The 104,272-nt window shown below is 50.7% G+C and overlaps 1 protein-coding gene across 3 annotated transcripts; it reads left to right on the top strand.

Moving 5' to 3' along the window:
* Window positions 1-17,340: 17,340 nt before the first annotated feature.
* On the top strand, window positions 17,341-101,530 carry SLC9A1 (solute carrier family 9 member A1). 3 transcript variants are annotated; one of them, XM_058444009.1, is made up of 15 exons: window positions 17,341-18,529; window positions 61,028-61,488; window positions 65,527-65,777; window positions 67,450-67,667; window positions 69,487-69,689; window positions 72,261-72,350; window positions 72,830-72,900; window positions 73,015-73,188; window positions 73,442-73,556; window positions 73,746-73,847; window positions 74,302-74,374; window positions 74,954-76,779; window positions 79,682-79,738; window positions 83,210-83,427; window positions 100,698-101,530. In XM_058444009.1, exons 1-12 carry the CDS (start codon window positions 18,178-18,180, stop codon window positions 75,289-75,291), a joined length of 2,448 nt encoding a protein of 815 aa, XP_058299992.1. In that variant the 5' UTR covers window positions 17,341-18,177; the 3' UTR covers window positions 75,292-76,779; window positions 79,682-79,738; window positions 83,210-83,427; window positions 100,698-101,530. The 3 variants fall into 3 exon arrangements, with proteins under 3 accessions (XP_058299992.1, XP_058299991.1, XP_032615341.1); XM_058444008.1 differs by lacking the exon at window positions 100,698-101,530 and having other exon boundaries at window positions 83,210-83,904; XM_032759450.2 differs by lacking the exons at window positions 79,682-79,738; window positions 83,210-83,427; window positions 100,698-101,530 and adding an exon at window positions 77,469-77,491.
* The last annotated feature ends 2,742 nt before the right edge of the window (window positions 101,531-104,272 follow it).

The following is a 104,272-nucleotide window of genomic DNA, read 5'->3' as shown; positions in this document are numbered from 1 at the left end:
CTCATGCCTGTAATCCCAGCACTTTGCAGAAAAAGCCTAAAGAAGAAACAAAGTCGGCATTATTTTACCATCTAGGGGAAAACTTCCTATCAGAGTGGTCTGAGGATGGAATAGGATCCCTTTAAGTCTGTGCTTCATTCACCAGCCCAGTGTGGCTAATGAGCGCATGAAAGGGTCTACATGGAGATGATTTTTAAAATTTATTATTTATTATGATGATGACTATTTTTGAGACAGGTTCTTGCTCTGTCACCCAGGCTGGAGTGCAGTGGCTCGATCATGGCTCACTGCAGCCTTGACCTCCTGGGCTCAAGCAGTCCTCCCACCTCAGCCTCCTTAGTAGCTGGGATTATAGGCATGTGCCACCATGCCCAACTAATTTTTGTATTTTTTGTAGAGACAGAGTCTTGCCATCTTGCCCAGGCTGGTCTCGAACTCCCAGACTCATACAGTTGTCCCACTTTGGCCTCCCAAAGTACTAGGATTACAGGCGTGAGCCACTGCACCCGGCAAGACAGTTTAATACAAAAAAATCTCCATAACAATTTTTTATAATCATATCATGTTGAAAGATAATATTTCAGATTTGCTGAGTTACATAAAATATATTATTAAAATTAATTTCACCTCTTTCTTTTTACTTTTTTGGTAGTTACCAGAATGTGTTCAATTATATACATGGCTTGTGTTAGATATATTTGAGCACTGAGTAGATTTGGGTGTAGGGTGGCAGGTGGTGGTAGCGGAGTTTGGATTAGGTGATTTTCTTTTAATTACTAAAAAGTATATTTTATTGGCCGGGCGCAGTGGCTCACGCCTCTAATCCCAGCACTTTGGGAGGCTGACATGGGCAGATCACGAGGTCAGGAGCTCAAGACCATCCTGGCTAACACGGTGAAACCCCATCTCTACGAAAATACAAAAAAAATTAGCCAGGCGTGGCGGCGAGCGCCTGTAGTCCCAGCTACTTGGGAGGCTGAGGCAGGAGAATGCCGTGAATCCGGGATGCAGAGCTTGCAGTGAGCCGAGATTGCACCACTGCACTCCAGCCTGGGCGACAGAGCGAGACTCCATCTCAAAAAAAAAAAAAAGTATGTTGTTGTTGTTGTTGTTGTTTTTGAGACGGAGTCTCGCTCTGTCGCCCAGGCTGGAGTGCAGTGGCGCAATCTCGGCTCACTGCAAGCTCCGCCTCCCGGGTTCACGCCATTCTCCTGCCTCAGCCTCTCCGAGTAGCTGGGACTACAGGCGCCCGCCACCACGCCCGGCTAATTTTTTTGTATTTTTAGTAGAGACGGGGTTTCACCGTGGTCTCGATCTCCTGACCTCGTGATCCGCCCGCCTCGGCCTCCCAAAGTGCTGGGATTACAAGCGTGGGCCACCGCGCCCGGCCAAATTAGTCGTTTTGTGTATATAACCTCCTTGAATTGTCTTGAGTGTAACATTTGTTTCCTGTTAGAATCCTCACAAAAAGGGGGTGCAAAGTTTTAAAAAATTATTTTAAGCCAGGCGTAGTGGCTCACGCCTGTAATCCCAGCACTTTGGGAGGCCGAGTGGGTGGATCACTTGAGCTCGGGAGTTTCAAACCAGCCTGGGCAACATGGTGAAACCTTGTCTCTGCAAAAAATGCAAAAATTAGCCAGGTGTAGTAGCATGCACCTATAGTCTCAGCTGCTTAGGAGACTGAGATGGAAGGATCACTTGAGCCTGGGAAGTCGAGACTATAGGAGCTGAGATTGCACCACTGCACTTCAGTCTGGGTGACAGAGCGAGACCGTCTCAAAAAATAAATGAAATAATAAAATAAATATAAAATAATAATTTTAGGGGGCACAAGAGAAAAACGTCCAAGGACCACCGATCCAGATGGTAGCCTCATTCATTCGTTCCCTCATTCATTTGTTCAGTAAATACTGACTGCATCAAGCTCAGTGCTTGGTTAAAGACAAACTGAATAAGGCCCCTCTTCTCAAGTAGTAACAAAGTAGTGGGAGCAACGGGCACACAATTAAACAAACGACAATTAATAGAGTGCAATATGTGCTTTAATAAAGATTTGGGGCCAGGTGCGGTGGCTCATGCCTGCAATCTCAGCACTTTGAGAGGCTGAGGTGGGTGAATCAACCGAAGTCAGGAGCTCAAGGCCAGCCTGGCCAACGTGGTAAAACCCCATCTCTACTAAAAATACAAAAATTGGCTGAGCTTGGTGGTGAGTGCCTGTAATCCCAGCTACTCGGGAGGCTGAGGCAGGAGAATCGCTTGAACCCGCGAGGCGGAGGTGCAGTGAGCCGAGATCCCGCCATTGCACTCCAGTATGGGCGACAGAGCGAGACTCCATCTCAAAAAAAAAAAAAAAAAAAAAGAGAGAGAGATATTTACAAGGATGTTTGATACAACATTGTTCATAATAACATAAAATTGGAACAACCTGAATGGCTATTAACAGGGGAACAGAGGCTGGGCTTAGTGGTTCACACCTGTAATTCCAGTACTTTGAGAGGCCGAGGTGGGTGGATCACCTGAGGTCAGGAGTTCGAGACCAGCCTGGCCAACAAGGCAAAACCCCATCTCTACTAAAAATACAAAAATTAGCCGGATGTGGTGGCACACGCCTGCAATCCCAGCTACTCAGGAGGCTGAGACACGAGAATTGCTTGAACCTGGGAGGCAGAGGTTGCACTGAGCCGAGATTGTGCCACTGCACTCAAGCCTGGGTGCCAGAGGGAGACCCTATCTCAAAAAAAAAAAAAAAAAGAACAGATATAAAAATTGAGGTATATTAATATACGGAATATTTAAAACAGTTAAAAGGACACGATGAGATTTATATGTATCAGCATGGCTTGATGTTATAAATATAACGTGTGAAAAAGTAAAGATGAAGAATGTGTATGATATAATGCTATTGATATACATTTTAAGGGCACACAAAAATGCCATTGTTTATGTGTGCATGTCTTAATTAATTCATCTCACAAATTTTTTCCTGAATGTCTTATTATGTTCTAAGTGCTATTCTCAGGTCTGGGGATACAGCAGTGAACAACTATAGCTAACAATTATTTAATTATTTAGGACTTACCAGGAGCCAGCCAATCATTCTTTTTTTTTTTTAAGACACAGTCTCATTCTGTTGCCTAGGCTGGAGTGCAGTAGCACGATCTTGACTCACTGCAAACTCTACCTTCCAGGCTCAAGCAAACCTTCCGCCCCAGCCTCCCAAGTAGCTGGGACCACAGGCATGCGCCACCACACTTGGCTAATTTTTTCTGTTTTTAGTAGAGATGGAGTTTCACCATGTTGCCCACGCTGGTCCTGAACTCCTGAGTCCAAGCGATCTGGCTGCTTTGGCCTCCCAAAATGCTGGGATTACAGACATGAGCCACTGTGCCCAGCCATTCATAAATAATAATTGCAGCAAACACTTATGTAGGTACAATTCCAAACAGTTTACATTCATTAACTCATTTAATCCTTACAATATCCTTACAACATAAGTTCTACTATTCTCCTCCTTTTTTTTTTTTTTTTTTTTAGAGACAGAGTCTTGCTCTGTCGCCCAGGCTGGAGTGCAGTGGCACGATCTTGGCTGACTGCAACCTCTGCCTCCCAGGTTCAAGCAATTCTCCTGCCTCAGCCTCCCGAGTAGCTGGGACTACAGGTGCACCACCACGCCCGGCTAATTTTTTTTTTTTTTTTTTTTTGTATTTTGGTAGATATGGGGTTTCACCATGTTGCCCAGGCTGGTCTCGAACTTCTGAGCTCAAGCAATCCTCCCGCTTCAGCCTCCCAAAGTGCTAGGATTACAGACATGAGCTACCGCGCCCAACCCTCCTACCCCATCTTTTCGATTAAGACACTGAGGTGCAGTGAAGTTAAATAACTTGCCAAAGGTCACGTGACTAGACAGTGGTAGAGGCTGGGGACAATGGCTCACGCCTGTAATCTCAGCACTTTGGGAGGTCGAGGAAGGAAGATTGCTTGAGCTCAGGAGTTTTAGGCCAGCCTGGGCAACATAACAAGATCTCATCTCTACAAAAAATAAAACATTAAGGCTGGGTGCAGTGGCTCACGCCTGTAATCCCAGCAGTTTGGAAGGCCGAGGCAGGTGGATCACCTGAGGTCAGGAGTTCGAGACCAGCCTGGCCAACATGGTGAAACCCCGTTTACACTAAAAATACAAAATTATCCAGGCCTGTGGTACCAGCAACTCGGGTGGCTGAGGCAGGAGGATTGCTTGAACCCAGGAGGTCAAGGCTGCACTGAGCCGTGATTGTGCCACTGCCCAGCCTGGGCAATAGAGTGAGACCCTATCTCAAAAAAAAAAAAAAGAAAGAAAGAAAAGAAAAGAAATGATAGTGGTAGAGACAGCATTCGAATCTAAACAGTTTGGATCCAAGTTAGCCCTATTAATCATTATGCTCTACTGCCTCAAATTTCTGCCATTGAGGAGCTTACAGTCTAGTGGGTCAGCATAGGCAATAGAAATATATAGTACAGCCGGGCACGGTGGCTCATGCTGATAATCCCACAACTTTGGGAGGCCGAGGCGGGTGGATCACCTGAGGTCGGGAGTTCGAGACCAGCCTGGCCAACATGGTGAAACCCCTGTCTCTACTAAAAATACAAAAATTAGCCAGGCATGGTGGCGCACGCCTATAATCCTAGCTACTTGGGAGGCTGAGGCAGGAGAATCGCTCAAACACGGGAGGTGGAGGTTGCAGTGAGCCAAGATCAAGCCACTGCACTCCAACCTAGGCGACAGAGCGAGACTCCGTCTCAAAAAAAAAAAAAAAAAACAGACTGGTTGGGGAATGCCTCACTGAGAGACATTTGTGCAAAGATAGCAAGGAAGTGAAGGAGGAAACCATGCAGCTATCTGGGGGAAGCAGTAAGCTCAAAGGCTCTGATAGGGGTAAACCTGGAGTATTTAAGGAATAAATAGCAAGGAAGCCAGGGTGGCTAACGCGGAGAGAAAAGGGAAGAGGAAGGAATAAAGGAGAGGAGGCCAGAGAGAGAGGTGGGAGTAGACTGGGTGGGGCTTTGTAGGTCATAATAAGGACCCCGAGGCGGGGGTCTGGCAGGGGATGACACCATCTGACTTAGGCTTTTAGAGGGATCCTTCTGGCTGCTTTGTTGAAACAATAATCTGGGCGGGGAAAATGGCACTGCTTGGACCAGAGTGGGCAATGGAGGTGGCCAGAAATGGATGGATTCTGGATATATTTTGGAGATTGAATTGACACTATTTGTGGAGGATTGATATGACAGAAAGGAGCCAAGGATGACTCAAGTTTTTGGCCAGAGTAAGTGGGAAGATGGAGAGGCTATCTCTTGGATGGGGAAGACAGTGGGAGAAGCAGGTTTGCGGAGAGGGTGGAAAGGTCTGGAGTTCAGTTTTGGACGTGCTGATTTTGAGATGCCTGTTGCATGACCAGGTAAAAATGTTGAATGTTCAGTTGGATGCGGGAGTCTGGAGTTTACAGTAGGGAACTGGGCTAGAGATAGAAATCTATGAGTTGTCCTCATATAGATGGGGCTTGAAATCATGAGAATAGATGAGGTCATCAGAGAAAAGAATGTAGATAGAGCAGTGAAAAGGCAAGAACCAAGCCCTGGGGCCCTCAGTATGTAGAGGTTACGGCAGAGGGGGAAAAAGGAGAGAAGGAGGAGGAGTCAACAAGGGGAAATTGAGAAGGAACAGCCAATGAAGTGGGAGGAAAGCCAGAAGGTTGCAGGGTCTCATAAGCTATTTGAAGAAAGTGTTTTCAGAAGGAGCAAGTGATTATATATGTTGAAGTCTGCTGATGGGGAAAGAAAGATGAGGATCGAGAAGTGACCATGTGATTGAACAACATGGAGGGTCACTGGCAACATTGACAAGGGCAGCTATTTATTTATGTATTTATTTATGTATTGAGACAGAGTCTCACTCTGTCACCCAGGCTGGAGTGCAGTGGCACGATCTTGGTTCACTGCAACCTCCCCCTCCCGGGTTCAAGTGATTCTCCTGCCTCAGCCTCCAGAGTAGCTGGGATTACAGGTGCCTGCCACCACGTCCAGCTAATTTTTGTATTTTTAGTAGAGACAGGATTTCACCATGTTGGCCAGGCTGGTCTTGAACTCCTGACTTCAGGTGATCCACCCATCTTGGCCTTCCAAAGTGCTGGGATTACAGGCATGAGCCACTGCACCTGGCCTATTTTATTTATTTTTATTTATACATATATATATATATATATATATTTTTTTTTTTTTTAGAGATAGGAGTCTCCCTATTTGCCTAGGCTGGTCTCAAACTCCTGGGCTCAAGTGATCCTCCCACCTCAGTGTCCCAAAGTGCTGGGATTACCGTCATGAGCCACTGCACCTGGCCAAGAGCAGATTAGGGACAGCATATGAGACGGCAAGCCCACGGATCAGTTGGAGACAATGGGAGAGAAAAACAATGCAGGCAGTGTAGACAACTCTCTTAAGCATTTGGCAGTGCCAGGAGTGGGTGTGGGATGAAGAGACGTGTGTTAAAGTGTTAAAATAACACATTGTACTTATGATAGACGTTGCCTGGGGCAGCAGGAAGGGAGAAAAGGGTCACTGATAGTTTAAAAGACTTTAAAATTTGATAAAATTTTACAGATATCCGTAAAACACATCAAAAGCGTACACACACACACACACACACACACACACACGCACACACACACAGGGGAGTTTTTTGTTTGTTTTTCGTTTTGTTTTGTTTTTTTGAGATGGAGTCTCACTCTGACACCCAAGCTGGAGTGCAGTGGTACGATCTCAGCTCACTGCAAACTCCATCTCTCAGGTTCAAGCAATTCTCATGTCTCAGCCTCCCGAGTAGCTGGGACTACAGGCAAGCACCACCACGCCCGGCTAACTTTTGTATTTTTAGTAGAGACGGCGTTTCAGCATGTTGGCCAGGCTGGTCTTGAACTCCTGACCTCAGGTGATCTGTCTGCCTCGGCCTCCCAAAGTGTTGGGATTACAGGCGTTAGCCATAGCACCTGGCCAGTTTTTTAGGAGACAGAGTCCTGCTATGTTGCCCAAGCTGGAGTGCAGTGATGATCATAGCTCACTGTAACCTTGAACTTCTGGGCTCTAAGTGACCCTCCCACCTCAGCTTCCCAAGTAGTAGAGACTACAGGTGTATACTGCCATGCCTGGCTAATTTTGAAATTATTTTGCCAGGCACAGTGGCTCATGCCTATAATCTCAGCACTTTGGGAGGCTGAGGCAGGAGGATTGCTTGAGTGCAGGAGCTTAAGATCAGCCTGGGCAACATAGCAAGACCTCATCTCTACTAAAAATAAAAATAAGAAAATTAGCTGGGCATGGTGGCATGCACCTATAGTCTTAGTTCCTCAGGAAGCTGAGGTGGGAGGATGGCTGGAGTCCAGGAGTTTGAGGCTACAGTGAGCTATAATCACACCACTACACTCTAGCCTGGGCGACAGAGTGAGACCTTCTCAAAACACCACCACCAACGACAACAACAACAAATAAATAAATACATAAATTATTTTGTAGACACAGATTCTCCCTATGTTGCCTAGGCTGGTCTTGAACTCCTGGCCTCAAGTGATCCTCCCACCTCAGCCTTCTAAGGTGCTGGGATTACTGGAGTGAGCTACTGTGTCTGGCCAAAATATACATATATTATTGAAAGTAAATATAACAAACTGTTACAGCTGATAATTCTAAATTTGGATGTTTGCTATATTACCTTTATACTTTTAAATGTTCTTATAAATAATTAGGGGAAAAAAAGGTTTGTGGGCCAAATGTGTGCAGGACTTTGAGTGCCATGCTGGGATGGGGTATGTGCCTGTCTAAACAGGGGATGACCATGGCTCAGACAGCTCTTCCTGAAAGCTATGTAGGCTGAGGGTGGTGGCTCACGCCTGTAATCCCAGCACTTTGGGAGGCCGAGGCGGGCGGATCACGAGGTCGGGAGATCGCGACCATCCTGGCTAACATGGTGAAACCCCGTCTCTATTAAAAAATACAAAAAATTAGCCAGGCGTAGTGGCGGGCGCCTGTAGTCCCAGCTACTCGGGAGGCTGAGGCAGGAGAATGGCATGAACCCGGGAGGCGGAGCTTGCAGTGAGCCGAGATTGCACCACTGCACTCCAGCCTGGGCTAAAGAGCCAGACTCTGTCTCAAAAAAAAAAAAAAAAAAAAAAGTCAATCCTGGACCCGTTCCCTCAGATCTGCTAAAATCCTAACTTTTCCAGCACAGACACACAGACACAAACACACACACACACACACACACACACACACAGGATTCTGACAGTGTAGAATGGGGGCAAGTTTAGTGGAAGATGGTGGGTGAAGTTGATGGAGGTGCCTGTGGGATATCCAGTCAGTGAACATTAGGGTGTCAAGGTTGTCGATGGGTGTTTATCAAATCCATTATTGATTTTACTCCAGCAGAAAACACAGGGAATTGCACATAGTAGGAACTCACTAAGTGTTTATTGTAAAGTTATGAACTTAGCTTAAAGGCAATTCGCTGGATCCTCCTTACCAACCTCCGAACTCTCTTCTAGTTACCCAGCGTGTACATGCTTTTTCATGGTAGCTATCAGCATGGGGAACTGGGAAAAGCCTGGACTTCAGAGTTGGGCAGAACTGCATCCAAACCTGGCTCCTCTTCTTCCCAGCTGTGTGGCCTCAGACAAGCAATTCTCCTCTGGGAGTCTTGGCTTTCTCATGTGCAAATAATGCATTCTGTGATTCATTCACTCAGCAAATATTTATTGAGTACCAATATGCACTGGGCATTGTTCTACTACATGGTGGAGAAACAGTGATGGATGAGATAGACATGGTCCCTGCCCTAGCTGAGCTCACATCCTGAAGGGAGAAAAATGCAGTAAAAAAATAAAGGTAACAGGCCGGGCGCGGTGGCTCACACCTGTAATCCTGGCACTTTGGGAGGCAGAGGCAGGTGGATCACGAGGTCAGGAGTTCGAGACCAGCCTGACCAACATGGTGAAACCCCATCTCTACTAAAAATACAAAAATTAGGCCGGGTGCAGTGGCTCATGCCTGTAATCCCAGCACCTTGGGAGGCCGAGGCAGGTGGATTGCCTGAGGTCAGGAGTTCAAGACCAGCCTGGCCATGGTGAAACCCCGTCTCTACTAAAAATAAAAAGAAATCAGCTGGGCGTGGTGGTGGGTGCCTATAATCCCAGCTACTAGGGAGGCTGAGGTGGGAGAATCACTTGAACCCAGGAGGCGGAGGTTGCAATGAGCCAAGATTGCGCCATTGCACTCCAGCCTGGGCAACAAGAGCAAAACTCCGTCTCAAAAAATAAATAAATAAATTAGCTAGGCATGGTGGCACGTGCCTGTAATCCCAGCTACTCAGGAGGCTGAAGCAGGAGAACTGCTTGAACCCAACAGGCGGAGGTTGCAGTGAGCCGAGATCATGCCATTGCACTCCAGCCTGGGTGACAGAGCAAGACTCTGTCTCAAAAAAAAAAAAAAAAAGAATAAAAGTAACAAATAGGAGAATTATACTGTATGTGAGAAGGTGAAACGTGCTGTACAAAAAAGAAAAAAGGAGCAGGGGAAGGGACTGGGTGGTAGTGGTGGTGGCCAGGCAGGGGAAGTGTCACTATTACATAGGATTATAATGTAGTAGGCCGTGTCAGGAAGCGAGATTCACAGAAAGGCTTGAAGGAGGTCAGGTAACCAGCCATGTGGATATCTGGGGAAGAGTGTTCCAGGCAGAAGGAATAGCGAGTGCAAAGACCCTGATGCAGAAGTGTGTCTGCCAGTGTTTGAGAAATAGGAGGCAGTGGTGAAGTGAGTGCCAAGGAGACCGGAAGAAGGCTTTGCTGGGCTGTGACATTATGATGAAAGAAGGAGCGGCTGAGTACAATGGCTTACCCCTGTAATCCCAAAACTTTGGGAGGCCGAGGCAAGAGAATCAATCAAGACCAGGGGTTTGAGACCAGCCTGGGCAATATGGCAAGACCCTATCCCTACCAAAAATATTTTTAAAAATTAGTCAGGTGTGGTGGCGTGTGCCTGTAGCCCAACTCGGGAGGGTGAGGCTGGAGGATCGGCTCAGCCCAGGAGTTTGAGGTTGCAGTGAGCTATGATTGCACCATTGCACTCTAGCCTAGGTGACAGCAAGACTCTGTCTCAAAAAAAAAAAAGAAGGAAATGAACCCAGTCACTGAGTGCTGACTGTGTACCAGGAACTATGCTTGACATACATTGGCCTTTTCATCCTTACAATAAACCTTACAAAGCAAGTAATGTGACTCCACCCACCTTTCATATACATGAACACACCGAGAGACAGAAACAAGGTGTGACTTGCTCATAATGTGCAGCTACTAGGGGCTGAGCAGATTCTTTCCTAGCACCATGCATTATGTGCCATAAAACTCCAAGCACTTTTAGTGAAAGGATTCAAGGAGGGGACTGGGGAGCAGACATGGCTTAAGCAGGGGGAGGTGCCACCCAGGGCCCAGGCTTCCTGAGGCTGTCCTGGATCTTCAGGGGAAGGGTCTGCAGAGACCTGGCCTCTCTGAGTCAGAAGCAGTGTGGGCCTGGAATGGTTAAAAAATGAGGACTTGGCTGGGTATGGTGGCTCACGCCTGTAATCCCAGCACTTTTGGAGGCCGAGGCAGGTGGATCACTTGAGGTCAAGAGTTCGAGATCAGCCTGGCCAACACGGTGAAACCCTGTCTCTACAAAAAATACAAAAAATTAGCCGGGCATGGTGGCACGCGCCTGTAATCCCTGCTACTCGGGAGGCTGAGGCAGCAGAATCGCTTGAACCCAGGAGGCAGAGGTTGTAGTGAGCTGAGATCACGCCATTGCACTGCAGCCTGGGCAACAAGAGTGAAACTCCATCTTAAAAAAACCAAAAAAACAAAAAACAAAAAATGACTTGCTCAAACATGGTTACAAATATTGCTATGTATTTTAACTGATTTTTTTTTTCTTTTTTGAGACGGAGTCTTGCTCTGTCGCCCAGGCTGGAGTGCAGTGGGGCGATCTCCGCTCACTGCAAGCTCCACCTCCCGGGTTCACGCCATTCTCCTGCCTCAGCCTCCCGAGTAGCTGGGACTACAAGCTCCCACCACCACGCCCGGCTAATTTTTTGTATTTTTAGTAGAGATGGGGTTTCACCGTGTTAGCCAGGATAGTCTTGATCTCCTGACCTCGTGATCCGCCCACCTCGGCCTCCCAAAGATGCTGGGATTACAGGCGTGAGCCACCGCGCCCGGCCTTAACTGATTATTTTTAAGAAGACAAGGCTTTTAAGGCCGAGGCGGGTGGATCACGAGGTCAGGAGATTGAGACCATTCTGGCTAACGTGGTGAAACCCCATCTCTACTAAAAATACAAAAAATTAGCGGGCGTGGTGGTGGGCGCCTGTAGTCCCAGCTACTCGGGAGGCTGAGGCAGGAGAATGGCGTGAACCCGGGAGGCGGAGCTTGCAGTGAGCCGAGATCCTGCCACTGCACTCCAGCCTGGGTGACAGAGCAAGACTCCATCTCAAAAAAAAAAAAAAAAAAAAAAAAAAAGAAGAGGAAGAAGAAGATAAGGCTTTTAACATACAATACACATCAGTGTGATTCATTTACAAAAATATTAAATTCATAGCATGCTGAAGGTGGTGGTCTGACGGTGGGACCCATCTCACGGATGTGAGGGTCTGTTTTCCAGCCTGTTAATTTTCTCTGTGACTGAAGGCATAACTTCATGTGGTTCCCAACATCAAAAGTCTACTCTCGAGGTCCTCGGTGCATGTAAATAAATAGAATGATGGTAAATATATGTGGTACTTGCTGGGGGCAGTGGTAAATGCTTCGCATACATTGGCTAATATCTTCATGAGAGCCCCATGAGGTTGACACTATTGTCCCCCCTTATGGAGCTGCAGAACAGGCACTGATTTGCCCAGGGTCTCATGACTAGTGGGCGGTGGTGCCAGAGCACTGAAAGGAGACAAGGTGGCTACCCATGTTCGGCAGTCCCAGCATTTAACTATTCATTATTCTACACTGCCTGCGCAGGCTGGGCCTTGGCCATCGGCTGTCCCATGTGGTTTCTCCCGAGGCCTGTTTCCTGATATTGTCCTGTTGTTATAACCTTCTCCAAGCCATGGAAGATCTCAGGGCTGGCATTTCCTGGTTGTACTGGGATCTACCACGTCCCAGACTGGCACCCAAAGACTCACTGAGGCCTGAGTGAGGGAGAGTTAGAGAGTGGGGAGCACACCAGTGAATGCTGCCTTCAAGACTGGAAAGAACAGTAGGTCTTCGGCTTCTGGCCCCAGGGCACCTGTGGAAAGTCACTCCACCAGCCCCATCCTTTCCCTCTTTTCTTCTTTTTACACTGAACCTGTGATGTTTTAAAAGGGTGCTGGACTTCGGTGTTAGAAACCTGACTTAAGTCCTGGATCTGCTTCTTTTTTTTTAATTTTAATTTAATTTTATTGGCTCACTGCAACCTCTGCCTCCCAGGTTCAAGTGATTCTCCTGCCTCAACCTTCTGAGTAGCTGAGATTACAGGTGCCCGCCACCACGCCCAGCTAATTTTTGTATTTTCAGTAGAGATGGGGTTTCACCATGTTGCCCAGGCTGGTCTTGAACTTCTGATTTCAAGTGATCTGCCTGGCTTGGCCTCCCAAAGTGTTGGGATTACAGGTGTAAGCCACTGTGCCAGGCATGGATCTGCATCTTAATAGATGTGTGACCTTGGGCAAATAGCTTTATGTCTCTGGGCCTTTGTCTTTTCACCTGTAAAATGGGAATGAGAATAAAAGCTACTCTTTGGCCAGGTGCGGTGACTCACGCCTGTAATCCTAGCACTTTGGGAGGCCAAGGCAGGTGGATCACCTGAAGTCAGGAGTTCCTGACCAGCCTGGTCAACATAGTGAAACCCCGTCTCTACTAAAAATACAACAATTAGCTGGGTGTGGTGGCAGGTGCTTGTAATCCCAGGTACTCGGGAGGCTGAGGCAGGAGAATCACTTGAACCTGGGAGGTGGAGATTGCAAGTGAGCCAAGATTGCCACTGCACTCCAGCCTGGGCAACAAGAGTGAAACTCTGTCTCAAAAAAAAAAAAAAAAAAAGAATAATAGGTACTGTTTTTTCTGAGACAGGGTCTCACTCTTGTCACCCAAGCTGGAGTGCAGTGGTGTGATCTCGGCTCACTGCAACCTCTGCCTCCCAGGTTCAAGTGATTCTCGTGCCTCAGCCTCCCAAGTAGCTGGGACTACAGGCACGTGCCACTCCACCCAGCTAATTTTTGCATTTTTAGTGGAGACAGGATTTCACTGTGTTGGCCAGGCTCGTCACGAATTCCTGACCTCAGGTGATCCACCTGCCTTGGCCTCCCAAAGTGCTGGGATTACAGGCATGAGCCACCGCGCCCAGCCTAGCATTTGGATCATTGATAAACCTGGGGCATTTGGTTGTGAACTCTAAAGGGCTGAACAATTGTGAGGCATTATTGTTATTATTCTGATCCTTGCCCTAAATGCTCTTTGGTTACTTTTATTATAGCTGATGTTCTCCTTTCATCTGCTCCCAGATGACACAAGTCCCCTGCCCTTCTCTGAAGTCTCTTTTGTCATTTCCCAGGTGGCTGGAATTTGTGCCTGGAGAATGTGAGGTACGGAGAACTCAGTTTAGGCATGGGAATATAAAAAAAGAGAGAGAGAGAACTCAGTTTAATGTTGTCACCTTCAGTTACTATCGTATCACTCTATTAATTATTTTTATATTTATTTATTTATTTTGAGACAGAGTCTCCCTCTGTCACCCAGGGTGGAATGCAGTGGCACAATCTCAGCTCACTGCAACCTCCATCTCCTGGGTTCAGGGGATTCTCCCACCTCAGCCTCCCAAGTAGCTGGGACTATAGGCATGTGCCACCACGCCCAGCCAATTTTTGTATTTTTTGGTAGAGACAGGGTTTTGCCATGTTAGCCAGGCTGGTCTTGAACTCCTGACCTCAAGTGATCTGCTTGCCTCAGCCTCCCACATGCTGGAATTACAGGCTTGAACCACTGTGCCTGGCCTAATAAATTTTTAGAGATGGGTCTCACTATGTTTCCCAGGCTGGAGTGCAGTGGCTATTTCACAAGCACAATCATAGTGCATTACAGCCTCAAATTCCTGGGTTCAAGTGATTCTTCTGCCTCAGCTTCCCAAGTAGCTGGTACTACAGGTGCATGCCACTGCACCTGGATATTATTATTTTATTTTACTTATTTTTTTAGAGACAGGGTCTCCCTATGTTGCCTAGGTTGGTCTTAAACTCCTGGCCTCAACTGATACTCCCATCTCAGGCTCCTGAGTTGTGGGGATTACAGGCATGAGCCACTGCTGCTAGCTTATTATTATTATTATTATTATTTTTTTTTTTTTTTTTTTTTTTTTTGAGACGGAGTCTCGCTCTGTCGCCCAGGCTGGAGTGCAGTGGCGCGCTCTCGGCTCACTGCAAGCTCCGCCTCCCGGGTTCACGCCATTCTCCTGTCTCAGCCTCTCCGAGTAGCTGGGACTACAGGCGCCCGCCACTACGCCCGGCTAATTTTTTTTGTATTTTTAGTAGAGACGGGGTTTCACCGTGGTCTCGATTCCTGACCTCGTGATCCGCCCGCCTCGGCCTCCCAAAGTGCTGGGATTACAAGCGTGAGCCACCGCGCCTGGCCGCTTATTATTATTTTAATATATTTTTCCATGGAAGGATAGCATACCTAGAACAAAGTGCACACATCTTGAGTCTTCAATGAGTTATCACGGAACAACTACATCGCTGTAACCTTTGTAGCTATCGCCCAGTAAAGAAATAGAACATTACCAGCATTCTAAAAGCCCTCATTATGTCCACTTTATGCCCCCTCCCAATTCCTACCACCTCCTTCCTCCCTCTGGCTTATCTCTGTGTTGCCAGAGCCCAGCACAAAGCCCTATCGAGAGGCCCAGTAAACATTTGTTAAACTAAATTGAACCTCAAGTACTTGTGATGTGACCTTGAATTAGACACTTTGACTGTTTTGGCCTTAATGTACTCTTCTGCAAAACAGGGACAGCATTTCAGTGATTTCTATATCTCCCAACCCTAGTTGTATATCAGAGCCTTTGAAAAAAATACTTGGGCACTACCCTGAAGTAATTGAATCTAAATCTCCAACGGTGGGTCCCCAGAAATGGTATTTTACAAAAGATGCTGATGACTATTATTACTATTATTGACAGGGTCTCTCTTTGTTGCCCAGGCTAGAGTGCTGTGGTGTGATCATAGTTCACTGTAGTCTCAAACTCCTAGGTTCAAATGATACTCCTGCCTCAGCCTCCCAAGCGGCTAGGACTACCAAGCCCAGCTCCTTTTATCAGACAATGATATTTATTTTTATTTTTATTTTTTTGAGACAGAGTCTCGCTCTCTCGCCCAGGCTGGAGTATAGTGGTGCAATCTTGACTCACTGCAACCTCCGCCTCCTGGGTTCAAGCGATTCTCCTGCCTCAGCCTCCTGAGCAGCTGGGATTACAGGCACGTGCCACCACACCCAGCTAATTTTTGTATTTTTAGTAGAGACAGGGTTTCGCCATGTTGGTCAGGCCGGTCTCGAACTCCTGACCTCGTGATCCACCTGCCTCGGCCTCCCAAAGTGCTGGGATTACAGGCATGAGCCACCACGAGCCTAGACAATGGTGTGTTAAAGAAGCTTTCCAGTGATTCCATCGTACAGCCATGATCCCTTGAACCTCACCAATTTCAACCAAACCATAGGTTCAAATTTAAGTTCCACTACTTAAAGCATGCCACTGTTGCGGGTCAAATTGTGTCCCCGCAAAAGAAGTTGAAGTCCTAATGCCCAGTGCCTGTGAAGATGGACTAATTAGGATGGAGTCTTTGAAGATGATCAGGTTAAGATGAGGTAATTAGGTTGGATTTCTAATCCAATGACTGGTGTCCTTATAAAAAGGGGAAATTTGGCTGGGGGTTGTGGCTCACCCCTGTAATCCCAGCACTTTGGGAGGCCGAGGCGGGTGGATCACCTGAGGTCAGGAGTTCGAGATCAGCCTGACCAAAATGGTGAAACCCCATCTCTACTGAAAATACAAAAATTAGCTGGACGTGGTGGTGGGTGCCAGTAATCCCAGCTACTGTGGAGGCTGAGGCAGGAGAATCCCTTGAATCCAGGAGGCAGAGGTTGCAGTGAGCCGAGATGGCGCCACCGCACTCCAGCCTGGGCAACAAGAGCCAGACTCTATCTTAAAAAAAAAAAAAAAAAAAAAAAAAAGTGTGGGCGGGGAATCTGGACGCAGAGACAGAGACACCAGGAGAACTCCATGGAATACCAGGTAGTCCCAACAAACCAGTGGAAGGTAGGAGAAAGGCATGGGACAGATTCTCCCTCATAGCTCTCAGCTGAAACCAACCCTGCCAACACCTAGATCCGACCTCCAGCCTCCAGAACTGTGAGACAATCAATTTCTGTTGTTGCAGCCACTCAGTTTGTGATACTTTGTTTGTTTGTTTGTTTTTTGAGACGGAGTCTCGCTCTGTCGCCCAGGCTGGAGTGCAGTGGCGCAATCTCGGCTCACTGCAAGCTCTGCCTCCCGGGTTCACGCCATTCTCCTGCCTCAGCCTCCCGAGTAGCTGGGACTACAGGTGCCCACCACCACGCCCGGCTAATTTTTTGTGTTTTTAGTAGAGACAGGGTTTCACCTGGTCTCAATCTCCTGACCTCGTGATCCACCCGCCTCGGCCTCCCAAAGTGCTGGGATTACAAGCGTGAGCCACCGCGCCTGGCCAGTTTGGGATACTTTGTTACGGCAGCCCTAGTAAGCAATACAACTACTTACGTAGTAGCCAGGGGACTCCCTTCACCTGTTTCCTCATCTCTAAAAGTGGAATTGTAATAATGTGCCAGGGTGCATTCCAAATAGTTTACACGGATTGTCTCAGTCATTACATCATCCCTCTGACATAGTCACTATTACTGTCTCTACTTAACGGATGAGAAAGTTGTGAAAAAGAAAGGTTAAGTAACTTGCTCAAGGTCACACGGTAACTAAATACATAAACTAATAATACATTCTTCACAGGATTGTTGGAAAGCGCTTATGAGACTGCAGATGTGGACGTGAAATCGCTTTGTAAGTGGTCGGCATTTTACTCGCGTTAGTGAGGTTCCCTGTATGTTCAGGACTTTTTTTTTTTGTCATCTCTGACTCTCCTTCCTCTTCCTACGCGATACTTCCTTCCCTCAGCGACAGGGGCCGCTGCGCTGGGCGGGTGCCGACGGTCTCTCTAGCCCGCCGCACCGGCTGCTCGCTGGTGCCTATAAGTGACAGCGCCGGGCTCAGCTAGGCTTCAGTCCGCTGCCGCCGGGGCCGGGGCTAGGGTTAGTTCTGGAGCTGGACCAGGAGGAGCTGCAGCTGGGCCGGGGCGGAGCGCCGCGCCGCGCCGGGGCCGCGAGGAGGGGCGTGTTGCTGCTGGCCCACCGCGAGCCGCCCCCAGCCCGCGCCGAGGCGCCTTCCCGCCAGGCCGCCTGCCTTCCGCCTCTTTCCATTTCCCCGGAATCTCAGCCCGGCGCGCCTGGACCCCAGCCCCTCTCTGGGTGGACAAGCTCCCGGCCGCTTCCCGGTTTCATTTCTTCTCAGCCTGGGCTCCCAGCCCCCTCTCTCCTTTTCCTGGACTGGGTCTCACCCTCTTCGGTCCCCTTCCTTTAGCTCAGGCTCCCTACCGCTTCCTTTAGCCCACAGCCCAGAGTCCCAGCTCCTCAGTCACTTTCCTCAGCCAAAGGGCTCAGCCTTCCCTCTTCCTTTCCCTTGCACGGGTCCAGCTTATCCTGCCCCTTCCTCTATCCCTAGGGCTCAGTTTCCCACATCCCTCCTCCCCCTTCCCAGGCCCGGAGTTCCAGACCTTTTGGTCTCCTTCCGTGGTCCTTCCTGGGTCCTTGCCCCCTTTCCCCACTTTGGAGTTCCAGATTGCAAACCCAGCCTCCCTCCATCCCCAGAAAATTGCTTCCATGGAAATGCCTCTCTAAAACATGAACTTTTCCTAGAGACCACGCCGGTCTCTCTTCCCGCTTGCTGACCCCTTGCTACCTATGTGCCCGGTTTTACTCTCACTTGGGTAAGGTCGAGGCCGGCTCTGGGAGCAGCACCATGGTTCTGCGGTCTGGCATCCGTGGCCTCTCTCCACCTCGGATCTTCCCTTCCTTGCTCGTGGTGGTCGCTTTGGTGGGGCTGCTGCCTGTTCTCAGGAGCCATGGCCTCCAGCTCAGCCCAACTGCCAGCACCATTCGAAGCTCAGAGCCACCACGAGAACGCTCGATTGGGGATGTCACCACCGCTCCACCGGAGGTCACCCCAGAGAGCCGCCCTGTTAATCATTCCGTCACTGATCATGGCATGAAGCCGCGCAAGGCCTTTCCAGTCCTGGGCATCGACTACACACACGTACGCACCCCCTTCGAGATCTCCCTCTGGATCCTTCTGGCCTGCCTCATGAAGATAGGTAAGTCCCATTTGCTCCGATGCGGCGGCCGCCACCAGACTGGTGAGCTTCTTGCCTCATCTCGCACCGTTTGAGGCTGTCCAGGAGTAAGGATCTGAACTACCCCCGTAAGGTAGGCAGTCTCCATCCTGCCACCTTGGTCCTTCTCGGGTTCCAGTTCTGTGGCTTCTGATCTGTGATCTGAGGCTTCCCAAGATTGGAGCCAGCACGGTGCACAGAAGAGAGCAGGATTCGAGAATGGGATGCTTCTGATCCTAGGTCCCTTCAGTAAGGCTTCCACAACTGGCAAGTCTCCTCTGACTGGGCCAGACCCCCAGGGGAGCCAGGCACCCCGCTGTGTGTGAGACAGAAAGGAGTGTCTTCTGGCGGGTGGCACATTCTGCTCTGTCAACAGCAACCAGTGCAATTTATGACAGGCTTCACTGGAGCGTGTTGCAGGATGGAGTATATTTCTACTTGGCCTGCTTGAGGAGTTTAAGCATAGTGACCTGGGCACAGGAAACTTACAAGTGTGGTGGAACACAGGGGATCCCCATATTCCCACCTTTCCTTCATCTCCGGAATGTTATCTGTCAGCTTTGCTTGTCCAGGCTAGTTAGGAGCCCCTGAGTCAATTTCTAGCCCAGGAATGCCATACTTTATAGAATCTGTGGGACAAGGGGCCCTGGCAATTTCTGAAGTCTGTTTTGGAAGTGGAGGGAGAGTAGAGGAGGTTGAGGCTTGGTCTGACCCCAGCTCACCCCCAGGTCGCTGCCTGGCTGTGTCTCAGGGTGCTGTCTGGCCTGCTGCTCAATCCAGTAGGTGAGGTACATGGGGGTGCCTAGGGATGTTCAGGCCTGATGGGGGGAGCCTAGGGATGTTCAGGCCTGAAGAGACTTTGAAACCTTCTTTTGGGGAGAAGGAAACAGACAAGTTATTTGCTCTCAGAGTATTGGTCTCCCTGCTAGGCCTGAGCACTCTGTTCTGCTGAGTGATTGGGGGAGCTTGCTGGAGCCTACATTGCCCAGAAGTCCCTGGAAGTGGTGTTCAGGGGGGCTTTGACAGCTGACTTTGCATTTTTAACTTGCCCCCAGCCGGCTGTGGAAGGCATGAGGTCCTGGGACTCTGCTGTCCCCTCTGCCTGAGATTTGGGTTTGAGGATTTGGCAGGAAACCTTCCAGCTCTCCCAAGGACATGCAGGAGCTGAGCGGTGCTGCCGGGCTGGTGTGAGGCAGGCTCTGGGACATGATGCGGGAGGGAAGTGGTGCCTCTAATTTGATAGATCCAGGAGCTGGGTTCCTGGTGCAGGGCTCTTGTGCCAAGCTGGTCACAGCAGCAGAGCCTTACATGGAACTAAGCCATCAGCACCTATACCCTGATGGCAGTTAGCTTCCTGGAGAGAAATCAAGGACTGGACAAGGGGAACCATGTGTACTGATTCCGACATAAATGCATGACCTTGAATAGCTGAGGCCTTTTTCTGCAGGTCTCCCTCACCTGTGAAATAGGTAAGACTCTCAAATTTGACCATACCAATTGAGTCATGAAATGTTGTCTGATTTGCTGTAAGAAGCTGAAGTGACAGTGATGTCATTTGACTGTGTGAGACCAGGAGGAGACCTCACAAGTGCAGTCTATAAATTGCCTCCTGTCCCCGATCCCCTCACCTGCCCACCACACCTGGCATTATATTAGGGCATTCAGGGCTGGCAGACACACTTTGAGTCTCAGTGGCTGCTGGTGGGACAACAGCATGACTGCAGAGACCCCACTCTAGGCAGTCAGAAGTTTGTCCCTGCAGGCCTGGTATCTCTAGTGCTAATGAGGTCAGCTTGGCCTGGCCTGCTTTGTCACCACCCAAGTGCTGTGCCCAGGACCCTGGGCAGCTGGAGAGCAGAGATGGTGCCATGGCAACAATATCAGTCTAGAAGTCAGGAAAACCTGGCTTCTCTTCCCACCTCCCTCTGTCCTTGGACCAATCACGCCTCCCTACCCATCAGCTGATCTTCGTGGTCCCTTCCAGGTGTGATATTTCTGTCATTCTACTGACTCTGGAAACTCTGGCAAGTCACTCAGCCTTGGACTTCACATTTCCCATTGTAAAGTGATGAGGCTGGACGTGGTCTCCTTTCCAGAAGTCTGTTTCTGCCTTGGAAAGGCATTTTTCTGCCTCTGAAAACAGGAGCTCTAGCGTCTGGCCATGAGTGGAGAGAAAGGTGGTCTAAAGATCTGAAGAGTCCCTGTTCAGGCCTCAAAAATGAAAGCCCATTTTTCCCAGCTTCACCTTTGCAGTGTGGAATTCAGCTACCACTCTGCCACTTAGCAGCATCTCTGAGCCTCAGTTTCCTCATGTATAAAAGGGGAACTAAGCTGGGCGCAGTAGCTCATGCCTGTAATCCCAGCACTTTGGGAGGCTGAGGCAGGGTGGATCGCCTGAAGTCAGGAGTTTTGAGACCAGCCTGGCCAACATGGTGAAACCCCATCTCTACTAAAAATACAAAAAATTAGCTGGGCATGGTGGCGGCTGCCTGTAATCCCAGCTACTCCAGAGGCTAAGGCAGGAGGATCGCTTGAACCCAGGAGGCGCAGGTTGCAGTGAGCCAAGATTGCGCCATTGCACTCCAGCCTGGGCAACAAGAGGGAAATTCCGTCTCAAAATAAATAAATAAATAAATAAAAATAAAATGAGAACTAATAGTATCCAGTTATAGTGCTATTAATGTGATTATTACATAAATGAATGCACATAAAACTGAGTTTGTATGTACAGGAAGTGTTCAATGAGTGACAGCTGCCCCTGTTAATATTTTAACCACCTACAGCAAATGCATCCCTACCTCAGCCTCCTACAACCTTCCTCTGAGCTGAAGGATTACAAATCTCTCAAACCTAGGCTGCCACCGATGTCCTTCCTTAAGGTATCAGGGTTTCCATGTGTCCTGTACTGTTCACTTGAGCTGGTCGTGGCGGGAGGGAAGATGGCACCAGCTGCCTTGTGGGGATAAGGGTGGGGGGCTGAGGCCATGCTCCCTCTGCACTCTCAGATACCCAAGAGCCTGGGAGCTGATTTTTGGGGTCTTGCCTATTCTCTCAACACCCCAGCGTGGGTAGGAGTTCCGTTGAGCCCTCATTCTGTCATCTATGGCAGCTGCTTCCCTTGCAGGTTACCCCTCCTATAAGAATAGAAAGTGCTTTGCAGTTCTCCTTCCTACCCTAACCATGGAGCAGAGCCTCAGGTAGACTCTTGCAGAGACTGGGGTGGGAGGAGCAGGGTGGGAGCTGAAGTTCTAGAATAGTTGCTTCTGGGTTCTAGTCTGCCTCTGACTCAGGAGGTGACATTAGGTAAGTCACCTTCCCTCTCTGGACCTTTTTTCTCTCCCCAGCAGTCAGGAATTCTTGCTTGTCCTTGGTGGGGAGGGGCCGGTGGTGTGAAGAGGATTTAGGCTATTGGGAAAACTGGGAATGACTCCAAGCCTTAGGAGTTAGGTGCATTCCCCACCCCACATTGTGCTGTGGACCCTGCGTGAACTCTGCTTTGTTCCGAGTTCACCTGACTCCCAGGCTAGTACTTGTTCCAGAGGAGAGCTTCACTGTAACTCAGCTCACCACTGGCATCTCCTGCAATTGTTTACCCATGTTCCTGACCCAGAATGCCTGGCAGAGGCCCAGGCGCCCATAAAGCAGGTATTCATCTTGTCTCCTGACCAGGGACACAAAAGGTTTCTTTTGTCCCTTTACATCTTATAGCCTTTTTTGGTTTTGGTCTTTGCAAGGCGAATCCTGCCATCTCCTCTGTAGATTAAGTTTGTGAATAGGGGAGATGGGGTCACTGCCCATTTCACCTGCGTGGATATCAGACCCAGCAACTGGTTTCCTGTAAAAATGACACTAGAAGGTGCCTCTCTCACTTCTCAAAAGAAGAGAAGAACAAATAGCTTAAAGGTCACCTTGAAACTGTCTCAAAAAGCCCACATAGGACTCTGTAAAAAGGAAGCGATGACCTTTTTCTCTGGGAAAATAGCAGATTGACCGCAGAACAGTGGGAGGGAGGTCAGCTGGGGACTGGGAGGAAGGCTTCAGGTAGGACATGTGTCTCTAGGAGTGCTAAGGCACTTAGAGGGCTTAGTTGGTCAGATTGCCCAGACTTCATTCAGCTGAGCACCCACGAAGTTTGCCTTTCCCCTCCTTCCAAGCCAGCCCCATGGCGTCCAGCCCTGGTATAAAGGAAAGACATAGTCAGAAGCCCTGGGTTCTCCTCCTGACGCTGCCTCTCGGTACCTGTGTGACCATGAACCTTGAGGTTCATGCACCTCATTCTCTGAATCTGACTTGCCTCATCCTTAAGACCAACGTAGAGGCTGAACGTGGGAATGCCTGGTAGAGTGCCCAGCTCACTGTAGTAACTTTCAGGGCCGTGCAGATTCTTCCCCTTTTGGGAGGTCTTCCCAGCCCACAGCAGTCACTTTCTCTTTCTCTCCCAAACCCTTTTCCCTTATTGTTTATCCATAACATTGGCATTAGGCCTTGCCTGCCCTGTGACAGCTCCTGTGTTGAACGGGTGTGTGTGTTTTCATAATAGTTGCCACTTGGTATCTACAGAGTAGCGTCAGGCACTTTATAAAAGCAACCTTATTTAATCCCTACTCAAATCACATGAGATAAAAGGTGTCTCTGTTTTGCAGATGAGGAAATGGCTCAGAGAGGTTATCTTCAGTGATGTCGAATTGCTATTTATTGTCTGTTCGAGTCTTGGCATAGCCTCCTAGAGGGGTGCAGCTGCATCTCCTGCCTCTGGCATTCCCGCAGCAGATGCACACAGCCCTGCGCTGAGAAGCGCCCAGCTCACTGCACCTGCACTCAGGAATTGTAGGACTCCCTCTAGGAGCTGGGTACCTGTCATTGGTGGGAGCCTTGTCCCTGCCTTGAGAAAGCTGTAGGTGTTCTGTGTCCAGCTGTGCGCCTGTCCTTCGTTTCTGTGAGTCTTCTTGGATGCACCTATATCCTGCATTCAGGTAGGGCCTATCCCTTGTTCTCTGCTAGCGACCCTGCCTGCTATCTCTCTGCCGGTGCCCTCTCAGCCATCAGACCAGAGCTTGCTTCTTCCCTGCTTGGGCAGGGAAGTGCCAGGCAAAGGGTGGTCTCCTTTAGCCACAAGGGGTGGCTGACCTTATGACCTCCTGCCTCTGAGCAGAAAGGTGACAGGCTGCTTTTGGTTACCCTCAGGGCCCAGCAGAGTCCCCTGAGAGGCAGCCTCTGTTGGGAGCAGGTGGCACAACTTTGTTTAGCTCTACAAGGCAGGAGGAGTTTAATAGTACTTCTCATTAGCAATGAAATTTGTTTCCAAAGCACTTGCGTGTACAATATTTAATTTAGATCTTCTCAGTGGTCCTGTGGGTTAGAATAGCATGTGGTATTGATGTGTTCATTTTACATCTAAAGAAATTGAGCCTTCGGTTGTGACCTGCCTGAGGTCACTTAGCAAGCCTGGGACTAATCGCTCAAGGCCAAACTCTCTCCTGCCAAGCCAACACGCTGGGTTCTTGGTGGATCAAGGGGGATGAGAGATTTAAAGGGGCTTTGAGGAGAGTCAATGACCAGACACATCCACATTGGTAACCTGGATTGTTGTCAGGAGGGACACCTGTTCCTCCTATAGGAAGGAAGGGCTAAAGGGTCTGGGTGGTCTGGAGCCTTGACAGCTTTGGCTCAGCTCCAAGTTCTTCTCTACAACTTGAACATACCTGTATTTGCATGAAGGAGGATGAGGGCCAGAGTCGTACTGGGGACTGTCATTCTCATAGCCCTTATCTGTGGAGCAGCAAATCTTTGAAATGGAGGACTTGTCCTTTCCCCCAAAATGTTGTATGCCCTCTGGGAGAGAAAAGGAGAGGCAGAGAAATGATTACAATGGAAAACATGCAGGATGGGGTGAAAGGTCAAGATACCTGAGATCTAGTCTCAGCTCTCTGTTGCCCAGCTGTGTGACTTTAGGCAAGGCATAACCTCTCTGAGCCCCTGTTTTCTTTTTTCTTTTTTTTTTTTTGATACAAGAGTTTCGCTCTTGTTGCCCAGGCTGGAGTGCAATAGTGCAATCCCAGCTCGCTGCAACCTCTGCCTCTCGGGTTCAAGCAATTCTCCTGCCTCAGCCTCCTGAGTAGTGGGGATTACAGGCATGTGCCACCACACCTGGCTAATTTTGTATTTTTAGTAGGGATGGGGTTTTGCTGTGTTGGTCAGGCTGGTCTTGAACTCCTTACCTTAGCTGATCCGCCCACCTTGGCCTCCCAAAGTGCTGGGATTACAGGCGTGAGCCACCGTTCCCGGCCTGAACCCGTTTTCTAATTGATAATATAGATACTTAATTTTTCATTTTGTTTTGTTTTGTTTTTTTAGAGATGGGGGATGGGGGGTCTTCCATTGTTGTTGTCCAGGCTGGTTTTGAATCCCTGGCCTCAAATGACCCTCCCGCCTCAGTCTCCTGAGTAGCTGGGATTACAGGCATGAGCCATCACACCTGACTCCCTATTATTTTATTTTTATTAATTTTTTTTTATTTTTATTTTTTTTATTTATTTTTTTTTTTTTGAGACGGAGTTTTGCTCTGTCTCCCAGGCTGGAGTGCAGTGGCGCGATCTCGGCTCACTGCAAGCTCCGCCTCCCGGGTTCACGCCATTCTCCTGCCTCAGCCTCCCGAGTAGCTGGGATTACAGGCGCCCGCCACTGCGCCCGGCTAATTTTTTGTATTTTTAGTAGAGACGGGGTTTCACCGTGTTAGCCAGGATGATCTCGATCTCCTGACCTCGTGATCCACCCGCCTCGGCCTCCCAAAGTGCTGGGATTACAGGCGTGAGCCACCGCGCCCGGCCTTTATTAATTTTTTTGAGATGGAGTCTCACTCTGTCACCCAGGCTGGAATGCAATGAGGCGATCTCGGCTCACAGCAACCTCCGCCTCCGGGTTCAAGTGATTCTCCTACCTTAGCCTCCCAAGTAGCTGGGACTACAGGCATGTGCCACCACCCCCAGCTAATTTTTGTGTTTTTTTTTCTTTTCTTTTTCCTTTTTTTTTTTTTTTTTTTTTTTTTGAGACGGAGTCTCGCTCTGTTGCACAGGCTGGAGTGCAGAGGCACGATCTCGGCTCACTGCAACCTCTGCCTCCCAGGTGCAAGTGATTCTCCTGCCTCAGCCTCCCGAGTAGCTGGGATTACAGGCACCAACCATCGTGCCTGGCTAATTTTTTGTATATATATTTTTATTAATAGAGACAGGGTTTCACCATGTTGGCCAGGCTGGTCTCGAACTCCTGACCTCAGGTGATCTGCCCGCCTCAGCCTCCCAAAGTCCTGATATTACAGGCATGAGCCACCACGCCTGGCCTAATTTTTGTATTTTTAGTAGAGATGGTTTTTCGCCATGTTGGCCAGGCTGGTCTTGAACTCCTGACCTCAGGCTATCTGCCCGTCCTGGCCTCCCAAAGTGCTGGGATTACAGGCATGAGCCACTGCACCCAGCCGGTAATTGGTGATACATTTGTTAAATACTTGTTAATTATATTAGCTGCCACTTATTAATTTTTTATTTTGTTTATTTTTGAGACAGGATTTCGCTCTGTCTCTCAGGCTGGAGTGCAATGGCGCAAAGACGGCTCACTGCAGCTTCAACCTCCCGGGCTCAGGCAATCCCCCCACCTCAGCCTCCTGAGTATCTGGGACCACAGGCACAGGCTACCACATACGGCTAAGCTGCCACTTATTCATATCTAGTTTAGAGGTTGTGAAAGGTACTTGCACAGCTAGAAAACATTGGGGTTTAAGCCCAGATTGTCTGACTTCAGAGCCTGTGTTCTTTTCATCCTCATGCCCTGATTCCAAGGGCCTTTTCAGTTTAGAAATGTAATTTTTCCCATAATCATTTTGAATTGGGGGCGATTTAAAGACTTTAGTATTTTGAGCCTTGGCTGCTTTCTGTGGATCACTTCTTCGGTTTGGGGAAAAAGCTGACCCACTCCAAGTCCCACTGTGAAGCAAATAACCTTTCTCGGAAGTGGCAGCATGCAGAAAAATACGGGAGTGACGGGGAACTGGAGCTGGGGGCCTGAGGCTGTCTCTGGGAATGCCGGCCCATACACAGCCTCCTTTCCTCCTCACCGCCTCTCCCACCTGCCCCCTTTCCTCCTGAGGCAGGGAGAGAAGGCTCGCTCAGCACACCCAGGACCTGGGTTATTCCTGAGTCATCCATTGCCTGTGTGGGCCTCATTTTGCAGCACTCGCTCCCCCTGCAAATGTCTGAGTCAGACATGTCTCCCCAAGGTTGTCTGCACACACTGCACTGGACCAAACTGTCTCTTTAGATGCCGATAAACATCAACTGATATTTTAAAGCAGCTCGTGATTATATGTTGGTATTTTAATCTTATGGGCTAATCTAATTTTAACTGAACTAAGTTTTGGGTTGGGCCTGGATCGGTGGGCTGCCCGCCTTCCCTGGGATCATGCTGACTTTATTTTCTTCCCCCTAAAGCTCATCTAATATACAGGGCCGGTTTTGGGCTCTATTGGGCCAGACCTGAGCCCTGAGTTTTTATACTACTTGCCAAGAATCCAGAGTTCCCCCAAATTACCCCAGCAAGTTCTTTCCTGAAAAGATATGTCCTTAAGCAGTTCTAACTGAGATTCAGGATGAGAAGCTCTGTTCCTTCTCAGGCCCCCTTCCCTATCCCTTGGGAAGCACTTACCCCTAAGCCCAGACTGGCCTTTCCACAATGCTGAGCCTGTTTGAGACCAGGCCACAGAAGGCAGAGGAGTGATATCCCAGCTGTGTGTTAGAGCCCACAAGTTCACTAAACCAGTAAATAGCTAACACTTGCATAGCATTTGCCGTATGCCAAGTGAAGCTGGAAGAGGCTATGTCTTTGCATCAGCCAGCCAGGACCAAGAGCAGCTCGCTAAGATCCTGGGTGGAAGAGGCAGGTCAGCTGAAATCAGCCAGCAGGCATTTAGCATATGGCCATCAAGGAACAAAAGCCCAGGCCCTGCTCTTTAGGAGCTTCCAGCCTGCCAGGGCTGGGTGGACTCCTGGCAGAGGCAAAGTGCAGAGGGAGCAAGCAGTCCCTGAGGACTGGGGTGTTTAGAGAAGGCCTCTCAAAGGAGGTGGAACATGAGTCTGAGTCTTGAAGGATAGAAAGGAATTAGATAAGCAGGCTATACTTAGTACCAATTTCCATACGAATGTAAGCCTCTTGAGGACAGGGCCTTTGTTCACTTTCTTTCTTTTTTTTTTTTTTCCTTTTTCTTTTGAGATGGAGGCTTGCTCTTCACCAGGGTTGGAGTGCCCGAGTGCAGTGGTGCGATCTCAGCTCACTGCAACTTCTGCCTCCCAGGTTCAAGCAATTCTCCTGCCTCAGCCTCCAGAGTAGCTGGGATTACAGGCTCACATCACCACGCCCAGCTAATTTTTTGTGTTTTTAGTAGAGACAGGGTTTTGCTATGTTGGCCAGTCTGGTCTAGAACTCCTGACCTCAGGTGATTCACCCACTTTGGCCTCCCAAAGTGCTGAGATTACAGGCGTGAGCCACCGCGCCCGGCCTGTTCACTTTCTTATCTGTGCCTGGCACGGAGTAAGGGCTCCATAAATATTTGGGGAAGGAACACATGAATGAATATGTGATTGACTTCAGTGTAAAGACTGGATCCCTGCAAAGCCCTGCGGCAGACAAGAAACCAGTTTGACTGCTCAGAGAGGAGGGAGAGCAAAGGTTGCAGAGGCTCCTTGGCACCAGACTGCCAAGCCAGGGAGTTTAACTGAGCTGGCTGGGAGCGATACTCACAGAATGATGCCTTAGGCGCCAGCCAGTATTTAAGGGGTGCTGCCGTGGCCACCTCCATCGGCTTGGCTCTAATGGAGGGTCTGCAAGGGCATCCTCTCTGGGCCGGGTGGGGTCTCTCTGGGAAGATCTGGATCTGTTTGGTCTGCCCTCAATTTCTGTAAGTAAAAGTAAGATACCAGAGCTTCCTTGGGGAGCTGCCGAGAGCCCTAATTGAATTAAGCCTTTCCTGGGAAGATTCCTCAAGCCATAAACTGCACTGTGACTGTGAATTAATGAGACCAGTGGCTGGAAACCATACAAGAAGGCAATCTTGTTAATTTGTAGTTGTACCTGGACAGGTTTACTTATGGCTTCTCTTTGCTTTTATGTGTGTTGGGAATGGGTGGGCTGGGCCAGAATCTCTTTTCTATAGCAGATTTATTTTTATAATATGAATAAATGAAACATGTCAATGGTAAAAACAAAACAACAAAAATAAAACTCAACAGTACAGAGGGTATTGAGGTGAAAAGGAAAAGTCCCCCTCATTACTTCTCTGACCACCCCCACTGTCATACATTCCAGAGGTTACCACTGTTAACTGTCTTGTCCATCTTTTTTAGAAATTCTCCATGCATATATTGAGTATGTGAGTGTGCATGCATGCAAGGCAAATTTAGCTTTCATAAAGCCATTGCATAAAGGAAAAGAGTTCTAGGCTGGTAACTGGGGACCTGGGTCCTAGTCCTAGCTTGCCTCTTTCCTGCATATTGACCTTTGCTAAGCTATGTTTGCCTTCCTGGGCCTTAGTTTCCCTATCTGTCAATTTCATCTTGAAGGGCTGTCTGGGGCTGTCCTGTGGGAAAGGCGGTCATTCCAGGGAAGCCTCTGTTCTGTTGAGGCCTAAGCAGACTGTGAGGCCCTCAGATGGGGAATTCCACAGCTCTATGCTTTGGGAGTGGGCCAATGCTGTCATTGAGCCCTGGCTTCAAAGCACAGAATTCAGTACAAGCACAGATCACGGTCATCTCTAAGTCCAGCTGAGGGTTACAAGATTGAAGAAATGAGCCCACAGGGAGTCAGCTTTCTTGCTGGGGAAGTGAGACAACATAGAAGGGAGAAAGGACAGGTGGGAAATTGTGTGGTTCAGGCTGGATGCTTGGGGGAATCAGAGGAGAGGAGAGGAGGAGAGATGAGGGAAGCTTCTTGAAGGAGGCGGCCTTGAGAGGTGGGCCAGGGGTAGAAGAGGAACATCATTCAGGAGGGGTTGCTAAGGGATTCTGGTTTAGGTGAGAGAATGGACTGGATGATCTGTCATTCTAGGATCTAGGTTTCTAAGATTGTTTCTGAGTCCATGATAAAGTTTGTGGAGCTCCCAAAATAGTCTGCAGACAGTTGTATATATGTGATTTTATCAAGCGAGAAGGCCCATAATAGACTCAGATTTTTTTTTTTTTTTTTTTTTTTTTTTTTACACAGTTGATTGTCAGTGTGTAAGCCACAGATTCTGAAGGTTAAGAGCTTCTGCCTTTTGTGTGGTGGGAACTTGAAGAAGGGTAAAGGACTAACTGGTCTGGGATGAATCCTTGGAGGAGGTGGTACTTAATTCTGGGATGAGTGGGGTTTGCCTGGGGGGACTGCAGAATACCTTCCAGGCAAGGAGAAGGACCCCAGGGTGAGTAAGCTGTGTCCTGAGAGAAGGGAAGGGGAAATGAGTGCTTAAAGTAGAGAAAAACTTTTCAGGTTGGAAATCAAAGCAGATGCAACATGCTCCGCCTACACTGTGCAGCAGGGAAGGTACTGGCTTCTTTATGCCCTCTGGGTTGCCTGGGTTGCCATGGTGAGCCCAGCTCACACCCAGTAGGTGACTCAGGCCACCTGCCCATTTCCCTAAAGCGGCTAGGGCCCAGGCACACCTCTGAGGCTCTGCTAGTGGGGAAGCAGCCACCTTTGAGGCAGCAAACGCAAGAGAAAGCCTCTGAAGGTGGACAGGCTTTGAGGATGCAGCTAGGAAGCCCTGACTGGCCTCTGCTGTTTCCTGGACTGAAGGTCCCTCTTCTCTGTTCTCACTCTGCTTCTGGGAGTGAAAGTATAGGATATTCTAATTCTAGAATGTTAGAGATGGAAAAATCCTTATCATAGCTTGTAACCCCCAGGCCCAAAGGGAAATGGAGATGTTTTGATCGAGTTCTCTGTTTTTCCAGTTGAGGCCCAGAGAGGATTGGCCCCAGACCACACATGAATTAATGGCAGAGGCAGTCTTCTTCCCTGCTCTGTTCACTAACTCAGGAGTCCCTAGGCGGTAAGACCTGGACAGTGGACCAAGAGGAGAGGCTGTGGTTTTTGGCTTGGATATTGGTAGCATTGGCAAATCTCAGTTCTTCCAGTGGGCCCTTTAAGCCTAAAGAAGGGCAGCGTCCTCCTGGGGTATCTATTAGGGAGCTGTCCTTGGCAGAGAAACCATTGGTCCTTACACTGGTCCTCACAGGGGAGCCAAGTACAGGTCTTGGGACCTCTGAGACAGCCCAGAGGCTTCTGCCTTCACCCATTGAATCCCTCAGGTTGGGTAGTCCATCACAAGCCAATGTTGAGCTTGGGTGCTGTGCTTTTTATAGCATCTTTGCCATCAAGCCAGGGAATAAGATCTTATCTCCCCGGTGGCCAGGACCCACAGGAATCTGGATGCTGTACCAGGTAGGCGTTATGCCAGCATGAGGCGGAGCCAACTCACCTAACTGGGCAAAGCCTAAGACTCAGGTTACAGCAAGATAGGGGAGGGGGAGCGGGCACCCTACCCCACCCGCATCCCTGACTGAGCCCCGCCTGCCTGGCTGGTGGAAGGTGCAGAGATGCGTGAGAACTGCTTCTTTTACCAAGCTCAACGACTTGTTTGAGAAATGCGGTACAGATGCAGAACAGTCAGACAGTAGAAAGGGGGTGTGATTTGAAGTGCAGATGGAATTCTATGGAAGTTGAGAGGTGGGAGAGAGAACTTCGTACCTGGGAAGATCCTGGTAGGCTGTGCAAGTGATCACTGAGCTAGGCCTTGAAGTATATGCAGGGTTTAGATGAGATACTTGAATGAAATCTCACTGGGCACAGCCAGAAGCTTCAACTTGGGGCAGAACCTCTGGATTGCAGGAGAGTGTCCTAGAGCAGTTCCCTTTGGAGACATGCCCACAGGCATGGTGGTTAGAAAAACAAGCTTTGCAGCTTGACAGACCTGGGTTCAAATCTCAGCTCTACTACTTTGTAGCACTGTGACCTTATCCTGTTTTAACAATTTTTTTTAATTTTTTATTTTGAGATGGAGATTCTCTCTGTCACCCAGACTGGAGTACAGTGGCACAATCTTGGCTCATTGCAACCTCCGCCTCCCTGCTTCAAGGGATTCTCCTGCCTCCCGAGTAGCTGGAGGCTTGTGCCACCACGCCTGGCTAATTTTTGTATTTTTAGTAGAGATGGGGTTTCGTCATGTTGGCCAGGCTGGTTTTGAACTCCTGACCTCAAGTGATCTCCCCACCTTGTCCTCCCAAAGTGCTGGGATTACAGGCTTGAGCTGCCGCGCCTGGCCTGTGGAGGTGACCCGCCTGGTGTCATATAGCCTGACTGTGGCACAGCTGAAGCCGGACTCCAGGACTTCCCCTTCCAAGTCCTGTGCCATTTCTCCTACATAACATTTATGTTATGTTACCCCACCTAGCTAGAGTAGCAAGACTGATTGCCTGAAACATTTAATGAGCAAAGCGTGATTTTGTATGACAACTTGATGTGTAGCTATAAAAGCACTCAATTTTGCAGAACAGATGATGATTTTAAAAATAGTCCCAGCTATGATAAGTGCTAGGTGAGTGATGCCAGTATTAAGGGGAGAAGGTGTGCCCTTTTTAAGCTACATCACCCTGTCTGAGCCTCGGTTTCCCCAGTCTAAAGGGGGTGAAGTCTGTAAAGCCCTGAGCACATTGTAAGTGCTCAGTAATGGGAATTGCTACTATTCCTGGAGCCTTAAAGGAAGAGGTGAGGGTGGGGTCAAGCACTGGAGGATGGTTTCAGGTATATGGACTGGAGGGCATTGGGGTGAGCTGAGTACTGAGGTTAGGGGTGCAAATGAGACCATGAGCTGAATTGTCTGAGCTTGTTCTTTAGTTGGGAGGTGGAGAGACACATGTTCAGCAAACGGATTCGAGCTGATAAATACTGTACTGAAGATGGAAAGATAGATAAATATAATCCCAGCCTCAAGGGAGAGGCTGGCATGTAAACAGGCGCTTGTGATGTGCTGTGAAGTGCTGCAGCAGGAGCCTGCAGAGCTGTGGGTGCGCAGGAGGGAGGAGCGGAGGTGGGTGGGTCAGGAAAGGCTTCCCAGAGCTTTGAGCTGGGTCCTGAAGGTTAAGAATGAGTGTTTTGGCCAGGTGCTGTGGCTCACACCTGTAATCCCAGCACTTTGGGAGGCTGAGATGGGTGGATCACTTGAGGTCAGGAGTTCCAGACCAGCCTGGACAACATGGTGAAAGCTTATCTCTACTAAAAATACAAAAATTAGCCAGGTGTGATGGCGCAAGTCTCTAATCCCAGCTACTTCGGAGGTTGAGACAGGAGAATGGCTTGAACCCAGGAGGTGGAGGTTGCTGTGAGCCGAGATCGCATCACTGCACTCTAGCCTGGGCGACAGCGAAACTCTGTTTCAAAAAAAAAAAAGAATGAGTGTGCTTAGCTCACATAGAGGGGAGAACTAGAGAAGGGCACAGAGATGTGAATGATACAGAGCCACAGATCATGCAGAACCATTGACCTTTGCTTCTGAAACTCATTGGGATGTTTCCAACCCTTCTACCTCACCCCCAAACACGCCTCACTCACCTGCTTGGCTGGGCAGAGAAGCTAACTGCACCTGTGGGGCACTGAGCACCTGTGATGGCTGTCGCCCTGGTATAGGCAATGAGGACAGAGCTACCTACTACTTACTGAGACCCTGCCAGTGCCTAGCTTTGTGCTCAGGGCTTCGCATAGTGCATCGTTGCCTTCTGCACTATGTGACGGCCCCGAAGGGTGCGAGTCATGGTATCTAGCTTTATTTAGCTTACAGCTACTTTAGGAAAGTGAAACAGGGAATAATTAAGTGCTCGAGGATTGCTGTGCTGTTGCCTCAAACAACAGGAGACCTTTACGAAGGGGAGAAATGTGGCTGGAATGAGCATGGAGCAGAGATCTTTGTGCAGACACCTTCACCAGACCCTTCTAAGAGGGAGGGAAGGTGACCAATCAGGCAAGGGCTGTGACGTCGGTCAAGGCTCTTTGCAGGCTCTGAGTACGGGGTATGGGCAGGCACCTGTTGGGGAGCCCAGCCAGCTGCAGGAAAAGTCTGGGTGAGGAGTCAGTGAGAAATAAGACAGTAGGTGGGCGGGGCTGGATGAAGCATCTGGAACTCCAGAGGGGTGTAGACTTGGCCAGGGCTCCTCAGACTGGTGGCAAACACAACCACACCTGTCAGAGGCTTGCCTCTTCACTCCATCTTCACCACAAGCATCTCCAACCCGGGTGATTCCCAGGCCTCCTGAATGGTCTTGTGGCTCCACTGCTGTCTGCCTGCAGTCAGCTCTCCACAGAGCAGCCACAGGGAGCTTTGAGACCTGTAAACCAGAGAGCATGGTGTTCCCCCTGCTGAAAACCCTTCAAATGCTTCCTGATGAACTTGGGAGAAAATTCAAGGAAAGTGTGGCCCACCCCTGTCTCCACTTCATGCCCCGCTACCCTTTCCCCTGTTCCAGTCGCACCGGCCTTCCTGTGTCCTTAACGCACATCTGCCTTGCCAGGCCTGTTCCTCCATAAAGCTGTGGCATTTGCTCGATCCCCAGCCTGGAGCACTGCCCATAGACTGCCGCACGCCGGCGCTCTCCTTCAGGCCCTAGATCAAACGTCATCTCTTCAGAGAGGCCTCCCTGACTGTCCAGTCTAACGGGCAGCACACGCCCCACCAGCTGCCTCTGCCCCCATGTCAGACACTATTCTGGATCTGAGGACACAGCCAGGGACAAGACAGAAGAGGCTCCTGATGTCAGGGGGCTCCCATGCCAGCATGGAGCACTGGATGTGGACAAAGCAGTGTTAGGTAGTGTAAGTGTCCTGAAGAAGGCAGACATGAGGGAGAGGTGGGGCTGCTGGATGGCCAGCAAGGGTTCTCTAAGGAGCTGGTGTCTGAGCTGAGACCCAAAGGACAAGAAGAGCTCATCTTCCAAAGACCAGGGCCCCTGAGGGGGGTGTGTTTGAGGAACCTGAAGTGCGGGGGAAGAGGGGAAGCATGGTGTGAGAATGGAGAAGAGGGCAGGGGCCAGATCATGCCGGGCCCGTGGGCCTGGGGCTAGGATTCATGGTACTGTGTGGCACTGTCAAAGGCTCTTGAGTAGCATGACATGGTCTGACCTGGGGAGGGATGTGCGGACAGCCTGGGAGTGCAATAGAGTCAGCTCAGGCCCTGGGCTGGCCCTACTCAGTGCCCTGCCTACCAGCAGCTCAGGCTGGGTCTATGAGGGCAACAGAGTAAAGCTTCCCGACAGGCACCACTGGCCAAGCCAGCAGTGGGGTGGAAACTCCAGCCTAGGAGAGCTGCTAGCAGGGAGGGGCGAGCAGGATGCTGGAGCAGAGTGGGCGTGGAGTCAGGGGCACGTTGGGGAGGGAGGGGCTGAGTGGGCACCAGGCTCTGCTGGACTCCTGCTGGCCACCCCCCCCTTGCTGGGCCTCAGCGTCTGCAGGCAGACAGTCACCAGACCTGTCATGTGGGAGGCGTGGCATTGCTGAACACCAGGGTTGGACATGCCTGTTCCCTGCTGAACCCTATGGTCATGGCCTGGGGAGTTGTCAGGTCAGGAAAGGGCAGACCTAGAATCAGAATCAGACTTTAGCGCTGGGAGGGATCCTAGAGACTGCAGAAGTCCAGGAGGAAAAGATAAGGGGTTAGGGAATCAAAAGACCAGGACTGAAACCCCCCTCTCCCACTTGCAGCTGTGTGGTCCCCATGTGCAAAGGTGTGGAGGTTAAATGAGAATGCTGAGGCGAGCACCTAGCAGTAAGGGCTTCTAAATGTCTGACATGATGACAGAGCCCGGCCCATCCCCCTCAGCTCACAGAGGAAGCAGAGGCCAGGGCGGAAGTGACTTGCTTAAGGGCCACAGAGCTGCATTGAGCTCAGCTCCCCAACCTCTAGTCCAGGCTCTCCTGTGATGCTATAAGTGGTCCTTCTTCCCACATCGTTCCCTCCGCAGAGGTGAGGTGGCCTCCTGCCTGTCCCACTTTCTTTTCAGCCTGCCTCTGAGCACCTACCATGCAGCAGACACAGCTGCGTGGTTGGTGGTTCCCACCCTGGAAGCGCTGGCGCTGACATTTGTGTGTGGGAGACAGACACATAAACAGCTAAAACACAAGGCAGGCTGAAGTGCCGCAGGGACACAGCACGTTGCAGGTGGGCCCTGGGGGCAGATGGGGCTCCATCTGGCACTACCACTTACAGTGGAATGGCAATGAGGCCCAAACCTAAGTTAGAACAGATCAAGAGGGCCTTGGATTCAATGCAGAGGAGTGTGGGCTCTTTCCTGAAGATGGGGGAACTGCAGAGGTTCTGGTGGAGCCATGACCATGACTGGCCTGTGTTTAGAATGAGGGCTCTCCTGGCTGATGGAGAAGGGACTAGATGAAGCTTTTTCCCCAGTGTTCTTGGCTCTGGGAATTTTCCGCCTCCTCCTTCCATGGGTAATTATCCTTCCTAAGAAACTGATCAGATGGGAAACTGCAGGAAATTGTTTGGGACAGGGATTGTGTAGGAGTTGAGGGGAGGGTGGAGAGGATGTAGCCGGAGAGGGGGATCCGTGCCAAGCAGCAGGTGGTGGCTCCCTTCAGAGGGGAGGGAGGGAAGTCTGGGCAGGGCTGGGAATTTAGAGCAGGAGCATGCAGGTGCTTCTGGGGGAGCCGAGTCCCTCAAAACTCCTGGTCTTACCCTCGGTTGAGGAGAGGGGTTAGGGTGACTGGCAGAGTCTGACTTTTCCAGGTCAACAAGAGCTGGGGAAAGTGTGAGGCAGTGTGGCCCAGTGGGCAGGGCCAAGCCCAGGCCCAGCTCTGCTTGGAAATTCCCTTATTGTGGGCCAGGGCTAGTTAGGAGTGGTGCGTGTGCACTGGGCATCCTCCCTTGGCACAGAGCAGTCCTCCTGCCCCCTGCTCCCAGCAGACCCAGAGCTTGAGTCGTGGACCTGGCTGCTAGTTAAGCAGCAGCTCTCCATGTGCTGAGGCTTCTGGAGAGCCAGGCTTCCCCTAGTGACTGAACCACAGGGACGGGTGCTTAGCGCTGAGGACAAGGGGCTTCCCACATCTGAAGCCAGGTGCGAGACTGCCTCTAGAGGGGCCCAGAAGGCTCTGCAGGTGGAGATTCAAGGCATCCTTCTGGGCAGTCAGGGGCCAATAGAGATTGCAGAGTCCAACAGATCTGTCTGAATCCCAGCTCTACTACCTGCCTGCTATATGCCTGCAGATAATTCTGGGGTAACCACAATTCTGACTTGGATCATCATCAGTTGGTCTTACCTGTTCTTGAACTTCATCTGAATGGAATCATAGGTACTCTTATGGGTCTGGCTGCTTTTGCTCAGCCTATCTGTGAGATTCCTCTTCACTGTCACATGTACCAGAGGTTTGTTCATTTTATTGCTGTTCGGTGTTGCCTTGTATGAATACACCACAGTTGGCTCACTCTCCTGTTGATGGGCTTTTGGATTGGTTCCCTTTTTTTGACAATTGTGAATAAAGCTGCTCTGAGCATTCTTGTACTCCATAGGGTTTTGTGAGAATTAAATGAAATAATCTGTGACAGTAAAGTGTTTAATACTGAATTTTGACTCAGAGCAGGTGCTCAGAACATTTTCCCTCCAGATTTTTTTTTTTTTTTTTTTTTCAGAAAAAAGGAAGAAATAAAAAAAAAAATTCAAACACTGCTTAAGTATATAAAGAAGAAAAATGCAAGTCATACCCCTTTTACTCCCTTGCTTCTCAGGCCGAGCACTCTGAATAGTTCATCCTGGGCTTTTCTCTACAGTGGTGTGAACTGCTTTTTCATAAAAAATGTTAAGCCGGGCACAGTGGCTCACCCCTGTAATCCCAGCACTTTGGGAGACCAAGGTGGGAGCATCATTTGAACCTGGGAGTTTCAGACCAGCCTGGGCAACCTAGGGAGACCCTGTCTCTACAAAAATAAAAAATTAGCAGGGCATGGTGGCACAGGCCTGTGGTCCCAGCTACTTGGGAGGCTGAAGTGGGAGGATTGCTTGAGCTCAAGAGGTCGAAGCTGCAGTGAGCCATGATTGTGCCACTGCACTCCAGCCTGACAGAGCAAGACTCTGCCTTAAAAAACAAAACAAAACAAAAAAATTTGGCATAAAAACAACCATGCTGGTCTAGCATGGTGGCTCACGCCTGTAGTCCCAGCACTTTGGGAGCCCGAGGCAGGCAGATCACCTGAAGTCAGGAGTTGGAGACCAGCCTGGCCAACATGGTGAAACCCCATCTCAACTAAAAATACAAAAATTAACTGGGTATGGTGGCACGTACCTGAAGTCCCAGCTTCTCGGGAGGTTAAGGTGGGAGAATCATTTGAACCCGGGAGGCAGAGGTTGCAGTGAGCCAAGATTGCACCACTGCACTCCAGCCTGGGTGACAGAGCAATTTGCTCTCGAAACAAACAAAATCATGCTGTCTGTACTCTTTTGCAGCTTAACTTTTTAAATTAAATCGGATCTTTTGAAAGAGTTTCCTTATCTGCATCAAGAGAATAGCTTCAAGAGGGGAGAGTCTGGGATGGACCCTGAAACCAGTCACTTGCTGTTCCTGGCCGGGCAGATTTCCTTCTAGGTGGAACCCAGGATCTGGTTTCTGGAACCCAGGGTGTAAATCTTGGCTCTGTTGCTCCCTGTCTGGGTGTGTTCTCAGGCTTAAATGCCCTGAGCTTTGGTTTTCTCATCTTTAACGTAGGAGGACCCTCGGAGAGATACCATGAGGTTTAAATGAAATAATGTACATGAAAGAACAAAGCAAAATGAAAAGTGATGTGTGCTGGTTATTATGTAAAATTGTGGGCTGTCAGAGCTAGAGGAAATCTTTGAGAAGTTAACCCAGCCCCATCATCTTATCTGTGAGGAAACTGTAGCCCAGGGAAGGTCATAGAGCCAGCAAATAATAGAGCCGAAACTGAACCAAGGGTTTCTGAACCCCAGGAGTCTGTACTGTTCCTCTTCCTGGGCAGCAGGAACTCCCCTGGAAGGTTCTCACTCTCTCTGGGCCAGAGCTCAGCTCTGACCGACTCACTTCTTAACTGTAGGGCTTCCTGCTACAGTGGAAAGGCACTTTAGAAAATGTCCAGGGCTCAGGCTGGGTGCAGTAGCTCATGCCTGTAATCCCAGCACTTTGGGAGGCTGAGATGGGTAGGTCACGAGGTCAGGGGTGCAGTAGCTCATGCGTGTAATCCCAGCACTTTGGGAGGCTGAGATGGGTAGGTCACGAGGTCAGGAGTTCAAGACCAGCCTGGCCAAGATGGTGAAACCCCATCTCTGCTAAAAATACAAAAATTAGCAGGGTGTGGTGGCAGGCACCTGTAATTCCAGCTACTCGGGAGCCTGCGGCAGGAGAATTGCTTGAACCGGGGCAGCAGAGGTTGCAGTGAGCCAAGATCGCGCCACTGCACTCCAGCCTAGGCAGCAGACTGAGACTCCGTCTCCAAAAAAAAAGTCCAGGGCTCCAGTTCTCTCCCTGTCCCTAGCTGAGGGACTTCCAGGCAGTGAAGTGTGCCCAACATCTTCTGGTCTAAGAAGGCAGTAGAGTGGGTGTTTGGATGGGGCGGGAGATGCTGACCCAGTAGGGCGCACAGCACCCTTCCCGTCCTAACTACCTCTAAACCTGGGCCTCAGTTCCCTGCTCCCACCAGGCTCACTCCCATCCCCAAGAAGTCAAGCCAGGACCCCGCTCCCTCACCTCTTAGTCAGATGAAGTCCTGGCTTTGAGTAGTCTCTTACACTTCTTCTAGCTCAGTGTTTGGGTCCCCTCAGCTTCAGGAAGATAAAGAGGGGGCCCCCATACTTACGAGATTATAACCTAGGTTGATGTCAAGAACCAGGAAATGGGCCAGGTGTGATGGCTTATGCCTGTAATCACAGCACTTTGGGAGGCCAAGCACGAGTGGGTCACTTGAGGCGAGGAGTTTGAGACCAGCCTGGCCAACATGACGAAACCACATCTCTACTAAAAAATACAAAAATTAGCCAGGCGTGGTAGTGCATGACTGTAATACCAGCTGCTGGGGAGGCTGGGGCACGAGAATCGCTTGAACCCGGGAGACGGAGGTTGCAGTGAGCTGAGATCGCACCACTGCACTCCAGCCTGGGCAACAGAGTGAGACTCCATCTCAAAAAAAAAAAAAAAAAAAAAGAATCAGGAAACGAAACCCTGACAGGCTTGGGCTTAGGCCCTTGCCTCACCCACCCCGCTCCCTCCCAGGAAGCACTTGGCATGATAAGATTTCCATGGTACTGGGCCAGGTGGGCCCCACTCTCCCGGGTGTTTAGCTATCACGTCACAGTGCAGTACCAGGTACCAGGCAGTGGAAATGGCTCCTGGTGCTCCAGCATCCGCCCTTCCCTGGAGCCACAGCTCATTAAGCAAGCACTGTGGCAATGATAATCAGGGAGCTAGGCGGGGCTGTCCGGAAGTGCCCTGTTGGCCCATGGTGGGAGTTGGGGAGGGACTGCTAGCCCTGGTATCTGCTTTCAGGGTGAGGTCATGGAGTGACACTCATTCCAGTGGCAGTGAACAGTGATGAGAAAAAGTCCTGCTCTAATAGTAGCAGGCACCCCCACCTCATGTTTCAGTACTTGCTTTGTCTGGTCCTATGCTAGGCTCTCTGCCTTCATCATTTTGAGTGGTCCTCACCTGACCCTGTGAGGAGGGGGGAGGCATCTTCATTTTAAAAATAAAGACCCTGAGGTCCAGAGAGAGTAACTAACTTACCCGGGACCACACACACAAGAAAGTAGTGGAACTGGGTGACCTTGAATCCTAGGGAGTCAGGGCAAAAGAGCCATTTGAGGTCACATAGTCCATTCCCCTCATTATATGGCTGAGCAAACCTGAGACCCAGAGAGTCACTTCCTGAAAGAGGGTAGTATGGGGACTGGCGATCAGGGACAGTGTTCTTTCCTCTCCATTGATGACAACAGTCACCATTACCATACTGAGGCCCCCAGCCTGCTCCTTTGAACATTCTGGGAGAAATGTGGTTGTGTCCTACTTTTGGAGAATTGAGAAAATACTCATCCAGATCATTTTCTCTGTGGCTCGTATGAGGAAGTAGTTGAGCATTAGCACCCGTCTGCTGTAGAGTCAGTTTCTGGGCTTGAGTCCTGCTTGGCCCTGTAACGTAGCCTCTCTGAGCCTCAGTTTCCTCATCTGTGATATGGGTGTGATAGCGCCTACCTCTTTGAATAGTTGTGAGGATTAAGAAGCTTTCAATAAGTGTAGCCATAATTTTATATATATATATATATATGTATGTATTTTTTTCTTCTTCTTCTTGTTTTTGAGACGGAGTCTCCCTCTATTGCCCAGGCTAGAATGCAGTGGTGCCATCTCTGCTCACTGCAACCTCCGCCTCCTGGGTTCAGGCAATTCTCCTGCCTCAGCGTCCCATGTAGCTGAGATTATGGTATTATAGGGGTGTGCCACCAGGCCTGGATAATTTTTTTTTTTTTTTTTTTTTTGAGACAGAGTCTCATTCTGTCGCCAGGCTGGAGTGCGGTGGTGCGATCTCAGATCACTGCAACCCCACCTCCTGGGTTCAAGCAGTTCTCCTGCCCCAGCTTTCTGAGTAGCTGGGACTACAGGCGTGCGCCACCACGCCCAGCTAATTTTTGTATTTTGAGTAGAGACGGGGTTTCACCATGTTGGCCAGGATGGTCTTGATTTCTTGACCTTGTGATCCACCCACCTTGGCCTCCCAAAGTACTGGGATTACAGGCATCAGCCACCATGCCTGGCCGTTTTTTTTTTTTTTTTGTATTTTTAGTAGAGACGGGGTTTCACCATGTTGGCCAGGCTGGTCTTGAACTCTTGACCTCAAGTGATCCACTCCCCTCAAGCCTCCCAAAGTGCTGAGAGTACAGGCATGAGCCACCACACCCAGCCACTATTATTATTATTAACATCCCCATTTCAACTGGAAGCTGCATGACAGGGCTGATTAGAACCGTGGTCTGGGGGTGGGGTGGCAAAAAAGAAAAAAGAACCGTGGCTCTAGCCTGAATTCTTGACCCTCCTTGTCCTGCCCAGTGGTGGCTGCTTCCCCAGTTCTGGCTGCCCCAGGCATCTTCCCTGCCCTGCTGGAGGGAGGCAGGTGCACCTCGTGCCAGTGCCATGTGCGGGATCATACGATGGGCCCTGCCCAGTCTCAGCAGCCAGCACAGGCCAGGCGGAAGTGGGCACTGACAAAGCCTTCCTTATCTCCTTCCTGGGCATGGGCACTTACTTCTATGGGGTGGACTCGTTGGCAGACAAGTAGGCAGGCAGGCAACCTCTCAGCCTGCCGGAGCCCTTGGCCCTTTGTGCTCAGCTTATCACCAGTGGGCTCTAGAACCTGTGCCCTGAGGACCAGAGTGCCAGCAGGAAGCAGTTAACCAGGCCCGGCTTGAGGGCAGAGCTTGGCTTCTAGGATCAAATACCAATTTGGTTGTTTCCTGGCTCTGTGTCATTTGAGCTACTTCATTAAGCTCTGAGCCTCAATTTCTCTACTGGAAAATGGAAACAGTAGTGTCTACCTCATGGCATTGCTGAGGCTAAATGAGAAGGCACAGGGCTTGGTAGTAATTCTCCCTTCCCACAGTGGCATGTGCTGGAGGGCTACACTGTGTCTCCTGAGGCATTGCACATGGGTTTTGAGCAGAGGCCTGCAGGCTAGACCCAGTCTGGGGAGCTGCTGCCAGTGGAGCTCCATTCCCCATTACTAGGGTGCCAGATAGCTCCTGCTTCTCTCCTTGCAAGGCACACACAGAACCAAGGCACACTGATACTGCTAGGGGTCTTAGAAGGACCAGCAGTTTAGGCCGGGTGCGGTGGCTCACGCCTATAATCCCAGCACTTTGGGGGGCTGAGGTGGGCGGATCACGAGGTCAGGCATTCGAGACCAGTCTGGCCAACATAGTGAAACCCTGTCTCTACTAAAAATACACAAAAAATTAGCCGGGTGTGGTGGTGTGCGCCTGTAATCCCAGCTACTCAGGAGGCTGAGGCAGAAGAATCGCGTGAACCCGGGAGGCGGAGGTTGCAGTGAGCCAAGATCGTGCCACTGCACTCCAGCCTGGGTGACAGAATGAGACTCTTGTCTCAAACAAACAAACAAAACGAAAGACTAGCAGTTTAGAATGGGTGAGTGAGCTGCCCAAGGTCACACAGCAAAGGAGTGACAGACCTGGCAATAAATCAGGGCTCCTGCTCCCCACATCCACCATTTGGTCCAGAAAACTGGGGCTCAGAGCTGCAGGCAGCATGGTTGGGGCCATGGCTCTGGAGTCAGACCATTTCTCTCTCCCCCGGTTTACTCAGCTGTAGAATGAGGAGAGTGAGCCCTGTGTCACAGGGCTGCTGGGAGAATCATGTGGTTGAAGTATACAGAGCATCAAAGCGAGGCACTCAATAGAAGGTAATTTAAAAAAAAAAAAGTGGGAGTGAAATGGGGCATTGGCACCATGTTCCAAGCAAGGACCAGTTTTGGAGTGGACCATCCTGGGTGTGTGTCCCAGCTCTGCTACCACTTTGCCGTGTAACCTCAGCCAAGTTCCATCCCCTCTCTGGACTTCATCCTTTGCATCTGTGAAACAGAGGGGTTGCACTGGATGGTCTCAGAGGGCCCTCGCTCTTCTAATCTCTGACTTCTTGTTGCCCCTTTTCTCCCACAGGAGAGACCTGACCTCCCATTGCTGTTCCTAGAGCGCTGGGCCCTCCTGGCACCAGGACCAAGCCCTGCAGCTGGCTGTGTCCTCATCTTTTCTCTGCAGTGTCCTCTAAAGGGCAGCCTCCTCTGAGCATGCTCAGTTCTCCTATCCACTCTACATCTCGTGGCTCCTAGAGGCCTGAAGTGACAAACTAACCCCAGTGTGGTGGGAGAGGAGGCAGAGAGAGGCCCTCCAAGCATGCCCTGTCTCTCCCACCACACACACAGCCCAGCCAGCTGGATTGTTATCAGAAGTGTATGGGAGACCCTTAAGGGATCCCCTTGAGATAGAGGATCCGGTATCAGGAGGGCTCACCCATCTTGCTGGTATTGTGCAGGAGGCAGTGCCTGCTGCCCATGGAGCCTTAATGCTGTGCAGTTGGACAGCTTCCCCCTCAGGCGCCTGTTTAGGAGAAGCTCTTGCCTCCTTCGTGCTGCCAGCTTGCCTCTGGGACCCTGCTGCTGCCGGTTTCTGGGAACCTAGATCCGCATGGGAGTGTCTGGCATGCGTGTGTGCGTGCATTTATTTATTTGTTTGTTTGTTTATTTACTTATTTATTTATGGAGTTTCCCTCTTTTTGCCCAGGCTGGAGTGCAATGGCGTGAGGATCTCGGCTCACTGCAACCTCCACCTCCTGGGTTCAAGTGATTCTCCTGCCTCAGCCTCCCAAGTAGCTAGGATTACAGGCATGCAGCACCACGCCCAGCTAATTTTGTATTTTTATTTTTATTTATTTATTTATTTTTGAGACGGAGTCTTGCTCTGTCACCCAGGCTGGAGTGCAGTGGCGCAATCTCGGCTCACTGCAAGCTCCGCCTCCCGGGTTCACGCCATTCTCCTGCCTCAGCCTCTCCGAGTAGCTGGGACTACAGGCGCCCGCCACCACGCCCGGCTAATTTTTTGTATTTTTAGTAGAGACGGGGTTTCACTGTGGTCTCGATACCCTGACCTCGTGATCCGCCCGCCTCGGCCTCCCAAAGTGCTGGGATTACAAGCGTGAGCCACCGCGCCCGGCCTAATTTTGTATTTTTAGTAGAGATGGGGTTTCACCATGTTGGCCAGGCTGGTCTCAAACTCCTGACCTCAGGTGATCCGCCCGCCTTGGTGTCTCAAAAGTGCTGGGATTATAGGCACGAGCCACTACGCCTGGCCTTTTTTTTTTTTTTTTTTTTTTTTTTTTTAGACAGGGTCTCACCCTGTTGCCCAGGCTAGAGTGCAATTGGCATGATCTTGGCTCACTGAAACCTCAACCTCCTGGGCTCAGGTGATTCTCCCACCTCAGCCTCCCTAGTAGCTGGGACTACAGGTATGCACCAACCATGCCCAGCTAATTTTTAAATTTTTTGTAGAGATGGGTTTTGCCACGTTACCCAGGCTGGTCTCAAACTCCTGGGCTCAAGTTATCCTCTCCCCTCAGCCTCCCCAGCTGCTGGGATTACAGTTGTGAGCCACCTCACCTGGCCTGGGCATATATTTTTGTTTTTGCTTTTTTCTGAGTGTTTTTGTCTCTGTTCTCTCCTCTTACAGCAACCCTGTGCCATAGACATTCTTTATCCCAGTGTTAGAAAGGAAGAAACTGAGGTTCAGGGCAGTACTGTGATTTGCCTTACTAGGTCACAGAGAAAGATTTAGAATTGGGACAGAAACTACCTCCCTCATTGATGGACCAGAGCTCTTTACGCTGCCCGCTGCTGCCCCGTGCAAGCTTGCTATGGCACGAATGCTATTCTGTACCCAGATGCCACAGTTGCTGGCATGGACAGAGATGGTGAGTATCACAGATCCCAACTTTGTCCAGCTGCAGAGTTCATCAGTCAGATGTCAGAGGTAGAGAGGCTCTCAACAAGCCCCCAAGGATGGAAAAACTGAGACCAAAGAAAAGCAAGGGCTTGTTCGAAGCCCACAGAATGTTAGTGGGTGAGTCTAGACTGAAGCCCAGTTCCCCTGATCCCCAGCCTGGGCTTGACTCAGGCCTTTCTTTTCTCAGAATTGTAGTTTTCTGGTCTTTTGAGGCATTTGGAGGTAGGATGGGCGGCGGGGGGGAGCTCACCCATCCTGCTGGTATTGTGCAGGAGGCAGCGCCAGCTGTCCCTGGAGCTGAGACTAAATGGCTATGCAGTTGGACAGCTTTGCCCCACGCCAGATGCTGAGCCTGGGTGGCCAGCGCTGTCTCCCTTGACCACCTCCCTGAGGTGGCAGAATTTCATGTTGTTCCCCAGGCCAGAGCCCTCCAGTGGCTCTGCCTGGCTCAGCAGGGTGATTGGGAATTCTCTTCCCGCAGGGTATTTGTGGCCTTTCATAACTGGCTTGGCTGAGTGCTGGATTGGGAGTCAGTAGTTCTGGGTTTGGGACCCGTCTCCATTGCCACCCGTGTGATCTTGGGCCTGTGTCTGGACCTCTCTCAATGTCTGTTCTCTCATCTGTTGCCCACTGCCAGGGCTTGTTGTGAGGGCGAGAGAAAAGGCTGCTTTATAGCATCTAAGTAATGATTTCCACTCCAGTCCACTGCCATTTGCTGTAACAGAAATCCTCTACCTGGGCTGGGCTCGGTGGCTCACGCCTGTAATCTCAGCACTTTGGGAGGCCAAGGCAGGCAGATCTCTTGAGCTCAGGAGTTTGAGACCAGCCTGGGCAACATGGCAAAACCCCCATCTCTACAAAAAATACAAAAACTACCCAGACGTGCCGGCTAGTCCCAGTTACGTGGGGGGCTGAGGCGAGAGGATCACTTGAGCCCAGGAAGTCAAGGCTGCAGTGAGCCGTGTTTGCACCACTGCACTCCAGCCTGGGCAACACAGCCAGACTCTGTTTTCCTTGCCCCCTCCCCACCAAAAAAAAAAATCTTCTACCTGCCCCACTCTCGTTTCCCTGTCCTGCCTCTCCAGATGCTGCTGATTTGCCTGCCAGGCCTTCTTGGTGCCTAACTCTCACCCTTCCTTCAACGAAAAGGCCAGTTCAGCTGGGGTTTAGTGTCCATGTGCTTAGTGCCGAACACTGGAGTTTAAGTTAAACCGAAAGATATATACACAAAAGGGAAGGAAAAAAAGTTAAACCAGACATGACTTTTGCCCTCAAACAGTTCTGCTGGCTCAACAAGTCTCTATCGTTCCCATGTGTCAGGCTGCGTGCTGAGGCCTAGCGAGTGAAAGACGAATAGGACCGGGTCCCTACCCTTGCTTGCAGGTGGAAACTTGCTTGTGGTCTGGAGGGGGAGACAGACCAACCAGCTGTGCCGTGTCATCAGACGCTTAATAGAGGGCTGTGTGGTCCCAGGCTCTGCAGGCCACAGAACTGAGCGTGACTGGGTTCTTCTCCCTGGGGTATTTAGGAAAAGCTGCTCAGCGGCACCTTGGAGGAGGAGTGGCTCTCCAAGGGACAAGCTGATGGTGACCCACCCTGACAACATCTTGTGGTTTGCCCAGTGCTTTTGTGTTTGTGGTCTCATGTAATCCTCACAACAACCTCGTGAGGTCACTGAGGTAAGAGAAAGTCATCCATCCAGCAAACATTGATTGCGAGCCTCCCGTGTGCCAGGTACAGCCTAAGGTGCCAGGGATACAACAGTGATTGGGACAGAGGCTGCCCTCACGAGGCTTATGTTCTGGGTGGGGAATGGTCAGAAAGCACATCTAGACATCAGGAAGTGGCAAGAGTAAGCGGATAGAGAGGGTTGGGAGGACCTCTCTGGGGAGGTGGCATCTGAGCAGGGACCTGAAAGAAGGGAGGGAATCTGTTGTTCACCTACATGGGGAAGAGTGTCTCAGGCACAGGGAACAGCAAATGCAAAGGCCCTGAGGTGGAAGCATGTTTGTGCTCAAGGAAAAGCAAGGAGGCTGGTGGAGCTAGGGGAGAGTGAGTGGAGATTCAGGTGTGGTGGAGAGACGCGGAGGGGGGTGTAGTCCCTACCTTTCAGTAGTATGTCTTACCTCTTATAAAGCTTCACTCTTGGCCAGGCACAGTGGCTCACGACTGTAATCCCAGCACTTTGGGAGACCACGGTGGGCAGATCACTTGAGGCCAGTAGTTCGAGACCAGCCTGACCAACATGGTGAAACCCTGTCTCTACTGAAAATATAAAAATTGGCCAAGTGTGGTAGCATGTGCCCGTAATCCCAGCTACTCAGGTGGCTGAGGCACAAGAATCACTTGAACCCGGGAGGCGGAGGTTGAAGTGAGCCAAGATTGCGCTATTGCACTCCAACCTAGACAACAGAGCGGGACTCTTTCTCAAAAAAAAAAAAAAAAAAAAAAAAAGAAAAAGAAAGAAGGAAGGAAAGAAAGAGAGAAAGAAAAGTGGATGCAGGAGACTGATTGGATGCTGCTGCAGTGGTCCAGGCGAGTGATCATGCTGGCTTGGATGGGTGTTAGCAATGGAGGTGGTGAGAAGTGTCAGGGTCTGTTCACATCTAGAAGGCAGAACCGGCAGGGTTTGGTGATGGATTGGATGTCAGGAGTGAGAGGAAGAAAGGAGTCGGGAGAACTCCAAAGTTTAGGGCCTGAGGAGCAGGTTTGGGGACGAGAAAATAAGAATTTCCTGTCAGGAGCACCCAGCTCCTGTGCATTTACCGTTCTGCAGTCCACCCCACACACACGGTAACACACCAGCCTAAGGATGCTCATGCCTCACCCCTCTGGGAAGGCCCCCCATCTTTTCTGCCCCACTCCAGGCTCTGTCCCCTGAGAGTCATTTTCTCTCACTGATCATTTTCTGGCCCTTCTGAGAGGTCAGTAAAATGCCCAAGTGGAGGATGGCTAACACCCCTTCTTCGTGACTGCCCTCAGATGCTGTGAAGCACACAGTAGACCCCATAAAGCTCATTAAGCTACAAGGGATAGAAGGGGCCCCAGTTGCCTCCCAGAGGCTGCTGGTCTCTCTTCCCCACCCAGCCAGTGCCACCTGTGTTTTGTTCTTCCTTTGCAGTCCCCCGCATTCCTTGTAGTGCTGAAAATAGGACACTGTGACTTGCTTTCTGCAGGGCAATTGTCCTGGAAATTGTAGAATTTCTTTTCGTGTTGCTTTCCTACTGCTATCTCTCTATATTCCACCTCTCTGTAGCCAAGTAGGATGAGATTTCAAGCAAGTTGAAGTTACATATAATGAACTTAACACATTGGTAAGCTTCTAAGCTAACTGACTTTCAACTGGAAGCAATACTAAGAACAACAGATATTTGGTATACTCAATTTTTTTTCTCTCAGATTTGCATTTTGCAAGCTCTACTGTACCTCCAGCAAAGAGGAAAGAACAATCTAGCTTTCCCATGGCTCTAAAGTTTCTAGAAATGGAAGCTCTCTTACTGAGCCTCTGCTTCTTTTTTTTTTTTTTTTTTTTTGAGACGGAGTCTCGCTCTGTCACCTAGGCTGGAGTGCAGTGGCGCAATCTCGGCTCACTGCAAGCTCCGCCTCCCGGATTCACACCATTCTCCTGCCTCAGCCTCTCCGAGTAGCTGGGACTACAGGCGCCCGCCACCACGCCCGGCTAATTTTTGTATTTTTGGTAGAGTTGGGGTTTCACCGTGGTCTCGATCTCTTGACCTCGTGATCCGCCTGCCTCGGCCTCCCAAAGTGCTGGGATTACAAGCGTGAGCCACCGCGCCTGGCCGAGCCTCTGCTTCTTCCCCCATCTCTGCCCCACCCCAGGTGTGGGGCAAACTGGTGCCTGGAGCACCTGATACCGTCTGTAAGTCCTGACAGCAGTCTGGCAAGAGGCAAGGACAGGCCAGGGATAGAGATGGAGTGGGGAAGGGAGCACCTGAGCTGGGGAGCCACACACCCGGGACACTGGGAGAGGAAAGGAGGGAGATGGTGGCTTGAAATACAAAATTAGCTGGGCGTGGCATGCACCTGTAATCCCAGCTACTCAGGAGGCTGAGGCAGGAGAATCACTTGAACCCGGGAGGCGGAGGTTGCAGTGAGCCAAGATCATGCCACTGCACTCCAGCCTGGGTGACTGTGCGGGACTCTGTCTCAAAAAAAAAAAAAAAAAAGTTTTTTTTAAGCTCAATAAAAGGGCTGGGCGCGATGGCTCACGCCTGTAATCCCAGCACTTTGGGACGCCAAGGCAGGTGGATCAGCTGAGGTCAGGAGTCCAAGACCAGCCTGGCCAACATAGTGAAACCCCATCTCTACTAAAAACACAAAAATTAGCCAAGCCTGGTGGTGGGCACCTGTAATCCCAGCTACTCGGGAGGGTGAGGCAGGAGGATCACTTGAACCCAGGAGGTGGAGGTTGCAGTGAGCCAAGATCGTGCCATTGCACTCCAACACTCCAGCCTGGGTGACAGAGCGAGACTCCGTCTAAAAAAAAAAAAAGCCCAATAAAAATAAAAAGCAGATAATAATTATACCCACTGCATTAGGGTTGTTGAGAGAATTAAATGAGATGCCTCAGTACTTAGTGCAGTCTCTGCCCCATAGAAGCAGTTGAAGCACAGCATGTGTGATTTACCATTCACACGTAATTTTAAATAACCTATAGATACAGAAAAGTCTTCAGGAATATATACCAAACTTAACGGAAATTCGGTTGTGGGGGAGACTGGTATAGTTGGTAAAGGGGAAGGGGGAGAATCACTGTGAGATGATTGTCCTTATACTTAAACACTTATATGACTGTTAGAAAAAAATTTTAATGGCCATAAGTTTTATTTAAAATCACCAAAGCAATATAATGTATTTCCATTTTGAGAAAATCAAAAGAAACCAGTGTGTAGCATATGGTCACCTATCAGACACCCAGTCCAGCCATGACAGTCTTTGGAGCTTGAGGTCCTACCCCTGCCCCAAGTAAAGCCCACCCCCCGAGCTGCCCCCCACCGCTTCCCCAGGTAACCCCCTCCCCAGGTAAGCACCCCACTGCCTGGCACCTCTCCCTTGCCAGGCACTGTTGGGCCTGTTGGAGCTCTGCCTCTTGTCAACACACACAGGCTGTTTACTGCCAGTCCCAGTCCCTGTCCCCTCCCTCCCCTGTGAGTCATCCTCTGCTTCACTGCATGGGGACTCTTGATCCAGCACCTTTCCTGCAGGGGGAGGGGCAATCTGCTGGAGTGAAATTTATTCAACAAATGTTTATGCAGAGCTTGGATGATTGGGAAGGTCGGGCTGGATACCAAGAGGTGCTGCCCCATCTTGGGGTGGTATAGGGGTTACGGAAATGGGTCCTTGAGACCCAGGGAGAAGGCTGGTGGCGGTAGAACCAGGCTGCAGGCTAAGATGGGGCATTCAGGGCCAGGCTGAAGGTCAGGGGACCCTCTGAGGCCTGCTGTGTCAGCTCAGGCTCCTTGACTCAGTTCCTTCCTTGGTCTGCCCGGGTCAGGCCTGTGTGCCAGCATCTCCTGCACTGTTCACTCTCATTTCCAGGCTGGCTGCAGGCTTCAGGATCCTCAGAAGGCTTTTGAGGTTCCCTCTCCTTTCATTTGTTCACACTCTTCCCCCTTTAGTCACCCACCTTTGAGACCAAACATTCGTCCTACATCCTTCAGGAAGTGTTCATCATTCCCTTAACCCGCTTTTTCTGAGCATCACTTTTTGGGGGCCCAGAGCTGTGTGCTGGGATGCCAGGCTGGCTGAGGCACCGAACGCAGAGCTCCTCAGTTTGGAGGAGCACCTGACTCAGCCTGGGGAGGGCGGGGGTGTGGCTTCAGGAAGGTTTCCCAGAGGAGGTGACATCTGCACTGGGGTTTTCTGTTGTTGTTTGTTTGTTTTTGTTTTTTTGAGATGGAGTCTCACTCTGTCGCCCAGGCTGGGGTGCCCTGGTGCGATCTTTGCTCACTGGAGTGCCGTGGCACGATCTTGGCTCACTGGAGTGCCCTGGCGCGATCTTGGCTCACTGGAGTGCCGTGGCGCGATCTTGGCTCACTGCAACCTGCGCCTGCAGGTTCAAGCAATTCTTATGCCTCACCCTCCTGAGTAGCTGGGACTACAGGCGCACACTCAGCTAATTTTTTGTGTTTTTAGTAGAGAAGGATTTTCACCATGTTGGCCAGGCTAATCTCGAACTCCTGACCTCAGGTGATCCACCCACCTCGGCCTCCCAAAGTGCTGGGATTACAGGTGTGAGCCACTGCGCCTGGCCCTCCACTGAGTTTTTTTTGTTTTGTTTTGTTTTTTTTGAGACGGAGTCTCGCTCTGTCGCCCAGGCTGGAGCACAGTGGCGCAATCTTGGCTCACTGCAAGCTCCGCCTCCCTGGTTCACGCCATTCTCCTGCCTCAGCCTCCCAAGTAGCTGGGACTACAGGCGCCCGCCACCACGCCCGGCTTATTTTTTGTATTTTTAGTAGAGACGGGGTTTCACCATGGTCTCGATCTCCTGACCTCGTGATCCGCCCGCCTCGGCCTCCCAAAGTGCTGGGATTACAGGTGTGAGCCACTGCGCCCGGCCCTCCACTGAGTTTTGAAAGATGGATAGAAGTTCCAGGTGAGGAAGAGTTTCCTGCTGTTTGCTTAGAGGTGGGATTTGGGGATTTCTGGCTACTGGAGTCAAGGAGTTGATGTAGATGGGACAGGTGACAGGAGAAAGGAAGGAGAGAGAGAGGCTATGCGTTGTGAGGGATTTGTAACCCAGTGCCAGGGTTGCTGAGGCTGTAATCCTCTATCACAACATGCCCGCCTCTGGGAACAGCCTCTCTTGCCAGGTCTCTAAGGCAGTTGCTGCTGGCTAAATCACTGCTTATTACTCCAGGGGCCGCCCAGGCCCCCCAGCCTGCCTGACCTCTGTTTTCTCAGTCGTTTCAGTGCACAAGGTGCTCCTGTGTCTAGTCCCTGTTCTCACTTGTTTACAGACAAGAAAATGGAGGTTATTCCGTGGTATAGTGATTTACACAAAGCTCACGGTTACTAAAGGGCAGAGCGGGGTCTGGACCTGGGGTTTTGGCCTCCTTGCACGGTCTTCTCTTTTCCATGACTCAGGTAGTCCAGTGTATGCTGCTTGTGTTTTCTGACAGCTTTTTACCTGCTTTCCCATCCAGACCTGATGTTCCCAGAGGGTGAGACCCTGTCTCTCCAACATAGTAGGACCCCCTGAAATGTGGATTGAAACAAGCAAGAAATAGAAGTGCTGTTTGGAAGAGTGATGGGGAAAGACACAGAGAGAGACTGATTGCCCTGGGTATGGGGAAGGATGCTTGCCCAGGTACTTGGAACAGATTTATTTATGGCTGTTTTTGTGGAGGAGGCATATTTATTGCAGACTTGAATTCTCTTCCTGGTGATCCTGACAAGCTGTTTTCTTTGAAGCAGCATGGCCCAAAGAACTAGCAGTTCAGGGAACTGGGTTCTAATGATGACCCTGCCACTTCCCAGCTAGGTAGCCTTTGACAAGTTACCTCTCTGAACCTGGATTTCTTTATCTGTCAAATTGGGGGTCAGGATGTGAGATGAAATGAGAGGGGGTGTGTATAAGCTCCCTGCACAGAGCCTTGCATCAGATTCTCCAAGTGTCCAGTGTTTGTCTCCTGGGTGCTGGAGAGTTTATCTTTTTTTTTTTTTTTTTGAAATGGAATTTTGCTCTGTTGCCCAGGCTGGAGTGCAGTGGTGTGATCTCGGCTCACTGCAACCTCCGCCTAACAGGTTCAAGTGATTCTCCTGCCTCAGCCTCCTGAGTAGCTGTGATTAGAGGTGCCTGCCACCACACCTGGCTAATTTTTGTATTTTTCATACAGGCGAGATTTCGCCATGTTGGTCACTGTGGTCTAGAACTCCTGACCTCAGGTGATGCACCCGCCTCAGCCTGCCAAAGTACTGGGATTACAGACGTGAGCTGCCACACCCAGCCGGCTGCTACATTTTTTAAAAAGTATTATTTGGTCAGGCACGGTGGCTCACATCTGTAATCCCAGCACTTTGGGAGGCCAAGGTGGGCGAATCACGAGGTCAAGAGATCTAGATCGTCCTGGCCAACGTGGTGAAACCCCATCTCTACTAAAAATACAAAAATTAGCTGGGCATGGTGGTGCACGCCTGTAGTTTAGCTACTCAGGAGGCTGAGGCAGGAGAATTGCTGGAACCCAGGAGGTGGAGGTTGCAGTGAGCCGAGATTGCACCACTGCACTCCAGCCTGGTGACAGAGCGAGACTCCACCTCAAAAAAAAAAAAAGTATTATTCATTGAGTTTCTGCTGTGGGATGGGAGGTTTTTTTTTTTTTTTTGAGATGGAGTCTCACTCTTATTGCCTAGGCTGGTGTACAGTGGCACGATTTTGGCTCACTACAGCGTCCGCCTCTCGAGTTCAAGTGATTCTCCTGCCGTAGCCTGTCCAGGGGCTGGGATTACAGGCACCCACCACCACGCCTGGCTAATTTTTGTATTTTTAATAGAGGAGGGGTTTCGCCATGTTGGCCAGGCTGGTCTCAAACTCCTGACCTCAGGTGATCCACCCACCTCGGCCTCCCAAAGTGCTGAGATTACAGGCGTGAGCCACCGTACCTGGCCGGGAGTTCTAATTAAATTATCTCAAAGTTGCTTTTAATCATCATCATCCCAGTTACAGAGACAAAATGAGACTAAAAGACACATGTACCAGGTATTGTGCTAAGTCTTTTATGTATGCCATATCTTTAATCATATTTAATCTTCACAAGAGCCCTCTTGTTTGGATATTGACAAAAGCTTGGTGAAGTCAGCCTGCCTTCCTATTTATTGTCTTTACTTGTTTTTCTTTCATTCATTACCCACATATCCATCTACTATGTGCAAGGTACTATACTAGACTTTTTAAAGGATACAAACCCTTCTCTTCTGGCAAACTTCTATTGATCCTTCAAAGCCCAATTCAAATGGTCCCTGCTCTGGGAACACCACTTAGTCTTGAAAGTCCAGACCCATCCCCACCTCCTTCTTTCCCATACTTCCCATCTAACAAGTGAAGTTTACTTCATTTTTCTTTCCTTTTTAAATTAGAGATAAGGTCTCACTTTGTCTCCCAGGCTGGAGAGTAGTGGCACCATCATAACTCCCTGCAGTCCCAAACTCCTGGACATAAGCAATCCTCCTGCCTCGTACACCCCCACATCCAGCTAATTATTTTTGTTTTTATTTTTGTAGAGATGGGGTCTCGCTATATTGCCCAGACTGGTCTAAATTCCTAGTCTTAAGTAGTCTTCTCTCTTCAGCCTCCCAAACTGCTGGGGTCAGTTTGCTTCAGTTCACAAATATTTGATGCCTACTCTGTGCTAGAAGCTGGAGACCCACATGAATCTAGACAGTTCCTACCCTCAGGGAGCTTATAGCCCAGTGATGAACACATGCACACCAACAGGTCACAATGATGCAGAGTGAATTGTATTATACTTGGGTTTTAAAGAAAATTATAATAGTAATAGTAGTCACCACCTTTGGCTAACATTGAGTACCATTATTGCTTGGTGCTCTTTATCCTTATCTCCTCTTATACTCCAGAAACCCTCTGAAATAGGCTTTTACATACACAGATGGAGAAACTTTGAGGGGAGGGATGTAAAATAACTTGTCTAAAGCCGCCCAGCAAGTTGTGGCTGGGCTCTGATTAGAACTCAGTTTTCTGACAGTGGGAACATAGGGTGGGGTGGTCAGTGCCACATGTCTTTGTCTCCTCTGCAGTCCTGGCTGTGAACCTGCTGAGGCAGTGGCTGAGTCTGTCATAATGTGACTTTTCTTTCTCCCTGGTCCTCATAGCTGACATTGATGGTAGGAAGAATCAGCCTTGAGGAGAATCAGACGCAAAAGGAGTCAGAGCCCTCCCGGACCCATGGGTCCTCCAGCCCGGTGGACACCAGGGCTGAGTGCAGATCAGCCAGGCAGGGGCTGAACAGTCTGAATAATTATCACTTCTTGCCCTGCAAGTTTGGTAGAAATGATTGACCCCTCCTGGCTGAGTTAACTCAGGAGGGCTTCCTGGAGAGGGCAGCCTTAGAAGATAGGAAGGATTTCATGAAGTCTTTACTAGGCCACTAGAGTAGAAGGGGAGCAGGGGGAGACTTCCTGGAGGAGAGCTCATGGAAAGAAAAACCTACCTTGGGCCTCTTTAGTCCTAGGCTCACACACCCCTTAGAAACAAAGTAAGAATAAAGCCAGGGATAATACAGTGAGTGGCCAAGAACACAGACTCTGGAGCCAGACTACCTGGGTTTGAATCCCAGTTACCAGCTATGTGACTTTGATCAAGTTGCTTAACCATTGTGTGCTTCAGTTTCCTCATCTGTAAAATAAGGGGATGGTAATTGTGACTTCCCAGAACTGTGGTGAAGAGCAAACGGGTTAAGAGTGTGCTGCTGTAAACTGTAGAGTGCTGGGCTTTCATTGGGAAGTATTACCTTTCATTGCTGCAGTTGAGACTGGTTGCTGGGGCAGTTGAAGAGGGAGTTAAAGAAATGGAATCGTTGTGCAACTAGGAATCCCTTGGGACCTGGCCGAGTTGCAGCCCCAGAGCAGTCCTCAGGCCTGGAAGTAGGGCGACAGAGCCCTCAGTGTGCCCCTGGGTCCCTGGTGACCTGGCACTATGGGCCAAAGAGACCCCTCTTCCCAGCACTCCCCTCTGACTTCCCAGGCCAGAGGAGGGTTGCGGGAAGGGGGATCAGGCATGCCTGGTCACCCTGGCAACCCAGGGTGATGTGGGACAGCCTTGCCTGCTCCACTGAGCCAGTCTCAGCAGATGGGGACCATCCGAGGAGATATAAATAAAACATTCTTGTGGTGCAGAGCAGCTGCAGGGGGCTGGGAGCTTCCATCAATTGGAAGTTTGGTGAGGTATCTGCTCAGCAAGAGTGTGTGTGTGTGTGTGTGTGTGTGTGTGTGTGTGTGTGTGTGTGTGTGTTCGTTCCAGCTACCACCTACACTAGATAGGTTGAAAAACACTTCTCCCATCCCCCAGCCTCTTCTAAAAGGAGAGCCAACTCTGAACTGTGTCAGAAGGTTTGGCCTGTGGCTGTGCTTGGAGATGCCGAATTCCACACTTCCATGCCTCCTTGTTCTGGGAGGACTGGACGTCCTCGAAGGAGGCTGTGTGGCTTGTGCAGACCACGGGGCTTGGAGTGTCACAGATTGCTGGGGTAGAACTGGACATGTGATCATTGACGGGTCGCTGGCTGTCTGTCTCCGTTTCCCTGACTGTATAATGGAGAATTTAGATGCTCTCCAAGATCCATTCCAGCTCTCACGTCTCTGGTTCTTACTCTAACTGCCTCTTCCCACCCCTGATTTCACCCTGGTGACATCACTGCTGCTGCATGTTTGGGCCCTGAAAGTTTTGCCTCATCTCTTGGCATCCTGGGATCTTGCCTCCATGCAGGGCTTTTGTCAGGGTACCAGGGGCCCCAGCCATCCTTCTGTGCCCCTTTCACCACACTGGGTGTCAGCAAGCGTCCTACACTTTGTGGGGACTCTGTAGGGATGCAGAGTGAGCGCGGTTGGTGGAGTCAGGGCATTAGGAGAGGGACAGGCCAGCGCAGGTCCGGGGGTTGCTTCCCACTTCCCTGAGCCGTTGCTCCTGAAGGAGCCTCCTCTTGATGACAGAATCCCTTCCTCCCCCAGCCCTAGAAGCACTTTCCAGTAATGTGCCACCTACCCACGGGCAGGGAGCCAAGAGTGGATCTCAGACCTTTCTCCTCAGCCTGGCCCGGCCCAGCCCTCCCCTCGGGCCCAGAGAGCCCATCAGGGCCTAGAGCTCCTTCAGCTCACTGAGCGCCAGAGACAAAACAGGAAAGCCGGGGAAACCAGTTCCAGGAACGTGGCTGCAGCCCCAGGTACCCTGGAGCTGGCTGAAGGAGAAGGAGGTCGCTGCGCTGTAGTCAGGAGGCCCGGGACCCGGTCCTGGTTGGCCTGGCTGAGTGCATGCAGCCTCCTCTCAGAGCTAGTTTTTCTTGTGTTCAGTAGGAATGCCAGCTCTCCTTTCACCTGGTCATAGAGGCTCCAAGGACTGGAATAGCATGGCCTTCCCCATCAGCTGCTCCCGGAGCTTCAGAGTCTGAGTCACCTCAATGTCCCCCGTGTCCAATATGGCCCGGCTCGGAGAAAAAACCGAGCTTTGAGTAAAGAATTAATCAGCGCTCTCTGCTGCGGGTTTGAGACAGCTAAGCTGGAATAGAGGTCCTCCCTTAGACACTAGGGAAGCGGCATAACCTTGCTGAGCCTCAGCTTTGTCTTCTGCAAAATGGAGGCAATACCTATCCCAAGGGCTGTGGTGGGGACTGAATGAGATGGTGCGTGCCAGGCTCCCAGCATGGTTCTGGCTCATGGGATGCCCTCAGACCTGAGGAGCCATCTTCATGTTGCTGCTCTTGGCTTGTTTCACATGCCTGCCCCCTCCCCAGGCAGGAGCTGTGGCCAACTCTTCTCTGGGTCTCCCAGGCACTGTCTGGCGATTTATGGGGCCAGGAAAGCTCTGTGGATTGGGCTGATGGCACAGAGTGAGGGTAGGAGGCATTTTTAGAGCCTGACCCCTTAGGTGGAGGTGGAAGCCATCATCTGCCTACCCTGAACTATCTCTTTAGACTCTGCCTTCTCTTAAGGCAGCTCTTGGTGCTAACGCCAGGACAGGGGCAGGGAGGCTGTGGAGGGGGGCTCAGCATGCAGCTGGCTGGAGCTGGACTTCTGGCCTTGGGAAGGTGCTTTCTGGCCCCTGCCTGTAGGAGCTCTGCTCCCCTAAATCTTCATCCTGCTTATCTCCCCTTCGCTGTGCCTGTCTCCCCTCCAGCACACTGCAGGTCTTTGGGGTGTGGTGCCATTGTCTTGTCTCAGCTGCTTCTGCCTGGGTTGTCTGACTGATCTCATTGGATGCCAGGAAGAGAGAGAGGAACCTGGGAGATGACTGTGGATTGAAGGTTATGAGAGAGGGAGGCACCAGAATATTCCTGCCCTAACCTGGGCAGACAGGTGGTGGTCAGGGAATGCTTCCTGGAGGAGGAGGCAGGCAGAGGATATGGTGTCAGCCACATACGGTGGGGGTAGAAGTAGAAGAATGATTTCTAGAGAGAGGAACTAGACTAGGTGAAGGTTGGCAGGCAAAAGAGGATGTGGCTCATATGGGGCAATTGCAAGGAATTTGGCAAGGCTGAAACCTAAGAGTTGACAGTGGGGAGAATGGGACATGAGGCAAGACCAGATGACAGAGGCAGTGCTGAAAATGTGGGCTTTATCCTCTGCAGCAGGAGAGGCTTGGGTCCAACATGACTAGCCCTTCCCAGTGGACCAGGCAGCTACACACTGGATGTTGACTGGTGGACAGTACAAAGACTGGGGGACTTTTCAGCAAAAGGGGTGATTTTGGAATTATTTTCCCTTTTATTGATGTGGGAAGTAGATGAACAAAAAGCGACTTTTGGTCGTATCTATTTTGAAGTCAGGAGAATGCACACGGTGCCTTCGAGGTCTTCTTGGCCTAGGATGGAGACGTCTTTTTTTCCCAATGTGTTTTGGGTGTCTTCAGGGTGCTTGGCACTGTGCCAGGATTCTGGGCCTGGATAGTGTTCAGTGTGTGAACTTTTTTTTTTCCTTTTTTTTTTTTTGAGATGGAGTCTTGCTCTGTTGCCCAGGCTGGAGTGCAGTGGCGTGATCTCGGCTGGAGTTCAGTGGTGTGATCTCGGCTCACTGCAACTTCCACCTCTCATGTTCAAGCAATTCTCCTGTCTCAGCCTCCCAAGTAGCTGGGACTACAGGCGCCCGCCACCACGCCTGGCCAATTTTTATATTTTTAGTAGAGACAGGGTTTCACCATATTGGTCAGGCTGGTCTTGAATTCCTGACTTCAGGTGATCCACCCACCTTGGCCTCCCAAAGTGCTGGGATTACAGGCGTCCGCCACCACGCCCGGCTAATTTTTTGTATTTTTAGTAGAGACAGGGTTTCACCGTGGTCTCGATCTCCTGACCTCGTGATCCGCCCGCCTCGGCCTCCCAAAGTGCTGGGATTACAGGCGTGAGCCACCGTGCCCAGCCAGCAGTGTGAACTTTGACTTGTTACTGTACTAGCACTGCCCAGATTCCTACCTGAGAGTAGGAAGGGCTTTGGGCATGGAGAGGGAAGTTCCTCCTCTGTCCCAAGGATCTCGAGAGTAAGTAATGAGAGCAGAGGCCTGGCCAGGCATGCAGGTTATCGGAAATCTTGAGTGATGTCCCAGCCCTGTGTATTTTCAAGTCAGCCGATATTTGTTGAGCTCCTCTTGTGTCCTAGCCCTGGGTGTATAATGATGAGCAGTTATGGGATCTGCCTGCACAGAGCTTGCAAGATAGGGAAGGGCAGGAGAGAGAGCTTTGCTTTCTTTTTTTTTTTTTTTTTTTTTTTTTTTGGAGGCTGGGCTCAAGTGATCTTCCTGCCTCAGCCCTCCTGACTAGCTGAGACTACAGGCACATGCCATGCCCAGCTATTTTTTTTTAAGTGGAAATGAGGTCTCCTACGTTGTACAAGCTGGTGTCAAATTATTGGCCTCAAGTGATCCTCCCACCTCAGCCTCCTAAAGTGCTGGAATACAGGCATGAGTCACCATGCCAGGCCAGAGAGAGCTTTCCTCTTGAGCAAAGGGTCATACCCTCTTGGCTATGCCAACCCTGGGAGCATAGTACCCAACATACAACTAGATGCTCAGATTTTTTCCACCTACTTTCCTACCCCAAAACAAAACAAACAAGTAAACCACTCACAGGAGCTCAGGGTTCTCTGGCCATACCTGGTATTGAGGGAGGCCCTCTCATGGGGATTTTTGCTACTTCTCAGCTCTGGGTTTGGAGCCTCAAGGAGGACTACAGTAGAGTGGCCTGCTGCTGGCCAGTACACGGCCTGGGGGGATGACTGGCGGGTCCCAGGCAGAGGGGTGTGTGAGGAGGCCTTGATGGGAGGGAAGGATAGGAGAGCTTGAATTACAGAACTGTGCAGTTTGATGGGAACTGGGGCATCAGACCTGTGTTCTATTCTGGTTCTGCTCCCCATTTGCTGTGTGACTTTGGGCAAGTCCCTTCCCTTTTCTGAGCCTTAGTTGCTCCATCTTTAAAGTGGGTAGCATTGAGCTAGAAGCGGCATAGCAAATAGATTTTATCTCACCTGCCAAAGCTGGTTGCCATTGACACCCTTGAGCTGTGTCTCGAGCAGCTGCCTGGACTCAGTTGGAAAGCCCGCTGTTTTGCAGGTTTGCAGACCCCAGGCCTTATTATCCCCAAGTTCCTTCCCACGCTGGTATTCTTAGATTCTTCTGTGCTTTCTTCTGTCTCCTATGCCACTCCCCACCAGCTGGTTGTCTGCCTTCTGCTTAAACAGCTCCGTGATGGGGAACTACCATCTTCCCTCAGACAGAATTGTTAGATTGTTATTCCTCAGGTTGAGCTCAGATCTGCCTCCCTGAACTTGTGCCTGGAATAATGCCTTGGGTTCAGGCGTAGGTGATGCCCGTAGGTACTTGGCACGTCAGTAATCAATTTATAATTTCTGCCTTCTGGAGGCATATAGAACTGCTGCTTTCTAACACTTTATGACAGCGACAGAGATAGCATGTATATATCCTTTGAAAAAAGTGCTTTAAAAACACTGTCACTTGGTTTATGATGGCAAACCTGTGAAGCTAGCATTGTCCCTTCCACTTTACAGGCGAGGAAGTGGAGGCTCAGAGAGTTAACAGAGCAGCCCTCTGAGACCCAGCCTGTGCACCTCTCGCCAGCTGCGCTCCTCATCCCCGGCCCGTCCCCAACCTTCTATTCTCCTGGCTCCTCCGAAAGCCCACGGCCTCCCGTTCTCTCACCCTCCGCAGGTTTCCACGTGATCCCCACTATCTCAAGCATCGTCCCGGAGAGCTGCCTGCTGATCGTGGTGGGGCTGCTGGTGGGGGGCCTGATCAAGGGTGTAGGCGAGACACCCCCCTTCCTGCAGTCCGACGTCTTCTTCCTCTTCCTGCTGCCGCCCATCATCCTGGACGCGGGCTACTTCCTGCCACTGCGGCAGTTCACGGAAAACCTGGGCACCATCCTGATCTTTGCCGTGGTGGGCACGCTGTGGAACGCCTTCTTCCTGGGCGGCCTCATGTACGCCGTGTGCCTGGTGGGCGGTGAACAGATCAACAACATCGGCCTCCTGGACAACCTGCTCTTCGGCAGCATCATCTCGGCCGTGGACCCCGTGGCGGTTCTGGCTGTCTTTGAGGAAATTCACATCAATGAGCTGCTGCACATCCTTGTTTTTGGGGAGTCCTTGCTCAATGACGCCGTCACTGTGGTGAGGAGGCCAGGGGCCATGCCCATGTCCAAACGGTACAAACCCGAATCCAGGCCCACCAGTGAATCCCTCATCCGCCCGCTAATAACAGTAATAAAAACAGCTGAGGCCCATTCCCGCCCCCTGTGTGCCAGGCACCGTGCTGAGCCCTTCGGCATGGATTAGCTCATTTAAGTCCTCACGGCTGCCTTAGGAGGTGCTTATTATTCTCATTTTCCAGGGGAGACACAGGCCCAAAGAAGTTAAATAACCTGTTGGAGTATGAACCAGTTTGTGATTGAACCAGGTCTGTCTGACTCCAGGGCCTAAGCTCTTGGATTTGCTAGGTTATATGCTCCCTCCTTGACTTGCTTTTTGTTTTTTTAGAGACAGGGTCTTGCCCTGTCTTCTAGGCTGGTGAAATGGTACAGTCATAACTCACTGCAGCCTCAAATACCTGGGACTGAGATCCTCTTGCCTCAGCCTTCCAAGTGGCTAGGACTACAGGCATGCACCACCACACCTGGCTAATTTTTTAAATTTTTTGTGGACATGGGGTTTGACCATGTTGCCCAGGCTGGTCTCGAACTCTTGGCCTCAAACGATCCTCCTGCCTCGGCCTCCCAAAGTGCTGAGATTACAGACCTGAGCCAACAAGCCTGGCCCTTCACTTGCATTTTGATGTGATCTTGGGCAAATTACTTATACTCTCTGTGCCTCAGTTCGCTCTTCACAGACCATATCATCTGTGAGGGGCCTTTCGGCTCTCGTGTTGGCTATATCTTAAGTTAGAATTCGGTTTGTGCACAGTTTTTGGGCAGAGATTATGGAAAGGGGCCTTGTCTCCAAAACATCTAGAAGGTGATAAGTAAAATAAGTTGGCCACTTGCTTGCTGTGTGACCTTAAGCAAATGCTATACCTCTGTGGCCCTCACCTTTTTTTTTTTTTTTTTTGAGACGGAGTCTTGCTGTGTCTCCCAGACAGGAGTGCAGTGATGCAATCTCAGCTCACTGCAACCTCCGCCTCCCAGGTTCAAGCAATTCTCCTGCCTCAGCCTCCCAAGTAGCTGGGATTACAGATGTGTGTCACCATGCCCAGCTAATTTTTGTGTTTTTAGTAGAGACTGGGTTTCGCCATGTTGGCCAGGCTAATCTCGAACTCCTGACCTCAGGTGATCCGCCCACCTCAGCCTCCAAAAGTGCTGGGATTACAGGCGTGAGCCGCCGCGCCCAGCCGGTTTCACCTTTGATAGCTGCAAAGTGGCAGAGGATTAGTGCTTTCCTCCAGGGTCTGCACTTGGTGGCACCATATACACCTGCACATGCCCTTGCTCCCAGCTGGTTTCCTTGGGAAACAGATGTGTGTGTGTGCATACTCACGTTGTGTTGTGAGAACACTCCCACCCCCTCCTGAGCTGTCCCCCTCAGAGCAGCTGCACACACACGAAAGCTCAAGGGCACGTGTGCATGCCCAGGCCATGACTCCCTCCTCTGCAGCCCCAGCCTTCAGGAAGCAGCACCTCAGAAGTAGAGACAGACTGTGGTGTTCAGCTGCTGGCAGCCTCGGCTTCCTGTTCCTCCCCCGCCTCCTCATGGGGCTGGGTAGAATAGCAGCCTGACCTGAGCAGGCAGCCCTCCGTCCTGGCCTCCTCTAGCACTAGCTCTTGCCCAGGGTTACCACATGAGCCTCAGTTTCCCCATCTGTGACACACGGATTGCAGTACTCAGCCTGTCATCCTCCCAGGCTTCTTACAGGGTTACTTACATTAGTGAGTCACACTAATGTCTGTGAAGCCAGTGGGTGCCAAAGATAAAGCCCTCTCCAGTGGGATCTGGGTGTTGGGGTTCAGGTGAGCACTGCTGTGGAGCTTGAGGCATGGTTGCATCAAGCCGGTAACAGACCCAGCCATTTGTGGACCCACAGTCGTGTCTCCCAAAGGCAGTGGCAGCGGTGGTAGTGATTGCTGGTGTTCGCTGGGTGCTTCCTGTCTGAATGTGTATTGCCTCATTTTTATTTATTTATTTAGAGACAGAGTCTCCTGTCACACAGACAGTGTCGCCCAGGAGTGCAGTGGCACAATCATAGCTCATTGCACCCTCAAACTCCTCAAATGATCCTCCCCTCTTAGCCTCCCGAGTAGCTGGGACTGCAGGTGCTGGCCATCACACCCAGCTAATTTATTTATTTGTTTATTTATTTTGTAAATATGGGGTCTCATTATGTTGCCTGGGCTGGTCTCAAGCTCCCGGGCACAAGCGATGCTCCCTTCTTGGCCTCCCAAAGTGCTGAGATTACAGGTGTGAGCCACTATGCCTGGCCTGTATTGCTTCATTTAATCTATACAGTAACTCCATGAGGTTGACACGGTTATATTCCAATTTCTTTGAGGTGAGGAAACTGAGGAACGGAGAGGTTACATAAGCCTGATACATGATACAGCTGAGGTTCAAATCCTTAGTCTGAGTCCAAAGCCCAAGTGCTTACTACTGTGTTACTCTGCTTCTCTATAGTTCCAGGGGTAATAGCACCAGGCCAGAAAGGAGGACTTTCCCCTCTGTGCCCACTCCATGGGCCCATGTGGTAGACCATGAGGACCCATGAATCCCCTCAGGCCAGGAATGAGTTTAGGTAGCCCACAGCTGAACACGCACCTGCTAAGAGGCTCTCTGCCGCTGGGGCCCTGTCCTATCCCCCAGACGGCTGGGGCCAGGCAGCACCAGGCCTGGCCAGTGCTCTGCATCTCCCCTTGCTGCCTGGCCCAAGTCAGGTCTTTCTGGAGCTCTCGGCGTGAGTATGAGTGCCCCATTTCCCAGAGAGTAAAGCCAGAGGCTGACCCTGAGCTGCCTGGTCTCAGGTCTGTGCCCTAGACAGGTCACTCCTCACAGTCCATTCCTCCTGCTCCAGGTCCTGGGGGCTTCGGAGGGTTCCCTGTCATGGATCCTCAAGTCCTTCCCTCCCTTCCCCCAGGCCTGGAAACTCCCTGCTCCTTCCTGGCAGAGCTGTCTAGGACAGACTTGAGTAAGCCAGGCAGCTCAGGGACCTAGCAGTAGGAGGGTAGACCCTCAAAGCTGAGCCTGCTGGGGAGGCCTCAGCCATGGCTGTCAGGGAACAAGTTCTGGGCCCGGTTCTTCTGCTCCTGGGCTGGGGGCCCCCTGGCATGTTGTTTTACCACTGTGAGCCTCGGTTTAGCAAAGGAGCATCCTTGACCCACCTGCCTCACATGGTTGTTGAGTGTCGATTCAGATAAAGACCATCAAAAGGCTTTACAGTGTATGAAGTGCCACCTAAACGTCTGATGGTAGTGTTGCAATGACCATCTATTGCCCAGTCCAGGAGACAGGGACGCCTTAGCCTCTGATTCCATAGCATCTGCACTTGGCTGTTCATTGCAACCCCTGGGGTGCTTGTTACATAGAGAATTCTTGGCCCTATCCCAGAGAGTCCAAGTCCAGTATGGCCTGAACATGTGTATTTTCAGAAAGCTCCAGAGGTTGAGAAATCACATTCTAGTTCATTGTGTGAACGTCCCTTTTTTGTGCTGAAGGAGGGACTGAAACCCAGTGATGGGCATGACATGCCCAAGGTCAGGCAATGAGAGGCAGACTTGATAGCACCAGGTGTGGCTAACAGTGCATCAGGTAAGGCTCCGAGCACTGAATTCACTGATTTAGTCCTCACAGCAGTCCTAAGATTTGGCATTCTTATCCTCATTTTATAGACAGGAAAACTGAAACACAGGGAGATGAGTTTGCTTCCTGTACACAGCTCAGGAGTGGCAGAGCCAGGATTCCAGTCCAGGCAGTTTGGCTTCAGGGTCTTCACAGAGCTTCCCAGGGCCCACCCTTCACCAGTGTGGCACGTGGCCGGCCCAGAGCAAGCCCCTCAGCCCCAGGCTGAGGTTTTGAGCACCTGCTTGGCACTAGGGTTTCTCTGCTACCGTGTGGCCTCTTCTTGTGGCCATGGTTAACGGAGGGGACTGGATCGCCCTGGGTGGACCCCAGGGGGCCGTGGGGCCAGGGCCCTCTCCTCCCACCCACCAGCCTGCACATCCTCCCCAGGTCCTGTATCACCTGTTTGAGGAGTTTGCCAACTACGAACACGTGGGCATTGTGGACATCTTCCTCGGCTTCCTGAGCTTCTTCGTGGTGGCCCTGGGCGGGGTGTTTGTGGGCGTGGTCTACGGGGTCATCGCAGCCTTCACCTCCCGATTTACCTCCCACATCCGCGTCATCGAGCCGCTCTTCGTCTTCCTCTACAGCTACATGGCCTACTTGTCAGCCGAGCTCTTCCACCTGTCAGGCATCATGGCGTGAGTCTGCGTGCAGCAGGCAGTGGGCTTGGCGGGGTGGGGGTGGGGGCTGCCAGCTTGGATTCCCCAAGCTCGTAGGGTCACGGAGCTCCCAGGGCCCAGCCTTGAGCTCCAGGGATGAGACATGAGCTCCAGGCTCCAGACCTGCTTGGTAGCCATTTAAATGGCCAAGGGCATGTGGCTTCCTAGAAGAGGAGCCCTTCTGCAGCGCCCCCTGGGGTCCAGGAATCTGGAGAGGGCATTTCAGGCTATGAGCAAATGATGCAAGAGTGACCTGCATGAGGGCAAGCCCAGGGTATAGGAGAGCAGAGCCTTGGAAGCCACTAAGCTTCAGGTTGAAGAAAGCCACAGCCCTGCTACTTCAGTGTCTCGAGGGGAGTCCCCTCAGCAGCCCCAGTAGGAGGCTCACCAGGCTTGAGTCCTGGCGGTCCTGAGGTCTCCGCCAAGTCTGGAAATGGGGAGAATGGGATGTGGAGAGGCAGTGAGGGGTGAAGGTGTTCCAGTGCTGAGGCAAGGCAGAACTGGGGTTCAGGGCCCCTGACTCCCAGGAGCAGAGCCTGGGTGTGAGCGCTGGGCTGGGAGGACTCCGAGCTCCAAGCAGCTGCTTGGAACACAGCTCCCTGTGGAGACCCCTGTGTAATGGCAGATGCCACCCTTGAGGGGAATGAACCCAGAAGACCATGGGTCTGTGTCATTGACTCCTGTTGGGTCAAGAGGCAGTGTGGCATTGGGGCAAAGGTGCAGGCTTTGGAGTTGGGCACAGTGTGGTTTGTGTGTCTTGGCTTTGCTGCCCGCAGGCAGCATGACAGGGGACAGGTGACTATTTCTCTTAGCATAAGATCTCTCATTTTTTTTTTATTTGAGATGGGGTCCCACTCTTGTCACCCAGGCTGGAATGCCGTGGCATGATCTCAGCTCACTGCAGCCTCCCCCGTCTGGGTTCGAGATTCTCCCACCTCAGCCTCTCAATTAGGTGGGATTACAGGTGCCCACCACCGCACCTGGCTAATTTTTGTATTTTTAGAAGATACTGGGTTTCACCACATTGGCCAAGCTGGTCTCGAACTCCTGGCCTCGAGTGATCCACCTTTGTCGGTCTCCCAAAGTACTGGGATTACAGGCGTGAGCCACTGTGCCCAGCCAAGATCACTCATTTTAAAAATGGAGGAATAGGGCCGGGCACGGTGGCTCACGCCTGTAATCCCAGCACTTGGGGAGGCCGAGGTGGGTGGATCACAAGGTCAAGAGTTCAAGACGAGCCTGGCCAAGATGGTGAAACCCCATCTGTACTAAAAATACAAAAAAATTAGCCAGGCATGGTGGTGGGCACGTGTAATCCCAGCCATTCGGGAGGCTGAGGCAGAGAATTGCTTAAACCCGGGAGGCGGAGGTTGCAGTGAGCCGACATCGCGCTACTGCACTCCAGCCTGGGCGACAGAGTGAGACTCGTCTCAAAAAAAAAAAGAAAAAAAAAATAGAGGAATACACCGTGTCTGTAGGGTTGATGTGAGCATGAGTGGCAACAGGGTGTAAAGCACGCAGCGGGCCCCTGGCCCATAGAGGAGCTTGGAACACGGGCAGCTTGGTCGTGGCCCCATTGCCCCTGGCAGTGGAGGGGCTCGGGCAGGTGCAGCTCAACACGGAGCCCTGACCCCGCTCTCTCCTGCTTCAGGCTCATAGCCTCGGGAGTGGTAATGCGCCCCTATGTGGAGGCCAACATCTCCCACAAGTCCCACACCACCATCAAATACTTCCTGAAGATGTGGAGCAGCGTCAGCGAGACCCTCATCTTCATCTTCCTCGGCGTCTCCACGGTGGCCGGCTCCCACCATTGGAACTGGACCTTCGTCATCAGCACCCTGCTCTTCTGCCTCATCGCCCGCGTGCTGGGTGAGGGCCAGGGCTGGGGCGGGGTGGGGGGTGGGCTGTGGTGCTGTGTGTGTGGTGTGTGCAGTGCCCTATGTGGAAGGGCCAGGCTATGTGGTGTGTGCGTGCGGTGCAGTGTAAAAGTATGTGGAGGGGCTGGGCTGTGGTGTGTGTGTGTGTGTATGCATATTGCATGTGTGGTGTGTGTAGTGCATTGTGGGGGGGGCTGGATGTGTGTGTATGGTGTGTGTGTAGTGTGTGGAGGGCTTGGGGGTGTGTGTGTGTAGTATGTTGTGTGGAGGGCTTTGTGTGTTGTGTGGAGGGGTTGGGCTGTGGTGCAGTGTGTGTATAGTTGTGTTTGTGGAGGGCTGGTGTTGTGTGGTGTGTGGAGGCGTTAGTGTGTGTGAAGGGCTGGTGTGTGTGTGTTGGAGGATGGTGTGTGTGTGGAGGGCTGGTGGGTTGTGTGGGTGTGTGTGTGTGGGTAGGAGGGCTGTGTTGGGTTTGGAGGGTGTGTGTTGTGTGGGAGGGGTTGTTTGGTGGGTGTGAGGGTGTGTGTTGTTGAGGGCTGTGGGTGTTCTGTGGATAGGGCTGGTGTGTGTGGAGGGCTGGTGGGAGGGCTTGGTGTGTCTGGGGGTGTGGGTTGGTATGTTGTTGGAGGGCTGGTGTGTGTCTGTGAGGGGCTGGGTGTGTGGAGGGCTGGTGTGTGTGTGTGGAGGGCTGGGTGTGTTGGGGCTGGGTGGGGTGTGTGTGTGGAGGGGCTGGGGGTGTGTGTGTGTGTGGAGGGGCTGGGGGTGTGTGTGTGTGTGTGGAGGGGCTGGGTGTGTGTGTGTGTGTGTGTGTGTGTGTGGAGGGGCTGGGGGTGTGTGTGTGATGAAGTTTGTGGGTGCAGGCTTCCTGCCTGCTCCCAGCACAGCTGGACAGGAGGGACTTCCCTTTTCCATGATGGGCCCTTCAGCAGGAAGAAGCCTGTGTCACAGCAAGGCTGTGGTCTCTGGAGACAGAGTCAGGCTGTGTCAAAGTGAGGGGGCCCTGAGACTCTGAGCCTGTGGCTGTCCTGATGAGGGGCCTGAGGCCTACAGAACCCAGGTCTGTGACTCTGAGCTGAGTGCTCTCTGCACCGTCTCAAGACAGGTGACGTGAGCACGTGCCGAATCGCGTGCAGAGCCACGTGCAGTCCTCCAAACCTATGCAGCAGGCCGGGACACACGTGGGGACCAGGCCCCAGGTGCATGGGTTCCACTCACATGTGCCCCACATGCCTCACCCCAGCGCCTCAGTCGCCTCCTCCCTGGATCTCTCGCTTCCTCTCTGAGGGTTAGGCCCGTGCCCCCAAGCCTGGCAGGACCTCACATTTATTTGGTGCACTTTTGAAATCCCCTTTGTTCCTGAGCCTCATCCTCCAGGGATTCTAGTTCTGTGGGTGGAGGTTGGGCCCAGCCCTCTGCATTTTTTATGCTTTATTATGGAAAATTTCGAGTACTTAGAAAAGTAGAGAGAATAGGATCATGACCCCCCATGTACCCATCACATTTAACAAGTATTGACCTGTGACCCATCTTGTTTGATCTTTTCTCCCTCTTCCTGCCCCCAGCCCTCCAGCCACTGGAGGCCTCCATGGTGTCTCTAAAGCACATCCAGGTTGGGGAAGTCCCTTAAGGATCCACCCAGCTCTTGGATTGAGGGGTTCAGGGCACTCTGGGCTGAGGGACCCAGGAATTGAGTGAGTGGGGTGGGTTTAGTAATGGAGACTTCCTGGATGCACAGAGAAATCACTGATGCAGAAGCCAGGAGGGACTGGGGACAGCCCGACCTGACCCTCATCACCCCCTGCCCTCCCCTGCAGGGGTGCTGGGCCTGACCTGGTTCATCAACAAGTTCCGTATCGTGAAGCTGACCCCCAAGGACCAGTTCATCATCGCCTATGGGGGCCTGCGAGGGGCCATCGCCTTCTCTCTGGGCTACCTCCTGGACAAGAAGCACTTCCCCATGTGTGACCTCTTCCTCACTGCCATCATCACCGTCATCTTCTTCACCGTCTTTGTGCAGGTGCTGGGCCAGGGCAGGGCAGGCCCTTGCCTTGGGGACCCTCACACTGTTCCCGTGGAAAGAGAGGAAAGCGTGTGATTTGAAATGCGATTCTAGTCCCAGCTCCACCACTAACTTGCTGTGTGACCTTGGGCAAGCCACTCCCCCTTTCTGGGCCTCAGTTCCTTCAATCGCGAAGTGAGAATTGTGATGAGTCATTGCAGAGTGACTGATCAGAATGTAAAGGAACCAGAATGCTGCCCAACTTAATTTGGAACTCATAGAGCATTAAGAGAAGTGGGTACTGGCTGGGCACGGTGACTCATGCCTGTAATCCCAGCACTTTGGGAGGCTGAGGGGGGTGGATCACCTGAGGTCAGGAGTTTGAGACCAGCCTGACCAACATGGTGAAACCCCGTTTCTACTAAAAATACAAAATTAGTGGGCATGGTGATGCATGCCTGTAATCCCAGCTACTTGGGAGGCTGAGGCAGGAGAATCACTTGAACCCAGGAGGTGGAGGTTGCAGTGAGCTGAGATCGCGCCATTGCACTCCAGCCTGGGCAACAAGAGTGAAATTCCATCTCAAAAAAAAAAAAAAAAGAGAAGTGGGTACAGTCAACAGGCCCAAGATCTCTCTTTGCTACTAACTCATTGTAGGGCTTTAGGCAAGAGATTTCATATCTTAGGGTCTCAGTTTCTGCATCTGTAAAATGGGAATAATATCACAGCCTGGGGAACTGGAAAGGGCCATGAGCCAGGCAGCAGGAGGCCTGGAGTCAGCCCTAGCTCTGTGTTGGTGTCTGTTTGACCCTAAGAAAGACCCCCACCCTTCTCTGGGTCTCAGTTCCCATCTGTAAAGTGAGGGAACCAGGCGAGATGATTCCCAAGAATCCTTCCAGCCTGCTGCTCAGTGATTTCTGTGCATTTAAACGGCTCACGCTTAGCTGAGAGCCACTCTCCTGCCTAAGGTCCCCAAGGAAGCCCAGCCTGTGATGGTGCAAATTGCTCTGCCTTACCTGACTTTGCCTGACCTTGGGCAAATGAAAAACACTCTGTCTGAGCCTCCATTTCTTTACCATCCCTTCTGTCTTTTCTGGGCACTGATACTCAAAAAGCCGTAGATGGGGTACATCTTTGCATTCTCTTGAGAAAAAAAAATAGGGGAAACCTGGGGCTGGGCTTATTTTCTGTCCTTTAAAGGGAGAGGGGACCCTGGTACAGTGGCTCATGCCTATGATCCCAGGACTTTGGGAGGCTGAGGCAGGAGGATCCCTTGAGCCCAGGAGTTCAAGAGCAGCCTAGGCAACATGGCAAGACCTTGTCTCTACAAAAAATAAAAAAAAATTAGTAGGTATGGTAGTACACACCTGTAGTCCCAGCTACTTGGGAAGCTGAGGTGGGAGGATAGCTTGAGCCCAGGAGATTGAGGCAGCTGTGAGCTGTGACTGAGCCACTGTGCTCCTCCAGCCTGTGTGACAGAGTGAGACTCTGTCTCGAGTTAAGAAAAAGGAGAGAGGCTGGGCGTGGTGGCTCACGCTTGTAATCCCAGCACTTTGGGAGGCCGAGGCAGGCGGATAGCCTGAGGTCAGGAGTTCGAGACCAGCCTGGCCAACATGGTGAAACCCTGTCTCTACTAAAAATACAAAAATTAGCTGAGCATGGTGGTGGGTGCCTGTAATCCCAGCTATTCGGGAGGCTGAGGCAGGAGAATCACTTGAACCCGGTAAGTGGAGGTTGCAGTGAGCTGAAATCACGCCACTGCACTCCAGCCTAGGTGACAGAGCAAGACCCCATCTAAAAAAAAAAAAAAAAAAAGAAAGAAAGAAAAAGAGGAGGAGGCTGCCACTTTTGTCCTCTTGCCCTGCTTCCATCTTCAAAATTTTTTTTTTACCTTGATTTTGCAGTTGTATGTGCTAATGAATTTCCAAGCCCATTTTCATTGAAGGCAGCACTGGGGAGGGGGCCTCCCTCCAGAGCCAGCCTGCCTGGGTTTGAATCATGGCTTTACTGCTTCTGTGGGATCTTAGCAAGCTGCTTAACCTCTCTGAGCCTCAGTTTCTGCGTCTGTTAAATAGCGACAATGGAAGGACCTTCCTCTTTGTGTTGTGGGTATTGGAGAGCTGATGCTAGAACACTTCCAAGCACATGTGTTGGTCACACAGCAGGTGTGCAGTTCCATCCGCCGCTGCTGTTGCTACTCGGTCCTCCTCGCAGTCCTGGTGGGGAGGCAGTGCAGAGGTAGTTTTCCCTGTGTGTGGGGCCTGACTTCCGTGGGGTTGCAGAGCAAGTCTGTGGTGCAGTCCACATCTGAACCCAGGCTGTCTGCTGCCTGGCCCAGGCCAGATGACCAGTGTGGGGGGCATTTGATGGTCAAACCTCTGACCGTGTCTCCAGGAAGAAGCAGGCCTTAAGGACCTGTCTTTAGATAAGCGCTGGGAGGTGGGAGAGTTCTCACACCCTTGGGTCCTGGGAGAGAGCAGAGCAGAGAAGGCATCCTAGCCTTGGGGGCCTGGGGTGAGGGAGGGAGGCTCTGCGGCCTCCCTGCCTGGGTAGCAGAACTGGAGTGCATGACACCTGCCTGCCCCCCAGGGCATGACCATTCGGCCCCTGGTAGACCTGTTGGCTGTGAAGAAAAAGCAAGAGACGAAGCGCTCCATCAACGAAGAGATCCACACACAGGTACTGGAGTGCGGGCTGGGCCCTCGGTTGCAGAAGGAGGAACAGGGAGATAGGGAGCAGCTGGGCCTCAAGTCCCTGCCCCCCATCAGCCCCTTCTCCCTGTGCCGGTGCCCAGGGGCTCCCTCTGCCCCAGGAGGCTGCCAGGGTCTAGCCATAGGAAGGTGTGGTGTGAGCAGCTGGGAGCCTGAGGAGGGGGCATCATGCCATCTCTGCCTCCATTTGAAACCTATCCCAGGCATGGGTCCCAGGTGGGATTAGAGAAGGGGGCTCAGCTGGACACAGGCAAGGCTTGGAGATACCCAGAGTCAGGGCCACTGGGTTCGATGAGTGGAGTGTGGGCGCCACCTCCTGGCTGCTCATGGAACCACAGGGCTGGACCCAGCAGGGCTGCAGCTACAGGAGGGAGTGGGGCTAGTCAGAGGTCTTGGTAGGGAAGGCGCCCCACAGCGAGGCTTGACCTGGCCCTGGGCCCCTTTCAGTTCCTGGACCACCTTCTGACAGGCATCGAGGACATCTGTGGCCACTACGGTCACCACCACTGGAAGGACAAGTAGGTGGCAGGCCTGGTGGGCAGGCAGGGAGGGGCAGGCAAGGGTCTCCTGGGCCTGGGCGTCTCCCCACTCCTGGAAGCTGGCTCCATCCGTCTCCCTCCTCCTCCCACCAGGCTCAACCGGTTTAATAAGAAATATGTGAAGAAGTGTCTGATAGCCGGCGAGCGCTCCAAGGAGCCCCAGCTCATCGCCTTCTACCACAAGATGGAGATGAAGCAGGCCATCGAGCTGGTGGAGAGCGGGGGCATGGGCAAGATCCCCTCTGCCGTCTCCACCGTCTCCATGCAGTGAGTGCCAGGGCAACCAGGCAGCTTCTGCTCCCACACACCGGCCCCTCAAGCCCAGCTGGAGGTGGCCACCTGGGGGCGGGGCCCTCTGTCGTCCTGTTGGGGCAGACAAGAGAGCTGTGGGCTCACACCAAGGACCTGAGGCTTTGGTGCCCACCTGGGTCATCCCTAGGGTGACTTCCTTCTGGCCAAACCTGGGAGGCACCAGGATCCCAAGAATCTTGGGGACCTAACCTATGCCCTATTGCCCCAGGAACATCCACCCCAAGTCCCTGCCTTCCGAGCGCATCCTGCCAGCACTATCCAAGGACAAGGAGGAGGAGATCCGCAAAATCCTGAGGAACAACTTGCAGAAGACCAGGCAGCGGGTGAGGGCCTGCTCCCCAGCCCGACCCCCAGGGTACAGGAGCCCTTCAGCCCCTCTCCACCGCAGCCCTGCCCTGCCCGTGCCCCTCGGCACCTACCCCGGGACTGGCCCGCCCTCCGGCACTGCCCCCACCCCTCCATGAGCAGAGACTTCCGGGGCCTGCACTGCCCTGACGCTGTCCCTCCCACAGCTGCGGTCCTACAACAGACACACGCTGGTGGCAGACCCCTACGAGGAAGCCTGGAACCAGATGCTTCTCCGGAGGCAGAAGGCCCGGCAGCTGGAGCAGAAGGTAGCCTCTGCCTTTCTCTGGGAATCTGTATCCCACCCCACTCGCCCAAGCTCCACCACAGCCTCTGAGGAAATGTAATCATTCTGGGAACAGGGTTTGGCTTTCGAGGGGCTTGTTGGCAGTGTAAGGGCATGGAGAGCCATGAAGAGTTCTAAGCCAGGGATTGGCGTGGGGGCTGTGGGACGTGTCCTGGGTTAGGGCAGTGGCAGGGGACAGAGGAATGGGTGGCTTGAAGGCTGGGCAGTGTGGGTGTGTTCAGGGAGGCTGTGACAGGAGCCTGGGATGAGCCCTCAGGAGCTCCTGAAGGGCCAGTACGGGCGCCCACACAGGCACGAGGGAGGGGGAGCGAGCACTCCGCGTATACGGAAGGTGGGGTGTGCACTGGCTGGGTTCTGTCCTGAGGGGCTCCCTCTGCCCAGCTGCCTGTGCTCACCCCGTCTGTCCTCTCTGTCAGATCAACAACTACCTGACGGTGCCAGCCCACAAGCTGGACTCGCCCACCATGTCTCGGGCCCGCATCGGCTCAGGTAAGGGCCTGGCGAGGGGCCTCAGGACGGGGCGCTCTGAGCCGCCACCTCCTGCCACCGTCTCCTGAGGATAGGGTTCCACAGGAACAGGCCTCAGCCACTGGGAGGACAGGCCTGGCCCTCGCTGACCTCAGGGGCCCCTCCCAAGCCATGAGCTGCTTCTAGGTCAGGGGCCATCCCTAGGGAGAGAGACATTCCGGGTGAGGACTGTGTGGGGAACTGGGAGAGCCACGGTGCCTGGCAGGAAGGCAGGGTATCTGCCCCATCAAGACCCCCAGCATGTGTGGGGAACGTGAGGGCAGGGCCCCAGGGCAGACTGTGACTCAGGGAGGAGCCCCAGGTCTTGGCCTGTGGAGGGACACCTCTGGGAGCCCCTGTCAGAGGAGAGAGCCACAGTCTGAGGGAGAGAAGCTGTGGGGTGGAGGGTCGCAGACGCCCGCTTCTGAGGCCTGGCGGGACGGGGACGGGGACAGCTGTGCTCTTGAGAAGGCCTGCAGGAGGCGCTGATGCAGCCGAATGGCACGTGCTGGGCCGGGACCCAGAGCGGAACCCAGCTTGTGCCTTGCTCTTGGTCCCCAGACCCACTGGCCTATGAGCCGAAAGAGGACCTGCCTGTGATCACCATCGACCCGGCTTCCCCGCAGTCACCTGAGTCTGTGGACCTGGTGAACGAGGAGCTGAAGGGCAAAGTCTTGGGGTTGAGCCGGGATCCTGCAAAGGTGGCCGAGGAGGACGAGGACGACGATGGGGGCATCATGATGAGGAGCAAGGAGACTTCGTCCCCAGGAACCGACGATGTCTTCACCCCCGCGCCCAGTGACAGCCCCAGCTCCCAGAGGATACAGCGCTGCCTCAGCGACCCAGGCCCCCACCCTGAGCCTGGGGAGGGAGAACCGTTCATCCCCAAGGGGCAGTAGCACCAGGGCCAGCAGGCAGCGCCCGTCCCCTCACAGACTCTCCCACCAGAGCAGGGGCTGCTGGGGGCTCCCCTTGCCCTTCCTGACCCGGATTGGCCCTGCCCCTCCCCCTACCGCATGGCAGCTGGGCCCACAGCCCCCACCCCAGCACAGCTCCTCCCCGCCGCCTCCTGGGAAGCATCCTCCCCACCAGAGCTGCCTCCCCAATCCATTTGGCAGAACTGCTGGGGCTGGTGAGGCTGCCCCTGCCCCTCCCTAGATCCAGGCTTCTCCCAGACCTGGACTAGGGCCTCGGAGGCTCCTCCCTCTGCCTCAGCCTCCTCCTCCTCATTCAGACCAATCTTAGTTTCTAACCAAAGAGTCTCTGGCTCAGCTGTGGTCCCACCCAGGAAGGGAGGGAGCTGAGGCCTCCCTCGAGCAGGCCCTGCTTTATCAGGGGACACACCAGGGGTACCAGGCACATGGCTGGGGGAGGGACTGCTGACCCACCAAGGTCTCATAGTCCTCCTGCCAGCTCTGTCACCCTGGCTACCACCCAACCTGTCCTTACTCAGAGCTGCGGGCTGAGGGCATCTCTGAGCGTCTCCGCCTGGAGCAGGGGTGGTTTCTACGATGACAGTGACGTGACTCAGAGCTTTTCGAACTATGCTCCCACAGGGACCAGTGAGCCCCTCAGGGGATGCTGCTAGGGGAAGGACTGGCTGTGGCTCCAGAATGTGCTGCCTTTTAAAGTTTCGTTTGTTCACACTTCTATATATAATTGTTTGCACAGAGGGCACTCCTGTTTTTAAAACATTTTGAAAACCCCTGGCTGAACAGTGCTCTGCCTCTAACTAACTCCCTCCTCACACTCCAGGAATTACCCTTCCTCATTTGTGCCTGTCTGTCCAACCCCCTCCCCCACGTTTCTCTGCCTGCTGGGCTCTTAACTGTTGCTGGAAGACTGTGACATCAGAAGTAACTCCCACTCCTAATCAAGAGTCTCTCCAGCCTCACAGATGCTGGCCTCTTGGCACCTGCCTAGCTCTTGGGCCTGACCTCCAGTCCTGCTGGCCTGCTCTTACTTCCCCCACCCTGGGTTTGTCCCCTGGAACCTTTCCCTTGTGTGTACCACACCCTACCTGCTGTGGAGCCCATTGTGGAGGTGGTGGGAGGGGAGAAGGCCTCCCCTGAGGATCTCCTGTCCCCCGGGGCTGGTGGGTTGGGCAGAATCCTGGGCCCCCAGAGACCTTTGTTCACACACACTCCTTCCCCATGTCCCTGGGGGCACTCCCTCAGGATTGTGCAATAGAGTGTCCCTCTTTGCAGGGGACTGGGCCATGGGTCCTCGGCCCATCTGTCCATCCTCCTCTCCATGCAAGTGCTGTTTGGGCAGGAGTCACCATGCAAGGGTGACGTCGACAACCACGTACCAAGCCACCGCAGCTGCTGCCACTCTGCCGCCTGTACAGAAGAAACTGAATCTTTTTCATACTCTAATAAATCAACGTGAGTTTTTAATAGAGTCAAGGGCTGCTTCCTGGGGACGAGGGTCTTTAGGAGGGAGGGTGGCCTGAGGGCCTGAAGTACTTCGTTCAAAGGCTGGCACAGAAACACTTCATGGCTGTCAGCTGCTGGGGTGGTTGTTCCCACATGCCAGGCAGGCACTGAGATACCACAACGAGCTAAGCAGGACGTGCCCTGCCCCGCGGGGGAGAGCGGCACTAACCAGTGCCCAGTGTTTGTGCAAGAAGTGAATAAGAGGCAGAGGGGAGGGAGGGGACAGCGAGGAGAACCCTCCTGAGTCCTGAGTGAGTGAGATCCCAGGAGGGGACTGAAGAAGGAGCTGGGGGCTTCCAGGTGGAAAAGGACCCAGAAAGTTCCCAAACGTAACTGGGAGCTGTGCCCACGAACGCTGGGACCTGAGAAAAGGCCAGGTGGCTGGGTCAGAGTGACAGGGGAGGCAAGGATGGGGCCACGTGCTCCACGGTTAAGATTTTGCTCTTTTTCTTTTTTTTTTTTTTTTCTGTTGAGACGGAGTCTCGCTCTGTCACCCAGGCTGGAGTGCAGTGGCGCAATCTCGGCTCACTGCAAGCTCCGCCTCCCGGGTTCACGCCATTCTCCTGCCTCAGCCTCTCTGAGTAGCTGGGACTACAGGCGCCCGCCACCACACCCAGCTAATTTTTTTGTATTTTTAGTAGAGACAAGGTTTCACCGTGGTCTCGATCTCCTGACCTCGTGATCCGCCCGCCTCGGCCTCCCAAAGTGCTGGGATTATAAGCGTGAGCCACCGCGCCCGGCCTAAGATTTTGCTCTTAACCGTGGGAAGACCAAAAGGGCAGTGGGAAGTCACTGAAGCCCTCAAGTTCTCACCTGTAAAGTGGGGACAGTGACCCCTGCATGAGATAAGCTCAGGTGTGTACAGACTGAGCATCCCTAATCAGAAAACCCAACACAACGCCAGAATGGAGAATGCACACCTGACCTCATGAGACAGGTTGCAGTCAAGACTTTGCTTCATGTGCAATATTTAAAATATATAAAATTGGGCAGGGCGCGGTGGCTCACGCCTGTAATCCCAGCACTTTGGGAGGCCAAGCTGGGTGGATCACCTGAGGTCAGGAGTTCGAGACCAGCCTGCCAACATGGCAAAACCCCATCTCTACTAAAAATACAAAAATTAGCTGGGCATGGTGATGTATGCATGTAATCCCAGCTACTCGGGAGGCTGAGGCAGGAGAGTCACTTGAACCCAGGAGGCGGAGGTTGCAGTGAGCTGAGATCTAACCACTGCACTCCAGCCTGGGCAACAGAGCAAGACTCTGTCTCAAAAAAAAAATAAAATATATAACATTAATTTCAGGCTATGGATAGAAACTGTATATGAAACATAAATGAATTTCGTGTTTAGACTTGGATTCTCTCCCCAAGATGTCTCATTATGTATGTGCAAATATTCCAAAATCTGAAACACTTCTGCTTTCAAGCATTTGGGGTAAGGATTGCTCAATCCCTAATGGGCTCGGTTCAGCAGAGGTTGGAGCCCCGAGGTGCATTTCCTGGATCCAACCACCAGAGGGCAGTGGGGCGGCCTTGGCGCGCACCCCTGGCACCCTTCGAACCTGGGCTGTCCAGGAAAGCATCTCCTTTGCCCAGTCTGGGACCTGAGTATGGAGCTGGTTTGACTCACAAAATCTGAAGTGGTTAGTGCCAAGAGGATTACAGGGTTGTTATTATTAAAGGATTATTCTTGTATCCATCGGTTCCCTAGCAGGAAATGGATGTTACAGCCATCCCTCCATATTTTCCGGGGATTGGTTCCAGGACCCACATGGAAACCAAAATCCTTGCATGCTCAGGTTCCTGATGTAAAATGGTGTAGTGCTGTTGGCCCTTCATGGATTCTGCATCCATGGATTCAACCAACTGCAAATTGAGACTATTTGGGGAAAAAAAATTCAAATAATAAAGTGTAACAACTATTTATATAGTATTTACATTATAATCTAAAGATGATTTAACGTATATGGGAGAATGGCTGGGCACAACGGTTCATGCCTGTAATACCAGCACTTTGGGAGGCCGAGGCGGGCGGATCATTTGAGGACAGGAGTTTGAGACCAGCCTGACCAACATGGTGAAACCCCATCTCTACTAAAAATAAAAAAAATTAGCTGGATGTGGTGGTGCATGCTTGTAGTCCCAGCTACTAGGGAGGCTGAGGCAGGAGAATCACTTGAATCCAGGAGGTGGACTTTTCAGTGAGCCAAGATTGTGCCACTGCACTCCAGCCTGGGCGACAAAAAAGGTATATGGGAGAATGTATGTAGGAGGTTATAGACAAATACTACCTTATTTTATATAAGGGACTTGAGTTTCCTTGGATTTTGGTACCTGGGAGGTATCACGGATACCAAGAGATGGATGCATTTGCATATAACCAACACTCATCTTCCCATATACTTGAAATCATCCATAGACTACCTATAATATCTAATACAATGTAAATGCTGTGTAAGTAGTTGTCAGCTGGGTACGGTAGCTCACTCCTATAATCTTGGCACTTTGGGAGGCGGAGATGGGCGGATCACTTGAGCCTAGGAATTCAAGACCAGCCTGTGCAACATGGTGAAACCCCATCTCTACAAAAAATACAAAAATTGGCCAGGCATGGTCGTGCACCGGTCCCAGCTACTTGGGAGGCTGAGGTGGAAGGACTGCTTGAGCCCAGGAGGTCGAGGCTGCAGTGAGCCATGTTCATGCCACTGCACTCCAGCCTGGGCAACAGAGCAAGATCCTGTCTAAAAAAAAAAAAAAAAAAAAAAAAAGTTGTTATACTGGTTTTAAAGTTGTATTTTCATTGTATTGTTATTTTTTGTTTACTCATTTTTATGTTTTCAATTTGTGCTAGGTTGAAACTGAGGCTGCAGAACCCGAGGGTACAGAGGCCGACTGTATATTCAAAGGGGTACCAAGAGCCTTCAACTAAGGGATTAATTAAAGATGTGGGTGGGGTCGTGGGAACCTACCAGGGATGGGACCCAGCAGGGCTCACACTACGGGAAGCCATTACAACCCATAGACCTGAAAGGGCAAGAGGAGGGAGCTCTCATCATGGGAGGGGACTGCCCAGCTAGAACTGTGGCCATGCTTAGAACAGCCCCTGCCAGAGGAGGACCCGGGGAGGTTGGGGGTGGACAGTTTTCATCCTGATGGTGCCTCCCACTGGCCAGTCCCAGCTGAAAGCCTGAAAGGAAGGCAGCCAGAGCAGGTCGGCCCTTCGTCGAATGGGGTGTGTGGATGTGGAAGGGAAACAGGAGGTCCAAGCAGGTCTATTCCTTTTACCCCTCAGCACCCACTCTTGTCCTTTGGGTGAAAAACTTGTGTCCCTGTTGCTTAATGGTTGCAGAATTTCTGTTTGGGATGATGAAAAAGTTTGGGAAATAGGTTGTGGTGATGATTGTACAATATTGTGAATGTACTAGATACCACTGAAGTGTTTGCTTTAAAACGGTTAGTTTTAGGCCTGGCGCGGTGGCTCACACTTGTAATCCCAGCACTTTGGGAGGCCGAGGCGGGCGGATCATGAGGTCAGGAGATGGAGACCACGGTGAAACCCCGTCTCTACTAAAAATACAAAAATTAGCCGGGCGTGGTGGCGGGCACCTGTAGTCCCAGCTACTCGGAGAGGCTGAGGCAGGAGAATGGCGTGAACCCGAGAGGCGGAGCTTGCCATAAGCCAAGATGGCGCCACTGCACTCCAGCCTGGGAGACAGAGCGAGACTCCATCTCAAAAAAAAAGTTAGTTTTATGTTACGTGAATTTCATCTTTTTTTAATGGAAGGAACAATCTCGTCAACACCATCAACCTTGTCAGATTCACCCTGTTCTTATTAACCTTCAGTCATATTCACCTGGAGCGCCTAAATTAACACATTAGTCATCAACAGGGCCTTTTTTTTTTTTTTTTTTTTTTTTGGACTGGGGGTTTGATGTGTTGCCCAGGCAGGAGTGCAGTGGCGCAATGTCGGCTCACTGCAAGCTCCGCCTCCCGGGTTCACGCCATTCTCCTGCCTCAGCCTCCCAAGTAGCTGGGACTACAGGCGCCCGCCCCACCACCGTGCCCGGCTGACTTTTTGTGTTTTTAGTAGAGACGGGGTTTCACCGTGTTAGCCGTGTCAGGATGGTCTCGATCTCCTGACCTCGTGATTTGCCCGCCTCGGCCTCCCAAAGCACTGGGATTACAGACATGAGCCACCATGCAACTGGGCTCTTTAAATAAGACAACGGGGCATGCAAATAACAGAAAATTGCTACAGCCCCCACTTTGGCAGCTGGTCACCAGGCCCAAGTTAGCAATCACAGCATCCTTCCTCCACCCCCACTTTCCTCTAACCGTGTACAGCACTGTGGCTGACTGGGGTTTTTATAGGTGGGGTGTCCTAAACCTTTACTCCTGTGCAATGCAGCCTCTTCTGGTCTTATGTTTGTTGGACTGTCACATTTCCCCTTCACTGTCAATACTGGAAGGTGGGCTGGGGGGACTGAGGCACCTGGTGAATTCCCTCTTTTCTGTCATTGTCGTCTGCCCTCCCCACATTGTGTAGCAGGAACTTACTTTCCTTCTGGCAATCCTAGCTGATCACCCTGTCAGGTACAGAACAGTTGACCCTCTTCTCTGCCTTTTAGTTAAGCAACATACAGACCTCAAAATGACCAGGGGAAAACATTCTACTTCCAATACTTTTTTTTTTTTTTTGAGACAAGAATCTCGCTCTGTCACCCAGGCTGGAGTGCAGTGGCACGATCTCGGCTCACTGCAACCTCCGCCTCCTGGGTTCAAGTGATTCTCGTGCCCCAGCCTCCCGAGTAGCTGGGATTACAGGCCTGCACCACCATGCCCGACTAATTTTTGTATTGTTAGTAGGGATGGAGTTTCACCATGTTGGCCAGGCTGGTCTTAAACTCCTGACCTCAAGTGACCCACCCGCCTCGGCCTCCCGAAATGCTGGGATTACAGGCGTGAGCCACCACGCCCAGCCTCTCTACTTCCAATTCTAAAGGAGTCATATCCACATTCCCTGGAGGGAGTGTTCCTCCTTTAAGCATTAAGTTCCCCCACTGAACACAAAATTGAGGGGATAGGAAGCCCAAACTCCTCCAGTAGGTAATTGGGAATAGTGGTGAGAAAGGCTACTCCCATATCCGTTCCTTGGTCCCTGGGCCTGTGTATTTCCACTGTCAAAGAGGTAGGACCATATATTAGCCACTGATTTCAAGTGTGTGCTGCCTCCTACCCATCAACAGCTCAGCTGCGGGGGTTGTCTCTCACCTGGCGCCGTAACTCTATTCTGCCCAGTCAGCTTCTTCTGGTTGCAGGGCCTGTTTTAAGACCAGTGTGTTCTGAGCCGGGCGCAGTGTCTCACGCCTGTAATCCCAGCACTTTAGGAGGTCGAGGTGGGCAGATCACTTGAAGTCAGGAGTTCGAGACCAGCCTAGCCAGCATGGTGAAACCCTGTTTCTAACAAAAATACAAAAATTAGCCAAGCGTGGTGGCAGGCACCTATAATCCCAGCTACTCAGGAGGCTGAGGCAGGAGAATTGCTGGAACCAGGGAGCAGGAGGTGGCAGTGAGCTGAGATCACGCCACTGCACTCCAGCCTGGGCGACAGAGTGAGATTCTGAAAAAAAAAAAAAAAAAAAAAAAAAAAAAGGAAAGAAAAAAGAGAAGAATAAAGAAAGACTGCTCTCTTCATGACAGGGCGTCGGTGTAGTCAATCCACCAGTGGGTGACTAGCTTGCCCCCTAAAGTGAGTCTCACCATTTTTGGTCTCAGGAGTCTTTTACAGTCTTAGAAACTTGGAATCTTTGAGGATCCCAGTGGGTTTTTTTTTTTTATGTGAGTTATATCTATCAATTTTCCTGAATTAGAAATTAAAATTTTATTAATTAAAAACTAATAAACCCATTCCATGTTAATATAAATATAAAATTTTTAATGAAAAATAACTTTTTCAAAACAAAAATTGTTAGAGTGGCATTTGACATTTTGGCAGATCTCTAGAGCTGGCTTAATAGAAGATAGCAACATTCTCAAATCTTCAGCATTTGATCTGTTGTGTACTTGTCATGTAGCCTATGGGAAATTCCACTCTATTAGACTCAATGACAGTGAAGAGGGCAAATAATGTCTTAGTATTCATATGAAAATAGATTTGACCTCACAGAATTCCTGCAAGGGTCTTGAGGACCCCCAGCGAATGGTGCCATATAGGAAACTCAGCTTGCTCTTTGCTGTTGGACAACTTGGCACTGAACACCGCCATTGCCGTGTCAGATTTGGTGAGGGAACTGTGTTGAGTCTTTGTGTATTAGTTTTCTGTGGCTGCTGTAACAAATTATCACAAGCTTAGTAGCTTGAAACACTATTTTCTTACAGCTCTAAAAGAAGTCTGAAATGCATTTCCTTGGACTGAAATCAAGGTGTCAGCAAGTCTGCCCTCCTTTCTGGAGGTTCTGAAGAGAATCTTGTCTTGCCCTTGCCAGTTTCTAGACACCCCCTACCATCTTGAAAGCCGGCAACATCTGGTTGGGTGTTTCTCACACCACATCACTCTGCTCGACTCTTCTGGATTTAAAAAGACTTCTTCCGGCCAGGTACGGTGGCTCACGCTTGTAATCCCAGCACTTTGGGAGGCCGAGGAGGGCAGATCACCTGAGGCTGGGAGTTTGAGACCAGCCTGACCAACATGGAGAAACCCTGTATCTACTAAAAATACAAAATTATCTGGGCGTGATGGTGCATGCCTGTAATCTCAGCTACTCAGGAGGCTGAGGCAGGAGAATCACGTGAGCCTGGGAGGTAGAGGTTGTGGTGAGCTGAGATCGTGCCATTGCACTCCAGCCTGGGCAACAAGAGCAAAACTCTGTCTCAAAAAAAAAAAAAAAAAGACTTCTTCCACATTGTGATTACATTAGGCCAACCCAGATAATTCAGGGTAACCTCCACCCCCACCTTTTTTAAGATGGTCTCTCTCTGTTGCCCGAGCTGGAGTGCAGTGGCACAATCGTAGCTCACTGCAGCTTCCATCTCCCAGACTCAAGCGATCCTCCTGGGTCAGCCTCCCAAGTAGCTGGGACTACAGGTGCACACCACCACACCCAGCTAATTTTTTTTTTTTTTTTTTTAAGTAGTAGAGATGAGATCTTCCTGTGTTGTCCAGGCTGGTCTCGGACCCCTGAGTTCAAGCGATCCTCCTGCCTCCGCCTCCCAAAGTGCTGGGACTACAGATGTGAGCCACTGCACCCAGGCGTAATCGCCCTATTTTTAAGGTCAGCTGATTAGCAACCTTATTCCATCTTCTGCCTTAATTCACCCTTTGCAGCTGGGCACAGTGGCTCACGCCTGTAATCCCAGCACTTTGGGAGGCTGAGGTGGGTGGATCTCTTGAGGTCAGGAGTTCGAAACCAGCCTGGCCAACATGGGGAAACCCCATCTCTACTAAAAATACAAAAACTAATCGGGCATGGTGGGTATCTGTAGTACCAAGCTACTCGGGAGGCTGAGGCAGAAGAATCTTGAACCCGGAAAGCAGAGGTTGCAGTGAGCTGAGATTGCAGTGAGCTGAGATCGCACCACTGCACTCCAGCCTGAGTGAGAGAGCAAGACTGTCTCAGAATAAAAAATCACCCTTTGCCATGTACCATGCAACATGTTTAGTTCTGAGGATTAGAACATGGACATTTTTGGAGTGCTGTTACTCTGCCTACCACACCACACATAGCCAGCCATCCCTGCCACCACAGCATTTATATAGGCCCATTAAGCAAGAACCAGGGTAGCTGGGAATAGAAGTTGCCATCTACAGGACGGGTCACCTTGTCCACCTGATTACTGAGGGCTTCTCCACAATAGATGTCCTCTCAGGGTACTTGCGTGTGTTAAAATTAGCTTCACCACGTATGCCCATTTCAAGCAGCCCATCCATAGTTCTCTCCCTTACACCTGCTCATCACCAATCTCTCAGTCTTGTGATTTGTAAGCCCCCAACCAGCCCCTAACTTGTTAGCCACTGCTCATGAGTCAGTGTGGATCTGCCCCTCAGGTCATCTTTCCTTCCGTGCAAGTGGATAATCCACACAGTCAGAGGTTCTGCCTGCTGGGACAGAACCGTCATCGCTGTCCTGCAGGGACACCCTGAGTGTGGCTATAATGCAGTAGCTGTCTCTTTGTAGTTGTGCTGAGTACCATGCAGACTCATTTAGAAATCACGTCTGTGCTTTTTCCTCTGTGTTAACTGGTCATAGCAACTTCACCAGGTGTGGGTAGAGAGAGAAACAGTGAAGCAATAAGGGTAGGTACCCAGGGAATTTGAACCACCTGCTCATGCAATTTCTTTGTGCCTTCTGGACTTGCTCAGACCCGATCTTACATATACTATTCAGTAACAGAATTGCCATTCCTAGTGCTGGCAACTGGTTGACAGAGGGGGAGGAAAGAAAATAGAACACTTCCATGCATGTCCAATCTTACAATCAGGTGGATCAGATCACATCTACTTCTGGTGGTGTGGGTCACTTGGTGTCCCACAGTCAGGCATTCCACCTTCACCGTGTCCAGTTGTGAACCAGGAGCTGTTTATTTTTTTGAGACAGAGTCTCACTCTGTCACCCAGGCTGGAGTGCAATGGCGTGATCTTGGCTCACTGCAACCTCCGCCACCTGGGTTCAAGCGATTCTCCCGCCTCAACCTCCCGAGTAGCTGGGACTACAGGCACCCACCATCATGCCCAGCTAATTTTTGTATTTTTAGTAGAGACGGGGTTTCACCATGTTGGCCAGGTTGGTCTTCAACTGCTGATCTCAGGTGATCTACCCACCTCGACTTCCCAAAGTGCTGGGATTTCAGGTGTGAGCCACTGCACCTGGCCGGGAACTGTTTTTTTGTTTTGTTTTGTTTTGAGACAGAGTCTCGCTCTGTCGCCCAGGCTGGAGTGCAGTGGCACTATCTTGGCTCACTGCAAGCTCCACCTCCCGGGTTCACGCCATTCTCCTGCCTCAGCCTCCCAAGTAGCTGGGACTACAGGCACCCGCCACCATGCCCGGCTAATTTTTTGTATTTTTAGTAGAGACGGGGTTTCATCATGTTAACCAAGATGGTCTTGATCTCCTGACCTTGTGATCTGCCCACCTTGGCCTCCCAAAGTGCTGGGATTACAGGCATGAGCCACCATGCCCGGCCTAATCTTATATTTTGTCTTCCTTAATCTACCACCCTTGGATGCAACCCAGACGCCTGCCAATACAAATTGTCAAGGTTCTGCAACTCCTTTACTGTATAAACTATCTCCTCCTGGGATACACCTTGTCCTTTTCTTGGCTGGGCTCTGTGGGGATATAATTCTCATTATAGGCCTGGAGGAAACAAGAGGTGATGGGAGTGTATCCTGGGGTGCATCTTCCCTGGTGAGGCAGCCGCCTCAAGTGAAGTCACTGAAAGAGTTCTGTGCTGGGAAAGACTAGTTTCCTCAGACTGAAGACAAGGGGTGCTGCCTTTACCAACAGGAAAGATTCAGGAGGTGCTGGTGTTCAAAGTTCTATCCAAATGTCCCCATCTTGGGATCTGTTCCTTCTTAACCGGTGCCCTTCCCTTAGCAGAAGAGACTGAGCGAGGTTGTGCATTTAATTGGCTCTGCAACTCTGTGATCCTCACAGTCAGAGCCTGAGCTTGGTTCTCAGCCACATCTGCCCTGTGGCTGGCAGAGATCAAAGATACTTTCAGAGCCACCCTGGGGCCTTTCGGAATCTCCAGCCTTGCACTGAGTCGGGAATTCAAGGTTTTCAATCTGTTCCTTTGTGTGTGTTTCTAGGGCAGTCAAATGTACAGTCAGAAGCCCATGCCACAGTCTTTGTCACTATTTGTTAGTCATTATTGTCATCATATTGACTAAATGCCATAGCCACTTGATCTCCCAACATCAAGCCCCCACTGGTCATAAAGTAACTAACTGTGATGGCACTGCGTGCCATAGATGACCATTGTCCATTACCCCATGTCGAGGAGGTTATTCACGCACTAATCAAGAAGCGTGAGCAACCCAACCCCAGCATCCCTTCCAAGGATCTGTCTCCCAGAGCTATTCTGGTACCAATTATTGCAGCAATCAGGGCCCTGGGTGGAAACAGATGGCACATTCAAAGGGGTATTGTGGGTTTGATGAAGGGACTCTTACAAAGTGCTGGGCAGAGTTAAAGGAACCAAGAAAGGCTGGTGAAGCCTGCAGGGTCTGCAGCAGCAGGAAGCTCTTACCAGCCGGAGAGCAGGGAAGGTCCTGGAATCTGGTGAGAGCTGGAGCCTGGGGACAGGTCAGCCTCTAGGCCCAGCACAGAATGGAGAAAGGTGAAGAGGGCACCTGGACTGGCAGGAGGAACATATGACCCGACACCCATTTTACAGATAAGAAGACTGGGCCAGGTGCAGTGACTCTCGCCTGCAATCCCAGCACTTTGGGAGGCCGAAGCAGGCAGATCACTTGAGGTCAGGAGTTCAAGACCAGCTTGGCCAACATGGTGAAACCTGTCTTTACTAAAAATACAAAAATTAGCTGGGCGCATGCCTGTAATCCCAGCTACTCAAGAGGCTGAGGCAAGAGAACTGCTTGAACCCAGGAGGTGGAGGTTGCGGTGAGCCAACGTCGTGCCACTGCACTCCAGTCTGGGTGACGAGTGAGACTCTGTCTCAAAGAAAACTGAGGCTCAGCTGCCCCATGCAATTTGACAGATAGGTCCAGAGCACCTGCTGTGTGTGTGTGTGTGTGTGTTGTGTGGCAGGGGGTGGTGTGAGTGTGTGGTGTGAGGTATGCATGTGTTGTGTGGTGTGTGGTTATGTGTGTAGTGTTTGGTGTGTGTTGTGTATGGTGTGTGTTGTCTATGGGTGTTGTGTATGGTGTGCGTGTGGATGTGGTGTGTGTGTGGTCTGGTATTATGTGGGTGTGTGGTGTGGGTGCAGTGCATGTGTGTGGTGTGTGATGTGTGTGGTGTGCAGGGTGTGTATGGGGTGTGTGGTGTGGTGTATGGATGTGGTGTCTGTGTGGTAAGTGGTGTGCGTGGTCTGGTATTATGTGGGTGTGTGGTGTGGGTGCAGTGCATGTGTGTGGTGTGTGTGGGATATCGGTGTCTCTGTGGGTGTATATAGTGTGTGTTGCGTGTGTGGCGTTTCGTGTATATGGTGTGTGTGGTGTGTATGGTTTCTGTGTTGCCTGTATGGTGTTTGTGGTATGTGGGGTATGTAGTATGTCTCGTGTGTGTGGTGTGTGGGGTATGTGGTGTGTGTGTGGTGTGTGTCATCTTTGTGTGTGGTGTGTGGGGGTGGTGTGTGAGATGTATGTGGTATGTGGTGTGTGATGTGTGCATGGTGTTGGTGTATATAGTGTGTGTTGCGTGTGTGGCGTTTCGTGTATATGGTGTGTGTGTGTTGTGTGTGGTATGAGCTGTGTGGTGTGTGGTGTGTGCTGCATGTGTGGTGTTTGGTGTGTATGATGTGTATGTGGTGTGGCATGTGGGGCGTGTGGTGTGTGTGTGTGCTGTGTGGTGTGCGTGGGGGTGTGTGATATGTGTGGTGTGTATGGTGTGCGTGTTGTGTGTGTAGGGTGTGTGGTGTGTGTGGTGTGTATGGTTTCTGGGGTGCGGGGTTGGTGTGGTGTGTGTGTATGGTGTCTGGTGTGTATGGTATGTGTGGTGTGTGTGTGGTGTGGTATGTGGGGTGTGCGGTGTGGGTGTGGTTTGTGTGGTGTCTGGGGTGTGTGTGGTGGTGTGGTGTGTGGGTTGTGTGGTGTGTGTGGTGTGTAGTGTGTGTGTCATGTGGGGTGTGTGTGTGATGTGTGTGGTGTGGCAGGTGTGTGTGGTGTGGCATGTGTGAGGTGTGTGAGGTGTATGGTGTGTGTTGTGGTTGGCAGAATTCTAAGATGGCCTCCAAGATTCCTGCCTCTTATTGTACAAGACGTATAATCCCCTCCCCTTGAGGGTATACAGGCAGAAGCTGTATGGTGGGATATTGCTGTGATTTAGTTACATTATATAGCAAAGGTGAATATTGCAAATATAATTAAGGCCCCTAATCAGTTGACTTTGAATTAATCAGAAGAAACTCATCTTGGTGGGCCTGATCTAATCAGGTGAGCCCTTTACAGAGCACTTTACTGCTGGCCTTGAAGGAGCAAACTGTCCTCTTGTGAAGGGGGTCACACGTCAGGGAGCAACTGGTGGCCTCTAGGAGCTACGAGTGGCCCCCTGTTGGCAGCCAGCAAGAAAGTGGAAACCTCAGTCCTCCAATTGCAGGAAACTGAATTCTGCAACAACCAATAAGCTTGGAAGATGACCCTGAGCCCCAGCTGGGGTCACAGTCTGGGCCAGTTCCTTGATTTCAGCCTGGTGAGATGCTAAGCAGAGGACTCAAAACATGCTGGGCTTCTGACCTACAGAAACTGACACAATAAATGTGTTTTTTGTTTGTTTTGACAGAGTCTCGCTCTGTCACCCAGGCTGGAGTGCAATGGCACAATCTCGGCTCACTGCAACTTCCACCTCCTGGGTTCAAGAGATTCTCCTGCCTCAGCCTCCCCAGTAGCTGGGATTACAGGCACGCGCCACCACACCTGGCTAATTTTTGTATTTTTAGTAGAGACAGGGTTTCGCCATGTTGACCAGGGTGGTCTCGAACTCCTGACCTCAGGTGATCCACCCACCTCATCCTCCCAAAGTGCTGAGATTATAGGCATGAGCCACCACGCCTGGCAAATGTGTGTTCTTTTAAGCCACTAAGTTGGTGGTAATGTATTACACAGCAATAGAAAACTAATACAGCCATTAGTTTACTTTTGTTTTGTTTGTGTGTGTGTTGGGGGTGGAGAGTGGATATTAGAAATGTTTTTAAAGTGGTGGGAAATGACCCAGTAGAGAAAGAAACACTTTGATAAAGTAAAAGAGGTAGGGATTCAGAATCAAGACATTCTTGAGGCCAGGGACAGTGGCTCACATCTGTAATCCCAGCACTTTGGGAGGCTGAGGCAGGAGGAGCTCTTGAACCCAGGAGTTCAAGACAAGCCTGGGCAACACAGAGAGACTGTGTCTCTACAAAAAACAAAAGACAAAAAAACATAGCCAGGCGTGGGTGGTGGCCCATGCCTGTGGCCCCAGCTACTCAGGAGGCTGAGGTGGGTGGATCGCTTGGCCCAGGAGATTGAGGCATGATTGCACCACTGCACTCCAGTCTTGGTGACAGAGCGAGATCCTGTCACAAAAAGAAGGAGAAGAAAGAAGGAGGGGAAGAAGGAGGAGGAGAAGAAGAAGAAAAGAAAGAAGAGGAAAAAAAAAAAAAGACACCCTCGAGAAAAGTAGGGACAACATCTCCAAGGTAGGAAGAAGCAGGTGGGATTGCAGATTTTGTGGAGGAAAGATGAAAAGGTGTCTGTGTGATTGAAGGCATTAATTCTCTCAATAAATAATGAGGCAAGGTTACCAAATCAAATGAGAATGAATCTAGAAAGGGAAATAGGAAATTTGAAGAAAGAGGAAAAGAAGTGAAATACTTACCTTGAGAAAGTGGAGAAGAAACTGTTCGTATTAGAAAAACAGTAGAGTTTTCCGTGTCGAGGCCCTTCGATGTTTGAGAATAGTGGCACTGCTCAGCTCAGCTGTACGAATGTGTCAGTGATCTTCAGATACTTGAGTGCAGGCACCAAGACAGATGGGTTTTGCCGGGCAAATAAGATGAAGTCAAAGAGGGGTTACGGAGTTCCAGGTATTTGCAAAGAGATGGTGATAATGACAAACCATAGACCCTAGAAGAGACACAAAGAGAGGTTAAGACTGGAGGAAGCTGAGAACTAGGATTAATGTACTGGACATATGCCTGGACGGGAGCATTATTAAATGGATCTCTGTTAGTTGGGGATGAGGCTAAGGTGCTGTCACAAAGATGTCCCCAAATACAGCAGCTTCGCATAAGTTAGGTTTTTTCTCATGTAACGGTCCTGAGATAAGTGGTCCAGGTTGTTGGGGCCACTGTGTGCCCTGCAGTCATTCAATGCCAGGTTCCTTCCATCTCATTGCTCCTCTGACATCCCCTAAGGTGTCCTCCTAATTTTCATGGTCAAACCATGGTCCATGTTTAACCCACGGGAAGGAAATGAGCATGAAGGAGAAGGCACCTAAATTCTAAAGCCTGTACTTGGAGGTGACACACATCAATTCTGCTCACATCCATTGCCAATAACTTATCAAGTAAGCCCCACCCAGCTGCAGAGAGGCTGGGAACTGTAGTCTCTAGGTGGGCAGCTAAGTAACTCTACTGTTTATACAAAAGAAAGAGAGAATAGATTTTGGTGGACACCCAGCAGTCTTTGCCATAAAGGGTATTTTAGCAAATGAGCATGATAATTGTAATATGTTATCTCGTAAATTTATTTAATAATTCCCCTGTTTTGAACACATTTGCCTATTATAACATTTTACCTATTATAACTAGTTTGCCGATTGACATCTCAGTACATAAGCTTTAGAGAGTACAGTTTCTGGTAAACATCTTCCTGAAAAGCAATGACCAGCTAATAATGAAATCACCAGACAAATCTAAGTGAAATGAGAGTTAAGCCTGTTTTTCCTGAGATCATTTGCTAGCCAGGTATACAGGGGCTTCAGGTTGGGTGGTCTCACAAAGCCCAGAACTTAACCAAGAAGGAGAATCTGATATGAGACCCCAAAGTGTCATACTCTCAGGGTAAGGGTGAGCCTGAATAAACCAATCCCCCCCGCCAGGGGACTGCAAGGAAATATGCCCTGGTGCCACAAAGAGCAGGAAGAAGACAATCAGATATCTGAGAAGTTGCATCCTGACACTATCCGTTATGCAGAATCACACATGAAACTCACATCACCTCCCATGCTCTACACATCTTCAAACTGTGAATTCAGTTTAAAATGACCCTGGGCTTGTAATGCCCCTAGCACCTGATAGAAGCAAATGCAACTGCTCTCTGAAGGAATGCACCATCATCCTCAGCCTCAAGATTTCAATAAATTATGTTTTTTAAAAATGCGAACTGGGCTTTTAAGAGACAGGGGGGGCTGGGCGTGGTGGCTCACGCCTGTAATCCAAGCACTTTGGGAGGCCGAGGCTGGTGGATCACCTGAAGTCAGGAGTTCAAGACCAGCCTGACCAACATGGAGAAACCCCGTCTCTACTAAAAATACAAAATTAGCCAGGCATGATGGCGCATGCCTGTAATCCCAGCTACTTGGGAGGCCGAGGGCAGGAGAATTGCTTGAACCTGGGAGGCGGAGGTTGCGGTGAGCCAAGGTCGCGCCACTGCACTCCAGCCTGGGCAAAAAGAGCGAAACTCGGGCGGATCACGAGGTCAGGAGATCGAGACCACGGTGAAACCCCGTCTCTACTAAAAATACAAAAAATTAGCTGGGCGTGGTGGCGGGCGCCTGTAGTCCCAGCTACTTGGAGAGGCTGAGGCAGGAGAATGGCGGGAACCCGGGAGGCGGAGCTTGCAGTGAGCCAAGATTGCGCCACTGCACTCCAGCCTGGGCAACAGAGTGAGACTCCATCTAAAAAAAAAAAAAAAAGCGAAACTCCGTCTCAAAAAAGAAAAAAAAAAGAGATAGGGTCAGCTGGGCACAGTGGCTCACGCCTGTAATCCTAGCACTCTGGGAGGCCGAGGCGAGTGGATCACAGAGTCAGGAGTTCAAGAGCAGCCTGGCCAAGATAGTGAAACCCTGTCTCTACTAAAAATACAAAAACTAGCCGGGCGTGGTGGCAGGCGCCTGGAGTCCCAGCTACTCGGGAAGCTGAGGCAGGAGAATCGCTTGAACCTGGGGGGCAGAGGTTGCAGTGAGCCAGGATCGAGCCACTGCACTCCAGCCTGGGGGACAGAGCAAGACTCCATCTCAAAAAAAAAGAAAAGTGAACTGTTAACCATGCAAACAAGGGAATAAGGTACTATGAGAGACCATAAAAGGCAGATACTTTTAAGTATGTTAAAATTCAGAGACCCCATAAAGAGAATGAAAAAATGAGGCATAACATAGAATAATACTTGAACTCATAAAACTAATAAAGGAGTTCTATCCAGAATATATGAAGTACTCCTACAAATCAATAAGAAAAAGACAAATCCAACTGGGCGTGGTGGCTCCGGCCTATAAATCCCAGCACTTTGGGAGGCTGAGGCAGGCAAATCATGAGGTCAGGAGATCGAGACTAGTCTGGCCAACATGGTGAAACTTCATCTCTACTAAAAATATAAAAACTAGCTGGGCGTGGTGGTGCATAGCCTGTAATCCCAGCTACTCAGGAGGCTGAGGCAGGAGAATCACTTGAACCAGGGAGTCAGAGGGTGCAGTGAGCTGAGATCGCACCACTGAACTCCAGCCTGGCGACAGAGCAAGACTCCATCTCAATAAAAAAGAGAAAAAGACAAATCCATGAATAGAAAAATAGATAAACTGGCACACCTGTAATTCCCAGCAGTTTGGGAGGCTGAGGCCTACAGATCACTTGAACCCGGGAGTTCGAGACCACCCTAGGCAAAATGGTGAGACCCCATCTCTACAAAATATACAAAGATTAGCCAGGTGTGATGGCATGAGCCCATAGTTCCAGCTACTCAGGAGGCTGAGGTGGGAGGATGGCTTGAGTCTGGGAGGTCAAGGCTGCAGTGAGCCGAGATCACGCCACTGCACTCCAACCTGGGCGACAGAGCAAGATTCTGTTTCAATTTAAAAAAAGAAAAGAAAAATAAATACATATAATAGACATATGACAGAAAAAGAAAACTCAAATGGCTAATAAATATATGGAAAAGTGCTTCACTCCATAAATAATCAGGGAAATGCAAAAACTGTAACGAAATACCATGATACATGTGCCAGTTAGGAAAATTCAAAAGCCTGGCAATGTCAAATAGTGGCAAGGACGTGGTGCAGCATAGCCTCTCATATGCTGCTAGCGTGTATCAGCATAACGACCGCCCAGGAGAGTTTGGCATTTTCCAGTAAAGTGGTATAAATACTCATGCCCTAAGACTCAGAAACAGGACAAGAAAAATCCCCTAAGAAGTGTATGCACTATGTACCAGAAAACATGTCCACAAATGTTCAGAGTAAAATTGTTCGTGTACACTCAAAGTGAAATAATTCAAATGCCTGTCAATAGTAAAGTGGTCTCAGCACTTTGGGAGGCCAAGGTGAGCAGATCACTTGAGCCTAGGAGTTCGAGACCAGCCTAGGCAATATGGCAAGACCCCCGTTTCTACAAAAAATACAAAAATTAGCCAGGCATAGTGGCACATGCCTGTAGTCCTGGCTACTCGGAAGGCTAAGTTGAGAGGATCACTTGAGCCCTGGAGGCTGAGGCTGCAATGAGCCAAGATCACATCCAGCCTAGGCAACAGAGTAAGACTGTCTCCACAAAAAAAAAAGAAAGAAAAAGAAAAAAAATACATACATATATATATATATATATACAGTAAAGTGGATAATTTTTACAATCATACTATGGAATATTAAACAGCAATGAAAACAAACAAACTAGAACTTCACAATAACATATATTGATGTTGTGAATCCAATAGTGAGCAAAAGAAGCAAAACACAAGAGATCTACAGGGAATGATTCCATTTACATAAAGTTCAAGAACAGAAAAATCTAAATTATATTGTATAGGGATGGATAAACTATAAAGAACCATAAAACTATACTGGCAGACAGAGATTATCATAAAAATACAAGGATGATTACCCTTAAGAGGAAAGGAGGGATGTGATTGAAAAGGGGCACGTGGGGATTCCTGTGGTGCTGGAATTGTTTCTATTTCTTGAGTCGGGTGGTGAATACACAGATGTTTATTTTATAATTACACATTATATTATGCAATTCTAATTTATGTACCTTTCTGTTTGTGAGCTATATTTTATAGTTAAGCTTTTAAACAGAAAGAAGTTATTATGAATAGCTTTAGGCTAATATATTTAAAGATTCAGGCAAAATGGGCCAGATGCAGTGGCTCACGCCTGTCATCTCAACACTTTGGGAGGCTGAGGCGGGTGGATCACTTGAGGTCAGGAGATTGAGACCAGCCTGGCCAACATGGTGAAACCCTGTCTCTACTAAAAATACAAAAATTAGCCAGGCATGGTGGTGGACACCTGTAATCCCACCTACTGGGGAGGCTGAGGCAGGAGAATCACTTGAACCAGGGAAGTGGAGGTTGCAGCGAGCCGAGATTGCACCACTGCACTCCAGCCTGGGCAACAGAGCAAAACTCTATCTCAAAAATAAATAAATAAATAAATAGGCAAAATGAACAAATTTCTAGAAAACTATTACTCTCCAAAACTGAATCAAACAGAAATAAAATACCTGAATAGTTCTATTACTAGTTGCACTAGTTAGCTATTGCTGTGTAACAAATTACCACAAACTCAGCTGCTTAAAAACACACATTTGCAGCCAGGCACAGCGGCTCACGCCTGTAATCCCAGCACTTTAGGAGGCCAAGGTGGGCAGATCACGAGGTCAGGAGATCGAGACCATCCTGGCTAACACAGTGAAACCCCATCTCTACTAAAAATACAAAAAATTAGCCAGGCATGGTGGCGGGCGCCTGTAGTCCCAGCTACTTGGGAGGCTGAGGCAGGAGAATCGCTTGAATCTAGGAGGAGGAGGTTGCAGTGAGCCAAGATCACACCACTATACTCCAGTCTGGGTGACAGAGTGAGACTCCATCTCAAAAAAACAAAAACAAAAAAAAGGCACACATTTACACATTTACTACCTGATGGTTTCTGTGGGTTAGGAGTCCTGGCATGGCTTAGCTGGGTGCTCTGTGTCAAAGTCTCTCACAGGGTTGCAGTTGTTGGCCAGGGCTGAGGTGTCATCTGCAGACTCAACTGGGGAAAGACGCATGTCCAAGTTCACACAGTTGTTGGCAGCATCCAGTTATTAAAGGGTTGTTGCACCATGGGCCTCAGTTCCTAGCTGGCTATTGGCCAGAGGACACCCTCTGTTTCTTGCTGGATGGACCTCTCCAATACAGCCACTTGCTTCATCAAAGTGTGCAATCAGAGAGGCAATAGAAGCCTGGGCAACATAGTGGGACCCCGTTTCTACAACATTTTTTTTTTTTTTTTTTTTTGAGACAGAGCCTCGCTCTGTCGCCCAGGCTGGAGTGCAGTGGCGTGATCTTGGCTCACTGCAAGCTCCGCCTCCTGGGTTCCCGCCATTCTCCTGTCTCAGCCTCCTGAGTAGCTGGGACTACAGGCACCCGCCACCACGCCCAGCTAATTTTTTTGTATTTTTAGTAGAGACGGGGTTTCACTGTGTTAGCCAGGATGGTCTCGATCTCCTGACCTCATGATCCGCCCGTCTTGGCCTCCCAAAGTGCTGGGATTACAGGCGTGAGCTGCTGCACCCGGCCACAACATTTTTTTTTTAATTAGCTGGGCATGGTGGCTTGTGCCTGTAGTCCCACTCCACTCCAGCCTGAACAACAGAGGCGCTGACAAAAAAAAAAAAAAAAAGGCAATAGGGAGAGGCTGCTAGCAAGACAAAAGTTACCATCTTATGTAATCTAATCATGGAAGTGACATTACATTACCTTTGCCATATTCTATTGGTTATCCCGCTGGGCGAGGTGGCTCATGCCTGTAATCCCAGCACTTTGGGAGGCTGAGGCGGGCAGATCACGTGAGGTCAGGAGTTTGAGACCAGCCTGCCCAACATGGCGAAACCCTGTCTCCACTAAAAATACAAAAAATTAGCCGTGCGTGGTGGTGGGCGCCTGTAATCCCAGCTACTTGGGAGGCTGAGGCAAGAGAATCGCTTGAACCCAGGAGGCAGAGGTTGCAGTGAGCTGAGATCAAGCCACTGCACTCCAGCCTGGGCAATAAGAGGGAAACTGTCTCAAAAAAAGAAAAGAAAAGAAAAGAAAAGAAAAGAAAAGAAAAGAGAAACAAACCACTCATCCCACCCACACTCAAGGGCAGGGGATTATACAAAGGGTTGATAACAAGAGGCAGCGATCACTGGGGGTCATGGAGTCTGCCCACCTTGTGAATAAAGGAATTGAATCAGTAGTCAAATATCTTCCCGTAAAGAAAACTCCACCCATGCCTGCTCAGTTCTGCCAAGTGCTAAAGTAACAATTCTGATCTTACATAAATCTTTGTCCTCATTTCCAATTATTCCCTTAGAACGGGGAAATTAATGAGGCAAAGCTCTTGACAAATGCTGCTGATTTCTTTTCCAGGAATGTTGTACTAATTTACACTCCTACTATGTTCTATACCTAATCTTTCCAACATTTTATTATTAAAATTTTCAAACATAAAGAAAAATGGAGATAACTGTACAGTAAATGCACATATACTCACCACCTAGATTCTATAGTTGCTAATATTTTGCTCTATTTGCTTTGTCATAGAGCTATCCCTCTATTGATTCATCAACACATTTTTTTAAATTATTTTCCAGAGATAGGTTTTGCCCCTTCTAGAACTTCATGCAGTAAGTGCTCTTTCGTGTCTGCCTTTTTTTGTTGTTGTTGGTTTTTTGTTTTTTTTTTTTTTTTGAGACGGAGTCTTGCTCTGTCACCCAGGCTGGAGTGTAGTGGCATAATCTTGGCTCACTACAACCTCCGCCTCCCAGGTTCAAGCGATTCTCCCTGCCTCAGCCTCCCAAGTAGCTGGGACTACAGGCGTGATCCACAGTGCCTGGCCCTGCCTTCTTTCACTCAGCCCAATGTTTTTGAGACTCATCCACACTGCTGTCTGTATAGCAGTCCCTTCTGTTTTGTTGATGAGTGGTATTCTATTGTTTGAGTACAACAAATTATTATTTTGATGAACATTTGGGCTGTTTCCAATTTTGGACTGTAACAAAGCAGTTATGAACCTTGTACGAATTTTTTTGTGGATATATATTTTCATTTCATTTCATTGCAGGTAAATACCTGCAAGTGGAATTACTGGTCATGGGGTACACGAATATTTAGTTTTATAAGAAACTGCCATTGGGAGGCTGAGGCAGGAGAATCACTTGAGCTCAGAAGTATTAAGTACAGCCTTAGCAACATAGCAAGACCCCATTTCTAAAAGAGAAAGAAAGAAAGAAGGAAGGGGAAGAAGGGAATGGGAAGGGAGGGGAGAAAAGAGGAGGGAAAAAAAGGAAAGGAGGGAGGAAGGAAAGAAGGAAGGAAAACTTTTCCTCTTGTCAACAATATATGAGTTTCAGTTGATCCTTGTCTTGGACACACTTGGTGTTGACAGTCTTCATTTTTAGCCATTCTGATGGGTCATTTTATTCCATTGCATCTCATTGGGGTTTTAATTTGTGTTTCCTTGATGGCTAATGATATTGAACATTTTGTCTTATATTTATTGGTTATGCACATATCTTTCTTTGTCAAGTGTTTGTTCAAATCTTTCACCCATTTTAAAATTGGGTGTTTGGCTTTTTATTATTGAGTTTTAGAAATTATTTATATTCTGGCCAGTCGCAGTGGCTCATGCCTGTAATGCCAGCACTTTGGGAGGCCGAGGTGGGCAGATTACTTGAGGCCAGGAGTTCGAGACCAGCCTGGCCAACATGGCAAAACCTTGTCCCTACTATTACGTTACTTACAAATGACAAAAACCACAATTACTTCTGCACCAACCTAATAAAAATACAAATATTAGCCAGGCATTGCGGACCACACCTGTAATCCCAGCTAATTAGGAGGCTGAGCCATGAGAATCACTTAAACCCGGGAGACAGAGGCTGCTGTGAGCTGAGATCATGCCACTGCACTCCAGCCTGGGTGACAGAGTAAGATTGTCAAAACAAAAAAAAAGTTGTTTATATTCTGGAGACAAATCATTTGTCACGATACATGCTGTGTGAATATTTTCTTCCAAAGTGGCTTGTCTATTCATTTTCTCAATGATGACTTTTTTTTTTTTTTTTTTTTTTGAGCCAGAGTCTCACTCTGTCACCCCGGATAGAGTGCAGTGACATGATCTCAGCTCACTGCAACCTCCGCCTCCTGGGTTCAAGCAATTCCCCTGCCTCAGCCTCCCAAATAGCTGGGATTACAAGGTGTGAGCCACCACGCCCAGCTAATTTTTGTATTTTTAGTAGAGACAGGGTTTCACCATGTTGGCCAGGGTGGTCTCAAAATTCTGACCTCAAGTGATCCACCTGCCTCGGCCTCCCAACGTGCTGGGATTACAGGCGTGAGCCACCGTGGCTGGCCTAATGATGACTTTTGATGATAGAAGTTTGAAATTATGATGAAGTCAAATTAATCATTTTTTAATGGTTATTGCTTTCTGTGTCCAGTCTAAGAAACAGTTGCTGGCCAAGCTCGGTGGCTCATGCCTGTAATCCCAGCATTTTGGGAGGCTGAGGTGGGCAGATCACCTGAGATCGGGAGTTCAAGACCAGCCTGGCCAACATGGTGAAACCCTGTCTCTTCTAAAATACAAAAATTAGCTGGGTGTGGTGGCAGGCGCCTGTAATCTCAGCTACTCGGGAGGCTGAGGCAGGAGAATAGCTTGAACCCAGGAGGTGGAGGTTGCAGTGAGCTGAGATCCCGCTATCGTTCTCCAGCCTGGGCAACAGAGCAAGACTCCATCTCAAAAAAAAAAAAAAAAAAAAAAGAACAAAAGAAAGAAAATGTTGCCTACCCCCAGGTTGCTAAGATTTTCTCCCGTTTTCTTCTAGAACCTGTATGGTTTTAGTTCTACATTTAATTTTGACAACAACTCAAGAATTTGGCAGGGTGCAGTGGCTCACGCCTGTAATCCCAGCACTTTGGGAGGCCAAGGTGGGCGGACCACCTGAGGTCAGGAGTTCAAGACCAGCCTGGCCAACATGGTGAAACCCCATCTCTACTAAAAATATAAAAATTAGCTGGGCATGGTGGCACATGCCTGTAATCCCAGCTACTCGGATGCTAAGGCAGGAGAATCACCTGAACTGGGAGGCAGAGGTTGCAGTGAGTCGAGATCACGCCACTGCACAGCCTGGGTCACAGAGCGAGACTCTGACTCAAATAGTAATAATAATAATAATAATAATTAGATGGTGTTTTTCTTTCTTTATAGGGGAGGAAACTAAGGCCATAGAAAGGCTAAGTAACTTGCACTTGGGCACACACATACACAGCCATGTGCACACACACAATCCTAGTAAGTGATTGTGCTGGAAGCTGGAACAGGAATCCAGGCAGTAGGCTACAGACCCAGGCTCTGACACCACTCGGTGCCACTTCTGAAAGGGGCAGTGGGGCCTCCTCCTCAAGGTAGTAGGGTTCTCTGGAAAGACGGAACCACACCAAACTATTCTCTAGGGCCAGTGGCCCTGTCCTTTCCTACAGAAAGAGAGAGCCAGGCCCCTGGGGCTGGAGAAGGAGGAAAGAAAGGCTGGAAGGACTTGCAGTCATGGGTGACTCCAGGAGGGGCTGGACGAGTCTGGCCAGCCTCCCTCTGACTGCTCCAGGCCAGCCCCCAAGTCCCTCCACAGGCCCCACGAAGGGGCTTCCCATCCTGTTGGTCCTGAGGGCAGTATTACTCTCCAGCTCTACCTATTTTAAGTTCCTTTTGCATTTAGCCAGCACGGGCACTACAGCTAGAGGATTCATTCATGACACAAACTGTTATTCAGGAAGAACCTGAACCCTTGTGTGTTTGCCCATCTAGGGTGAGGTTTCTCCATTGATTTCACCACTGGGCATGGGGGAACCAGGAGGCATCTCAGATGATTCAACCCCACCCTGGGCTCTTCAGATCCTCCCTATCTCTGCTCAACAGCAGGTTCTACTTCCCTTTGAGACTCAGGGTCAACACCATAATGACTCTTATTTTATCATCTGTTTTCTTAGTGGCGGTGACAGTCTCAGCTTCCACTTCAGAGGAATCATTTTTTAACCTCCTGATGGACCCAGTCCTCCCCTGAGGACCAAGAATGTGCCACTCCCTGCGCTGGCTCCCAGACCCATGGACGTTGACTCCAGGAGAAATAGCATCATGTGTTTTTGTGAGACAAAGTCTTGCTCTGTCGCCCAGGTTGGAGTGCAGTGGTGTGATCACAGCTAACTGCAGCCTCGAACTTAGAGGCTAGGGTGATCCACCCACCTCAGCTGCCCAAGTACCTGAGACTACAGGTGTGTGCCACTATACCTGGCTAATTTTTTTTTTTTTTTAAAGACGGGGTCTCACTACATTGCCCAGGCTGGTCTTAAACTCCTGTGCTCAAGCAATCCTCCCGCCTTGGCCTCGCAAAGTGCTGGGATTTCAGTCGCGGAGTCACCACACCCGGCCGCATCACATGTTGTTACTGGCACAGAACATATGCCCCCTCCTGCAGATCTGCAGGCTTCCAAGGTGGTGTGACTTGGCTGCCAGGGCAGTTCACCATGCAGAGACCACCTAACCCAGGGTCATGGGTATAAGGAAAGTCCAATGAGCCCCACAGGGACCGGCCCACTGTTTTTTTGTTGTTGTTGTTGGTTTTTTTGTTTTTTTTTGTTTGTTTGTTTTTAAGACAGAGTCTCACTCTGTTGCCCAGGCTGGAGTGCAGTGGCTTGATCTCGGCTCACTCCAGCCTCCACCTCCCAGGTTCAAGTGATTCTCCTGCCTCAGCCTCCTGAGTAGCTGGGACTACAGGCACCTGCCACCATGCCCAGCTAATTTTTATATTTTTAGTAGAGATGGGGTTTCACCATGTTGGCCAGGCTGGTCTTGAACTTCGGACCTCAGGTGATCCACCTGCCTCAGCCTCCCAAAGTGCTAGGATTACAGGCGTGAGCCACTGTGCCTGGCCCGGCCCACTGTTTCACACCTCTGCAGCCTTCACAGAAGCATGAGCTTCTCGGCAGGAGGCAATGCTCTGTAGGACACCCAACCGGTGGCCTTCAGTGAGACCCTGATTGGAGGTGCAGAGGGAAGATGGAAATGCAAGTCCAGCTCGACAACAAGGATCCATCGAAGGAGGACAAATTGCTGTCTTCCATGAAGGAAAATGTTTGTGTAATCAGGCAGTCACCTGAGCTGGCTCAGGTGTGGCCACTCAGAGGTGATGGCAACCAGGTTGGCTTTGGTGAGGGAAGCTCGTACTGGAGAAGCTGGGCAAAACCTCCATGCCTGCCTCCGTGCCTGCCTCCGTGCCTGCCCCCATGCCTGCCCCCGTGCCTGCCCCCGTGCCTGCCCCCGTGCCTGCCTCCGTGCCTGCCCCCTTGCCTGCCCCCGTGCCTGCCCCCTTGCCTGCCCCCATGCCTTCCCCCATACCTGCCTCCACGGCCACTTTGTTCGTGGTCCCATTGATCCGTTTCTTGACCAGCTGCGGCTTATGGGAGACTCACAGAACCCAGGACATCACCACGTAACAGTGTGTTCTCCTCTTGGGAAGCAGATGGAATTAACAAACGGTAACTATTAAGCAAGTTACACCAGGAGATAAATTACATATATTGCAACAAGGGGAAAGAAAACATGTGATGTCTGCAAAATTCTTAAGGGAATTTATCCTTGTCCTGGAAAAAAAAAAAAAAAAAAAAAAGCTGGCTTGCTGGTCAACATTTCTATTCGAAAATTAAGGCTCATTGTGCTTCAAGTAAGGTAAGGAAGTCTGGGATGTCACCCTGGATGCCACCTCAAATGAGGTAGAGTCACAAACTAGTGGTGACCAGTTCTGCCCCCAGGGAATAATGATCAGATGTTGATTGGCATTATTACAGCAGGATAATGGACCAGGAAAAACCCTGTAAATGGTTTGTATCTCTTTTTATTTTTTTTTATTTTTATTTTTATTTTTTTGAGAGAGTCTTGCTCTGTCACCCAGGCTGGAGTGCAATGGCACAATCTCGGCTCACTGCAACCTCTGCCTCCTGAGTTCAAGCGATTCTCCTGCTTCCACCTCCTGAGTAGCTGGGATTACAGGCATGCATTACCACGCTCGGCTAATTTTTGTATTTTTAGTAGACATGGGGTTTTGCCATGTTAGCCAGGCTGGTCTCAAACTCCTGACCTCAGGTGATCCACCCGCCTTGGCCTCCCAAAGTGCTGGGATTACAGATGTGAGCCACCGCGCCCAGCCTGTATCTCTTATTCTAAAACTTAAGTCTCATTGCAATTGGAAGTATCAAAGGTAAGGCTACATGTGGTTGGGACATCTTCTTGAATTTTGTCCAGGTCCTAATAATAAAGAGAAGATGGTGACACCCATAGGTGTCACCTGTTAAAAGCCTCTTTTGAGGGGGAGGGCTTTGGTAAACAGTCACTCTGGTCAAGCATTCTCTTGTAATCTGGGCCGTTTCTGAGAGTCCTACCACATAGTTGCTCACCCAGTGCCTGTGTTTCACCAACTTCCCCATCACGCCCACCCAAGACTGGCCCACCCGGCAAGACCACCAGTGACTGCACCGGCTAAAGTAGAGCCAGACCTCGGGCCACCTTTCCTTTCACACAAAGTGCAATTAATTCTTCATACAGGACCTCACCTGCCTGTCAGTGCTTCTGCCCAGGAGCTCCAGTCTTCACCAGTCTTTCTGCTTGCATCTACCCTGGACTACTGCAGGCACGGGAAGGGCCTCTCCTCCCTCTTGCTGGTGGAGACAGGCAGCAGTGCCTCCGCAACTCATTTCAGGCTGGGGCTGGCTGCTGCGGAACCATCTGTTCCCAGGCTGTGGAGAGAGCTCAGAGTTGTCTGAGGAATGACCTCGAAGGCTCATCCTGGGTTGCCTGGCAACCAGCAAGCTGGGACCAGTGGCTCCCTGTCCCTGCAGGAGGGGCAGTGCCTGAACTCAGCTTCCCACGGAGGGAGATGGGAGCCAAGGGGTGGAGGCCTCCGTACAGGCCCGCACTCTGCCACACAGCTGGCACGAGCTCAAAATATTCATGCCCCACCCCACTGCCCAAGGTCATTCTCACACCCGGCCATGACAAGGGAGAATGTAGAGGGGCTTGCATCCCTCTGCTCCCTGATGCCTCCAGCCTCACATTGGACGCCACGTGCCTGTCACTTCTGCCCAGGAGATCCAGTCTTCACCAATCTTTCTGCTGGCATCCACCCAGGCTCTCTGCCTGGCTCAGGCTCGAGTGTTCAGTTGGTCTTAGGGACCTGTACCCAAGGTATGGGCGGAGGCAGGGGCTTTGGGAAGCTGGAGAAGGGACTCTGGGGAAGGAGCCGCCTGCTGAGAGGCTCAGCTGGGCTTCAGGACACTCCTGCACTCAGCCCTCACCCACGTGTGCTTTCTTCCCTTGATGACAGAAACTGCTGGGCACACCTGACTTTGTGGCAAGGTCAGACAGTGCTCGGCTCTGGTCACGTGGTCCCCAGGTGCCACAAGTCAGGTGTTCCATCTCCCCAGGGCCCAGCAGCTTACCAAAGGCATGAGCTGTTTCTCAGGAGAACCGTGGTTTACAGAAGAGGGCAGAGCTTTGCACTAAAATCCTGGCC

The sequence above is a fragment of the Hylobates moloch genome, unplaced genomic scaffold (genome assembly GCF_009828535.3).
Source record: "Hylobates moloch isolate HMO894 unplaced genomic scaffold, HMol_V3 SCAFFOLD_9, whole genome shotgun sequence".
In the NCBI taxonomy this organism is placed as follows: Eukaryota; Metazoa; Chordata; class Mammalia; order Primates; family Hylobatidae; genus Hylobates; species Hylobates moloch.
The sequence above is the reverse complement of the archived record's forward strand: the minus strand, read 5'-3'. Positions and strand labels throughout refer to the sequence as shown.

Bases quoted from the DNA above. Each gene is read 5' to 3' on its own strand.
- SLC9A1 (XM_058444009.1), top strand. From the start codon at position 18,178: ATGGTTCTGCGGTCTGGCATCCGTGGCCTCTCTCCACCTCGGATCTTC. The intron at 18,530-61,027 runs GTAAGTCCCATT...CACCCTCCGCAG, and splicing joins GGCCTGCCTCATGAAGATAG to GTTTCCACGTGATCCCCACT. The intron at 65,778-67,449 runs GTGAGTCTGCGT...CTCCTGCTTCAG, and splicing joins CACCTGTCAGGCATCATGGC to GCTCATAGCCTCGGGAGTGG.